This window comes from Ruditapes philippinarum, unplaced genomic scaffold (genome assembly GCF_026571515.1).
Source record: "Ruditapes philippinarum isolate M1 unplaced genomic scaffold, ASM2657151v2 ctg4294_1_1_1_1, whole genome shotgun sequence".
Taxonomy (NCBI): Eukaryota; Metazoa; Mollusca; class Bivalvia; order Venerida; family Veneridae; genus Ruditapes; species Ruditapes philippinarum.
Window position 1 is genome coordinate 1 of NW_026867126.1, and position 137,742 is coordinate 137,742.

Genomic DNA, 137,742 nt, shown 5'->3' on the forward strand with positions numbered 1-137,742 from the left:
GAAAAAACAGTTTGAAAGTGCAATACCTTGTTATTGAAAATCTGTATAAAAGACATTATTCATTATTTTACAGAACTTAAAAATAAACAGATAGCTGTTGTATTCTTTGCGGGTACAATTCAGCTTTTGCTTTTTTTTGCAACAACAGGAAGGGTTCCACCGTAATTCTGATCTAAAAGTAGTAACGTTGGTTTTATTAAATCTGCAAATTAATGGCTATCAGCTTGAGTAATATGTGTTGTCAACGTTTGCTTGGTCCTTCTCCCTTCTTTTTATGTATAAGTAGAAAATTTATGAACGCAAATCATTGAAAGTGTCTAATTATATTCCTCACTATACATAAAATGTCAACCACAGTTATCATTTCATAATATATCTACACCAAAGTGAAAAACAAATAAAATAATCCCAAAGAGACACGCTTAAATTTGAAATAAATACTTATTTATCAACTGAAATGTATATTAACTCATCATTTCAAATATACAGTTATCAAATATACAGTATAACTGTATATTATCAGTGTTTTCAAAGTATTAACATAAGTTCTGAATAGTATTTAACCAGGTCGCATGTTCACATGCTGTTTCCGTACTTTAACATGCCTGTCGGTATTTCGCTTGACGCAAATAGCTTTCTACATTGATATTAAGTCAGATAAAACGTGCATGTGCACAAAATATAATTTGTTGTCAACGAAGGTCAATGTAATTATAAAAGACATATATGTTGAAGAGTGCAATTATGTGAAAAATATTGCGTGTTAGTCAATAAAGTGAACAATAAGATATGTTGTCATTGTTGAAACAACAAGCGCTCATATGTTACAATTGTGTTAACATGTGCGTCCATTAGAAGTCGTTCACTGCGCTAAAATGTAAAGAAACACACACGGGTTCTTTTTTACCTGTAGATGGCAGTATTTTAAACAGGCTAACATTTGTGCTAAAAACGTCCGAAACCGAATTTGATATTTTTGAAAATCGTGTTATATACAAGTTGAACGCAAATAAACTTATGTCCATACGGCAGTGAACTGATACATATTTTTTTTCGAAATTAATTGCTATGTCTTGAGCACAATGGGCTTAAGTATTCTGCTGACTTCATCTGAAGTGTGCTACGTGACCGATTATGTGTTGAAACCTTGGGAGCAATTATTCGTTATGCATACAGACTATCACTTTTCGGTCCTGTACTGCCGTGAAATAATCCCTGATTATACCATTAGAAAGAACAACTATTGCTATGATAAATTATAAAAGAATGTGTGATCCGTAGTCGTATAAGTTAGAGCATGATAGACCAATGACCCTACAAAATACCCAGTTGGTCAGTAATCAATCAAATTGGAAGGATGAATGATAAACAGGCATCAAGAGCATGACGGTTGTAATAAGCCGAACAATATTTGAATATGTTATTGGGTGATTGTCTTACAAAACATACACATTTAAAATGTAACATAATTGTGAAGACATGTATATCTATCGTATGTGAATATATGACAAAGGAGGGTGAGGAAGGTGTTAGCGAGCAAATATATAATTAAGATAAAAAAGATAACTAGTTGGAAAATGCTATTATAAAGCATCAACAATGATAGATGAACTAAGAATTAAGAATTAAACGAATTCAAAACAATTTTATAATATGGACAGTTTGTATTGATAACATAATAAAACATATTTGCTACAGTAGAAATCTAAAATTGAATTCAACATGGTATAACCATGCGAAGACTCTAATTGTTGTGTTTTTTCTTCTTCAACAAAAAATTATTTCCGGATGTAATAGCTTACATATAAGACATACTTGCAATCGTTACAAGGGCCAGTTATTTTGATTAATATGCTATCAAATAGAAATGACATTTGTCTCACATTCTGAAAATAAAACACTTTTTTCAAATTAATAGAACACTAAAAATGAGAAAGACATATTTTAATGGAACCGTCATACAAGTGTTGTTTCCTTTTATAATACCCAAGTATTGTATGTATTTCATGTATTTGATATAAAAACAGTAAAGCAAAACGAAAACAATTGTAGGCTTAAAGGCCCGATATGCCTCAAAATTATTTCTCAAAATATTTAGATTTTTTGGTAAAACCGTTTACCGTATACGTGAACTATCTTTATAACTAAAGCTCTGTTGCCAACAAGTACAATTATTAGTAAATTAGTATTTTGTATGAAAGTCAAATATTACTTTGTTAATATTTTGCTACCTTTATGACACATACAATGTAGCTGCATGTGCATAGCTTTATTATTATGTTGTTAAACACCTAACATGCTCTAAATTCATTATTTAAACACTACGAAACACATGTTTGATATTTCTACAGAATAAAAAAGTATTGAATTTGTTGGCATCATGTGCCTTTAATTGACTTTTTAAAAATGCTCAATTTAAAATAAAATTCACCATTGGCAGCAGAGACTAGACATTAAGACATATATCATTCATAAACTGATGCTTAGCTTCCTTTTAGTACAGGCTGTCGATGTTTAAGGTTTCTTAAAACATTTAATTAACAGTCCGATCATGTTTAAAATAACTGTATAACAAAACCTAATTTAAATTTGTCTATAAAAACATATCTGATTGGATAAAAAAACTAAATATATCATGTTACTAGTTCTGTTTATGGCCTACATTTTCTTATAAAACTATTGTATAGGCATTTGAGTGACAGTAAAGTAACTGTCATTAATTCAACTAGTAATAACTTGAATTAATTTAAATCATGTTGACTCCTGCTGTAAACCACATTATGTTCGCATTAATCAATGTAAATGCAATATTACAACAGGAGAAAAAGACATGTTCATCACGTGAGGTTCATTAGCACGCCATTTTTATTGAGATAATCACAAGTAACAACGCTTTAATGTCGGTAAATTGCATATCAATTCCGCTGCAAAATTATCACACTGTGTCATTTGTCAGCTAAAATCTATATTTTTATATCACATGGCGTTTGTGAAGTCTAGGATTTAACTAAAAATTGTGAATGTTGAAGCCAAAATATCTGAGATGCTCTTTAGATATTGTGTGCAATTTTATTCTGCATGTCTTCACTGTTAGAATTTTATGCTTAAAATGGAAAGCAAATTCCAGAAAGAGTTATGCGTGTTTGGATAGTATTGTTAGGGATGGGGATTTATCTGCACTCGAAATGTATGGCTGTACACATTGAAATGATTAAGGTCTCCATTAAAGTTATTTTTAACGACGATGACTACGACTATAACGACGACAATAAAAGCAATGTCTGTGTTATCATAATATCCCTGTTTTTTCAAACTAGACGAGCTAACTTTCGTTTAATTTGTATATTTTGCATGGTATGACTCTGTCATTTATGCATTATTTCATTTAAAAGCTATGACCTAGGACTTATATCCAGTTTATTCACTTTTTATCATGCAAAACCTACATCTTTTAAAGTAGGCTCTATTTATTATACAAATCATATATTTTAAAATTAAAGTTATATACGTTTTCACATATGCCAAACTTAACTAATATTGCCAAGAAATAACTCGATGATGGATTAATACGTCGAATGCACGCAATTCATATGAATATGTCAATATAAATCAATCATATAGAAAAATAGTTCAGAGTAAGATCTGCAAACACTATCATTATAACGACAATAAGCATATACAACTATAATACACATTTTCATTTTATTACATCGTAAAGTATTATTGAATAATTACTATTGTTAGACAGTATATTTCCTTTTATTGACAAATAACAAAGGAAGCGTACTACGATAGCAGTAGACATGCTTATTTCGGAGAATCATGGCTCTAATGTATTCGTCACTGTATGTTGAATGGTATTTAAATTTTTACCTATTGTACAGCTTTTCAGTGTGTATTGTGTGAGTGTTTTTTTTTTGTTTTTTTTTAGTTTCTCGAATTTACTTTTCAGTTACAATGCCATTTCTTCTTGTGGATCTTTCTTAGATATCATGGTTTATAAAGAATAATAGTGCATATCATTAAAGTAACACAACCAGACACAGTTAACTAAGACATGTTTCACTTTAATAAGCTTTAAAAGTTAATATATTATTAAAGCGAAACATGTTTTTCTACTTTTGTGAATGGCTACTTGTCAATCACTTTTTAAATGAAATAGTCAATTAATCAATCTGAATTTATATAAATACTTATATCTCGTATATAACTTAAAAGTGGTTTATATTTTCTTCTGAATAAGCTTTACTGCTTCATTAGGAAATTTCATTTTCTTGCTCTAACTTGTAAAACTGAACTAATGCAAACTCTATCAATGTCTCTCAATGCAAAATGATTGTCAAATTAACACTATATTAGGACATGCTACCAGTATGAGAAAGACGCACGCTAATATTAAATGGTCCATGTCAGCAACATGTTCAGATAATCACCATATATGTTTTATTTTCGAATAAATTGCACGTGAAATCCGCTGGTTTAATTAGCGTGCTGTGTCAACTGTCAACTTTACAAAATATTAAGAAAAAATATCCATTATCGCTAATATTGTAATTTGCGTAATGATGATAACGGAAACAAGAACAGTTTGAAAGTTTCATACCTTGTAATGGAAAATCTGTATAAAAGACATTATTCATTATGTTACAGAACTTTAAAAAAAAAAACAACAAAAAACAACAACAACAGATAGCTGTTGTTTTCTTTGCGGGTGCAATTCAGTTTTTATTTATTTATTTATTTATTTTGTTGTTTGCAACAACAGGAAGTGTTCCACCGTAATGCTGATCTAGAAGTAGTAATGTTGGTTTATTTAGTCTGCAAATAAATAGTTATAAGCTGGAATAAAACGTTTGCTTGGTCAAGGAAAGGCTCACTTCTGTTTGATGTAAAAGTGGAAAATTTATGAACGCAGAACATTGAAAGATACTAGTTACATTCCTCACTTGAAATAATCCCAAGATACACGTTTAATTTTTGAAACAAATACTTATTAAGGTCTGAAGTCAAAAACGACATTGTGTCATTTGAGGAAGATTGAGAACGACGCGAGTGGAACTCTGTTTGCAAACATTAGTATAGGTATCAATGCAAAATATATTTTATTGCAAATTTAAATAGAAACATTTTTCAGTTTCAGCTCTTAATTATATTACGTATAACATTTTATGAGTATGATTCAATTTGGTTAGGAAGGACGACATTGTCGCAAAATACGCCACTACGAAACCTTTTGTCAGATTTGTGGGTATCATAGATATGATAAATAGGAGATATGATCTGGGCAATATTAGGACAATATCTGGATATTTATTATCTCTAGTGACTTTGACCTTGTAAATATTAACCTTAATTGCATGTGTAACACTTGATGTCATGAAAGTTATCATTTGTGTTACAATCCATCAATAAATGATGACTAAATGGCCCCCGTACACAAATTTTGACCTCGCTTTGTAACCTTGACTTTAATAGCAAGGACCTAGATTTTGTGCGCAATATTTAGCTTCACAATGGTAGTAATATTAATGATCATTTGCGTTTCAATCTCTCAATAAATGGTAACTTAATGGTTCGAATACACATTTTCATATTTTTATCTGAACTTTGACCCCTATGTGGGACCTTGACCTTAACCGCGGGGACCTTAGTTTTGCACGCAACACTCCGCCTCACAATTATGTACATTTGTGCAAAAGTATATTGAAATCCCTCTCGGCATGTAAAAGATTTGCTCTGGACTAGCGTTTTTTAATAACCTCTACGTGACACCTTGACATTTGACCTGCAGACATGGTACATGTGCGCGTCATCGCTTTTTATATACGTCTCATCGTGACAATGGTTAGTTATGTTGATTAATATGTTAATTGTCTTTCTTTATTTTTAGTTGTTGTTTTTTCTTCTTCATAAAAGTAATTCCTTTCCAGATGAAATAGGTTAAATATGTTTGCATATTAATCAAGTACAGTCGGCATTGTACTTGCGTCCACCTTTATTAAGCGACTTTTTTATTAAGCGGCCACATAAAATCCCTCCCGATGATTTTTACTATATAAGTAAATTCCATTAAACGACGATTTTATATCGCGGCCAGCGGCCACTAAATGTCTGCCCAAATGTACAAAAATCAGTGTTAAAGTATCTATTAAACGGCCGTGACAAACAATCGTCCCTACGGACATTCTCACCTGTGTAATTAGCGAGTAGGTTTGAACAAACAAATATTTTTCATTGTCATTTATCTTAAAGTATCTTTTAAACGGCCGTCAATTGGACCGTCACAAATAATTGTTGTTTAAAAACGAATTGAATAACAATTGCAATCGTTTCAAAATCGGAAAGAAAGAAACAGTTTTCCGATAGTAATATTTATTGTGACATATTTTGTCAGAGCAATAACGTATCACAACACCGCATTGGCACAGTTTTGTCATGTGCTCAGAGTGACCTCCCTTCAAAGAAAATCGTCGGAACGAGCGAAAAAATGACAGACAACTAATAATACCGGATAAATTGAATGAGGAAATCGTGCATGGAATTGAGTTTGAGTAAATAGCAAATGCCATCGTTTGTTGTCGAAATAAAATCGTGAAACGTAGTGGACTAAACATTACAGAACCGAGCCTTTCATTGCTAATGGTGTAGGTGCTCATCTGATATTTTATAAAATACATGTAGTACTCCATTAAATATAACCCTTCGACAAAAAAATTAGTAGAATAAAATAAAAATAATGATAATCTAAGATCTCTAAAACTTTAATATTTTGAAATCGGGGTAGTGTGAAAACTAATTGCTGAAAAAATCAAGAAGTTTAAAACTCATTGCGATGATTTGAAAGTGTGTTCAGCAGGAGATGTGTATGAACATATTAATAATATATGACAATATGCTTTGTTTCAAGGTCAAAATGACCTGTTTATAGTATTATGAGCGTAGATCACATTTGTTCATAAATTTCTACTAAAAAAAAACAAACACATATTGATGACTTTTTTAAACGAAAGTCACAAATGTAATTATGAAACTGTAATACATATATAATATTGTACAATTTTTGTTTTTATAAAAAGATGTTATTATATCTATGACTTGTAATATAATAAAGTCTCGAATTTTCCAGAATTCTATTGAGAGACCACTTTATTAAGAGACCACTTTTTGGCAGTCCCTTGAGTGGTCTCTTAATACAATGTCGACTGTATATATTTCACAATGATAGTAATGGTAATAACCATTTGTGTTTCAATCCCTCAATAAATGATGTCTAAATGGTTCGAATACACATTTTCATATTTTTATCTGAACTTTGACCCCTACAAGTGACCTTGACCTTGACCGCAGGTACCTTTATTTTGCATGGGACACTCTGCATCACAATGATGAACATTTGTGCAAAAGTATATGGAAATCCCTCTATGCATGTTAAGGTTTTGCTCTGTGTACAAGCGTTTTTCAATAATTTTGCCGTGTTGGGCTTTCTTTAGGGATTCTGTATTTATCTTCTCTATGTGTCACATTGACCTTTGACCTGGTTCATGTGCGCGAAATCGCTTTTTATAGTGGTAAACATTTCTATAAAGTTCCATTAAAATTCCTCAATGCGTGTATGAGATATGCTCCGGACAAAATGGAAGCCACTCGCCCGCACAACAGGAGGGGGGGGGGGGGCTTAAATTCGACCTTTTTTTCAAACGGGCGTATAAAAAAGTGTGTAAACAGTCATATAGTTTAAAGGCAGAGTATATATATATTGAAGTATTGACAAATAGTATGGAACACCCGTCGAGCCATCTTTAAACATCTAAAGAAAAACCGAATATATTATTATTACTGATACACTGTGAAAGGTAAATACATTTATGTATGTTTTAGCATGGATTTTACCAAGTAAATGCGAACAGGAATAATGCATCTTATTCTTTATCTTGCTCAGAAGAATAATAATGAATACGTTTCTGTTTTTTTTTCGAGTTTGCTCACTAAAGGCCGCCGTGGTTGAAGTTTGACTTCCTGTAAAATTTACAGGGAATAACTGAATAGTAGAAGAGTCTTCATTGGACTTTTTTAAAAATGAAAAATCTAATCTGGGAATCCCATTAGCCGATGCTTTCTAAAAATGTATTTAGTTTCGTCTAACGTATTGTATTTTATGAGAACATTCAAACAATATTTGCAAATTGTCGATGACATCGTACACACTATTGTGTAAAAGTGTTGATGAAAACTTAATAAACGATACGCATATCAGTTCTAAGTAAAATTTCAGGTCTTAAAATATATAAGAGAATGTTTATAATAAATAAAAAAAGAACTGGTTTCCTGCTGTCATTTTTTGTATTTATTTTAAATTGACCAACTTTCAGAAATGTCAACGTACACATACAGTCCAGAAAATGTCAACGTACACACTCACAATTTAGTTTGATAGTGGTCTGAACATGAGGCTGCAACTTTGGAGTAGGTAGTTTTTTTCTAACAAAAGCTAGTTAGCTTTTTACATTTTTAGAAAGCATCGGAACTGCCGCGGTCGTTATGTAGCATAATTTAAATCGGCTGGACAGAAAAATAATCACTAAAAAACTTACCTCAGCCGAGCTATTTTGACCGTGTACGTTGACTTTTGTGGTCACATGACCAAAGTTACTTACCCATGGTGGAACCTCTTGCATTCAGATTTCATTACATTTTCTAGTTAACAGTTAATTAATGTTAAAACTTACTGAGTATTTTACACATGATCTATGTTTTAAATTGTGTTCAAAATAACAAAAATAATATCAGGTACCTTCTTTAGTTTATGATGGTCAATAAGTGTCAAAAATATTATATGTTTATTGATGTGATATAATGTTTATACTTTTATATATGTTTGCATATTAATCAAGTATTTATAACAGTAATTGCTTTACCGACTGTGTATATGTTGGTGTAAGAAACTTAGTTCACTTACCGAAACACGACATGTTTGTTTAGAAACACAGACATCTTAAAAATTTCCATTTTTCAAGATTAATAACCCTACAAAAATGTTATTTTATTATAATGAAAGCTATGCTAATATTTACATATGACTTCGCACTAAGAACTTACATATGTACGTTAACCAGTTTTACTTAGGCCGAGTATCATTTTAAAGATAATTCTTGTTTCTGCTAACTTAAACAGTAAGAAATCACAGTGACTAGAATAACTGTTTTCAAAGTACTGAAAAGTTATTGATTGGTATAATCAGGTCGCATGTTCACATGCTGTTTCCGTACTTTAACATGCATGTGGTTATTTCATTTGACGCAATTAGCTTTCTTAATTGAAATTAAGTCAGATAAAACGTACAGGTGCACGAAATGTAATTTGTTGTCAACGAAGGTCAATTTAATTAATTATAAAAAAATATTTCATGTTGAAATGTGAAATAATGTGAACATTATTGCGTGAAATTTAATCAAGTACAAACATAGGATACTTGTTTTTTGTTGTTGAAACAACACGCGTTCATGTGTTACCAATTTGTTAACATGTGCGTTCATTAGAAGTCGTTAACTGTAGTTAAATAAGAAAAAAGTGCATGCACGGTTTTTTAACCTGTAGCTGGCAGTAATTTAAACTTAGAAAAATTCATGTTTAAAAAAGTCGTAACGGATTTGAATATTTTTCAATCGTGTTATATACAATTAGGAAGCATTTAAAGATGTGTTCACAATCGGACTTGACATGAGATATTATCCTGCAGTACTACTGAAAGTTGCAAATGATCACCAAACAAAGAATGTGTGATCCGTAGGCGTATAAGCAAACACACAATATTCCAATAACCCTACAATAGACACAATCCGGCATGAATCAATCAAATTGAAAGTAATGAAGGAACATCATGAACATGGTGTATGTCACGGGGGTGTATCACGCCGTTCGTTACCCAAACAAACAAAATGGCGGATGCAGCCAAAATGTAGGTTTTTCCCTTTTTTCTCTGAAATTCGAGATGTTCTAATATAAAGGTACATGTAATAACCTTCTCCACTATTTTCCTGGCACACAAGATTTGATTTCAAGATGTTTTGTCCCGTACTTTATCTGAAATGCGCGTCACCAGATTCGAAGCTAGACATGTTTATCTATCGCATATGAATTTATGACAGAGGAGGGTAAGGCAGGGGTTAGTGACCAACTATATATATTCAGGTAAAAGCGAGCTTACTGGGAAACGTTAAAAGTATAAAGCATCTGGAATTGTAGTTGAACTAAAAATTTAAAATCAAAATAATAACGAAAATAAATAATAGGATAACGTTTCTATAAAACACTTTTAATAATAAATGACTGAATGTAATGATAAGTTAAATAGATATTTGCTACAGTAGAGTCTAAAATTAAAGTCCCTAATGTATAGTTCTCTTTCAATTTTAAACCTAGTTCTTATTTTTCCTTCTTCAGCAAAATAATTTATACCCAGATGTTATAGGTTACATATAAGATCTACTTTTTATCATTATAAGGGTCAGTTATTTTGATTAATATGCTATCAAACTGAAATGACACATCTCTCAAAATATGAACGAAACACTTATTTTAAGTATGATAGGACAGTAAAAATGAGAAAGACCTACTTTAATGGAACCATAATACACTCTTTCTTTCCTCTTATTATAAAAACGTCATGTATGCATTTCATGTACTTTTATATAGACAGCAAAGCTAAACAAAAATATTTTAGGCTAAGTTCAAAATATTTCAATTTTTGGTATCTCGTTACATTTTACAAAGTTATACTCATTTGCCATATACATTGACTATCTTTTGTAACTCTGTTGGCAACTAGTGCAATTATAGTAAATTAGTATTTTGTATGGAAGTCAAAATGCCACTTTGTTTATATTCTGCTACATTTATGACACATTATTGCATGTTCCTCGCTTAATTCGTAAGCTGTTTATCATATAACATGCTCTAAATTCATTACTTAAACCCTATGAAATACATGTTTGATATTTATAGGATAAAAAAGTATTGATTTTGGTAGCATAATGTACCCTTATTGGCTTTTTTAATAATACTCAATCTAAAACAAAGTTCACCAGTGGCAGCAGAGACAAGACATTTATATATGAAATATATCATTCATAAACTGATGCTTAGCTTTATTCTAGCTGAGAGTATAGTTGTTATCGGTTTCTTAAAACATTCAACAAAAAAGTGAAATCATGTCATAAATAACTTAATAATTCAAATATGTTTATGACAAACGCACATTATTGAGAAAAATAAATATGACATATTATGACCTATATTTTCTCACAAAAATTATTGTATTCACGTAGGTACTTGAGGAACCGTTATTCACTCAACTAAACAAAACTTTAATTAATTTTAACCATGTTGTTTTCTACTGTAAACCACATTTGCACATTATGTTTGCGTTAATCAATGTAAATGCAATATTACCGCAAGAGAAAGAGACATGTTCATCACGTGAGGTTCATTAGCACGCCATTTTTATTGAGATAATCACAAGTAACAACGCTTTAATGTCGGTAAATTGCATATCAATTCCGCTTGGAAATGATCATACTGTGAAATTTGTCAGCTACAATTATTAGTTTTATATAAAATGGCGTTGGAGTATTAACTTTGTCATTTATATAGTGAATTTAGAAAATACGTGACTGTTAAAAGAAACAAACAAACAAAAAAAACAGAGAAAAACAAAAAACAAAAAAAACTGAAATAAATGCTCTTCTGAATATATTGCACGGTTGCACAATTTTATTCTGCATGTCTCTACTGTTAACATTTTATGTTGATAGCAAATATTAGGACGATACATGCGTGTTTGTTTTTTAGGGATAAGAATTCATCAGCATGCGGAATATATGGTTCTACACATACCAATAAATGAGAACATCAAAGCTAAACAAAGAAGTTCCCACAAGAGCAGTGAAACCATTGTTATAGTATAAATGTAAAAAATTGATTGCACTTTCGGTTATAACATTAAAACGTTTTGACAGAGTTAATTATTAATATATTTAAACGAAAACTAATTTCAAACGTTTATATCATTTCCTATAGCTGTATACTTGTTATATAGTTTACTTCACCATAACATTTCATTACTGAATTCCTTGTTAAAAAGGCTTTAAAACTTGCACCTCTCTACTCTTGACTACTGTTTATGTAAATCTTGTTTTCTGTAAGCAGCATTTACTTTTGAATTCTCAGTTTGAAACATACTGGAAAACATAAAATTATTGACCGGACGCAAATGGATCGAATATGATTAAGAACTTTAAAGCAAATATGACATTACTTTATTCAAATAAAATAATACAAATTCGTCGGACGTTAACATTATAATATTCATATTTTTATCAGACTAACATTTTCAGAGATGACGTCGGCAATGAAACTAAACATGATATTGTGCTAACACCACATCAGATATTTGATATCTACGTAATTAATTCAAACCTATTCATAACGAAATGCAGACAATTCGAGATGTGCCGGAAAGTCAGACCTATGTCTTCAATAATGATAGTCAAATAGTAATCAGAATAGTACTATGCAAATGACTTGTTATAAGCTTAAACTCGCTATATTTAAATTACCCTGATACTTTCCTAATGATACTATTGAACAGACAGAATTTATGCTTTTATTGCAATATAATATAAATTAGTCAGATCAGGCACAATTAATAGCTCTGGAACAATTTTATGAATGACTGCATCAGCAAAAATCAAAGACACTTTTTGGATAATTGCACTGATTACACGATCTAATTGTATCCATAAATTTGCTGATTTATAGAATAACGGATTTATTCTAAATTGCTTGAAAAGTGGAATTCAGTTGAGGATAATACGTTCTTCAGACCATAAATTTAATTCAACTATAAGGACTTCAAAACACAAGTCTCTGTGTATCTTTTTTGCAATTATTCCTTTTCGCAAATGACAATTGTAATCCTTGCCATGGAAGCGCCATTAGTGATCAAAATTTAAGGTTGATTTGCGAGAGTTTGATTAAAAAGTATTCTATTGCTAGAATACCATTTAGTTTTAGTGTACATTATGTAAAATATATCATGTGTGAATTATTTATATTTGTACTTTGTATGTGCACAATATTTTATTATTTTTCAATATCATATCCTTCACTCAGGTTATCCCATTTATTAATTTACAATGAGCGTCTGTCTAGGAATACATGATTTAAGTGAAGAAAGCACCATTATTTGATGGCCTTCGATATATGCGACAAGAGTGCTGTGTCATTTTGGTCATAGAAAGATGTGATATTCTTCATATATAACTGAATAAAACTGTTAGACTGCAGTGATTTCCACCAGGAGTACCATCCATCATTGATTTTTGATACATAATTATTCATTTTCAACGACATTAATTTCATTTGTTCTCATATTGACGGAACGGTAGAGTAATTGCACCTACACACATGACATCTCTTTTCCCAGTAGAAACGACCTCCATACTTCTTACCATTGTCTGAATTAATGACACTATATACTATTGAATATTTTGACCAATTTTACGAAACTATCAAAGGTAGTAGAACAGATGTTATCAAATAAATGTAATATATTTTTCCGAAATGTATTTTGTGTACAAAGTGCAGTTGTCAAAATAAAAAACAAATATTCATAAAAACACTAATGACAGTGTAACTGTATTTTATATAATCTAATATAGAACATATTGGGTTTTCATATACATGTTTAATATAATTATAATTATAAACGCCATTCAATGTATTATTGTGTTACAATATGACTTTTGTATATTCACTTGGTTAAATGCTAATTACCTTAGTACAATTTCAATTAACAAAGACATTTTCCCCTTTTCTTATGAGAAACATTTAATTTCTTAAACATTTTGATATCAATTTATTAATACATAAACATAATCTATCAAAGAAGTAAGGACTGCCAATTGTGATACAATGTTACATGAATAAATGATATATATTTACGACAGACGTATATCAATATCATAAAATTCTGACATTGACAAGAAAATGACCCGGGATCGATGAGTAACATCGAGTGCAAGAGATACGTATGGTTAAGTGTATTACAAGATATATCAATCAAATATGATCACTTTTTGGGGTCAGACTCCCCCGTAAAATTCCCCCAAACCAAAAAAGGGACCCCGAATAATAAAAAAAATGACATAAAAAATTTAAAGCTATAATTTTCACGTCTTTTGATGTTCAAATTTTATTGTTACGGGTTTCATTTAGTAAAAACAGTGGAAATTTGCGTAAAACTAAAAAATTGGGTTTGGGAAAATATATCCCTGTTATATAAACTTTTAATCTACCGTACGCCCCTTAAAATAACAAAAAAAATTTTACGGGCCCCACATTTCCCTATCTTGATATTTTTGTCGGACCTGAAAATTTTTGATTAAAATTATCTTATTTTTTTTATGTTTTTTTTTCCCCATTTTACAAATTTGTAGATTCAAGGATTTAAATTTTAATTACAAATTTTTTATACACATACAAAACTTTTATTTTACAAAAAATTTTTAAAATAGAAAGAAAGGGGGAATCCCGGGAAAACCCAAAAAACCCGGGAAATGAAACATATGCATGTTCGGTTCATTACGCATATTCTAAACACGCAACTATGTATCCAATGTTGATTTTGTTAATTATTTCATGTATCCAAGGTGAATGAGCGATATTTCAAAATACTTCGTACAGTTTGCACGGGAAGCTTATACATGTACATATCAAAAATCCATTTTCATTTTCTTATCCATGTTTGATATAGAGTACATGTATTTCATTTACATGTCTTCTGTATCGGTCATCATCCGTTTTTCACAAGATAATATTAATGCAATGATTATTATTATTTATTATTATTATTTAGATGTTTTAAACTAGCGGGTATTTCAACCCTGGGACGGTTTTCTGATTTTTTCGTTACAAAACCGCCACAAATAACAGATATAAGGTTATCAGAAGTATTGACATTTTATCTTGTATTTCATTGTTTCGTTTTTTATTATCGGGATAACCTTTTGAGCTACATGCACGTATATTATAGTTTACGTTTTGATAAGGAGGTGCGGGAATTGGACATTTAATTAATGAATAGCATATAGACTCGTGTCGTTACTACCATAAAATGCAATTGAAAAAAATGTTATGAATCTTGCTGATACTTTGCTTTGAACTACTTCAGATAAGACTATTAGACTGTAGTGATTGCCATCAAGAGATGCATTCGTCATTCACTTATGAAACATATATTCATTTCTTATTCAGCATCATTAATGCCATTTTCTTCTGACATAGGGAGAACGATGGCGTAATTACCTCTTGGCACATGAACTATCATATCCCAGAAGAGGTAGAAGAAGTGTTTCTTTCCGTCATGAGACTTAATTAACATTTTTAAATAAGGCGACAATGACCCTAATAACGTATACTGCATGCATACCTACTAAGTAGAAGTAACTCGGAAATAAAATTTTGAAATGTTTAATCGATGCAACCATGATGTTTACAAATAAAAGCTTGCGATATGTATTATATATTCTCGAATATTAATCATAACTGTCTTTCGAAGTGTGCGTAAGTGCCCTCGAAAAGGCAGATAAAGAATATTCCGGCTTAGTAGGTATATTCGGAGAAAGCATCAACCATCCTTATTAAAGTTATAACCTTGATATTATATGTGTATGTGCTATCCATAATTCTAATCCTTCAAAGTAAAGCATTTACAGGCGACAGAGAACATGAAATAATTGATTGTATCTAATCCTTCAAAGTAAAGCATTTAAAGGCGGCAGAGAACATGAAATAATTGATTGTATCTAATCCTTCAAAGTAAAGCATTTAAAGGCGGCAGAGAACAAGAAATAATTGATTATACTGTACATTGAATTAAAATGGTAAATTATTTTTATTTGTGTTATCTCAAGTTTTATAAAATGTACTTAACTATTGTAATATGATATAATACATCTATAATACATGTTTTTTGTTTGTTTTGGGTTTTACGTCACATCGACACAGTGTAGGTCATATCGCGACGTTCCAGCTTTACTGGTGGAGGAAGACCCCAGATGCCCTTCCGTGCATTATTTCAGGCACGAACGGGCACCTGAGTAGAACTATAATACATGTATTAATACATCTGCGTAAATTACTACACACGGTGTTACATGTTACAAAGTGTGTGTCTAAGTAATAGAAAGAGCACCGAAACACAAGGTTATCTGATTTGTACGAAGGGGCGTAGCCCCCGAGTATTAATCAGATTACCGAGTGTTTTGGTGTTCTTTCTCTTTTGTATCATAGTCAAACTTAAAAACACGTTCCCTGTTGTCACAATATGAAACCCCGGCAAAAATGAACCAATGAACGAACATCTGAATATGATATTTCTGTCGCTTTCCCTTTCTCTGTCATCACAATATGTAAACCCCAGCAAAAATTAGCCAATCAATGGGCATGCTCTGGAGTGCGGGTAACTAATACCCGCACTCCAGTTAACGCACTGTGCATGTATACGATTTAATCCTGACACATTTTCAACAGAAAGGTCTCCAAACTATGATACAATTATCATTTTTTGTGTCTACATGTATAAATTAAGACATTTCGAACATGCCTAACTTTTTCAGACATTTATCTTAAACACAGAAATTGCTTTGGCCTAACAAATGAAATAATGACATACTTCAGCAAAATTAAATATGTTCCTATCATAAAAACCATAATACCATATTTCTCAAAAATGTACCTTTATCATGTTCAAATCAAACGTAATGAACTATATTTACAGAAAATACTTAGTACAATTTCTTGATATTATTATGTTAGTGTTTCTCCTAATTTGCTTGAAAACGTTTAACTTTCAGGAATGCGCCGCCATGGTCAGAATAAAGTAACACACGATGTGAAATCGTCAAATGTAGAGAAAACATTTTAGAACTACATGTATTTCAAAAACGAATATTATAATAATAATAATAATAATAATAATAATAATAATAGTAATAATAATAATAATATTAATAATAATAAATAATAATAATATTAATAATAATAATAATAATCACTTCAAAAAATAGCTTAATCATGCATTGATAAGAACGTTAAAAGACCACTCTACGATACATTTTTATCTTAATCTTAATGTTTTATTGTAAACGAAGAATGGTTTTAAACTGTAAGAAAGACGACAACGATTTTTCATCCCGCCGCATCAGCCAAGAAAATCTTTCTCGTTTTAAAGAAATTAAATATACAACTTACACGCACAGAACACCACGTCCAATATTTAGAGAAATGTGTTATTAATAAATCAACAACCAAGATTTTACGGGTTAATTTAACCCCACAGGTCCCAGTAATTTAATTCAGTCCTACAAAATTAAATGGGAAAGAAGCCCACATAAACTTTGACTACAACTCACCAAAATATTATTAGAATATTGGAACACAAGGAAACCACAACTGGTAGAAGAAATTAGGGAGGTAGAGAAACATCTAAAAGACACCACTTCAAACTGACGAAGTCGACCTAATTGCTGACATCATATCAAAAAATTGTACTATCGGTCAGAAGAGATCTCAGTAACAAAAATCAACTCCAAGATCCCGAAAAATCCTCCAAAGGAAACACCCCCAGTGATCATCCCAACCAAAAGAAACTGAAAAAATATGCCCAACAGAAGATTCAGAACAAAACAATTACATGAACAAAATCTTCTCCTCCGAACTATCATAAATTTTGTCATAAATTTATCAAACTACAATCTCTCCACACCCGAAAAAATGATTCTTTGTAGAGGATTGTCATTCTGCCCCACCCCAAGAAAAACAGACAAAATAGAATTACAACGAGACTTACTACTTTTTCGACAGAAGAATGAGACTTAAACACTATTTTACAGATACCACATATAACAATCCTGACCCGTTCACACAAAAGCTCAGGATGGAAACCACCTGCAGGCAAATCAATGAACCTCGATGCATTTCTGTCAATCGTCCATCATGACATTCTTACAATTAAACAGTCACCGAATACACATTATAATATTACACCCGATGAGTACCTAGCAATAACAAAACTTCAACAAAATAAGGATTATCATTATAAAACAAGCCGACAAAGGAGGAGCGATAGTCATTTTAAATAAATCTGATTACATTGCCGAAGGTTTAAAAACAACTCAACGACAAAAAACACATACCAGGACCCACACCCTACGATCTTACGAACAAATCAACCAGAGAGATCAACAATTTTTAACATATCTGAAGAAACACTCCCTTATGTCACAGCAACACATCAGCTACCTTTACTGCGAAAAATTGCAGGACACCCATCTTCTATTATTACCTAAAATTCATAAGCCTAATAAACCCCGGACGCCCATCGTCTCAGCTTGTGGAAGTCCTACAGAAAAAATTATCCGAATTTTGTAGATCACTTTTTACAACCCTTTAGCACGTAAAGTCCCCTCATATATTTAAAGATACCCGTCATTTCCTAGAAAAAAATACACGAATTAAACAACGTACCTAAAGACGCATTCTTAGTCACAATAGATGTGACAGCACTTTACACTAATATTCCACACAAAGAAAGGCATTTTAGCAGCCAAATATGCACTTTACAACAAAGATCTGAAAAGAACCCAAACCTGGATCCTTCTAAGAATACTTTACTTCATACTCAAGAAAACATGTTTCAGATTCAATGATACATTTTTATGAAAAAATTGCCGGAAACCACGATGGGTACCAAATGCGACCTAGCTATGCGATAATTTTTATGGATAAGATAGAACAAAAGTTCCTAAGCTAAATACCCGATATCTCCACTGGTATGGTGGAGATATATATTGACGATATATTTATGGTTTGGCCACACTCAGAGAGAGATTTTGAATTTCCTTCACTACGGCCTTAAATAGTTTCCACACAAACGATCAAGTATATTGGTAGACATAAACCAATCTCAGCAAAATTCTTGGATGTTACTGTCAACAAAGACTTTAAAAAAAAATTATCAAACCCACACTATACACAAAACCAACGGATGCACCACATATGTATTTACACTATAGCTCATTCATCCACGTCACCAAAAAAGCAAGCATCCCCATATAGCCAAGCCGTCAGAATAAGGAGAATATGCAGCACTGACGAAACAATTTGAAATATGCAACAAAACAACTTACGGAAAACTATTGCACGCGGGGTATCCCAGAAAATTAATATACGAAGCCATCAAAAAAGCCAAAAATTACAATCTTGATACCAATGTCGAACTAAAGCACAAAAGGGAAATTTATGACCGCTTATAATTACTCATAACCCGCCTATTTTCTAAGAACAAATAATCTCATCTCTAAATACACCCACCTCCTGGGAAACGACCCCACTTTAACGATGTTTAATAATACAAAATATTGTACAGTATTTTCGAAAAAACCAGCATGCCTAAAGAAACACACTCACAAAATCAGACCTCAATCCCCAGATGAAACCACAAGGATCACACCCAGTGTAAAAGAAATTGTATCGCATGCAAACATATCAGCAGTAAATCATATTTTTTTAAAAAATTCATTCACAGGAAAATACTTTCATACAAAGGCACATATGACTGTAATTCATCCAGTTTAATCTATTTAATAACATGCAACAAATGTGGAATACAATATGTAGGACAAACCGCAAATACTATAAGACAACGTCTATATGGCCATTTCGCAGACATAAAAAATGCCAACCAATTATAAACCCCGTTTCCCGGCCATTACACAACACCGAACACAACGTTAATGACGTCGACGTAACTATGTTATTATCAACACCTAAGAACGTCAACATCCGCTCAGAACTGAAGAAACACTTATATCAATATTTAAAACACGATCACCATCCGGACTACTTAATACAGTAATAATGGAAATCCAAAGTAATTTACAGAAACAACAGTTAACAGCAAACAACGAACACTTCATTGAAATATCCAAAAAACTACGACAATGTAAAACCTGCAACAAATTTCTGAAAGGATCAAAAAAGTAACTTCAACCGACACTTTAAAATTCACCAAGACACGAAATTACGATTTATTATGCTACATCTGCAACAACTCTTTTAGCCGACGTGAACACCTCCAGAAAAACACAGTAATACGATACACAAGCAACCCCCCCCACTAAAAAAAAAAAAAAAAAACGATACCTCACCAAATTAGAGAAAAAACACGACAACATTGAAATAAAACCTATCAAACCTTGGAAAAAACCTTTTGAAAGCAACCACCATACCAAATTCCGTATAATACCCGGAGTAAAATCATGGCTACAGAATACACCAAAATCAAAACAACGGACGAAATTTTAAAAAAAATGATAATAGATCCGGAATTATCCCCACTTCAACTGTCACCCTTTAGAAGTAACAATCCGTCGCCGTGCAGCAGCCCACACAAGCACATCAACCAATTGCCAGGATTGAAAAAGAAACACTGAATGACGTTAACATAAACATTTATTCCATTTTACGGTATTTTTTCTTAGAAAAGGGGCATTACAGCTAAATATAGATTATGGGGTGAAACCCAAAATGACATAATTTAAACTATTTTTAGAACAAATCACGTGACGTAAAGTATACCCGATTTTTGTACGTTAGACAATGGTTTTTCTATTATTCTGATATTTTATAACCCTGATGAAGACTCGTGAGAGTCGAAACGTCGGTTAGCATCATTAAATAAACTTTAAAACTTATCCTGTGTTGATTGTTTGTTCCACTTTTATTGTTTTATTGTATTGTAAGAAAATTTGTTTATGACAATGTATGTAGAAAAGAAAATCTAGATGGCATAATTAACAGCAACACTATTTTTCTATCTTATCCTATTTTCTGGCTAGAATTAGAGTTTTGATATTTACTACTATAATGATCATGATAACCCTCGCAATACACATATAATACTTCATTTAATTGCTTTATTTTATTAAAGAATATAAGTGTCCATGCTTCATTGTCTTGCTACGATTAACGATTATTGATCAATAATACATGCAAATTTACTTACTTGCTCAGGATAACTAATCTTTTGGAGTCACATGATTTGACATATATCTAACAACCTGAAAATACAAAACAAAGAACCACCATAAGAACATTAATTGTTATTTAACAACAAACAATGATATAACAACTTTCATCTTCAAACATAAACCTCAATCACTGTTATAGCTAAATGTTCTTACTCTTACATCCGTATAACAAACAGATAAAAGTAAACAGTGTCATTCTTTTTGACGTAACACTCGTGTTAGACGTAAAAAAATAATAAAAAAATATAACACATCAGATATATTTAACTTATTTATTATTACGTAATCGAATCATTATTAATCGGATATTGAACCTTCCGGTACTCATCTATTTTAGTCATTTCACCTTTATATTCTCAATTGAATACGTAAAACCCACTTCTTTAATAATTTGAGAGCAATTATGGCTGTAGGATGCATTAGACTTAGATTCGTATTTGAATGCGGACTATCAATAACTTATTTCTATGCAAAATTGTTTGATCTTCTGTTTAATATATAACCGATCAATGTTTTATTTATGTTATATATTTTTAGACTAAGAACCTTATATTTTATGTCAATTTATGAATGGTGAAGTACGTTCTTTTGCTTGTTTGTTTGTTATTGTTGTTTGTAATTTTCGTTTTTGTTGTTATTTCTTTTTTGTTTTATAAGAATGTGTTGCTCTTCTCTTAGACTTGATGATGATTTATTATGATACCAGCTAAAAGGTACCACAAAAACCCTATAAAATATATAAAAGCAATAAATCATAAATAAGATATACCCAAAAAATTCTTTAAACACTTTTTCAAATCTCTTTATTTGCAGATGTGTTTTTTTTGATCCGGAAAAACGAACCTTTTTCAGATTTTTAGAAAAATGTTGTTTTTAAAAAATAAAATTAAAAACAATCGTAAAAATTGATAGTATTTAAATAGCCAGATTTTGCTGGAATTTTTTACATAACCAAAACCACGTTAAAAAAAAAAAGAAAAAAGAAAGTAAAAATAAATTTTGGGTTTAAATTTATAATTTTAAAAGTTTAAACAAACTTTTTAAACCAAAAATTAAATGTTAAAAAAAAATTGTTGACATATTCAGATGTTTATTGTGACCGTTTGTTTTTTCGTTATATCTATATAAACATAGTGGCACAACACCTAAATTTTTTTTTTAAAAGTCGCGTCAATTAATAGTTACTATTTTTTTACTTCAAAAAAACGGATTTTTTGTGAGTATGTTTTGATTGTAGAATATTTTAATTTCGTGTAAATTTATTACTGAATTTATTGAACTCGTAGTATTGTTTGTTTTTTTCTATTCCTCCGAGTTAGCAAAAAAGAAACCTTAAAGTTTGACGGTAGCATTTATAAGATAACTTAATGATTTACCTCGTGTGTGACCGGCTAAGTATTTTTTTATAACTTTTTTCTTTACTTTTTAAAAAGTATATTATTCCACTTTTTACATGCATTTATAATTTTTTTAAAGGGTCTTTTATTAAGCAGAATTTAGAATGATCATCCCTTTTTTAAATTTTTTGAAAAGACAAGTTAAAACATAAGAAATAATTTCAGTAAAAAGGGGGATTAAATAAGCTTTTTTCTAATGAATTCATCATCCAAAAATGATTTTAAGATTACTTTTTTGGTTTCCCTTTTTCAATTTGTTCGAAGGGTTACATTCTGAAGTATTTTTTCTTGGAATTTATTGCAAAAAAGGGACGCCGTTTACTTAAAACTTTTTTATGTCACCAAAAACATGTTTTCCCAGTTAAAACACAATTTTACTAGCAAATTTGCAATTTATTTTGAAGATTAATGATAACTTGTCAAGGCTAATTTTTAATGCCCCTTTTTATGTTTTTTTTCTCATGCAACATTTTTTCCGATCATTAAAAGGAAGCAACTTTATCTCAATTTCGGGTTTAAAAAAAAAAACAAGGAAGAAAAAAAAAAAATTTAAACAAACAATTTAAGTTTTTTTTGAAAAAAGTCAATAACTATAAACCTTCACTTTGGGTTTTTTTTTATGTTTAAAAAAAGTTTTTCCCTTTCTTTTTTTTTTTCCTTTTGGATTTTTTTTTAGAAAAAAAATTTTTTTAAAAAAATTTGGGATTTTACACAGCTATCTTACCCCTTGTTGGGAAAAAAATTTCATGTTGATGGGCCCCGAAACTCTTTTTGACACTTCCTATTTAAAAATAAGGGGCAAAACATATTTAAATGAAAAAAACCCAAAATCATTTGCCGGGAACAAAAACCCTTTCTCTAAAACTGGAAATCTTTTAAAATATTTGGGTATTTCAGCCCAAATATTTTGTACCCTTTTCAGTTGTAAAGTTTTCTTTTTCTGTTTTAAAAAAAGATATTTTAATTTTTATTTGTTTGTCCATTTAAAGCAATTTTAAAAAGGGTTTTAAATTTGGTTTTTTTTTACACTATATTATCTTAAAAAAAATTAAGTTTTTGGGGAAAAACTCTTTATGATTATAAAATCACTGAATGGGTAAAACTTTTGCAAAAAACTTTTGTTGTTTTTTTATTTTAAAAATGATAATAAAAATTTAAAATAAATTTAAAAAAATTAATAAAAACTTTTTAAGAAGCCAAAAAAGTTAGGGCCAAACCAAGTTTGTCCCCCCGAGCCTTCCCCGTGTGTGGGAGATATAAGGGTTTTTTAAATAGTTAAAGTTTTATCTATCCCCTTAAAACCATCTACTTATTTAAATTTTTTTTTAAACATTTTTGTTATAAAAAATTTTTTCTATAAATTATTAATTTAAATTTAAAGGGGTTTCAGTAATGATGGACCCGATATAGAATTTTGAATAAAAATTTAAAAACAGGAATCAGAGTAAGTTATAATTTTATATGCATTATAAAATGGAAGATTTGAAAAAATGTTTTAGATTTTTTTTATTTTAAAAAATTTAATTTTAAAAAATGCCTGATTCTTTTAAAACCCATCTATTTAATCTCTGAAAAATGGGCCCCCTTTTTATTTATCTCTTTTGATTATAACTTAATTGTTAAAACAGAAATGTTAGGCCGACTGTGTTTGAAGTATCCTTGTTCTCGCTGCCGCTACATGATAACCATTTTATAACCCTCAAAGCGTTTATCATAACAACCGAACATGAAAATGATTACATTTTTTTCATTTTTAAAAAATATCAACACTTACACTAAGTACCTAGAGCTACTGTTGTAACAGGCATGCTTTCAAAGATAACAGTGTATGGTCTGACATACTTATAACCATTATCGAACTAAACTTGTTACATAATCCATATCAAGGTACTTTACGCACAAATTGTCTAATTCAGATATTCAAATGCATGAGAAATGAAAGCGTTCAGCTGAAATGTTATAACTAGCAACGGTTTATGATGATTGTCAAATTGTTCTTGACGATGAGGTATTAATTGTAATATATCTGGTAGAAAGTGCAGGGTTCATTAATATCACCAATTCAAATTGCAATAAAAGCTTTGCGTAATTTATTGATTTAAATAATGTATTGATTTAAATCCAGATTAATTTTGTTTCATGCTTAGATATTTTAAGAGTTATAATATTTACTTGATGTTGTTATTGGCCATTGTCAATCGAAGAAATCAATAAAATGTTGGTCGAAATGAGACACAATTATTTGTGTAATAATTGTAGATTTGTTGCACTTAACTATTTGGCTACCTTTAAGATGGGTAAACCCGTAGCAAGTGCATATATCTGTATAAAGAAGGAACATATAAACAAAACATGGATTGCTGAAATTGCTTCCGTTACTGCCTTTTGAAATTGCTTCAAAATTGATATATCTTTAATTTCCCTAAGAAAGCTTAACAGTTAAATTTCACTTAAAAATTTCAACCTCATATATATGTCAGGTATAATTCTAGCAAGACATGATTCAAGTGATAAATCTGGAATCAAAAGCGAACTTCAATATATACACGACAGAAATGCCTGTCATTTGGTGATCAAAGGATGTGATATTTCTCATATATAACTTGATAAAACCGTAAGTCAACAGTGATTGCCATCAGGAGATTCATCCGTCATTGATTTTTGATACATAATTATTCCTTTTCAACGACATTAATTTCGTTTGTTCTCATATTGAGGGGACGGTGGAGTAATTGCACCTAGACACATCACACATCTTTTCCCAGAAGAAACGGCAATCATATTACTTTCCATCATAAGAATTAATAATTATATACTATATAAAATACGATTGAATATTTTGACCAAATTAATGAAACTATCCAAAATTATTGAACATATGTAATAGAATAAATGGGACAACTGAGCTAATTGTTTGTCATGGACAATATGCTTGTATTTATTATATACTATATAATATATGACTGAATGTTTTGACCAAATTAATAAAGCTATCCACAATTATAGAGCAGATGTAATTGAATAAATGGGATAAATACATATAATTGCACAATGAAATGCAACTGTTTCCATAATTGTAGTCTGAATCATGTCGGTGTGTTTAAATGTTTAAACTTATTCAATTGACTAGTAGATTCAGGCGCTACATGACGTCATGTGTATTCAAAAGCATGCCATTAAACAAGTTGGTGCATAGTCTATCATAAATTACATGAACGTGCTTTTATGATGCATTGTATTGCTCTCGTTGCATAAAAATCTTGTTCACTCACTCTAAGTGGAAATGTAATTTTATATATTCAACTCTAGCGATACAACGCACCAGACTAGCGAATTCATGCAATATAGTATTCCCTATATTTATCAGTGCAACTGTCAAACTTTATTATATCAATTTGTTGTTAAAAATATCATACAAGCTTCTTCCATTATCTAGTGAGAAATAAGGACTGCTACATGTTGTACATTTATTACATGTCTGAGCAGTATCATATCTGAGACAGACCTATATCAATATCATAAAATTCTGACAGCCACAAGAAAGTGGTGTATGATTGATTAGTACATGGAGTGCATGCGATACATATGTATAAGTGTATGACAGAATACATCAATCAAATATGATCACTTTTGGAACAAACTCCCTGGAAAGTTCCAAACAATGAAAGTAAATAAAAAAGACTGACACACAAAACTTCATACAGTATATCATGTTTATTGTTAAATGTACGGTGGAATGAGGACAAACCATAGGGAATGGTGTGAACAAATAACAGCACATCAGAATCTTATTTTTTAAGATGAATTATGTCTATTATATTAACATCTCGTCTATTTGCAAGCACTGGTCAAATATATAATGCAAGTCTTTTTCACGTCGACTAAATAAGATAATGTTAAGATTATTTTATTTGTAACATTGATATTTGGGTTTTACTCTTACATTGTAACTCCCTTTCTTCAAAGCTAAGAATATCTTCTTTTTTTTAGTATTGCGGCTGAATTGACTCAGTTACACTTTATTATAAGCCCTTGTGTCCATGTTGTTGTCAAAATATGACAAAAACTACATTTAACTCTCTGTATACTTAATCAAGTGCAATTTAAACTTCTACAAATAAAAAACATTGTTTTTTGTACAAGTTTCCGGGTGATAAATTGGATTCAAAACGATATCATTAAATACCTATAACTATTTCTAATCATATGTAGGAAACATTAATGGATATGGTATATACATATTTTTTCTACAAAACATGCTTGTGATTTGTAACACTTTTCATAAGCCATACATTATGTATAAATTGTTAAATTAATAGCAGATGGGTCGAAACATTTAAAGAGGAATAACTTTTATTTGTACTAAAGCCCAACGAAGGGCCATTTAAATAACATCAATATTTTAAATAATAAAAATAGCAGAAACATGGCAATACGTGACAAGAACTCAAGATGCAATGGGCATTGACGCAGAATAAATCTTAAGTACAAATGGGACAGTAGCTCATATTAATTGATTGATTGATTGATTGATTTATTTATTACTTGGTTGGTTGGTTGGTTGGTTGGACCGACTGATTATTTATTTATTCATGTATTTATTTATACCATTTTCACTTTCTAAATCTTAATATTGTTAAAAATTAAAAGCTTTTATTTACTATTATAATTGAGGTTGTTCGTATTATTTTTGTTTCATTAATCATTATTTTAATCAGTATATTAAGTGAAAAAAATTATAACTGCATAATGGTAAAGCACGCAACTGCTGCTTGAACAAACTATCCTTAGCTTATAACTGCATAATGGTAAAGCACGCAACTGCTGCTTGAACAAACTATCCTTAGCTTGCAAGTTGATATAACTTGGCCGAAAATTCAATATGTTGTCGAGAAAAAAACCAACAACACAAATTAGCAAGTGCTCAGAACAGCAAAGAAAGGGAAACAACTTCTCATGTTATGGAAATCTTTGTTCCGCATTATTTACTCCCCTTTCGCACACTATGCAAATACAAAATTGTTTACAATAGATGTATGCGATTTCTGTAAACCAATTGTACACTCTGTAAACAACTATTACATCTTTATTAGTACTAAACATAGTATGCACGTGTGTCTCTGAAACATTGCACTTAATTAAAATGTTTGTAATTGTCATAGTAGCAATTATTAAAGATCCTATAGCACGAGGGTCTATGTTAAATTGTACTTAAATACAATGTTTGTAATTGTCATCGCAGAATATTTTTTAAAGTAAAGACCCAATATGCATAAGAATGCTTTTATGTTTATTTCTCAACAATTTTTATTTTTGGTGTCCTGTTATACTGTCTAAATGGCTTACTCATAGGCCAATTATCTGCCTTTGTTAATTAGTACAGTAAAATGATTTAGTGTATACACTTATTTCAAATTGTCTACATTTTTTATGATAATTTGTTTTCAAATTAAACGAATCATTTTCATGTGATAAGCATCTCACATGCTCTAAAATTATGGTTTCAACGATATAAAAATCATGTCTGTCTAAAGAAGGAAAGTTCATGTATTTCTATTACATGATGTGCATTTTAAGTTTTATGATTCCAAATGAGTCTACAATTTCAAGAAAATCAAATATGAGAAAAGTTTCCGAAAGTTTTTAGAAACGTCAAAATAATCAAGTAAAACCTTGCTTGATGAGCAATTAATGTCTGATTTTGCAGTATTTGCCAAAATATTGCTACTGCGTGTCTATCGCAGTAGGGGCCTCTTTCCATATTTCAACTCTAATTGGTATTTTACGTGGATTGTATGTTACATTCGCACTGTGTAAATTACTTTCATTGGTCACTTCACAATATTTTACTTTACAAATCACACTCAACATTTCCATGCAAATTAGAATGAATCTGGAGGCATGAAAAACATTATAAATATATTAAGAACAATTTGAAGTATTTTCAATACAGGCCGATGTTATACAAAGGCGGCGGCGGCTTTAACTAAAAATTATTAATATTCAAATTTACTTGTAATCGTTAAAAGGATATAGCTATTAAATTTATTAAACTTCATTGCAAGTATTTATCTAACGCAAGTGAACATGTTTTCATTCTCCAAATTCTTACTGTTTGAACATATAAATACAATAGTTTGATTTGAAAACAAGTTAAATTTAAACACATCAATATAAACTTGCATCATTACTGACGGCCTGCTTCAAGGAAATTGTTTCAATTACTGTGAGGAACAACACATCTCCTTTATTAAAAACGAATGTTATCCATGATTGAAGGCGTAAAATTGTCAGAGAAATTGCATGCTAAATGTTTCAAAAAGCAATGTAACACACGATGTCAAATTAGCGCATGTACAGAATGACTGACAGGTTAATGAAAATTCTCGACACTTAAACACTCAACAGATTGGTTGCGAAAAATGTTTTGAGATTTTTTTCTCATTTCATAGAGAAAGACGTTTTACATTTAGAATATCATATTGAATTAAATTTGTAATGCAATAAACATGCATTACGTATTTTTGTTGATAAAACGCTAATCACTATATGTCATGAATTTAGAGGATTCGCTGTTGTTTCTTTCATCAGAAGCGTTCAGTTATTGAATGTTCAAATCAGATTTCAAAATTCATGAATCGGTAGATCAATCATTCTATTTGTATTAAACAATGAAGTTTTTTAATCTCATTCTTCCCACCTACGCCCTGTACTAATTATTTTATTTTGGTTGCCGTTAAATATTAAACATTGTTTAAATTATCTTTCACAACTTTCACAGCAATAACGTCATTATATTGAATTATCGGAGGGTATCAGTAGTTATAATTAAGTAAGCAAATTACTTGCGTTGAAGCAAAAAAAGATCAAAGGGTAAACTAATAATTTTCTTGTCTAATAACCCACTCAAGATCAGATTATTATTTTCGAAACGCATGCACGCATTTAATCATAGTTTCATTAGTTTGCACGTGGTCGACTTTGACATGCAAAAAACGCATAATGAAGGTTATTCCTCCAAGTAATAAATAAAGCATAGAAGTCGTTGAAGCTATCTACTGCTAAAATACAGTTACGGTTATTTATATGCCTGTGATAAGCGCAAAAGCAATTATAAAATGCAAGTGCGCATTAATTTAAAGCTAAAACATTTTTAATCAATTTATGGAAAAGCATCTAAAATAATATATTCTACAGTATAAATGTCAAAAAGGACTTTAAATGAATTCCATGGAGGTCCAAAGCCTAGCAACATAAAATTTGAATTTCGTACATATGTCATTGCAGGTTTTAAAACATAAATATATGCAACATGATTATAAAGAAATACTCAGTAATTCTTTAAATAGTTTAAAATTCATATCTTTGTACAATTCTGAGGCCGATGAGATTGATAAGCGTTGTAAAACTTTTTCATTTTGGTTCATTATTCACGGTACAAATATTTATTTTGAAAAAAAAAGAGTTAGGTATTGATCTGGAATTTTACATAAAACTAATTGGTATAAACCTACATTAAATGGAGCAATCATCTCGAAAACAATTGTCCAGTCCCGTCATATCCAAAAACCTCAGAAGAGTCTATTAAGTGATCGATTGTACATATTATTACATGTAGCTCATTAGTTCGAAATATAGACATAACCTCAACACATTTGTAACATCTTCATCTTTGTGTAATAGAAATAAAATATCAAATGATTAAATTATAATGGAAAAAGTAGTTTTTTTTCCAGCTACACATGCATCAAGAATCTACAGTTTAAATGTTTGACCACAAGTGATGATTATTTAGAGGTATTCTTTCATTGTGATTATATGTATCTTATAAACTGCATTTCGCATTAATTATATTGAAATTGATAATTTCTTTATATTTGTTTTTGTTATACAGTTAACGTCATGCAGAACATTTGTTGTAAATTGTTTGGCAATTGTTTTCATATTCATTAAAAAACTAAAACATTATATATATGAATAAATACAGGATGAATGCGTGAAGAAAATATTAGATCACCAACAATGAATAAAATAAATGTTATGCTTTTCGGAGTATCACTGTGTACTTAAGCCAGTGTATCAACAAAAATACATACTAATAGGAAGAATAACATGAATGAACTTGTAAGTTGTTTATACATAATACAGGACAAAAAGCACGTAATTCACTATTGTTTTTTTTAAGGTAGAAATACAAACACTGTAATTCTGTACTTGCAAATCGTGTGCTTCCAAGAGAGAATTTTAAATTTATGAGGTCATGGTAACTTTATATTCTATCAACAAACATTTAGTTGAACTGACATGCATTTTAAGTATTTTATAATAATGGTATTTGCTACTGGCCTACTAATGTACAAAGTAAACAGTTTTGCCTGGTAATCGTTAATGACAGTGCATCATTCTGCTCGAATTACATATTAACATGACATTCACTATAGATTGTATTTCATAAATCAATATTATGTTAACGGCAATTTTGTATAATTCAGTAAAATATCATTGTAATTCTAATATGTTGATGCTTTTAGTTAATTACAAACTAGAAAGAATAAGTAAAGAATGTTAAATTTGTTTACTACTAGTGTAGAATTCTGAATAAAACAAAATTCACAGATATATCTAGTTTCAAACACAAGTACAAAAGAAAAGAAAATAAAAGCAACAAAAACTTAAGAAACAACGAATTTACCGCTGATTATGGATTTAACAATCCTGTTAAACCTTTTTTTTTGATTTTATAATTAACCTCTGCTCACATAAGATAATATGTATATAAATAGCTATCTATTACTCACACTGATATTATGCTTACGGGATATTCATCTCATATATAATTTAATTGGAAACTTTTGATTTGCAAAAGACAGGATGATATTTTGTTTATAACAGATGTCAAAAAATTGCCAGATTGAAGGAAGCCTTGAAAATAGTTTTACAAACTCTCTCATTTATCTTTGTTTCACTTTCTTTCATAAAAATAAACGCAACAAAATATGAAATGGTAACAAAATATGCATTATATTATATCAAATATACATAATTATCATTTCTACTTTGTGCATGACTTCCTGATACATTGCACATTTACGTCCAGTCGGACATATTCGTGAAGTTTCTTAACATCAGTATTACAGAAAATCTGTTCATAATCACCCATTTGCATGTAAACCGAAATTATTTCTAATGTATGTGAAACAAGTTTATCTTCTTTGACAGCAAGCGTGCTTCATACCCCTATCAACACAATAATCTGTGTTAAAGAAACACAACGAAAAACATACATTTGCAGTATTTTTATAGCAAAGCCACTTCCGCTCTCGTTCGCTTAATATGGCATGATATTTTGTCGAATTACACACATCTGTCAATTCCGTTGTCGTTTTCTTAAAATGGCATGACAGTATGTCGAACAACACATATCTGTAATTGTTTAGCTGAAGCTTGTATTACAGTGTCGCAATACAATGCATGAATCTGCAACATGTCTTAAATCATACTCTAACTTTGTTTTCTTAATCCAGTAGGCATATTTAGTAACATACATGTACATATAAAATCCATTCAGAGCAGAAGATTGAAATGCTACTGAGCCACTATTAAGTAGCTTTATCTTTTGTCATAAACAATATGAAATTAATGATAAGACAAAGAGTGCATTCAAATAAAAACCAAGATAAGTAAATAAAGTATTCTTTATATGTTTATTTCTAAATTTCCCAAATTGAAATAAATTATTCGTTTTACAGTTTGTATTTCTGTAGCAATTCTGCAGTAAAACGACGAATGTATTCATCTTTGATTTATTTTAAATGATATGACTGGATATTATGTTAAACGTAATGTTCTAATTATTTATAAAAGAATAAAATGTCACTGTTTGCGCAAAAAAAGTTTATTTTTCTTGCCTGCCACACATGACTGTACTTTTCAGATGACACAAGCGTTCATGTAGCAAAAGATACAAACACACGTGTGATTGGCATATTCTTTTCCAAATTCAAGATATATATAATATAAATATTGTAAATATATTCGTATCATATTTTGCTCTTTTATCGAAAGCATGGTTCTAAAATTACACTACATGTATGAGTGTATGAGTGAAAGTAAAATACGGTTACCTTTTCATAGGTTGGTTTCCTTTCTATTCCAAAACTGCATGCTGAGTAAATTGCAAATAAATTTTGCGCAATGAAACATGTGTAACGTTTGCTTTTTTATTTGATTTTAAAAAACTGCATATTCAGCAAATCAAGGCAGTAAGGTTACCAGGGTGATAACTTCCCTGTCAAGTTAATGACCTAATTATATATTGACGGCAATTTTTAGAATATTCACATTATTATCACTTTTTGATTAGTTTGTACGTGCAAACATCCACTCTCTGAGTGACTCTGGCATGCAATAAATGCATTAACTATTGAGAGAATGCCGTTTCCCTTATCCACCTGAATGTTAAAGCAGACTATAAAACCTGTTGTTGTTTTTTCTTTAAATAAATATATAAATTCATAAATATATGTTTTTTACTGTTATTTAACATGGTATATACTCCAATATGTAAATCAAGTTTGAGTTCTTTAATATACAGTGTATATATATTACTTAACGCCGTCTGTTCATAAATTTATTTTTTTAGATTTGCAGTATAATAGGAGGAAGCAAATATATGCTGAAATTCAAAAGGCAATCAAGGGTTTGCATCAAAGTCACTTCCGGTGATTTACTTTTCTTTTTTCAATCTTGCCAGATCTTCTACACTACTGATTTTGATTATACGAATACAGTAACTAAGTATGAGACACATGTATTTCGTATCTTTTTTTCTCCACTTTCTATATTGTTATATAAAATAGAACGAAATGATACACATACAATAATGAACTCTAATTTATCAATACATTGGTTATGAGATGAACATGTATATACTCGTATCATAATTGCAATTAACCCGCACACGTAACAGAAACTCCATAATGATATAACGTAAGACATTTTATAGAATTTTAATTGTGTCATATGCATGTTTTATTATCCAGCAGTGATCACTCATAGTAGATAATATTTCAAATTTGAAATGTTTTATTACTTTCTAATTAGCACAATTTCTTTGCGTTGGCAATTGATCCATGTAAATCAAACCATTGGCGGTAGTAAAACTGCCAAATGTTTATTACAGTGCACAAATGGCGCAGCAAAACATGAGTTATGTCATCGATTAAACATCCCACCGCCGGGACAGATGTTCCTCGGTGTGTTTATATATAACGTTATACAATGCACAGTGCAATACATGGAAACGAAGTAATATAGTTGTCCATGTTCAGGCGATAAAAATAACATCATTGAACGGTGTTTCTAGACAGGGATTTTATTTAAAAGTTGTATTATGAATCCATCTTTCGGCCGTATTATTTTGGTTATCACCTTAACTTGGCCATTTGCCATATTTGTTAGTTTGTTTAGCTTCTATATGTGAACCATGAACGAAAGCAACACGCTGAATTCTGGGTCAAACTTCCTGAGCATTTTAGCAAACACGACATTTAAACGCCGTACTGTGTCATTACCAAGCAATGGTAATACCTATCTATAGAAACTATTATAAATACATATCTCTCGTTAAACTGGTATTAACATCACGGGGCAACTGCTCTTTTCAATCAAGCAAGCAATTGTCCTTTCTGGCCTGAGCATCAGCGAGCACAAACAATATTTTAGTGTTTTGACAAAAGTAGCAAAGAGCAATGCATTTCTCAAGCCCGATAAAAGTAATATGTTTTCTGTTTTAAGTTTGAAAGTTTTATTGTCTTTAAAAAGGAAATAACTTGCTTTAACGCAAGTTACTGAGTATCCAACTTTCGAAAAAAAACTAAAATTCTTACCCACAATTCATCCAACGGGTATGGTTACTTTTCCAACATTTAATATGGTACTGAAATATCTTATGAGAGCCATGTATTGTATCATATACGAAAAACTCTAAAACGGATATATGAATACAATATTTTATTGCCAGAATTCCTAATGGGATGACGTAAAGAACTAAATTTACATTTCAATTACTCTTTAAATCAAAAAACGTTTTTTTACGGCAAACAACGCATGTGATTTGTTCTTGTATTGTTACAATTTCAGATATATATTGACGTTTGTCAAGACAAATGATAGTAATAACATTTTTAAGTCAAAACAAATAAGGAGGCAATTTATCAAACAAACAAAAACGCCGGTTATCATATATTTGAAGATCTTTTGTTCTTAATTCGAAAATCTGTTTTGTATTATCAATTAATGCGAACATGTTTTTTTTTTTATTATTAAAATTCAAGCATAGTTTGAACAGCAATCTGATAAACAACAATATATTCACCCTATAACGTCTACTGCGTCTGCGTAATCAAAGTCTCAACTAAAAAATCAAGAGTTTCGAATCTAAAAATAAATACGTTCATATTTTGTCATAACTTTACGGATACATGGACGTTCTTGGTTCGTTCTTTTTTATTATTTTGAATATGTATCTAGCAAATTGGGGTTTAAAAAATACTCGTTTTATGTTCATCCAATTTGGACGTTTTACATATTGTTTTGCGAGGAACATTTTATTTTTGTTAATTGAATCAACTTTTGAATTTATTAAATATATAATACTATCGAATCGCATCAATAAATCAAGGTTATCGAATATTTGAATCTACATACAAATTGTACTTTTTAAGCCTTGTTTTGCGAGACAACGCCGTTTTGTTTTCTTTTTTTTATATATTTAAATAAATATCTAATAAATCATAAGACGGAATGATGCCTGTCATCTATCAGACATTCTGTTTCCTTTTAGGAAGACATCAAATATAGTAAATATGTGCTAATTGACCCAAATACAGTTCTGAGTCATACAATTTTTTATATAATTGATTGATAAAAAATGAAAAACATTGACAACCATGAATTTTTAAAACATTTGTTTAATATTTTTGGTTTCTAATTTGTCAGACCTCAACCCAGTTAAATTAGCGATAATATTAACACATTCGTAATATTGCGAACACATTGAATGGTAATCAAGTCGATGGTGCGCCATTTCTTATATTCGGTTCATAAACAAATTATAAATACCTAGTTTTTGGTGACGTTTTTAGGACTTTGTATTAATGCTTTTCAGGCATCAAGTTAACACAAAATATGCAATTTATCTCATTATTGTAAGACTATATTATATTTTAATTTAAAATTTTTGCAGAAAGAGATCATCTGCTTTGGCCCTACATGAATCTTAGGAGTTGTAAAACTGTCAAAAATTAATAACATTCATGTACAAATCATCAAATTGTGTATAAGCATAGTGCTCCTGTTTCTATGATAATTATGCCCCCCAAAAATAATATTTTTAAATCGGCTTATTATAAAAAACGTTTTTCATATAATCATTTTATTGGCTTATATTCTGATCTTGTCTATGCATTATTGCTTATAGTTTATCTGTTAATATCATAATCAATAATTTCCTATGCCACTTCATAGAACAAACGTCAGCTTGAAAAATATAGCGATTTTCTTTTTTATTGAAAGTTGTCTATAATTAAAAGCACATAAAAGGAACAGACATGAATGAATGTAGGAGCACTTAAATTGGCATTACATTTAACTAAGTGAATTGTGAAAAAGAACCATTTTAATGATGTTATTGAATTGATGTTAGGAATTTCACATTAAAAGACACATTATGCCTCAGAACGAAACAATTTTTACTTCTTTAAGATAGTCAAACATAAATTTAATAACTTTAAAATAATGGGTTTAGGGCATGTTAGATGATTGTTTCCTGACGAAAGTAGCGTTTAATGCGTAATTATTTGCCGTACATGTAGCAAAATGTATTGTATTTTCACTTCCATAAAAAATACTCGATAACTATAATAGAGCAATGGTGAAAAGTTACAGATGCAAAAACGAATGGTTAAGTTAATTAGCCAATGAGTAACTTTTCAACCTATAAAAGTACACCACAAAATGAAAGGCTTTTGGAAATAGAAATAGTTCAGCATTTCTAAGACATAATGGGCCTTTTGCTATATAAGACATTACCCACAGCATACAATTTTGAATCATTATACAATCTGGAAATGGAAGGTCTCTCGAGAGAAAACTATTACAATAGTTGTTGTTTGCAGACTCTGTTACTGAGTCTGTTAATGGGAAATTATATATGCTGCACATCTCTCACGCCCTATTGCACCGACTTTAGTCGTATTCAAAAGCGGTATTCAATCTTCATCATTACAAAAACTGAACTCATCGGTTAAAATACCCCTTTCGGTTCTATTAGATTCTTTTTCATAAGTGTACGATGACATATTATAAACATTGTAAGAAAATACATTGTTTTTCATTTTATAACAGCGGACTGCATTTTAACGTTTTTTCAGTGTTCTGAATATAATTTGAAAATGATATACGCAAACAATGACTATATGATTAATGAGACGAATCATAACATAATTTTCATTTGAAATATTTTTTTCCTTAATTTATTCTTTTTCATGAGGATTGGTCAATTCCAGTGAATTTTTAGTAAAGCTTTATTTATTTCTAATTGGTACGAGTTTAATTTTGATTGATGTAGTCGCCTCTTAACAATGAAATGTAAAATTCACAATTGACAATATTGTATTCAACACTGCTTCTTCGAAAGATATTGAATGCTATTCAGCAAAAAAATAACATATGCGAACTAATAGTAATATTCTTAGATTGGCAATTATATACCATTCAATGTTTAAAGGGTAGTTTGACAATGAATCATGAAATTAAATTTCATTTATTACGCTGCTGATGTTTTGATTGAGCATCACTTACTATACCATTTAATTGTTTACCTTATACAATATTTAATTTAAAGTGTAATTCAGTGTAGGCGTAGAAAATGAAGCGGATATATTTAAAAAGTTTTTAAGGAATCTTAACTAAAGTATTGTAAAGAGATGTATACTATGTGAAGATCTGTATTAAACGGTGTTTATATTATATAAAACTCGTATTATTGACTTGTGTTATTTTCACTTAAAACATATGTCACATTCTCACCAAGCGGGAAATTCGCGGGAACAGAAAAAGAATAACTTTGAAATTACCAGGCAAGATTGTACGAAACGTCAGTCGATAACTAACTTTACGATATATTAGTTGAATTAAGATATATTAAAAACGAGCAAGTGAAGTTTAGTAGAACAAAACGCCTGATCGACTTGATCCAAACTCTAAGTCCATTCAATGGTACGCTACTGTCTCAAATGTTCGCTTTGTAAATTTGTGACACTGAAAACCTGTCAAATGTTCTGACCTACTTGTACAAGAGATTTCTTGAAATCTACAAGACTTCTACTTCGGCCAATCTGATTTAACTTCAATCTTGTCGGATTTGACAATAGTATGTTGTTGCTCTTTTTGATAAGCCAAAAAGTAATTTTTAAAAATAAATTCACTGATAAAAAATGTACGTTTTGCTAATTAAAATCAGACAATTAATAAACTGAAAGTTTAACATGGTTATCTATTCATCAAAATAAAAGTATTGTCGTGTTCTGAATTTTCAGATGATCATTGTAAACGTTTCGTTACTTTCTAATCGATTATTGCATGCTAAACAACAAGTATTAAATGATGTACGCTATTATCTGAAAAGAAATGTCAGCTATTAAATTAAACTGTTTCGGCTATTAACTTGATCCGATTAGAATCATCTTTTTTATGTCAGGCGTTAACATTCACGACTCATTAACAGCAAATCGTGTAAAATATACAGCAACTATAATAAATGAATGATGAAAAAATAGTAAATATTAAATGTTCTTAACTTTTGTTAGTACGTGAACTATCCGACGTTTATTATGTTCTTAAAGTAAGTAATCTAAAAATTAAATCCATAATTTGGATACATTGTGTCTGTGAGTTTCATACATACATATTTACGTAGAATTACACTACACTTCTTGATACAAAAGTGCTAGTTTGTGTTCAAATTAATTGCAGTGTGTTCAAATTAATTGCAGTATACCAAAATAATTTATTTAGTTATGAACATAAATTTCGTTGAATTTATATCAAATAACATAATCTACTTATGAAATTGATTTTCAAACTTGTTGGACAAAAGATAACACAATAGATATACACAACCATCATAATTTTATTTTCAGAACCATTTAACATATCTCGAGTTTCTCAATGTCATGTATATCACATAGCGCATATAACTATTAATTACATCACTTTCTTAACAGTCAATAGATGCTTTAGGTATTTTAAACGTACACTAACGGACGCATTCTAGTCTACTGACAAATTCGACGCATTGGAGATCATCTCAATTTGTTTAGTGCAGCCCAAATTGTAGTCAGAGTATAACAGTACTAGATTTTCAGTTTCCTTAAAGGCTGCAATGCTAATTGAAATGTTTTGTGTTTAATCATCTTCAATCATTTTCTAGAGCATTTTGTTGACTAGAATTTTACTCCTGATTATAGTACATCGATAATGGAACATAGAAATGTTCAAATGGTATGAAAAAAGTGCTTTTATTGTGTTAAGCTACCCTTTTGATAACAGTATCATTGACGCCACACAGAAATAAACATTTTACTTCAATTTTAGTTGATTATTTTTTTAGAATAACTAGACATTTAATGCAATATATTACGTTTGTCAAATAATAGTTTTACTTAATCTTAGATTATTATACATTATTTTGTCAGTGTAAAATATTGAGAAAATAACGTTTATGTAGATCTTACCTTTGATCACAAACTATTCCGAAGCATCTACATTTTTGTAACTATTACAACATCCTGGAATGAGAAATATTGTTATTTTTGATAAATGCTTAATCTTACATTAAGCCTTTGCAATACGAAATCCAAGTGTTATTTTATACCAATTGTTGTCCCATTACATTATCTAATAATCTAAAAAATATACTATATGACAAAGTATGATGCAATAAGATTACAATCTTAGAGTTTACATAAACACACAATTTTGTTCATTTGAATAAATCACTTAAATCAATTCTAGTGTTCGATAAAACAAATCACAAAGTGTCCAAAGCAAGCGTTTCATTTGTTTATATAGAGTACGTTGTGCTGCGTAAGGAATGCCTATAAAGCTAACACCGTTTAAAGATAATACTGCACTGGTAGTCATAAACAGATTGTTCTTCACACAAATTACGCAAAATAAACATTGAAATAAGATATAAAGCTTGACGTTGATTGTAACATTTTCAGAAGCACAAGTATGTAATTGTTCTACTAACATTGGTATAAAATCGTTTAAAATCAATTTGAAACTTTGAAAATAGTCCACTCTTTCTAAAGAAAAGAATCATTTTCTATTTCCATTCTACCGTTTAAAGATTTTTTCTTCTTTACTGAGTAATCCGTTTACTGATATATTTAAACATTAAATTGTAGTTAAGTACCAATAGGGATCCAATAATTGCAATGTAAGTATCGAGGTTGATAGAAAGAAAAACACTAACGAAATAGCAACGGAATTGAATAAGATTGTGGTGATTTAAATCACAGCCAGCATTTGGAGAATTTACACGATGGTAACGACTTTGTAAATGGTAAATCTTATTTCTAAAAACCATTTAGATTAACAAAATTGATTAAACAATTCGTTTCCTAATTGAAGTTGTTTAATCTGTATACAAACGGTAAAGAGCTCCGATGGCCAACGTTTATAAAATACTAGTTGCCTTTATAAGTTGTTTTTTCTCTCGTTGATTACCGAGAAAACAATATGTTTATATTTACATGCTGTCTTATCACTTGCATGGACACAATATCTAACTAAACAAATATGTTATGTTACTTATTTATTAAAAAAGATGAAAGCTGACCAAACAGGTAATAATTAAGGATTTAATATCCTAAGAGTTCGTCTTTCAGGATTGTACTTAAATACCGCGGAAATCAGAATAATAGAATCATGGGTATATGTACAAGCATTTACGTATAACTGCGAAACACGCCTTTAATTCATACTCATCTCGGAGTTAAAACTAAAATTTAATTTTAGCTGTATTCCACCGCATATATAAATGACACTTCGCAGCAAATTAAACGACCCAGCTGACCACGGTGGCTTTGTTACATGTAACATAAGGCTTTATATCTATGCATATATATTATCTTTTATGTCTGCATCATATAGACCTGCTGATAAAAAGGAAAGGTAGATCGTAGGATAACGTTTGTCTGATGAAATAAAAAATCTTTTTCTTTTATTTTTAAAGCAAGCACTTATCTAAATTGTCTATTATAAGACCACAGGAAAATATTGTGATATGAATCTAAAGTTTGATATTATATCATACATTACAAATTGATTGGGAATAAAGCGCTTAGTTACGTTTGTATGTATATGCCTTTATTCAATGAATTTAAACATTTTTCTAATATCGTTTTAGGCAATCATAGGCAAGATAGTAAATTTTAATAACACATTTCCATGTAGCCAATCATATAACACAGAAACTATAAAGTGTTAAAACAATTTTCAAGGGTGTTCTATAGCTCCAAAACGGTTGTGGAAAATTCTTCAATTGGCCTGTGAGTGTTGTCAAATCAAAATTGTCTACACACAAAAAATAATTATAGAAATTGAGCTCGCTCGTACTTACTAAATAACATGATGCATCATGTCCTTGATTATCAAATAAACATTCAGAATTTGTATCATTTTATTACCATGAATGTAAATGATATTGTGCTAACATTCTTTGAACAGTTATATACGTGACGTTGTCATGGTTGTTAGGAATTGTCAGACATGATTAAAAGTTCAAGCATGCAGTTGCACAGCAAAGTAATGATTTAATCAAGGTATCTCAGATCACGTTCAAGGAAAACATGGTACAATTCAAATTGAAGGTCCCAGATTACATGGACACGTGAACAATGTTCTGTGTTAGTGGCTTCAGTTATGTGGTAAATGACTGGTAGTTTGTAAGTTTACATGTAATCTTACATTGACGTAAACAGAATATATATAATACATATTTATGTTTTGTCCAAGAAAACAAAGAAAGCGTGATAAGGACATTGATTGTTTTCTTCAATTTATTCGAATAAGAACATGTAATGACATCATAGAAAATTAATGTTAAAATTGCAAATTCATCTTGCATTATTGATATATTTAAACACGTTTTTTATAACATCAAATATGTTCAATGGTATCATTCCTTTGCTCATAAAGACATTATCTAAGAAATCATTACAATTTTCAGTTTAAATCACTGTTTAAACTCTTTAGAAAATTAAAATTACACAATTAATAAAGCAAATAATGCATTCATCAATATATTAAATGTAATGTGTCTTAATCTAATGTTCATTGCACACAATTGTCTCAATCTTAAAACATTAGTAACATATGTCTAAGCAAAAAATGAACTATTCGTTTTTTTGAAGTTTTGCTAACGAATTATATATAAATTTAATTAAACGTGTAAATAAATTTCGAAACCATGCTTTGAAAAAAGAAACATAAATAGAATAGAAAATAAAGTTATTCTGATTGGTGGCTGTTATGTTATTTTGTATCTCTTTTGTAGCATTTAAATCTCAATTACAGAATATTCGATTTACAGATATTTTTCTTTTAATCTACAATGCAACTTCATCTGCACAATTATCATCTGACATATATAGCTAGTTCATTTCATATTATTTAAGAATAATAAGTGATTATAACCCCGATAATTTAGGAATACAGCTCTATTCCAAATGGTGTTAGATTTGAACTACACGTGAAAATTGACGAGTTCATTATAAAATGTTTCCACACAGATATAAATTTATTGTAGAATTAACATTTCTTGTTTTCAAGGTGTTTTCATTACATGTGGAAACAATGCTAAAAATTACAGGGGAAATAGATTTTGAGTAAGTCATTTCATTTTGTAATAAAAAAGTATTGTTTCTCTAATCGCTGTTTATACTAGCAGTTGTCAATAAGCTTGGTTTGTACTAATATATGTCATTGAATAAAACGTTTTTATAATTAAGGAAGGTGCAAGAAACAAAATGTATGGACTCTTTATTATATTATGCTATTTAACTAAATTTAATTTACATTAATATTGTTTAATTTGCAAAGCACCAACTACAAAATACTAACATAAAGTTATATTCAGTATTTGCGTTTTGCTGAGTAATCATATTCTTAAAATAAACAATAAAAGTTGCATTATTGTTAGGTATAAAATAAGGAATTTACTAATGATGTGTAACTAGCCTTGGCATGAACCGTAAAGGCTGTAAAACTGTCAGTGTATTAATGATACACAGAACTTTACACAATACCTGAATGTGTTTATTGTCTACTTCAAAATGCATAAATATAAGTAGATGTTAACATTATATACAGAGTAATTTACATAATTATAAGCAAAAGAAGACTGTCTGTGTGAAGGCAATGACTACTGTTTAATGACTTAACGGTGCAAATGATGTTTTGTCTCACTTAAAACACAACTTATTTCCTCTATTTATTGATTAAAAGGCTGACTTTATTTAACACAGACACTGTTAAAAAACGCACGTGCAAAACAAATATTCAACCTGTAAAACTATAATTTTATCGAAGAGGCACACATCTGAAAATAGGTTAAGCACTCTGAAATAAAATGTCGAATTGTTTTAAAAGGATAAAATCCTGTGATTAAAGAAAAATCATGAAGAAAAAAACGATGATCTGTAAATCATAGATATTGTGTCTCTTATTTTAATTGAGATCTTATATAAACAAGGTTGCCCATATTTCTTATAAACTTAAAACGCAGACATGATTTAAACAAGTTCACAAAGAAAATATCTTCTAATCAATCAAATGATATCAAATACAATTCCAATATTGATTACGATCAACATCTGGTAATTTTGATAGCGTAGATATGAGTACTCATATGTGTTTTAATCATTAAATATCAGATATAGTTGTAGTACAACGTAACATAAATAACGTAGTTGATTATGCAAAATATAAAAACAATTAACACTCAGATTGGATGTGAAAATATGCTATTAAATGTCTGTAAAATACCTCACAGTAAAAATCAAATTGTTATACGACGACAAGTAACATATGGTTAGTTTTAGACTGAAGACATAACATTTAGATAGTAAATTGATAATTGGAAAAAAAATGCATGCTGAACAGAAGAAAGCATAGCATAAAAACTGCGTGATGTACTTGATGAACGATTATTCAAATCGGAGGTATTTTAATGTGTTATTACTCTCTTGAAATAGTTTTACTCGTTGTTAGCATTTGACCCTTACATAAAAGTAATAAATCTACCAAGTCACAGTTTTGTGCAACTACAAAATATTACCTTGAATATAAAATACGTATCATTTAAAAACTTTTGCTATGGATATTCGAATAATTTACTCTATAAAATCTTTAAGAAATTTAAGTGATTATGGATAGCGAAGCATTGTATTTAAATGTGCGAAAAGTGAATATAAAAAGAAAATAATTTAGAATAATTTACGCAGCTTTTCTTTGATTACTTTTGATGGCTGTTTGAACTTAACTGTGAGAACACAAGATGTAAAATACAACTGGCAATCAGATAATCAGTGTTGTAATGAAATTTAAAATCTTAGCGTAAACAATTACTTACAATTTTCAAACATCAATCTACCAAAAACGCTTACCGCTCAAAGGCAAATTCTATTGATAATTTGATAAACACTTTAAATCAATGCTATAATGTCCGGAAATTACATTACAAGTGTTTATAGCTTTGCAAGATTAATGGTAAATTGAAACAACACAAAGGAAATTAAATCTTCAATTGCATTATTTTTCGCTTATCGGCACGATTGTTGTCTTCCTCATAAAAATAAATTGTTCCCATTCAGTTCGTCCCATAACATTTATAGAAAGGAAAAGAAACCCATCTATCTTACAAAAGTTAGAAAAAAACTGTAATTCATTTCAAATGTGTATAAATATATAATCGAATTAAAACTATGCCAGGAATTAAATTGACATAATAACATAATTTATCATATTTCATTTTAGTCGTAATAATAGTGGTATCCTGAGTAGTCAGCACGTTGTATTAAAAAAAAAACCCGAAAGGATCGGAAATGGAAAAGGATTTCAAACATGAAATGATTTTCGATATTGTCGAATACGGCTGATTTCCAGTAAAAAAAGCAAATATTTTCAATCAATGGATTGCCTGTCCACCTCAACAAAAAGAACGTCTTTTGCATCCGAGAGGAAAATATGTAGGAAAAATTATGTGGGGTGACCACTCGTTTGAAGTGCAGCATTTTCTTTGCAAATTAGAAGTAAGCGGAAAGACAGTGAAAGACGGCAATGTCAGTAAGCATAGTAAATCCAATACGGCAGCAGACGCAGCAAATTCGGTAAGGACGGAATGTCAATTATTGCAGTCCATCAAGTGTAATAGTGCAAATGTTCAAAAGACAAGCAGCACATTCAAATATCTGAAGACATATTAATCCATTGGAAGAATTAATCATGAGTCTGAACATGAGGGCTAACGAAAAATTGCAATATTACCTACGCCCCTAGCTCCGGCTAGAGCGGTAGTCTACAGCGATATTCATTGATCTCGAAGGTCAAGAAAAATTCAACAATACTGAGATGAATGAAGAACTGTGAAACTGTTTACAGCTACCGCACGGGTCTTTACACCTGCTATTGTGATGTTTATCAAATCCGAAGAAGGAGTGATACCCTGAAGCATTTCTGTCCATGGTGCACGTTTAAGAGGTAAAGGGTCATATCTTTAGTATTATTCTTTATCGAAAGGTCAACTTACTGCTCCGAATATCATTAAAGAAAGAAGCTTAACCTTCAAACAATAATGATTTTTTTTATGTTCAGCGATAACAACAGACTATGACATGTATTTCACTGTAGGTATCCACCGTGACGGTTGACAGTAAAATACTATATAATCTTAAAACATGTAATATTCTTCTGAACAATAATATGTTGAGGCATGAAAAATCTTTCTGCGTACGTGAATGAGTTATATGTTGAATGGAGAAATTTTAATAGCATATGCTTTTCGTTAAGATATCATCTTATTTCTTTGACAGCTGACAAGACAAGGTAAAAATAATAAACAGGTTTTGTAAGTAAAACCTGTCATTTCTAAAGTTTGAGGTGAGTATGGAAGTGATCACCAGTCATTCGGTAAAAGATTTTATCTGTTCTATTACATAAACTTTGAATTATTGGTAATACGCATATTATAAAAAAAGAATTTATAGAAAGCTAAAATCATAGTCAAAGACAGTATAATTTATGATGTTTTATTATTATTATTTTCTTTTCGTTTAAGCATGAATCCATGAATACAATTTGATGACAAATATTTAATATTTATTATGTTTCATTTTGCCATTGTCAAGTCGAGCTAAATGAACTATTTATTTAAAACGCTTGACTGTCATAATGATTATTAACAAACACTTCATATTCGGTATTTTTGTTTCTTCTATTTGGCCTTTTTCAACTTGGGTGGTTCCAGTATTCCTACTTGAATACTGTATTATCACCCTTAGGATATGTTGCCTGCTTTTTAAATTTGTCTTTTGACGTCTTATTTGTGATATGCAGGCTTCATAACCTCAGATCCCCTTTCAAAATTCCATTTTATTTAGTTCCGCCCATTGTTTTCTCGTTTAGGACAAAAGCATTCTTTTATTTGGGGACTATACGCCGCTTTTCATGGAATGGCACTACTGTGTCACATTGAAGGTTCCATGATAACCGCCGTATAAACACATCTGCGGATGTTTCTAAATTCAACATTTCACCGTTTTCGTGTTAAATGTTGAATTCTGCTTTAACCGGTGCTAGGGGGCGTGGACGGTAACTTGCATTTTCCAGTTCCGTCCATGAACAGGCTCAATCAAACCGAGCCTGCAACATTTTCAATATTGTCGTGTTGGGCTTTCTTTAGGGATTCTGTTTTACTATATTATATTGTTTTATGATAAATTATAAATAAATAAATATACCCCCACACAATTAATATAAACTTTACGTTATAGGTAAATTCCGTGGGATATTTATAGAAATATACATTAGTCATGTGATTTATTTATCATTCATACGAAATAAATAATAAGATTAAAAGTAATTATGGCAAAATATAAACTTATTTTGACAAAATACCAAAATTCACCTTTTCACTCATTATATGATTCCCTTGGATGGGCATAATGTCAAATTATTTTAACTAGAATGGCTGAAATGTAGAACTTTTATACGTGTATAATTCATTTTGTAATCAAGTACATATTACAGAAACAAAGGTCTTAATTGTTTTAGTATAGTAAGCGAGTTGATTAAGATGCTATTTCAGTCTTTGCTATTCGTAAATACTTTAAATATTCAAAGGAGACATTATTGCGTAACCAGTAGTTTACACCACGCCTGCAATTGTATTAAGACTTCAATATATCAGTTCATTATCGTGTTCAATATCTTCATTTCTAATACAATTATATAATGTTTGTCAATACATCAAATTCGAAAAAGAGAACAACTCATATTTATTTTGAATGCAGTCACCCTTTATGTATCATTCGTCCGGTTGGTACTTCGATTAAATAAATATTTTTTTTTTATTTTTTCCTTAAATGTCTATTCTTTTTTTTTCCTTTGGTTTTCATCGGTTTACTGACGCATTACTGGTTGGTCATACTGCGCCAAACACTATAATAAGTAGGGTTACAATGAGTTAATACAAGTGAGTTAGTATAATCTTAGAGCATAATTTCACTTCCTTTAAGTAATAGATCAGGGTTTCTGATGGAACTGAGGTAAAAGGTTCTCTAGATGAAGTGACTCCATATAAACTATCATAAACATATGCAAGATCGTGGCATTCAAGAGGGGTGGTGTTTGATAGTAACACATTTATTTCAAGCTATCCTCTACTGTTAAAATGTAAGAATGTGTGATTTTACTATGTTTAATTTAACATCTTAGAATCATTAAGAAATGATAGAGATAGTAACTTAACAATGCAATAGTTGATATCATGCAGCTTTTTCCAAATTTGATTTTATTCAGATGAATCAAGGGTTTAAAATTATTATATATTTGGTAACGATATATCTATCGGTTGAAAAGCGGAGGATTCTTTAGCCAAAACATCTACATTTTTCATATCCTTGTATTTCTAAATTGCTTGGAATCCAATAAAATTGGACGCACTAAGGTTTTAAAACATCGTGTAATGACAAAAGGTAGTTTCTTAATCATATAATTATATGAATTTCGATTAATAAAACGGCTCTTAATTAATGCTGTAAATTACCTTAAAGAATGCGTCCCCTTCTAATTACAGAAACATGTTAATTTGAAATAAGTGTAATAAGTAGAAAAGGTTACGATATTTGAGAAATACGCTCATTAAGTTACCATGGGTCTACATTTACATTTCTTGGAAGTTTGTTTAAGTATATAATATGTAATTTGATGTTTTCAGTTTTGCATTTCTATATAACGAAACGTTTAAGCTCTTCAGATAATTAAAACTCGTTCCTATCGTTAAACAGCTTAAACTTTGTAACAGAACATTTTTGCTCATTTGCAATTTAAAGACTTAATAATCGACAAATATTAAATCATCATAAAATGTTATCAAAGTGCATATTTTATCTTATCTGTGCTTCATTAATAAAGCAATAAATTATATATAATATTTGCTACTTTGAAACATCTAAGGGTAAAGATCGTGCTAAATAAGTAAATATTAAATCATAATTTTGGCATATTTTACAAACAAAATGTTTTACAGAACAGTCTAGTTAATCAGACCAAAAGGCGACAAAAGCAATATACAGAACAGAATAGAAATTTTATTACAGATCATCGTCATAACATACAATAATACACACAAATCATATAAATTATAAATAAACTTTACAACAAATATTTGTCTACATTCAACAGTTGAGAGTGATCTGAGTAATCATAGCGAGTTATCTGTTTAAAGGTATAAAGATTAAGGCAGTACAACGAGTGTGAGAGCACGGCTTAATCTGTTTTCGCATATTTCTTTGTCGAGAATAATAACAACGAACTTTACAATCAATATAAAAAATAACCTTTATATATTGAGCATGCTGAAAAACAGTAAAAATAAGTTTTGTTTGGTTGTTTTTAGTAATAATAGACTAAAATTGGTCAAATATAAAAGTCAAACATTTTGGGAGATTTTGAAGCATTTTGAATACCATTCATTGTAATTAAGGATAAAAGTCACATATTGTAGTAGTGACGTATATTGTACTTGTTTTAAATGTTCACTTAACTCAATATATCAAATCTCACATAGTGCAATAACATTCTTTCCAAATGAAGCCGATTTTGTATTACAATTCAGATATTCCTAACTCAAAGGATCTACTTGCAAAATGGCATTTCTAGAATATTGCTGATGAATGTTTTGACCAAACAATTTGAGCTTTATTCCATTATTTATAACATAAAAACATAAAACATAATATTGTCATGTCATAATAGTAATAATATTAACACAATAATAGCGTTGTTTTGTCGCGAAATGCTATAATGCAACATAAACTGCAATTTGCAATATTTCATTTCTAGTTTTTTACTTATATAGGAAGTCAGCGTGAACAGACACAGGCTACTGAAAGCAATTTTACTTTTAGTTTGACAATTTATTTCCCGAAAACATACTGTTTTGATTATCAAAGGCACTTAACATTCTACAGAATTAACGTAAATTGTGTCATTTTACTCTACAGCATAAACAATATAGACAAACTAAGGTAACATTGATGCTTTCGCTGACCTACGCATCTATAAATCAAATGTTTAGTCACATACAATATAACATTGAAGGTTAAGATAAAAATGTTGCTTATAAATACTTAGTAAATTGTATTTTAGAAGAGAACGGGGAGTATAAACAAGATTATTGCAAGATAAAACACAATTTTATTCAAATAAAATAATATTTTAGTTGATTTTTGTCGGTTATATTGTAGCGTGTACCGAGCTGTCGATTATTTAATCTATAGCTACAAAATAGAATCACAATGTTCTCAAATAATCTTGACATTCTTAAATGCAAATACATGTAATTTTTCAAGGGATGCTTATCCTAATGATTGGAAAATAACTAAACAAAAACCATTCATTGCAAAATAACAATCTTAATCTACTTCTTAAATCATTCAAAACTGTATATTCCAAAATAAACAATTTATTTTCTCAAAAACAATTCTCAAAAAAATACTAGTCGAAAGCTAAACCTATCCTTCATTCCCCTACTTTTACATTTCAACAATCATTTATCCTACACTCCTTTCTAAAGATACAATAATTCACACATTGATAACAAATTGTTCCTCAATAATCATTTGCTTTATAAATATATAGTTAGTACCAGATATTCGAGATTTCTGTGTACTAGTAACTATATATATAAGCTTTTACTTCGACCGTAATATTCCTAATCAACCGTTTGCCCGAGAGGTCTTACTGAAACAATAGAACATTTCAGTAACAGAAATCTGAGATTCTGTGTACATGAAAATGCTACTATCATTACGATCCGACTCTTACAAGGACATAACCAAACATATTTTACATATCTATTTCCCTAAAATACTTAAACTAAACAATAGCTCAGAGATTTGACAGATATTGCTTTCTGTACACTAGTATGTATTTACTACGTCGTTCCCTTCTACATGTTCTTTACACATACATATTCAAACCAACTTGAAATACCCATTTCTCAAACTTTCTTCTATCGAACATTTGTCCATGAGGTTTCACAGAAGCAGCAAGATATTTTTAGCACCGGATATCTAAGATGCATCGGTACTAGTAAATATAATACTGCTCTGATCTGCCCCACGGACGAAACCAAACTGACTCTTTTGCGCTGCGCTTGCTCTATTTATACTAGTGATTGAACCATCTCCGTAGTGAATAAAAACAGTGATTTTGATTGGCTAATAACAATAAAACGTTTCTTGATACTGATTCTAACAAAATTTTATAAGCGTCTGTTACTTAAAGTTATTTCTCTTATGAACTACTGTGAACAACAGATAAACAATTTCAAATATAAATACTTTGAAGGATACCATAAAGTTATACTGATTTAACGTAAAGATTATTAAAATACCTACTCTTTATACCATGATATATTTACAAATACATGATTATATTTATTTTTCCAATACAAATGGCGAACTTATAGAAAGGGGAGGAAATAAAGTTACCCATAAAGTACGTTTCCGTCACAATATGAGATTCACATAAAGTTTAGTGCATTTTACAATCAAACGTTATTTGAAAGGTTTCCTTTTACACTTCATAAAAAAGAACGGCAATCATAAATATTAAAATTAATTAGGTATGATATATGTATGATGACTTTTAATTTATATTAATTGCATATTACATTTTTTTTTTCATTTTCATTTGAAAGACACACTTCTTTGAAATATTTTTATAAGAAATTGTATAAAATGTTAATCTAAATGCCTAATTGTCTTAAATGTGCTTGATTAACAAAGCAATAAACCACATTTATTTTCCTATGTATTTTTTCTTAGGATATCGTATACATTTCTGTCCATGGATAATCTTAATATAGCCCTAATTTTGTGAATATCTTTTTCATCCTACTACTCGTAGATACTGTGCAAAATAAATTACATAGTATACACAATTATTTCTTAAAAAGATTTAGATGACACTATTCTCATTTTAATCACTGTCTTGTTTATCAGAATCAATAGATGGACACTTAAAGTAAAGTTGTTTTGTTGTTGTTTTTTTATCAAAGAAGCAACCCGTATATTAACATGTATAAAAATCTGTAAAAAGAAGTGTGATCCCTCGGTTTGATTGAGTCTGTATATTAGGGATAATGAAAAAAAATGCAACATCTCTCACGCTCCTTAGCACCGTCTTGAGCTGTAATAAATCTTCAACAGTTTAATGTGCTGGAATCCATGATCCCGAAGGACCATAAAAATATAAAAACACTGAAGTGAAGCCTTTTAGATAAAAACGTTACCTAATATCATACTGCACCAAAGGACTACACTGCTCTTTTTATAAATTGAGCATCACAAAAACAATCCTAAAGATCTTGATATAATTGTTCCTAAGTAACATTATTGATTATACATTTTTAGTGAAAAAACAAAGTCGAAAATATCTTTGGCAAAATGTTTTGTTTTTTTACTTTTACCTGTACACTCGCCATTTACACTTCGATGGGCATAATTTCATTTTAAGACGACTTGTAAAACTGCAGAAAATAATAAGGAAGAAAAAACTGCACTGCGAATAAAGCAAAATAAGGTTTTCACTTGCTATGGAAGTCTTCATCATTTAATTAATTGTGTGCATTTGGTGACATGTTACATGCTTCATTTCATACCAGATTTCTCTGATGATAACGTTAGACAACAAATGCATTGTCTTCGAGAGAACAATATAATTGTAAACAGCAACGATTTTGCGATGCAAAATAACGCAAGACAATATCAAAACGAAGAAAGAAAATATACCAAAACAATATATTGTGTAGCATAACATTATTATGCAATGTCTCAAAGATAACTTTAGACTGACTTATGGCATTTCAACCACTGTTATATGTTTATCTCTGTTCTGTCCTCCTATTAGATGCAATTTCTGTCATTGTTAAGATGTAAAAAATAAAAACAGTTTTGGTATGAATTGCACTAATGTCCATTGATTAGACCACCTACTTATCTTCTATCGTTTCCGAGCAACAATCAACATCACAATTCAAAAGGGCATTATCAAGACATGACGAACGTCTATAACTGTTAATATTAAATGTCCTTTGATATCAAAATCTTCAACCAAGCGATTGTGTGTCGGGCATCAGGAAGTAAAACATTTATAAACAAGTTAATTATATTTGATGGTTCAAAGTATGCAATTAATATTTTATACCATTGAAACACTGTAAACAATGTCAATGACAACAAAAGCGTGTGATACTTCGATAATAAATATACAATTTAAAGGGGATAAATGGCATATTGCATTTATTAAACAAAACACTGTTGTTGTATCATTGCATCATATAAAATACAAGAATCAGACAAAACACATAAATGTTTGAATTCCTTCGACGGCCAGAAGACATTTTTGGTGTGTTTTATGAGCTATGGTGCAGTTTCTAATAATAATAATAATAATAATAATAATAATAATAACAATTTTGATGTAACTTATCTCTTGATTCCAACATAAAGTTAAAAGTAAAAGTTTTTTATTAGATTTTTTCGAAAAATGTACATTTTCTTCTTTCACGATACCTCTTAAATACCGGTTCGCCCTCCAAATGTAAATTAGTAAAGCGGACGTTGTTACATTTCTCGATCTTCTATTTTGGGAAACAAACGTCACTGCCACGCTATATTTAGCTCTCGGACGCTGTTTTGAAATAGGCTTAATAGTAATATGATACTACTGTCCAAGATAAAAAGAATTATGGTCCTTATATTATGTTCACTTTCAAGCACATGTCATAACAAACGACCCCGCAAACCTTTTACAAATAAACGACTGTTTATAGATACAAAAACTATGTCACTTTATACATACTCTATATCTGATATCATAGTTTTTATACAAGCGTTTAAAAACGTAATATGTTTGATGTTTTGTTAACATATTGTACTTGAGAATAAAAATCTGCCACCAGATTGATAATATTTTATATTTTGATTTACAAATAAGGATATTACGTATGTGGTATGATATGGAAAATATTAGCTTTGTGATTAAAATAGTGTACGATTTCAAAGGAAATATGACAATAAAACAAATAAGAACGGAAATGAAACGTGTTATTTACATAGTGCAGTTTGATCATTATCTTCTCAAAGTATGACGTTATTGACACTTTCAATATCGTATCGCTGCCAAATAGGGCATGTAGGAAAAAGCCAAAGGGACATGAAATGTGACATATCTAGCTATCATTCGGGCATTTCGTTTGACTGCAAAATCTAAATAAATATTTGATAATGAAGAAATTGTATTTCTTTTAAAGACAAACAGTTTTGAAATATTAACAGAGAACTATTAAAGTTACATTAAATAAATTTCATAAAAAAAGAAATAGCGACATTTCATTAATAAATTAGGTTTCATATCGACTCCAGATCTTATTTTGGTGTCCAGACAACCAAAATGAGTTTAATGGGCATACAAATGTGCAACCTCATTTTGGCGATTCGGTAGTACAATTTCTGTTTGCATTAGAAACTCCGCCTTCGGATCATCCGTACATCAATATTAAATCAACAAACATGACTATAAGTAGCAGTCCTAATTTAACAGTATATTTCCGCATTGTAACGGATATTTTCATACAAATTTAATCAGTTTTATGAGATTATTATTTTTTCTGAACCACAGGCCTCGATTAATCGTGCACCGTGAAGATAAAACGGTAAAAAGTGTGTTTGCACAAGAAAATCTTATATTTGCTGTGTTCCGGATAGCAACTATAACATTGTGACGTAGCGAATACACGAACTGATTATAGTCTTCATTTGCATGTTAAAATGGGCTAAATGAAATACAATATAAATACTTAATATTAGAATTATTAATTACTATATTCCATTCGCCACTATATTTTATGAAAATACTACATTATTGCAATTTAAAATGAATGTAAGATATTATAAAGTTGTGCGGCATAGTACCATTGTTTAAAATGTCAATATAACAACATATATCTAATCTACAAAGTTGAATAACATTCTTTTTAAATAATGTTAATTTATAATTGTTGTAACATTTAAAATATAACGTTCTACTTGCATTATGTCATTCCTAGTATATCATGTATATAATGTTTTGACGATACATTTTAGAGCTTTATTCCATTATCTTTTGTGTAAAGGGGACGGGTTTATTTACGTATCAAGCTGCATTTTATTGCTATACGCTTATATTATCATGTCTAAACAGTAATAAATAGTAAATAATATAAACAAAATAGTAACGTTTGGACGCGACATTCTATAATGCAATATATACTGCAATTTGCAAATTTTTATTACTAGCTTCCATTTTATAAAGGAAATCAGCATGACTATACAAATGTCAATTAAAGCAAATTTACGTTTTAGTTTGACAGTTTATCTTCCGAAAACACACTGGGTTGATTATCAATGACACTTAAGTATTATAGTGAATTAACATAAATGGAGTCATCTTACTATACTATTTTCCCGTGAATAAGCAGTATAAGCACAGTAACTTAGGTAACACTATGTTTGTGTTGACCTACTAGTCTATAAATCATAATATTCATGGCATACAGCATTAAAGTGAAGGTCAAAATAAATATATTTAAACATTAAATAAATTATCAGAATTGTACTTTTAGAATAAATGAAATAGATTAGCACCCTGAGCTTTGTCTGTATTCTAGTCTCACGGTGACGACTTTCTTTGTCTGCAGGAAAACTTATCTCAATGTCAAAAATATCTCCATTTTTCTTTACTTCTTTGGCCAAAATCCTTCTAAGTTACTATGAATTCGAACATTCCATAAATAGGGCTTTCGAACATCCTTTTTAATGCATCACAATTGTATATTAATAATATAGACCTAGATGTTTTGAAATTTCATTCATTACACATATTTTCAGGTTATAATTTAAAAAAAAACACTTTCCTTTGTCATCGTGTGGCGTCTATACTACCAAAATTACAAAACATTACACATCCTGTAACCATCTAATTAAGTGTTACGAACTCAAGACACATCAGCCATCACATTTAAATTGGCTTGTACAACCCAGTCTTAATTGGTGTTATAATTTCTAAATGATGCCTGTCATATAAATTTAGGAAAGTAAGTATTTATGTAGAGACGGTGACAGGGATTGAAAACAATGTTTGTGTCTGCAACATTTTCAAATTATTGATGAAAGTAAAATTAATGTACATGTAGGTCGTTTATATGAACTTTATATTGATTTCATTTCTCATTCATATCTAAAATATTTTCCTTGCTTATTCCTAAAATATGTCACAACGAGAACTAGCAAACGTAAATATGGGAAAGAAAGTAATTATGATTTTCGTATGACGGTTTTTTAATATATCAGGCATTCTGATGTTCTGATATGAAATAATCTTTGGTATTGTGTAGACAACTTGTTTCACGCTCAAGACAATTTAGTAATTCTTGACAATTATTTTGCAATTCATCATAATAACCGTGTTTATTATTAAATAACGTAATTGAACGTGCAATTCGTTGCATTTGTATTTAGTTTTTATGATCCTGAATCTAGAAATATCTTGGAAAAAATCTTTAAAAATCCTGTTAATTAGTTATATTGTTGTAATAAATAGACTGTCGGGCTTATACAGATTAATTATTATTTGTTGCATAAACGTTGGGCCAAACTCTATTTATCAATAGAATGTAATCGTTAAGTACCTGTCTTGCTCTTGAATAACATGAAAGTATATTGACACATCAGCATTATCTTTGAGTTTTTAAGTGCATGATTAATGGGACCAAAATGTTCAATATATAGCAATTATAATCTTTATTGTATAGGAAAACGCATCAAGTTGATTAGATACCAAATTGCTTGTTACGACTTAATCATCACAATCCATAATTTTAATGTTTTAAAATTTTTCCATCATTACAAATACTCCACAGACAATCTCTCAATTTTTTAAATGACTTATCAATAAAGATAAGTTGAGTATGATTAATGGCAAAATGAGACACTGCTCACCTGTTTTTGCATGTTTCATATTTTGATTTGCACAGGACTATAATTTAACGTTTGCACCAAAGTATATGACATAAAGAAAAGCAAAAAAACAGCATATCATCGTAATCAGATACATTTGAAAATTATACATTTATCATAAAAAATGATAAAAATGTTTCAGTTTGATAAATTAATGAGGGAATTAAATACTAAAATAATTGTTGGCATGATTACTATCGTTAACCAATGTAACATTTTGCAAAGAAATATTTTTCTAGAATTCACTTGCTATAGAAAAGCTTCATCAATCAATGAATTTTGTACATTTGCTGACAGGTAACATGCTTCATTTCCTACCAGTTTTCTCTGAATTTGATAAATATGTTTGACAACAAGCATACTCTATCAAATGCAAGCAGCAAACATTTTTCGATGCAAAGTAAAACATATCAATATTATAACCAAGACATTACTTAGAACCAAACCAGGCATTGTGTAGCATGACATTATTATGTATTGCCTCAGAGATAATTTCAGACTGAATTGCAACAATTTCGTCCACTGTTATATGCATTATAGGTATATCATTTTCAAGTCATTAATTTCTCCTTTTTCATTACGTGCAGTTTCTGTCATTGTGAATATGTTAACAATTGAAAACACTTTACTATTTTGATTTTGATTGTACACTTTTTATGTTGTATTGTTCATGTACACATCTTCCAACGGTTAGAAACAACGTACATAATCACTACTTAATGGTGGTTTTTAATGTATGAAGAAAGTTTATAAAGAATTGTTAAAAATGGGTACTATGAAGCTATTTTTAAATAAAACACCGAGTATTTGGTGTTATTCGAAGTTTCAAACGATTACCTATCTACTAATCAAATATATCTGATTGTTCAAACCAATACCATTTTTTAAGTACACATTTGAAACAATGAAAAAATAACAAAAATAATTAAGCTTAAAGCAATGCCAATGTCAACAATAAAAATGGGTTAGGATTTATCATAGAATTATTTCATAAAACATAAATACAAAAAATTGAAATCAATATTAAATATTATTTTTTATACATAACAACTGTTGCATTTGGCATACACGCACTATCATAAATACATGTAAATACTCATGAAACACTCCTTTAACCGTTACATCTTTTAGACAGCTGGAATATTTTTGTGTAATATACATTGTTGTAGCAGTAATTAAAATGCAATAGGCAAATTACAAAATTCGTAATGTCAATGTAATTGTTACTAATTTATAATTATTGTGAAAATTTAATATCTCTTTTATTGGACATTGCAGGAGGAATTGTCGTGTATATCGTAACACATGTGCATTATTAGTCACAGCTATTTATATATGGGCAACTGGAGAGGGATAATTTTCAAATTAATGTTCAAATTTATCAGAATTATACATGTTAATATAATTTTGTAAATAAGACCATAATAAGGAAATTTAGCAGAGGATTTAATTGTTATTAAAACAAAGAGTAAGGCCTTTTAAAATGCTATTTTAGTCGCTGCAATCCGTGTAAAGTTTCATAAAAGCAGTTTTGAAACTTTAAATTAGCCGGTTTATCATGCAAAGTATATATTATTGTCTCGGTATACTCATAATGTTAGAAATGTATTGAGACTTCAATCAAGCAATTCAGTATCGCGGTAAATGATCATGCTATATAATTTAAATATATCAATTTTTGTTTTTGTTTTAATTAATAAAAAGATGTAATGATCTCAAAAACATACAATCCATACATATACATAGATATACAAATATGCACACAAATACTATCAAAATTAAACTATAAAATAGTTTTGAATGTTTTGAACACAAGCGCTTCATTAGTACATTTGGCTTTTAAATATAATTCAGAGGTCAAACTAGCCACAACGTTTCTTGTAGGGATCTTTATATAACATGTACTCGTTCTTTTTTTATCTAAACATGCCAACCCGGCACAGGCTTAACATTTCAATGATACCTAATGGTAATAATTTAACCTTTACATATTTGTAAATACGAATGATAAAATTTTAATTCTTGAATGCAAAAAAATTTAAAAAGGGCTATTTCATTTCGTTTAAATAAGAAAAGCTTGAAGAGTATTGGATAATTTAATTATTTGTAAATTTCAATTTATTAATATTTACCTTTCAACAACAAACTTCTTCGGAATATTAATCGGCAATTATAGTTACATCATTATAATTTAGAAAATCATTTTTAGTGCATATTTCATTCTATGTGTGCTTATTTATTATTTAAATATATTCAATAATAAGTTAAAGGTTAGATTAAGACAATTCAAGTTCTGTTTGAAATATTTGAAAATCTTATGTTCACAATGTGTTAATATACTATCACATCTCCGATGGGTCTACACGCAATATGTCATTCCTAGAATAAAGCTAATGTAATGTTTTGATAATACAATTTAGAGCTATGTTGCGTTATCTCTTGTGTACAATTAAAGTGATTAATTTACATATTTAACTTGAAAGCATTTGTTGCACTAAAGCGTAGATCAGCATGTCATAATTGTAATTATCACTTCAATGTTTACGCTGTTTATACCGCAACACAAACTGCAATTAGCAATAATTTATTCCAATATTTTAATTTATATAGGAAGTTAGCATGCACCAACGAGACTAATGCCAGTAATTCAACTTTAAGTTTGACAGTTTATTATAAGACAACATACTGATTTGATTATCAGAGGCACTTAAAATTCTAAAGAATTTACATAGCTAGAGTCATAACTATAACAACACAATTGATCCGAGCATTAACACTGTAAACAACATAAGGTAATATTTAAATGCTTCTACTGGCCTAAGAATCCATAAATCATGATTATCGCCAAACACAACATTACGGTAAAGGTCATTATCAAATAAAAATCTTTTTGCGTACAAACTCCATTGATATCGTATTAATTTAGAGTTGTTAGTTTATTATATTTAGAGGAGCAAAGGAGTATGAATATATAAATCCTTGTTTAATTATGAAAGCAAAACATTTACAATTTTAAGCAAATCTACGACGAATGTTGATACATCGACTTTATTTAACAAAAACAAACTTTTGACATAAAGTTTTATATGCCATAATTATTACGTAATAATTATGACATATCAGAACATAGAAGTAATAATTTTTGTCAAAGACTGAAATGGACGAAACATCAAATTAAAACTACAGTGATTAGTGCTTTTAAATACAATATTTCACTGTATTCGTGAAACATTTTATATAAATCACTCCTTATGGAACGATTACATCATTCAATTAATTGTGTGCATTTGCTGACAGGTAACATGCTTCATTTCACACAAATTTCAATTGACAATCAGTGTATTTTCAAAGAAAAAAAATATTATTGTAAACACCAAATAAAATAATGTTCCAACGCAAAATTAAACATGGCAATATAAAAAAGAAAATAGCACCAAACAATATATGGCGTATCTTTCAATTATTATGCAATGCCTAGAAGATATTTTAAGTCTGATTTCCGGCATTTCCTGTTACTGTTATGTTCATCATCTATCATATTTAACCCAATCATTTATCATTTTTCGTCATATGCGCGCGCAGTTATTGTCATTGTTCAGATGTTAACAATGGAAAACACTTAACTATAATGCTTTGAATTTTATATTTTCCATGTTTATATATTTTGCAAGTTTGGAACCAGTTTTGTAATGTTCGTAATCAAGGTATTAAGGACAATTATCAAGAATTGTTAAACTGTAAGACTCGTCATGCCCAAATAATAGTTTATTTTTATTTCTCAAAATATTTTTGTGGCATATTTAGTAACTTAAATGTTACTAATTAGACATTTACCTTAGCCATCTTTTCTTTCTATTATTTTTTGTCAACAAGTTCAATAAAAGAATTTGGTATTTAGTGTGGAATACAAAATACTACTTTGATTATGTTTTGATTTTGTTCTTCCAGAAAAAGAATTTCACATTCAGTGCCGTATATTTCATGTGATAGGCATCGAACATGCCTTAAAAGCATTGTTGAATTTTTATAAAAGTCATGTTTGCCCTTTCTAAGGAAGAAAAAATACATTTGTTTCTGAGGCATAATGATTCATAATAACGTCAAAATCTTTTGGAAGGAAGTCCGGGTGTATATTGAATCCGAACGTTTAACGTTTACGTGCGTAGTAAACTGTATTTAATGATTCAATTTCAAATGTTTGCTACATGGTCGCTACATATATTATTGACTCCTTCTTTAACATCTTTTTCATAACTACCATTATCGTATTCTGATTCTACAGATATTTTTAAGAAATGTACTTTTACTTATGAGTAGTTATTTCTCATCCCAAAAAGAAAATTATCTAATATGCAATCTTATACTCAAGGGAAATTGCTTTTCCTTCACTTAAATTTGTAAATAAGAAAAATAAGAAATAAATTATATTAGGTAGACAAATGTTACTGTATTAATCCGTAAAAAAGTGGCCATTACGTAAGTTTTATTCAAACTTCAGTTACAATGACTTAGGTACGTTTATGAAACGCTCCTCAGTATTACATGCGTTTATATTCAGATTTATAAACAGTACTTTCAGTCACTATAGATTTTCGCATATTTATTTTCACTTATTGAGATGTCAAAAATATAATACAGGTTATCTTAAACAATATAAATTTGATGTTCACATTTTGAACACACTTTTATCGTAAAATGATCACAGTGCCCTACCGTTTCCCAAAATTGTGATCAATGCATGGATATAGGTACCAAGGTGTGTACTACTGCATTACACGAACACAAGAGTATTTGTATTTAGTCTCTATGGCTGTTTTGATTGCATAAAATATTTCATAAATACATATGTGACTTACTTTTCATTAACAGGGCAACGAATTGTGTCTTTATCTTGTTAGACATAACATTATACTGATTTCAGTTTGTGTGTGTATTTTTCCTTTCTTTCCCCCCTTTTCCCCCGCTTATACGGTGATTGGTTGATTAGATGCCTATTTTGCAAATGCCTATTTCCATCTGAGTAAAACTTTTCTTCTATTTTAGTATAATCTAGGATACGAAAAAATGTGTAAGTATGTATGACATGCATATTAAAGAATCCAAGCAATTAATTTGCAAGTTGAAATCAATAAATTATTAACATAAACCTTAAAAAAATTGCATGGTCACATTACTTACATAATTAGAAAGTTTGATTCGCTCTCCCACTGCGGAACTTTTTTGTAACCCAATAAACATTGGAAACTTTTACTTCTATTTTTTCCAATGAATGGCAATGACTTGCATAATTACTTTAATGCGCAATTCATTTGCCATTTAGTTCATAAACGTGACTGTATGAAATTATGTTAATTTTGAGTTAATGTTTTGTTTTAATTTCCTTCTATATCTACTATTCGTGTTTTAATATTGTCATCAATTTAATACTTGCAAAACGTGTTTCTTTATCTATGCGTTGGAAACATAATCACATCTATCACCAAAGTCACTGGGCAGGATTCAACGCCATGAATAGCATTGATTATATAAATAAACTAATGTAAAACTGCAAATATGCTATTTTGATACATTTATAATTGGAATATAGAGTAACACACAGTAATGTTAATTAAAGTAGCCAGCCGTGAAAGTATTAATCGGTCTGAATAAATCCATCGAAGTAAATAACGAGTAAATTCAATTACGTAATGACCAACCAACCTTGGGGAATGGTCACTTTCTCTCAATTGTCTGTGATTTTCATAAGAATGTATATATTTATATGCATTATTCATAGACCGATAGATGTTAATGATACGACTCAAGCCTTAGGGAAATGTCATCAGTTGTCAAATGTATATGGTACGGTATACAACTATATTAAGTCATGGTATGACATTGTCAAAAAGAAATCTGGCAGGAAACCAAATATTGATAATGTATAATCTTGTTTCATAAACTTCAACTGGGTTGAAAATTAGTACGTACGTGTGTTTAACAAATGAGTCGGTTTGTTTCTCTGTATAACTTTTATGTTGTGAATGTTTGAACTTTAAGTGAATTTATCAGTACCTTATCATTTCGAAAGTATTTATTCAATATGCCAATATAAGAAAAATCTTTATTCAAGAAGAAAAATAATATACATATCATTGCAAATTTGTTACTTTTGCCATAACATATTGATAGTTTTATTATTCATAACAGATACAAAAAATAATCACATTTCACTGTATGCAACGATTTGAGTTCACTGAATGAATAACGTAACTGTAACTGTAACAATTTTACTGCAAAGATAGTAGTATCATCATACTGTTAAACGCAGGAAATGATAATAAATACAATACGTTATATATCTTTATAACTTGCAAAAACAAGATTAAGCACCGACTAACAGTTAAAAAAACGATACATAGCATACCTTACGAGCTAATAAATAAAAGTAGGAAAAGCTGGTGAACTTTTAAATGGGCAATAACATATCTTAATGGATTGGAAATGAGAGTCACACCCTTGTACTGAAATTAACAAGAAATACTTGACGATTTGATTGTCTGTCTGTCTGTCTGTCTGTCTGTCTGTCAAGATATCATTTTATCATTTTTCATTTAAATTAATAAACATGTCCATTATTTTGTCTTTCTATGTTTAGAATATAAACCACTTAGTAATGCTAAGAATTTGATTAAATAAAGGGAGACATTTTATCATACATGAACAAGCTAAGTGTTACTCTATAGAATCACTACCTTGCTAAAGGATATTTCTGAACAAATTAAACATAAAATAACTTGCAAATATTTGTGCAATTAATTAAAACGTTACCTTGAAGATCGTTCTCCATGTTATTATGGTTGTGGTTATGATATAATTAAAATTACAATTTGAACACACGTGTGAAGTAGTCAGTAATTTGTTGATAAAAATTCTTCTTAAAATTTCCCTTATGGTCTAACCTTTACTTACAATTAACATACTTCGATTTCTTTTATTTATAAATCGATAACCAATCATAACTTGTTGTAATTCTCCGCCATATATTTGTTACTCGATTTTGCATTTTTTACAGTTATGCTCATGTTCATGTATGCGCAAATAAATAAATGGAAAACGAGAAATCTCTGATGTATATAATTGATTGTTTTAAATTGGAACATAGCTGCTACCACACCAAAATTAAAAAGGCAAAAAACAAGACCGCCCTTCGACAAATGCGATTTGATTTGTTGTCCAGTTACAAAAAAAAAATAATTCGACTTGACAGGGTTTTACTTTTCTTACATGTTATAGGTTTACCGTGATTAAAACAGTAATATTTTTTTCGTCAGGAAAAGGAAGCAACAACCAACCGCATGAAAAAAATTAATTAAAATAGATTACATACATATTAAAAGGAAAGGTAAGTTAAGATAAGTTGCAAGGGATTAAATCAAAACATACGTTACATACTCTAAATGGTCTATAGTTGCAAGGCAAATAGACGAAAGGATATCAGCGACATTACATTTTCGTGTAAATATAGTACAAAATACTGATTTCTATTTTGTACCTTCATTGTAGATATACGTCGAAAATCACATCGGCACTTAAACTAACCCTCTCTATGAGTGTAAACAGTTCTATCCACTGATTATCACTTGAATTCTATATAATTTCATATACCTCAAATATTTTCAAGCATAATCGGAGCTAAATGAATCACTTATCTGAACAGAATTATTAAACTATGTAAAAAATGCACACAAAATATTTACGTAATTACAAAAAATGGTCATAAATCAAATTTATAATTGTATTAAAATTGTAATGTTGTAATGTTTTGCCACGAGATATTCTAAGAATATTAATATTTCTTTTGTAACAAAAGATTCGGATTAGATTCTTGATTCAATCTTCATGAGCAGAGATATTCAATAGGCAGTTTATAAGCTCATGGGAAATCGTTTCTTCTAAAGTAACATTTGTGATTTAGAATAGGCTGGCATCAGTCAGGGCAATTGGACTTTATTAATCCCTCGTAAATTCTACTTAGGTTGTGTTATTATTCAAAATATTCCTAAATAAAGACAGCATAAAGCTTACTCCTACTTTTGTACTTTTGCTGTCATTGTTTTCAGTGTGTTTTGCTCTTCCTTAGACCTAGATTCATATGAATAAGTAAACACGTTTTGTGTACTTCTGTACTTTCTGATAAGTTAATGAACATTGATATGATATTTTCCTTAACGGTATAAGCATGCAGTCAATTTAGTTATTAAGTTTGTGCTACATACGATATTTTTACTTATCAGATTTTCTCTGAACTAATAATTTAATTACTAAAATTTGAAAGAAGATGATGTAATAACAGCGCGTACAATTACCATTCATTACAAGGTGCTAGACACAAAATTATGATTGCTGTCATTTTGCATAACATTATCATGATACTCACAATCATGACATATCAAAATGATATATGAACATGTCATACTATATATTGAATATATTAGTTTGCGATGTTTATATTATGCACTTTATCGCTAAGACGTATACACGTCATAATTTGTTTTTCGATGCATTGTTATGATTGTATTATCGGCATTGTAACAGATAGAAATGTAACAATACTCACTGAAAACGAAGCTGTATGTAACAAGTTTATTATCAACGATCATGGCAATAATCTGATATAAGAATCAACTTTAATACAATTATTAAATGACCAATATAAACTCACATTTGTCACTCATTGGTCATTATTTCTCTGTTTAATTCAATTTAATCGTTCGTTTGCATTATTCATTTACCGAGAGATGTGGATGCGATGGCACATACCTTTGGGGAAATAATTACGCTTGCCATACACGTTCGCTTTGTATATCACTCGAATAAGTATTGTCTTATTTCTAATTTCAATTTCAATTTGACAAAGAGTCTTCAATTGGTTGTTGTTTTAAAATATATTGCTAATGTATTTGATAGTAGCTATATTGTACTGATTAATATTTTGTATCAATTATGTTCTATGTACAAGTCAAACAATTAAGTTCTGTTCTGTTTATATAAATGTTTTTGAAATTCATAAGGTTTTGGAAGTATTCATTCAATTGTATAAACGGACTCTAAAACTTCCATGCAATTTATTTGAGTAGGATGGTAAAAACCACCAGATTCACAAGGTATTTCCATAGTTACCGATACCTATAAATAAATAAATTTTATTTAATATTAAGAGAGCCTTTTTATTTATTTTTTATTTGAGATGTACCAACATTTAGCTTTTTATGTGGCATATTGTCTTGTCTCTAGTAAATGTATTTTACAAGGAAACAAACAACTTTTCTGTTGTACAAAATCATTTAATCTACGAATGCAAATAAAAACGACCTACGATTGCATATGCATTGTCAATGCAAATAAGTAATATAATTTGCTGACAAAATATCCATCATCATAATACTGTCTCAATGTATACAACTTTATTTTCAAGAAAAAACGAAACAAAAAATCGCAAAAGTTACAACTAAACTATATATCACAGAAAAAACTTATTTAACTATTTTAAACATTAACCACCTTGATTGTTTTCTGTATGATGCATTCAGTTAAGTTATTGTTCTTACTGTAAAACAGGCATTTTGTTCTTAAAGTCATTATTATAATACTGTAAAGACGGAATAGTCTGAAACAAATATACTTTATTCTTCAATTAACACTTTATTCTCTCTCCATAATTCAATTAGCCAAATTGTATAACAATTTTGTCTTTCATAATGCATGGTTATTATATCCCGCAAGAAACTTCAATATATTATACTGTATAATAACTTACCTTCCCGAAAGATTTCTATGAATCAAGTTTTATGTTTCAATGCGTCTTCAGAAGCTAATTCCTATTCAATCCTGAAACAAATAAGATAACAAAACGTTGTTAAAGATAAAAGTCTTATATTTTCATGAAATAATCAGCCATTGTATACTTTTATATATTTTCCCGGGATGTTATCGTATTTTTCACAAATCAAAATACAACAAAAAATCATCTAAAAGTTGAAAATCTATTTCTTTATTATATGGCTAGCAACATCCTTTGTGCTACTAGGACAAATGAAAAAAAGCAATTGTTGTTGATTAAATACATTTGGCCCCTTATGTGAAACATAGGGTTTAAAATTATATAGTATTGGGTTTTTTTTTCATTGGGAAATGTAAGCTAAAGTTTCCCTTTTTTAAACATTATCAAAATCGATTAAAAAAATAATTTTTCCCTTTTTCATTTTTAAGTGTTTTTAAATTTTTTTTGGGAAAACAAGCAAAGAGAAATAAAGTGAAAAAACCCAAACTTTATTTCCATTTCTGCAGCTTTTTATTAAGTCAAAAATAATCTATAAACCCAAATTTTATCTTTTAAATTTATGATAAACATTTCCCTTATTTTAAAAAATTAAAAGTTATTCTCTATAAAACTTAAAGAAAAATTAAATTTCAAAAAAATGTAGCATTAAATTATAACCTTTGCAAATAACCGATCATCAGATAAGCTAAATTATCTTTCGTAACTACAATAAATCATTTGACGTCTTTGGTGAAGATATCACTCAAATCCAACGCGAGCTTCTAACACTGCTAATGGTCTTCTATTTGGTAGAAAACGTATTGCAATGTTTTTCGAATTAATCAAAACCAATAATCAAATATTGCACTGTGTCCATCAAGATATGATATTGGCAGGTGATAGATTCTATTCAGTCAAGTAATGATCAGGAGAGTAATACATTTTGAATCTCACACTGAAAAAAACGTATGTGACTTAATATGTTAGTCTGTCACATAGAGACACACCATGCTCGCTCGCACGCACACACACACGTACTTTCTAGCACCTTTGCAAACCTTTGAAATTATATCTTATTCAATTTAACTTTACAACGAAAAAATAAATGAGCATAATTCCACTTTAGGTAGTATATTTATGATAGGTTTTGACTATTGTTTTACTCGAGTTATTCATAAAGAACTATAGTTTTAACCTGTATCGGTATATACCACCAGAACTTACACTTATTATTCAAAATTCAGTTTCGCCAATAACTGTAAGTTATCTATATCTGATTGCTGCAAGATATATGTAAGGAAAGTATAACAATAAAACAATGTATTTTAACCGGAAGTCATGGATTATTGTGGAAACGAATATACATTACTATTTTCGGTTTTAACTGCGAGTGAGCAAAGGTATTCACATTAATATTAGTCAGAGTTATTATTTTACTTTATATTAATGAAACTGTGAATATTTGCATCTGCCAAACACAAATATAAATAAATGTGTGTCTATTGAATAAGTCTAAGAGCAAAACAATTAGAATAAGTCTAAGAGCAAAACAATTATTTAGATCTTAATTCAATACTTAGAGTGACACAAAACATATACAAGTCATGTATAATAATAATTGAAAAAGTACAATTCTTACACGTATTATATATTTTTTTTATCGTAAAATTTATTACAATCACCCTGACAGAATTATCGTCGGAAACCAGTTTAAATCAAGCAATTGAGCAAATTAAAATTTTGTTTATTTTATAACATTTTTTTCTCGATTTCAGCACTGAGAAACTTAACTTTATATCTTTAAGCTTACTGAAATATTGTTATTCCAGTTAATGCCTTTAACTTTTGTCAGTAGCATATGTAAATTGTATGTATTGAGTTGGAAATTATGCGGATGTTTTTAATTCAAAATTTTAAATGTCAAATGGTTAGCCGGTGTAAGAGAGGGTCCAGCTATCTTACACTTTTTAGTAAAGTCCATGACAGACTCGATCAAACGGTCTTGCACAATTTACATTTTTTTATTCTGGACGTTCTATTGGTATTCCTTTTTTTTATCTACTTCAAACTAAATAATGTATCAAATAAATAATCAACAAACAAATACTTGGTCCATAATGTATAAATAGTGGTTCGTCATGAATGACATTTAAAATTAAAGGAAAAATAATGACAACACGAATCTCACTAATGAAAAATGTTAGAAAAAATGTGTTAAACTGAGAAAGAGTTGTGTTACCTACCGTTAAAGTTTTAGTCCGGCTTTGAAAATTCAGTAATTGATTTTTTAAAACTTAATTTATTTAACGCTTTAATTAAACAAAAAAAAATCCTATCATATATATCAAAGTTTATTCCCTAATTTCATTATCCCAACCCAACCCCACTTAGTTATCAACCCTTTAAAATCCGCTATTAAAAAACCCTTTTTGGGAATGAATTTAATTTCTTTTTTAGAAATTATCATTTTTATGTTGTTTTTTTAAAAGGTAGCTCTACCCTCTCTTTAATTAAAAAAATTTAAAATGGGAAAACCCAAAGTCTGCGTTTGATTTTAAGGGTTTTAAAAGGGAACCCTTTAAATTTAGACAAGCTTTCCGTGGTATTTTTTGGGGGACCCAGGAGCGTACATTATGTTTAATATCAGATATTTAAGTCTTTTTTAAATTACATTTTTTTAGTGTTTAAATTTTCCTTTGTTAAACCCCGTGTTTGATTCGTTTCTGCACGGTATAGTTGGATAATTGACTGTTTTTACAGTTGCCCGATAAAGGTGTCCTATTAAAAAACGCTGTAATATATTTTCTTGATATTTATAGCATCTTCTTATAAGAATTTATTACAATGATCGTAAACGTTTCAATCAATTTCTTCAGTAGACGTTTGCTTCATTAAACAGCATGTAAGACAACACTACGGAGTGGCATATTAAACATTTTCTATTACAGTGCCCATGTATACGAGGGGTGATCAAGAATTACGTAGACTGGTTCAATATCTTTGAAACGGACCCATATAATTTTTTTTTATATCACTGTCGTGACCTATCTCTTTGCCATTTACAAGGAGATGTAAATCAGACATGCATTACTCACAGCAGAATAATCAGCATTATTGTAACTATAGTAACGCGTTACCGGCCCAGGTGCTATTTTTATATATAATTGCTTTATTCAATGCATTATAATTTCGACACTGTTTATCAAAATAACAGAAAAAATGCAGGAATATGTTTTCGGACGTTTGTATGACGTCGCATAAAAATTTGACGTCATTTGACGTTATATAAGGAAAATAAACCACGTTTAGTAGTCCTTTACGCGGCTACGTTAAAAAAATGACATCACAAGAACGCATTGAATTGCGTGCCAACATAAAGTTCTGCATGGAATTAGGTTAAACGCCTACATACACATATAAAATCTGGAAACAAAGTGATCCCTCGGATCTGCAAAAAGCTGCAGATGACAGAGGAGAGGATGTTGTTTCTCGAGCACTTGTTTTAAAGTGGTTCTGGCGATTCTCTGAAGGGTGGAAGTCACTTGAAGATAATGAAGGGCGTGGTAAAAGGTCGAACGTCAAGCCGTCAGATGTGACGTCAATTGAAGATATTATCAAGGAGGACGCAAGAGTGACCATTCGAGAGATATCAGAAGTAACTGGGATGAGCTATGGAACCACGTACACAATTATCACCAAGAAATTGAACATGCGAAATGTATTTTATGTGCATTAACTTACGTTGTTTTATTTTAATCACTCTACAACCTATTCAGTTTCGAATATAAAAATTCAAATTTTCCGCGCTTATTTATGATTTCGCACGTATCGTTATAAACAATAAAATGCAAGGATACATATTTGTTTCAAACATGCTGCGTGATTCAAATTTATAAACAATGTATCAAAACCTTAAATAATTTTACAAAATACCTTAATATTTGCATATCCGTTTGATTTCTCAGTGTTCCCAGATTTGAAATGCCAGCTGAAGGCCAGTGCTTTGAGAATTTCAAGGAGTTATAGTCAGCAACAAACACCCTAATACGTCAGTATCCAGCAGAGTATTACAGGAATATATTCTTCTCTAAGTAGCCTAAGAGGCATGAACGTTGCATTGCATGTTCTGGCTCGTACTTTGAAAAAGAGTGAATGTCATGCGCTTTTCCTTAAACACTTACGATGCTGCAACGTCGCTGACGTCAAGAGTTTTTTGACGACGTGGGCCGGTACCGCGATAGTGACACATTTTCATGGTTTGTTTGTTTCATGGGGCTGCGTTCATTGAACGCCGCCTTTCCTTGTCGATCTTGTTTATCATATTTTGTTATTTCGAATTATGTAAACATATTGTAAAACAAAATTGCATATTGTTTGTTGATAAAACGTACTTTCATGTGATATGAGTTTTATGTACGTTTGTCAAACAATAAATGAGATATTGAGCCAGTCTACGTAATTCTTGAACACCCCTCGTATTACTAATGATAAAGATTTTTACAGGTTATATGGTCCTTGATAAATGGTTATATTGCAAACAACCATTCATATACGGCCGTATAATATGTCTGAAATATTTACATCAATTTGTAATACAGCAAACTTTCAATTTTTTAGAGAAAAAAAACGATTTCTTCATATTGATAGCAGCCGTGTATATACAACTATATGAACTTCAAGATTACCCAGTGAAAAATGGCGTTATCAACGCGAAATATTATAATTAATACCGTTTTGTTCAGAAATGTGAGAAATTCTAACGATGTACATTTGTACTGTTAAATTGATAGAAACACCGATTTTTAATGTCATTAGTTGTGAAATGGTAATATACTAATTAAATACATGCTTCGTTAGGCAATATCCATTGACCAGGCGTGTATATTTACATTAGTACAGTAATAATTTATTTTTACGTCGTACACAGCATTAATTATCAAGTATACCCTTGCATATATAGCGTTCTTTTGTGGTTTTATTTGAAACAAATTGTTTAAAATCCGTTTTTCGTAGTATTTATTGATGTTTTATTGTATATTTGATTTACTAACTAGATGATGTGGCGAGAAACTTTTTGGTGTTTATTTTTTCTTTCACATTCCAAGTTTTACATGTTGCTTTTTATTATTAGATAGAAGTAGTTTTCTCTCAGACGTATCACAACATAAATGCATGTACTCAAAGCGATTCAAACAAAATCACGTTGTAAAGGTATTTTGCATGATAAGATAGCGATTTGAAAATGACTTTAGGAACAATAAAGCATACTACAGTATCTGGAATTAATCATACGCGTATTATATATTCAAATAGTAAAAACTATTGACTAGCAATAGGATATATTATATCTTTCTAACTAGAAATGCGTAATGCTTTTGTACATCTTTTGTGTAACCTCATAAAAAATAAACAATATATTGCATAAAAGAGAGCAACATAAAGCTTATGAAAAACGCAGCCTTATCATAGGCGGAATAATAATAGTCTTGAGAACAATTTTTTGTAGCATTTTATCAAACATGTTTGGTAATTGGTATATCGTCACCTCCATATAACAACAAAGTTGATATCAATCTTGCCTTTAAATATTTTGATAAGTTTAACTATGATAAAGAGTTCATGTTTGTAAAGTGTATAAACATGAAATGTCAAGAAATGTTGTACGAGGGATGTCCGGAAAGTTAATGTACTTCTTAATTTTTTATTGTATAACAATACATACGTTGTACAAATTTTGCCAGCAAAAATATACATATCTAGCGAACACATTTATCAAAAATTACTGAACTGTGACTTACGTTTGTATTTTTACAATATTTACATACAACATATATGCATCATCATGGAGCACTTTGACAACGTCAACGGCGTCAAATTAACTTCATGTTTACCCGCTTTTCAATTTCTTCCGATTTCAATAGCCATGGTACCTGTCTGGCGTATACTTCATACATGTTATTTTGCTTTTACTATATGAATTTCATATCTAAAATCATTATTTAAAAACAAAAATGTCACTGGTCCCCATACAGTGTGTGCGATGTCTGTCTTTTTCAAAGGTTGTTGTAACGCAATATACGATATTTCGCCCATGCTACCTTTGGTCGTCTGAAGCGTTTCTTATACAATATACTGTCATCGCCGCTTCTTAATATTGTTTGATATTTAAACAAAAGTTGCCTTTAAAATTTTATGGTTGGTTTTGTTTTTAAGGTAAAGATTAAAATCTCAGTTGGTGCCATATAAGCGTTGCTATGAAGTAAATTATCATTACGTTGCTCCGTCCGTGAATTCGACGTCATTTTTGCAACACAAAAATTATGCACCTTCATTGCCTATTATCGTCGTTTACAAGCTTTTTATTTGCGTATGACATCATTATTTCTACTCAATATCATGTAAAAGTATCTCATGATGTCACAAAATTAGAACGAGAGTTTGCGTTAAAATTTCAACTTTTATCAACTTATTAATCGATTAGCTGTCGTCATGAAATCAAAGTGCTCCGTGATTCGTTGATCATGTTGCCATGGTGATCGGTGCTTTGCGAATATTTCATTTATCATGTTTTTTAATTTAAAAATATGTAGCAGATAAATACTTTAGCAACATATTCAATCTTCATATTGATATGACTGTTTATAATAATTTTAAAGCCTTGTCTACGAACTTTCTGGACAACCCTCGTAAATGGTCCATCGGAAGCATATTTCACACCAACATTACATGAAAATAGTAGACTCGGTATGATTGAGTCTCTACATTAGAGATAATGGAAAAGTGCAAAGTCACTCACGATCCCTAGAACCGGCTTGAGCGATACTAAAGTTTCAACACTTAAGATGCATTCTTCAAAAATTTAAATTAAGAAATGGATTTTGTGTTGGTTGTGTATCATAGCATAATATATTTTGTTTTAAGTAACAACTAAAATTTAGGAATTTGTACTTTTCAGAATTTAATGATACCAACTTAAGTTGTCATTTATAATTCATTAAAATTAATAAAATTATGATTAAATGTAATGTTGATACATTTAAAATTGCGTGCATCGTGCAAATATTTCAGATAAATAATGTATACTAGTTAATTGAGCATAATATTTTGAAATCCGTCACCATACTTTAAAATTGATAAATATTACCCTTTCGTTTAAAACGTAATATATTCCAAAAAACTTCTAAAGATCCGTATTGATTTATTACGAATAGATAACTCAAATTACGCATAACCAACAGGTAAAAGTGAAGCAAACTGTCTGAACTGAGAGGAACAGACTTTACGCTATCTCGTTGGCAAACACGCTAAAATTCACCTGTTATACTGAATGAAACTGACGATTGGCACAGAAAACATTACTATACCAACTCTTAATCAGCATGTACCATATTTTACAATTGATCTTACATTAATATAAAAAAAACTGTTTAATGAATTGCATGAAAAATAAAATGAAAATATTGGCAAGTGCTTACACTTTGCCAGACTGAGTACTATAAAAACTATAACCACTAAACAATATGCTTTTAAACACAAAGCAAAGTATTTCTATTTCAATCTTCCGTGTCATTTTGTTTCCTAATATGAATATTCATTTAACAGCTGCAACTTTCACACCATTTAATCAAATTATTTTAGGAGATAAGACAATTCTATTTTATCGGTATGAATTATCAGTCGAGCAATAAATGACATGCATTGAATTGCAATTAGAAAAGAGGATTTCGCATTCAATTTTCATCCCATAATATCGTGTTACTAATGAACAACTGTAACAAAGACCGATATTATAATCATTGGTACAAAAAGTAAATATATAGAAATGGGAAATCTTTTATAATTAAAAACAATCTTAACCATAAATCTCGCTTTGTCTATTCCCACGATAAAACATAAAAAATGTTAAGCACTTAAATAATTGTTTAATTAAAAGCAATCTTCATGTCAGCCTTGTTCTATTATCAGACACACCACACTCCATTTAACATCATTCTTAACAAACTTGGCTATTTAAAAGAAAATATGTCTGGAGCAAATGATTTGTTATCATATATTTGGAATTGCAAATAAAAAAAGTATTCACAACATAACGGAGTCGTAAGTTATTTTAACTTTATTAGGTAAAGTCCACTAGGACCTTTTAAACCAATTGACAACCTGAAATTATTAGTTTAGCCTTTAAAGTATAGTAGAATACAAATTCCAAAGAAACAACAAGTCAATTTTACGAGCCTGCATCTATTTAAGATGAACTAATGTAAACAAAAGCAATCAAATTATGGTCGCTTGTCACTGATCCAAAATGAAAACAAAAACATAAAATAATTACCACAATTAACAGTTATAAATCAACAATAATTCCTCTACAAATGTAATGGTGATTAAAATGTGGGCAACAATGCAAGTATGGGATGTGGTTCCAAAAACAAGCAATTATCATAGTATTGCAAGCAATCAATAAGTCCCCTACCGGTAAGAACCCCAGCAACATTCTGATGGGCCATTGGCCATTCAATTTTACCAGTGAATGAATGACATGAATGAACTTAAATCTTTTGAGTTCTGAGTTTGTCTATATCACAGTAATGTGTTACGTTTCCTTGCCTAGTAAGGAAATTATGTTTAGACAACCTTGTCATATTATTACGATGTGGGATTTTAAAGTAAATCCTACAGGAATGAAGAAGTTGGAGTGAAAAATACCAATTTTTCGAAAAAATCTAATTTCAAGGGGGAGATAATTCTCAAAATAGTCTTGCTAGAGTATTTAACCTTCTCAAAAATGTTGAGTGATAATAAGAAACATATATATGAAGTTGAAAGTAGATACATTAGGAAATAAAGAAGTTATTTAAAAAAGACTTAAAAAAATCTAAGTTCAAGGGAGGTAATGCTAATAATTCTGTGCTAGAGTTGTAAACCTTGTCACATATGATGTGGTTGATGACTAGAAACTTATATTTAAAGTTTGAAGTAAACACCTTAAGAAATAAAGTACTTATAGTGAAAAAGCTGAAAAATTTAAATCAGAAATCTTGAAATTCAGGCTATTTGTTGCCATAGCAACCAGAATTTTCAACATCGGAAGAAAACAAAAAAGATGTGCGTTATCTCCAGACTGCCATCTACCCATATTTCAAGTTTCATAAAAATATTTTCAGTACTTTTTGAGTTATCACTGGATCAAGTTTATGTGTTAAATTTGCCATATTTTCAGACTAATTGTTGCCATAGCAACCAGAATTTTCAACACAGAAAAGAAAAAAAAAGACGTGCATAATTTCCATACTGCCATTTATCCATATATCAAGTTTCATAAAAACATTTTCAGTACTTTTTGCCTTATCGCGGGATCCAGTTTTGTGGACGGACGGACTGACGGACTGGCAGACAGACGGACAGACGGACGGGGGGTAAACCTAAAGTTCCCTCCGGTAAAACCGGTAGGGGATTAATAATGGTTAAATTGGATGGTGAATTTTCTAATATTTGGAAAATAACTCTTATACTATCTTGAAAAAGAATGTAATGAAAGTCTGATTCATACTGAAACTGCCAGGGACTTTAATCAATAAAGTTTTCATTTTAATAAAACATGTACACATTTTAGTGTACATCTTGAGCACAGTAATTTGATATTGTTATAATTTAATTGTGATGAAATTAAATTGGTATTTTGCTTTGGATATGCATAAAATCATGTTGAAGATCACTACTTTACTGCAATGAAAGCATCTACCAACAACGGCATTTCACACCTGCCTTCATGTCATTTAACTAAAAAGATAGAGATAACAGTGTATAACGTTTGGTACACAATTATAGTTATGAATTTTACAAACAATAAGATAAAGAGACAAATTTTTTTATTGGTGGCTTGAATTTATTATTCGTCTGAAATGAATTGTCTTATTAATTTTTGCTCTGTCAGTGAAACTAAATGTAATAATAGCATAAAATAGGCTATTTTCCCCTCTTTTGCCCATGTTATAACGGGACCAAAATCATGTGTTAACATAGTCACGCGCTCTTGTTATAGCCCGGTTTCACCTATGCGCAATACATACAGGGCCCAGTAAACAAACAAACATAAAATGACGATTTGGCCTGTTTGCCGAAGAGTCATGCGCTCTTGTTATATTGAAATTTATTGATTCGAGGGCCTCAGTCGCATATTCAAGTAACTATGCCGGAAAAAAACGGCTTATAGACATCGGTGCTAATCTTGGTTGTCGCCCTTTCTAAGAAACGGACAGTTGTCAATGTAAACAAATACAGTAGAATCTACCTGTCATTCAGTTTAACACTCCGATTAACTTACAAAACTAGATAACACAAAATTAATATGAGAAAATGTTTTTTATTTATGTTAATGTTGATAAATGCTCTTTATATTTCTTTGAGAGAATAATGCTTAGTGCCTGATTTTTTTTATAAACTTGTTTGCTTGAAAAAAAAACCGATTCTGATGTCACTGATCTTTTTTCTACGTCAATCTGAAATCATTCTAAGAATTTCTGAGGGTCATGAAAATGAAAACAAAAACATAAAATAGTTAGCACAATTAACAGTTATTAATCAACAATAATTCCTATACGAAAGTAATGGTGATTAAAATGTGGGCAACAATGCAAGTATGGGATGTGGTTCCAAAAACAAGCAATTATCATAGTATTGCAAGCAATCAATAAGTCCCCTACCGGTAAGAACCCCAGCAACATTCTGATGGGCCATTGGCCATTCAATTTTAATGCTTAGTGAATAATGCTTAGTGCCTGATTTTTTTTATAAACTTGTTTGCTTGAAAAAAAACCGATTCTGATGTCACTGATCTTTTTTCTACGTCAATCTGAAATCATTCTAAGAATTACTGAGGGTCATGTTTGTCTTGGGTAGAGGGTAGAGTAATGTAACGTTTTTTTTTTCTTGAGATAATAAATCTCCAAAGGCCAAGCTTTGTTAAATTAATAAAAATTCAAAATTTCGTCCGGTTCCGAGAATTTTCCAAGTTGTTGGCCCGGAAAAATGAAACGCATACGTAAAACATAGAATTGGATAAATACCGTCCAAGCACAAGAATTTTAATGTAATTGTGTTTTGTATAAACTATACATCACGAATCTGTTTGAAAATTGTATGCTATAATAGCGTCAACGCACGTTTATTTCGTGTTATAAAGTCTGCAGAGTCCCTCGGAACTGTTGGAGCCCTCGCCCCACCAACCGTTCCTCGGGACTCTGCAGACGTTATAACACGGAAAAACGTGCGTTAACCCTATATTATTCTTCCATAACATTATGCTAATTAACTGTCTATAAGGAAGTAATTTTAGTTCGGTCGTCTGTAATATCTACGAGTATGTTTCTCGAGGGTACTGACGAGCACTGGTCGTGTTTTCTGTATTCATTAGCGGTCCATTAAAAACTATTTATTTATGGTTTTTTTTTAAATCTGTAATGAAGTAACAATATTTTTTGTAGAATTTTTTGAGATAAGACGCATTTTTACTTAAAACTTTCTTTTTAGAACAAATATTTTCAAAGTAGCTTTGGACCTAACATGATAAAAGTATTTGATCAATTCAGTACAAGCTTCCATTTTCAGTTTTATTTTTTTCACGCACAGTTTAATATCTGAGTTATTTAACATTGATTCAAAATTTAATAGAAACTGCTCATCATTAATAGTCATAATCAACAAAATTGATTTATTATTAAAATGATTCAAATCTCGGTTGCAAATAGTGTAGGAAAAATGGGCGAAAATTATCAAGATTGCTATCTGTTAGTTCTTTCTTTCTTTCATTCTTTAATTCTTTATTTCTTTCTTTTTTCTTTCTTTCTTTCTGAAAACTAGAACGTTTACCGCCCTTAGATGTTTTAGGCTTTCCTAATGATTTATATGGATTTAAATGTATCGCATGTGTATCAAATGTTTACAATTGTTACTGCATTGTTATAATATAACCTAAAACATAAATATAAAATATTCATATTTTGTCAAAGAAATCAAAGAAAGTTTGAAAAGAAAATTGATTATTTTCTTCAATTTATTCAAATACAAACATCTAATGATATCAATGAAAATTAATGTTAAAATTGCAAATTCATCTTGCATTATTGATATATTTTAACACGTTCTTTATGACATCAAATATGTCCATTGGCATCTTTCATTTGTTTATAAAGACATTAACTAAGAAATAATTACAATTTTCATTTTAAATCACTGTCCGTTTAAACTAATTAGAAAATTAAAATTAAATAATTAATTAAAAAAGTAGTACATTAATCAATATATTAAATGTAATGTGTCTTAATCTAATGTTCATTCCACACAATTGTCTCAATTTTAAAACATTAGATAACATATGTAGCAATAATGAATGATTCGTCTTTGAAATTTTGCTAAGGAATTTAATATTAATTTAATCAAACGTGTTAATAAATTTCGAAACAATTGCAAACATTACAAACTTACTTTTGAAAAATACAAGAATTAAAATAATATATTTTTTTAAAGTTGTTCTGATTGGTCTCTGCTATGTTTTCTGTATCCTCCGATGAATTTGTCAACTGTTCAAAAAGACTAAAATCAGCATTCAAATTTCAATCACATCATGCTTAATATTCAAAATACAGATATATATTTTTCTTTCAATTTTAAACACAACTTTATTTGCTCTATTAGCATCTTACATATAATCTATTTCTTGACTTTGTTTTGTTTAAGAAAAATTATATAAAACCCCCGGCAATTTTTTAGTTCCCCCAGTGTGTTAGATTTAAATTCACGGGAAAAATAAAAATGACAGTTCATAAAAAGTTTTTCCCTAAAAATTAAGCTATTATAAAATGAAATTTTTTGTCCGGGGTATTACTTTAAATTAAGGGTTAAAAAAGAACAGGGAAAATAGATTTTAGTGATCTTTTGTTTTTTGTGAAAAAAATTTATGGTTTCTAATCGTTTATTTTACTAAATTTTTCAATTGGGTTTGGGTTTTTATACAAATATTTTTATTTGAAATTTTTTCGTTGGATTAACTTTTAAAATAATTATTGATTTTTAAAAAAACAAATTTAGGGACATTAATTAAAAATTTCAAAATTTTTAAAATTTTTAATTTTTTAAAATTAAAAGCTCAGCTATATAGCAAGAACGTAATATTCAATATTTGCGTTTTGCTGAGTAATCATATTCTTAAAATAAAAGTTGCATTTTCATAAGGCATAAAATAAGGAATTTACTAATGATGTATAACTTGCCTTGGCATGAACCCTTAAGACTGTAAAACTGACAGATTATTAATGATAAACCGAAATTTACGCATTACCTGAATGTGTTAATTGTCTACAAAATGCATAAAGATAATTAGATGTTTACATTATATACATTGTTATTGTTTATAATTATACGCAAAAGTCGACTGTCTGTGTGAAGTCAATGAATATCGTTAAATAACTTAACGATGCAAATCATGTTTTGTCTCACTTAAAAGTCACACAACTTTTTTCCTCTATTTGTTGATTAAAATGCTGACTGGAACGGACCACAATCACGATTAAACACTCATGTGCAAAACAAATATTCAACATGTAAGAATATAATTTTATAGACGTGGTACAAGTTTGAAAATAGGACTAAAAATTATAAAAAAACATGACAAAATGCGATGGTTTGGAAATTATGTAGATTTTTTTTCTTATTTAATTGGGGTGTTATTTAAGGTGACCATGGGGGAAGGGCACCCTAAAAAAACTGTAAAAATTATACATAGGGCAGTTTATGTCTTTAAGATCACCCGTATGCAAATTAAAAGAAATTTATTTTTTGGTTTTTGAGTAATGGGTATGTTTCTAAAAAAAGCTTTGCCATTAGAAAGGGGTTTTTTTGAATGAGGGGAAAATTAAAAAATGTGTATTACATCATTAAAAAAATTTTTTTTATCGCCCTTGTTAAAAAACATATAATAAAAATTTTAGAAAACAAAAATTTCAAAGAAAAGTTTGTTTTTTAAAAAAAATGTTCTTAATGTGTATAAAAATGTTACCCTACCCCAGCCACTTTAAACACTAATTTTACCATGTGCCTGTCTAAAATGCCTTAATCAAAATATTCCTAAAATTTACCATAACGAAGGGCTGTTTTCAAAGTTTGCCAACATTTTCTGAGAGGTAAATTGGTTGATCATGCAAATTATAAAATAATTTTGCCGTGTAGTTTTTATTTTATTAAACTTTGAAAATATCTGGTATCATATACTATAAATTTTAGCATTATTTGGCAAGAAAATACCTACAATAACTATATAATTTAAATCAAACCCCTTTTTCTTCCATAAGAGATCAGAGAGATACATAAATAATGTTAAAAAGAAAAAGAAAGAAAGAAAAAAAATTGCCCTTTTTGGGGTTTGAACCCATTCCCCTCAAGTTCAATGTAGTTTGCCAGCGATTCTAGCCTATTCGAATAACTTTCAAAGTGGAGGTAATGCATTACCGATGGTCTACCTTAAACAAAATTGCCTATATTTCTTATAAACTAAAAACGCAGATCATGATATAAACAAGTTCACATAAATGATATCTTCAATCAAATGATATCAAATACAATTCCAATGTTGATTACGATCATCATCTGATATTTTGTAATAGCGTAGATATGAGTACTCATATGTGATTTTAATCAGTTGTTTCTGTGATAAAATATCAGATATAGTTTTAGTAAAACGTAACAGAAAGAACGTAGTTGATTAGCAAGATATCAAAAACAATTAATACTCAGGTTGGATGTGAAATAAGCTATTAGATGTCTGTAAAATTTCTCACAGCGAAAATCAAATTGGTATACGACGACAAGTAACATATGGTTAGTTTTTAGACTAAAGAAAATAAATGAGTATTAGATTGATTTTTTAAACAATTTTAATTAAAAAAAAATGAAATGTAAATTTAAACCCGCTTTGTTTACTTAATGACGTAAAGATTAATGAAATCGGGGGTATTTTAATATGCCATTGCTCTCTTAAAATATTTTTGCTTGTTAGCATTTGACCCTTACATGAAAGTAATAACGCTGCCAAGTCTTAGTTTTGTGCAATTATTTATACAACCTACAAAATATTATCCTGACTATAAAACACATATCATTTAAAAGCAATTGCTATGGATATTAGAATAATTTACGCTATAAACTTTTGCAGCAGTTTTTAATAAAAGTTTAAGTGTTTATGGATAGCGAATCATTGTATTCAAATGTGCGATATGTGAATATGCAAAGAAAATATCTTAGAATATTTGTCTGTGCTTTTCTTTCTTTACATAATACAATAATGCATGGCTGTCTGAACTTAACTGTGAGAACACAAGATGTAAATTGCAATTGGCAATCAGATAATCAGTGTTGTAATGAAATTTAAAATCTAAGCGTAAACAATTACTTACAATGTTTTACCATCAATCTACCAAAAAAGCTAACCACCCAAAGGCAAATTCTATTGATAATTTGATAAATGAATGTTATAATGTCCGGAAATTACATTACACGTGTTTATAGCTTTGCAAAGTTAATGGTTAATTGAAACAACACATAGGAAATTAAATCTTCAATCGCATTATTTTTCGCTTATCGGCACGATTGTTGTCTTCTTCATAAAAAAATGTTCCCAAACAGTTCGTCTTATAACATCTCTAGAAAGGAAAAAAATCCATATATCTTACAAAGTTGTAAAAAACTGTCTTTACAGATATGAAAATTAATTTATTTCAAATGTGTATAAATATATAATCGAATTAAAATATGCCAGGAATTTAATTGATATAATAACATAATATACCATATTTCATTTCAGTCGTAATAATAGTGATATCCTGAGTAGGCAGCACGTTGTATTTAAAAACAAACGAAAGGTTCGGAAATGGAAAAGGATTTCAAACATTTTGAAATGTTTTGCGGTATTGTCGAATACGGCTGATTTCCAGCAAATATTTTCAATCACTTGATTGCCTGTCCACCTCAAAAAATAAACAAAAGAACGTTTTTTGCATCCTAGAGGAAAATTTTATGTAAGAAAACATTTCTGCTTCCGGTGATAGCAGGACTTGTTGAGGTGAAACCACTCTTTTTGAAGTGTTAGCATTTTCTTTGCAAATTAGAAGTAAGCGGAAAGGCAAGGGGAAAGACCGACAATGTCAGTAAGCAAGTAAATCCAAAACGGCGGCAGGAACGCAGCAAAATTCCGGTTAAGGACGGAATGTCAATTTTATTGCCAGTCCCGTCAGGTGTAAATAGTGCAAAATGTTCCAAAGACAAGCATCACATTTCAAACATTCTGAAGACAGAATTTAATCCATTGGAAGAATTAATCACAACAAAATTACAATGAAAGTTGCAGACTCGTTTAATTGAGTCTGAACATGAGGGGTAACGGAAAATTGCAATATACACCTACGCCCCTAGCACCGGCTAGTGCGTTAGTCAAGAGCGATACTCAATTTTCAACACTTTAAAGTGGTAAAGTCAATGATCGCGAAGGTCAAGAAAAATCAAACAATACTGAGATGAATGAAGAACTGTGAAACTATTTACATCTACCGCACGGGTCTCTACACCTGTTTATTGTGATGTTTATCAAATCGAAGAAGGAGTGATACCCTGAAGCATTTTCTGTCCCTGGTGCATGTTTAAGAAAGTAAAGGTCTTTAGTATTATTCTTTATCAAAAGGTCAACTTACTGCTCCGAATATTCATTAAAGAAAGAAGCTTAACCTTCAAACAATAATGATTTTTTTTTATGTTCAGCGATAACAACAGACTATGACATGTATTTCAATGTAGGTATCCACCGTGACGGTTGGACAGTGCAATACTATATAATCTTAAAACATGTAATATTCTTCTGAACAATAATAATTATGTTGAAGCATGAAAAATCTTTCTGCGTACGTGAATGAGTTATATGTTTGAATGGAGAAATTTTAATAGCATATGCTTTTCGTTAAGATATCATCTTATTTCTTTGACAGCTGACAGACAAGGTAAAAAATAATAAACAGGTTTTGTAAGTAAACCCTGTCATTTCTAAAGTTTGAGTAGAGTATGGAAGTGATCACCAGTCATTTCGGTAAAAGATTTTATCTGTTCTATTACATTAACTTTGAATTATTGGTTAAAACGCATATTATAAAAAAGAGTTTATAGAAAGATAAAATTATAGTCAAAGACAGTATAATTTATGATGTTTTTTATTATTTTATATTTTCTTTTTCGTTTAAGCCATTTGAATCCCCATGAATACAATTTTTGATTGACAAATAATACTAATATCTTATTATTATTTCATTTTGCCATTGTCAAGTTGAGCTAAATGAACTATTTATTTAAAACGCTTGACTGCCATAATGATTAGTAACAAACACTTCATATTCGAAAAACTTGTTTAATGATAAATTATAAATAAATGAATATACCCCCACACATTTAAAATAAACTTTACGTTATAGGTAAATTCCGTGGGATATTTATAGAAATATACATTAGTCATGTGATTTATTCAAACGAAATAAAATAATAAGATTAAAAGTAATTATGACAAAATATCAAAAATTCACCTTTTCACTTATTATATGATTCCCTTGGATGGGAACGATGTCAAATTATTTTAACTAAAATGGCTGAAATGTAGAAATTTTATACATGTATAATTCATTTTGTAATCAAGTACATATTACAGAAACAAAGGTCCTAATTGTTTTAGTATAGTAAGCGAGATGATTAAGATGCTATTTCAGTCTTTGCTATTCGTAAATACTTTAAACATTCAAAGGAGACATTATTGCGTAACCAGTAGTTCACAAAACGCCTGCGATTGTATTAACACCTCAATATATCAGTTCATTATCGTGTTCAATATCTTCATTTCTCATACAATTATATAATGCTTGTCAATACAGCAAATTCGAACAAGGGTGCCATAGTCACAAAATACGCCCGTTTACGAAAGCTTTAGATGGAGATGGGGGCATTATGGATAAGTGTTATCTAGCAAGCAAGTTTTTATTCTTGGCACTGGACTGTGTTGTTAAATGAACCTTAAAACAAATCAGTAGGGAAGATATGCACAGGATGTGTGGACCTTGACCTTGGTCGCAGGGACCTGAATTTTATGCACGGCACTCAGCCTCACAATGATGAACATTTGTGCCAAATTATATTGAAATCCCTCTATGCATGTAGAAGTTTTGCTCCAGACAAGCGTTTTTTCTATGAGCTCTATCTATGACCTTCACCTTTGACCTAGAGACTTGGTTCATGTGCAGGGCACTACGTCTCATGGTGGTAAACAGTTCTATAAAGTAACATTAAAATTCCTCCATGCATGTAGAAAATATGCTCCGGACAACATCTGGATATTTAATCATCTCCAGTGACCTTGACCTTGCAAATATTAACCTAAATTAAATGTGTCACACCTGTAGTCATGATAGTTACCATTTGTGCTACAATCCATCAATAAATGATGATTAAATCGTCCCTAAACACATCTTCATATTTTTATCTAAACTTTGACCTCTATCTGTGACCTTGACCCTTTGGTACAGGGGTCTGGAAAATTTTTGGGGCGGGCACCCCCCCCTTCCCCATGGTTGGGAAAATTTTTTCCAAGTTATATTGAAAAACCCCCTATGCATGTGGAAAATTTTGCTCCGGGCAAGGGGTTTTTCAATGAGCTTTTAGGTGACCTTACCTTTGGGCCTAGAACCTAGTTCATTTTGCGTGACATGGGTTCTCATAATCGTGGAAAATTTCTATGAAATTTTTATTAAAAACCCTCCAAAGCGTTTAGGAGATATGCTCCCGGACAAAATCTGGATATTTTATTTATTCTTTAGTGACCTTTGACCTTGTATATATTGGGCCTAAAATATGTATTTACAGCCAAAGTCCCTTGATAATTTACCATTTTTGTTCAAACCCGCAATAAAATTATGGGCTAAAAAGGTCCCCTATACACATCTTCATAATTTTTATCTGAGCTTTTACCTCTATGTTGTGACCTTGACCTTGGCTGCAAGGACCTGAACTTTGCGCGCGACACTCCGCCTCACAATGGTGAACATTTGTGCCAAGTAATATTGAAATCCTTCTATACATGTGGAAGTTTTGCTCCGGACAAGCATTTTTCAATGAGCTCTAAGTGTGACCTTGACCTTTGACCTAGAGACCTGGTTCATGTGCGCGACACTGCTCCTCATAGTGGGTGAACATTTCTATGATTTTTCATTAAAATCCCTCCATACATGTAGGAGATATGCTCCGGACAAAATTGGACGCCGCCCGCCCGACCGCCGCCCGCCCGCCCGCCCGCCAGGGGCGTTTCCATAATACGTCCCGTTTTTCAAACGGGCGATATAAAAAGAGAACAACTCATATTTATTTTAAATGCAATAAATAAATATCTTTTACTTTTTTTCCTTAAATGTCTATTCATTTTTTTCTTTTGCTTTTTTATCGTTTGTACTGACGCATTACTGGTTGGTCATGCTGCGCCAAACACTATAATAAAGTAGGGTTACAATGAGTTAATACAAGTTAGTTAGTATAATCTTAAAGCATAATTTCTTTCCCTTACGTAATAGATCAGGGTTTTGGATGGAACTGAGGTAAAGGTTCTCTAGATAAAGTGACTCCATATAATCTATCACAAACATATGCACAGATCGTGGCATTCAAGAGGGCTGGTGTTTGATAGTAACACATTTATTTCAAGCTATCCTCTACTGTTAAAATGTAAGAATGTGTGATTTTATTATGTTTAATTCAACATCTTAGAATCATTAAGAAATAATAGAGATAGTAACTTAACAATGCAATAGTTGATAATCATTGCAGTTTTTTTTTCTAAATTTGATTTTACTCAGATGAATCAAGGGTTTTAAAATTATTATATGTTTGGTAACGATATATCTATGGGGTTGAAAAGCGGAGGATTATTTAGCCAAACATCTACATTTTTTCATATCCTTGTATTTCTAAATTGCTTGGAATCAAATTAAATTTGACACACTAAGGTTTTAAAAACATCGTTTAATGACAAAGGAGTTTTTAATCATATAATTATATGACTTTCGATAAATAAAACGTCTCTTAATTAATGCTGTGAATTACCCGTAAGAATGCGTCCTCTTCTAATTACAGAATCGTGTTAACTTGAAATAAGTAGAAAAGGTTACGATATTTGACAAATAAGCTTATTAAGTTTGGGTCTACATTTACATTTCTTGGAAGTTTGTTTAATATGTAATTTGATGTTTTCAGTTTTGCATTTCTATATAACAAACGTTTAAGCTCTTCAGAATAATTAAAACTCGTTCCCCTGTCGTTTTTAACAGCTTTAAATATTAATCAGAAATTTTTGGCTCATTTGCAATTTAAAAACTTTAATAATCGCAAAAATATAAATCATAAAAAAATGTAATAAAAGTGCATATTTTATCTTATCTGTGCTTCATTAATAAAGCAATATATTATATTATATATTTGCTTTACTTTGAAACATCTTAGGGTTTAAACATCGTTTGCTAAATAAGTAAATTTAAATAATAATTTTTTGGCATATTTTTACAAAACAAAATTAGAAAAACCGAACAGTCTAGACAATTTCAGAACCCAAAGGTAACAAAAGCAATATAGCGAGTTATTGTTTAAAGGTATAAAGATAAAGGCAGAACAACGAGTGTGAGAAGGCACGGCTTTAAATCTGTTTTCGCATATTTCTTTGACGAGAATAATAACAACGAACTTGACCATTAATATAAAAAGATAATCTTTTATTATTAGAAAGGAATGCTTGAAAAACAGTAAAAATAAAGTTTTGTTGGTTTTTTTTAGTAATAATAAAACACTTAACTTGGTCAAATATAAAAGTATAACATTTTAGGAGATTTTGAATGTTTTAAATGTTCACTTAACTCAGTATATCCATTCTCACATTATGCAAACATTCTTTCCAAATGAAGCCGATTCATTATCCACAACTCAGATATAATTAACTCAAAAGATGTACTTGCAAAAAGGCATTTCTAGAGAATTGCTGATGAAATGTTTTGACCAAACAATTTGAGCTTTATTCCATTATTTTATAATATCATAAACATAAAACATAATATTGTCATGCCATAATAGTAAAAATATAAACACAAAATAGCGTTGTTTTGTCGCAAAATGCTTTAATGCAACATAAACTGCAATTTGCAATATTGTACTTATGAAGTCAGCGTGAACAGATACAGGCTACTTAAAGCAATTTTACTTTTAGTTTGACAATTTATTTTCCGAAAACATACTGGTTTGATTATGAAAGGCACTTAACATTCTAGAGAATTTACTTAAATTGTGTCATTTTACTTCTAATACAGCAAAAACTTATATAGACAAACTAAGGTAACATTGATGTTTTCGCTGACCTACGCATTCTATGAATCAAATTATTTAGTTCCATACCATATAACATTGAAGATAAAAATTTAAAAATGTTGCTTTATAAAATACTTTGTAAAATTGTATTTTAGAAGAAAACGGAGTATAAACAAGATTATTGAAAATAAAACACAATTTTATTCAAATAAAATAATATTTTAGTTGATTTTGGTCAGTTATATGAGATTCACATAAAGTTTAGTGCATTTTACAATCAAACGTTATTTGAAAGGTTTCCTTTTACACTTCATAAAAAAGAACGGCAATCATAAATATTAAAATTAATTAGGTATGATATATGTATGATGACTTTTAATTTATATTAATTGCATATTACATTTTTGTTTTTTATTTTCTTTTTGAAAGACACACTTCTTTGAAATATTTTTTTAAGAAATTGTATAAAATGTTAATCTAAATGCCTAATTGTCTTAAATGTGCTTGACTAACAAAGCAATAAACCACATTTATTTTCCTATGTATTTTTTTCTTAGGATATCGTATACATTTCTGTCCATGGATAATCTTAATAAGCCCAAATTTTTGTGAATGTCTTTTTTTCATCCTACTACTCGTAGATACTGTGCAAAATAAGTAACATAGTATACACAATTATTTCTTAAAAAGATTTAGATGACACTATTCTCATTTTAATCACTGTCTTGTTTCAGAATCAATAGATGGACACTTAAAGTTAAGTCGTATTGTTTTTTTTACCAAAGAAGCAACCCGTATATTAACATGCATACAAATCTGTAAAAAGAAGTGTGATCCCTCGGTTTGATTGAGTCTATATATTGGGGATAATGAAAAAAAATGCAACATCCCTCACGCCCCTAAGCAGCGTCTTGAGCTGTTATAAATCTTAAACTTTTTTATGTGCTGTAATCCATGATCCCGAAGGACCATAAAAATATAAAAACACTGAAGTGAAGCCTTTTAGATTAAAACTTTACCTAATACCATACTATACCAAAATACTTTTCCGCTTTTTGTCACAAAGACAATCCTAAATATCTTGATATTATTGTTCCTAAGTCACATAATTGATTATACATTTTAAGTGAAAAAAAGTCGGAAAAATCTTTGGCAAAATGTGAAGGTTATTTTAATTTTACCTGTACACTCGCCATTTACACTTCGATGGGCATAATGTCATTTAAAGACGACTTGCAAAACTGCAGAAAATAATAAGGAAGAAAACTGCACTGCGAATAAAGTAAAATAATTCACTTTTTCACTTGCTATGGAAGTCTTCATCATTTAATTAATTGTTGTGCATTTGGTGACATGTTACATGCTTCATTTCATACCAGATTTCTCTGATGATAACGTTAGACAACAAATGCATTGTCTTCGAGAGAATAATATAATTGTAAACAGCAACGATTTTGCGATGCAAAATAACGCAAGACAATATCAAAACGAAGAAAGAAAATATACCAAAACAATATATTGTGTAGCATAACATTATTATGCAATGTCTCAAAGATAACTTTAGACTGACTTATGGCATTTCAACCAATGTTATATGTTTATCTCTGTTCTGTCCTCCTATTAGATGCAATTAGATGTCATCGTTAAAATGTAAAAAATATGAAAAATAAAAACAGTTTTGGTATGAATCGTACTAATGTTCGTTGAATAGATCACCTACTTATCTTCTATCCTTTCCGGGCAACAATCAACATCACAATTCAAATGAGCATTATGAAGACATGAAGAACGTCCAGAATTGCTAATAATAAATGCCCTATGATATCAAAATCTTCAACCAAGTTGTTGTGTTTCTAGCATCAGGAAGTAAAACATTTATAAACTAGATAATCATATTTGATGGTTACAAGTATACAATTAACATTTTATACCATTGAAACACTGTAGACAATGTATGACAACAGACGCGTACGAAGGATTTATCGTAGAATACCTCGATAATACATAAACACATTAAAAGGGGATTAATGGCATATTGCTTTAATAAACAAAACACTGTTATTGTATCATTGCATCATATTAAATACCAGAATCAGACAAGACAACAAAAACGTAGTTTAAAACAAGACAAGATTGTTCTCCAACAAAAAAAAAAGCTGATGACCAGGATTAATCATTATTCACCTGTTATGTTTTGTTGCATAAGAAATATTTATATAAATACAAAAACTATGTCACTTAATACGTACTCTATATCTGATATTATATTTTTATACAAGCGTTTAAATAATATGTTTGATATTTTGTTAACATTTTGTAATCTGCCACCAGACTGACTTATATATATATATTGATAATATTTTATATTTTGATTTAAGGATATTACGTATGTGGTATGATATGGAAAATAATTAGCTTTGTGATTAAAATAGTGTACGATTTCAAAGGAAATATGACAATAAAACAAATAAGAACGGAAATGAAACGTGTAATTATTTACATAAATAATAAAGATGTTATCAATAGTTATAGTATATTTTGCTTGCTTATATCTAGCTTGATTAAAGAGAAATACAGTATATATGTAATTTGCCGCTATGTATTATCTAACGATGGCTTTATTGCAATAAAAGATGGATGTAAGATATTGTAAAGTAGTGCGGCATAGTATTATATGTTTTAAAGGTTTATATAACTCCATATACCATATCTAACAAAGAACAATGGCATTCTATTCAAATAGTGTTAAACTATTATTGTAATAACATTTGAAATATAAGTAATACTTGCAATATGTCATTACTAGCATGTTTTGACGATACACATTAGAGCTTTATTCCATTATTGTTTGTGTAAAAGAGACGGGTTAAATTACATATCAAAATGAATGTTATTGCATAAATGCTACAAATACCCGGATGCTACTTATAAGATTACTTTTACTATTGAAATCATCGCCTTTCAACATCAACAAAAATGACTGTGGAGAAGGTAAATGATGTTGTGTTTGGTTTTAATATGTTTAATTTTATTTAAAACAATTTTGCAAATACTAATGATATAGTATTAATTCTTGAATGTAAAGATATATTTTCAAAAAGCTCTTTTATCTCGTTTATCTATAAAAACTTGACAAATATTTGATATTTGATCGTTTGTTAATTAATAGTTATTTTTATTTACATTTCAACGACAAACTCCTTCGCAATATTAATCGGCAATAGTAATAGTATCATAACTAATATAGAAAGTCAATGTAAATGCACATTTCATCCTAGTATGTGTGCTTGTTTAAGGAAGATATGAATTATAAGTCATAAAAAGTATTTGCCTTCGTATTCTCTATGGATTGTCCTAGTTTTGTGAATGTACTAAACAATTATCTTAATGAAGTTAATATGTAAATAATGAAATACAGTTTCATCAAACATTTAAACAATTTAAACAACTTGTGAAACTGCGAAAGAAACCCATGCAATGCGAATATGTCAAAAGTATCCACTACATTAATATGGCAGGTCAAGAACATATAAACACTGTCAATTCCCTATGCTATTCCACGCATACTTAATTGACTATGATGAAAATTGTGACTGATTCATTACAGGCAGTTTCAGACATTACCTCCTTTATTACGTGACTTAGTAGATTGCTGAATAGCAGTGTTATCAAAGTGCTTCCTTATAGAAACATACTCAATAATAATTAATCGGTTAGATTAAGAAAAACAAAGTCCTGTTTATTATATTTGAAAATCTGTGTATACTTTGTTAATTTACTTTCATTCTCCGATGGGTCTACACGAAATATATCATTCATTGATTAAAGCTAATGTAATGTTTTGACTATGTAATTAAGAGCTATGTTGTGTTATCTCTTGTGTACAATTAAAGTGATTAATTTACATATTTAACTTCAAATCATTTGTTGCACTAAAGCGTAGATCAGCATGTCATAATTGTAATTATCACTTCATTGTTTACGCTGTTTATACCGCAACACAAACAGCAATAATTTATTCCAATATTTTAGTTTCTATAGGAAAATACCATGCACCGCCGAGACTAATGCAAGTAATTTTACTTTAAGTTTGACAATTTATTGTCTGAAAACATACTGATTTGATTATCAGAGGCACTTAAAGTTCTAGAAAATTTACATAATTAGAGTCATATAACTGCTTAATTGATCCGAGCATAAACACTATAAACAACATAATGTAATATAAATGCTTCTACTGATCTCAGAATCCATAAATCATGACTATCGCCAAACACAACATTACGGTATAAAATAAAAAAATCTTTGTGCGTACAAACTCCATTGATATGGTATTAATTTAGAATTGTTTGTTTTTATTTAGAGGAGCAAAGGCGTATGAAGATGTAAATCCTTGTTTAATTATGAAAGCAAAACATTTGCAATTTTAAACAATTCTACGACGAATGTTGATACATCGACTTTATTTAACAAATCAAACGTTTGATATAAAGTTTTATAGGCCATAATTATTAGTAACAATTATGACATATCAGAACATAGAAGTAATAATTTTTGTCAAAGACTGAAATGGATGAAACATCCACTTAAAACTACTTTCTTGTGCTTAGTGCTTTTAAATAAAATATTTCACCGTATTTGTGAAACATTTAATATAATTCATTCGCTATGGAACGATTACATCATTCAACTAATTGTGTGCATTTGCTGACAGGTAACATGCTTCATTTCACACAAATTTTCAATTGACAATCAGTGTATTGTCAAAAAGAAAACACTATATTTGCAAGCATCATAAAATGATTTTCAACCTAAAATAAAACATGGCAATATAAAAAATAGCACCAAAGAATATATGGTGTATCTTTCAATTATTATGCAATGCCTAAAAGATATTTAAGTCTGATTCCCCGCATTTCCTCTTACTGTTATCATTTTTCGTCATATGCCCGCGCAGTTATTGACATTGTTCATATGTTAACAATTAAAAAATCTTAACTATTAAACTTTGAATGACATATTATCCATGTCTCCTGCCAGTTTGGAACTAGTTTTGAAATGTTCGTAATCAAGGTATTAAGGACAATTATAAATAATTATTAAACTGTAAGGCACTCCATGCCCAAATAATAGTTTATTGTTATTTCTCAAAAGCTTTTTTTTTTATTTTTGTTGCATATTTAGTACCTAAAATGTTACTCATTAGACAGTTACCTTACCAATCTTTTCTTTCTAGTAATTTATGTCAATAAGTTCAATTTAAAATATTTAGTATTTTGTGTGGAATACAACATATTACTTTGTTTATATTTTGCTGTTGTTCTTTCAGAAAAAGAATTTCACATTCAGCGCCATTTCCTTCATGTGATAGACATCGAACATGCCTTAACAACAGTGTTGAAATTTTATAAAAGTCATGTTTGCCCTTTCTAAGGAGGGAAAATACATTTGTTTCTGACGCATAATGTGCCTTTAACATTTGATTCACTATAAAGTCAAAATTTTTTGCAAGGAAGTCCGGGTGTATATTGAATCCGAACGTTTATCGTTTACGTGCGTACTTAACTGTATTTAATGGTTCAATTTCAAATGCTAATACCATATGTTTGCTACATGGTCGCTACATATATTATTGAATCTTTCTTTTACATCTTTTTCATAACTACCATTTTTGTATTCTGATTCTACAGATATTTTCAAGAAATGTACTTTTACTTATGAGTAGTTATTTCTCATCCCAAAACGAAAAAAATATCAATATGCAATCTTATACTCAAGGGAAATCATTTTTCCTTTACTAAAATTTGTAATTAAGAAATAAATTATATTAGGTAGACAAATGTAGCTGTATTAATCCGTAAAAACGTGGCCATTACGTAAGTTTTATTCAAACTTCAGTTTCAATAACTTAGGTAAGTTTGTGTAACGCTCCTCAGTATTGCATGCGTTTATATTCAGATTTTTAAACAGTACTTGCAGTCACTAAATATATTTGCATATTTATTTTCACTTATTTTGATGTCAAAAACATAATACAGGTTATCTGAAACTCTATTAATTTGATGTTCACATTTTGAGCACACTTTTATCGTGAAATGTTCAAAGTACCCTACCGTTCCCAAAACGGTATATAGGTACATGTGTGAAGTATCATACATTATCAGGACAACGAATTGTGTCCGTATCTTGTTAGACATAACATTTTATTGATTTCGGTTTGTCTGTGTATTTTTTTCTTTCTTTGTACCCTCCTTATTCGGTGTTTGGTCGTTTAGATGCCTATTTTGCAAATGCCAATTTCCATCTGCATGAAACTTTTCTTCTATTTTAGTATAATCTAGGATACGAAAAAATGTGTAAGTATGTATGACATGTATGACATGCATAAATTATTTACATAAACCTTAAAAAAATTGCATGGTCACATTACTTACATGATGCGCTCCCCCACTGCGGAACTTTTGTCAACCCATTGCACATTGGAAACTTTTACTTCTATTTTTTTCCAATGAATGACGATGACTTGATTAATTACTTTAATGCGCAATTCATTTGCGATTACGTTCACAAACACGACTCTATGAAAACATGTTGATTTTGAGTTAATGTTTTGTTTTTATTTCCTTCTCTATCTACTATTCGTGTTTTAAATTTTTAAAACAATTTTTACTTGCCAAAAAAGTGTTTTTTTATCAAAAGCGTTGGGGAAAATAATCACATCTTTCACCAAAATCATTGGGAGGATTTTAACGCCATGAATGCTTATTATAAAATAAAATATGTAAATGAAAAAATGCATTTTGATACATTTTTAAAATTTGGAAAATAGAGTAACACACGGAATGTTAAAATTAAAAAATAGCCACCGTGAAAATAAATTGCTGAATAAAATCAAGAAATAACGAGAAATTCTTAGTAATGACCAACCAACCTGGGAATGGGCACTTTCTCCAAATTTCGTGTTTTTATAAAAGTATAAATTTTTTGCATTATCATAACCGATGGTTAAAGATACGCCCCCTTAGGGAAAAGATCAGTTTTCAAATGTATATGGTACGGTTTACAACTATATTAAATCATGGTATGACATTGTCAAAAAGAAATCTGGCAGGAATCCAAATGTTGATAATGTATAATCTTGTTTCATAAACTTCAATATGGCGGGAAATTAGTGCGTACATGTGCATAATCTTGTCTTTAACACACTATATAACTTGTATATTTTCCATTTTGTCACTATAAGGTAGACCATGGGTAATGGGCACTATAAGGAATTGTGTAATTGACACCATAGGATAGTTATATGTCTTCAAGGTCACGTCACCTGTATGCAAAATTTAAATAAAATTTACCGTGTGGTTTATGAGTTATGGATATATTTCTGAACTAAGACGTTGCCATTAGAACGGCTTATTATCAGAAATGAGGAAACTCTAAATAATCTATAAAATCAATGTAATGAAAAATGTTTTCCTATTGCTCATTGTTAAGAAACAAAAAATAACATTCAGGTAACAAATTACACAAGCAAAATGTTTGTTTCTAAACAAAATGTTCTTAATATGTATAAAAATGTTACCTTATCCCACCCACTTTAAACACTAATTTGACCATTTCCCTATATAAAAAGCCATATTCAAAATATCCCTAAAACAAACCACAATGCGGGGCTGTTTTCAAAGTTGGCCTAAATTTTCTTAAAAGTATATTGGTTGATCATGCGAAGTAGAAAATACTTTCACCGTGCAGTTTTTATTACACTTTGAAAATATCTGGTATCCTATTTCAATGTATTTACTATAAATTTTGTCATTATTCAGCAAATAAATACCTACAATAATAATATAATTTAAATCAAACACTTTTTTCTTCCATAAGGGATCAAAGTGATACATAAATAATGTTAAAAAGAAAAAAAAGAAAGAAAAAAAAAGTTGGCCCTTCTGCGGTTTGAACTCACGCCCCTCTATTTCAATGTAGTTGCCTATTTGGATACTCTCCAAAGTGGAGGTAATGCATTACCAATGGTCTACTTTAAGTGAATTTATCAGTACATTATTATTTCGACAGTATTTATACAATATGACGATACAATCAAGACGAAAGTAATAAAAAAAGCATTGCAAATTTTTAAAGTTTGCCATAACATATTAATAGTTTAATTATTCATAACAGATGATATTAAAAATAACAAACATATTTTACTGTACGCAACGTCTTGAGTTTTGGTTTTCTTATATTTTCTTACAAAATGAATAACGTAACTGCAACTGCAACAATTTTACTGCAAAAATAGTTGTATCATCATGCTGTTAAACGCAGGAAATAATAATAAATACAATACGTTATATCTTTATTACTTGCAAAAACAAGATTTAGCACCGACTTACAGATGAAAAAGACGGTACATAACATATCTTACGAGCTTATAAATAAGAGTAGGAAAAGCTGGTGAACGTTTAATGGTAAATAACACATCATAGCGGATTCAAAATGAAAGTCACACCCTAGTATTGAAATTAACAAGAAATACTAGACGATTGATTGTTCTGCCTGTCAATATATCTTTTTTCATTTAAACACATAAAAAGTCTATTGTTTTGTCACTTTGTTTTTAATATGAAAGACCCAGTAATATTAAAAATTGTATTCAATAAAGGGAGACATTTTATCAAACATGAACAAAGAAAAGCCTATTCTGTAGAACCACTTCCTAGCTGAAGGATATTTCTGAACAAATAAAACATTGCCAACAATTGTGCAAATTAATATTGTATTAATAAAAATGTTACCTTAAAGATCGTTGTCCATGTCATTAAGGTTGTGGTTATGATATAATTAAAAATACAATTTCAACACACGTGTGAAGTAGTCAGTAATTATAGTAGTCGTAGTTGTTCATATCAATTCGTCTAAAAGTCTCCCTTATGGTCCGACTTTATCTTACAGTTAACATACTTCGATGTTCCCTCTTTTCTATTACTTATGAATCGATTACCAATTTAAACTAGTTGTAATTCTCTAGATTTTGCAATCTTTACAGTTATGCTCATGTTCATATATACGCAAATAAATAAATGGAAAACAAGAAATCTCCGATGTATATAATTGATTTTTTAGACTTGGAACATAGCTGCTACAACACAAGAATTAAAACAGCAATATCATCAAGCTTGCCTTTCGACAGATGCGATTTGATTTGTTTTACAAGCCTAGTTACAGACGACAATAAAATAATTTGACTTGAAATGTTTTTTACTTTTCTTACATGTTATAGGTTTACCTTATTGAAATAGTTATATTTATTTGTTTTTTGTTTCCTATAGGAACAGGAAACAACACTTGACCGAAAGAAATATAAAAACAAAATAAAAGTAAATTACATACATAAAAGGTTAATTAAGATGAGTTACAATAGATTAGTCAAGACATACATGTTCTATAGTTGCAAGTCAAATAGAAAAAAGGATATCAGCGACATTTTTTTCGCATTCACATGTAAATATATACGTCCAAAATTTAATCGGCTCTTTAACTAACCAGCTATGTGTGTAAACTGTTCTATCCGTTAATTATCACTTGATTTCTTTATAATTTAATATAATACAATCTCAAATATTTTCAAGCACAATCGGAGCGAAATAAATCACAAATCTAGACAGAATGTTTAAACTGTAAAAATGCACACAAAATCTTTACGTTATTGCAAAAACAAAATATATGGTCATAAATCAAATTCATAATTTTATAAAATTTGTAATGTTTTGCCACGAGATATTCTAAGAATATTAAGTTTTCTTTTCTAACAAAAGATTGGGATTAGATTCTTGATTCAATCTTCATGAGCAGAGATATTCAATCGGCAATTTATAAGCTCATGGGAAATCATTTCTTCTAAAGTAACATTCGTGATTTAGAATAAGCTTACATCAGTCAGGGCAATAGGACTATATTCATCCCTCGTAAATTCTACTTAGGTTGTTTTAATATTCAAAATATTCCTAAACAAAGACAACCTTAAGCTTACTCCTACTTTTGTACTTTTGCTGTCATTGTTTTCATTGTGTTTTGTGCTTCCTTAGACCTAGATTCATATAAATGAGTAACTTCAATACCTTTTGATAAGTATTTGAACATTGTTATGAAATTTTTCTTTACAAAATCAGCATGCAGTCAATTTAGTTATTTTATTTGTGCTACATGCGATATTTTAACTTATCAGATTTTCTTTGAACTAATTATTTAATTATTTTAATTTAAAAGAATATGATGTGATAACAACGTGCGCAATTACCATTCATTACAAGGTGCAAGACACAAAACACTGATTGCTGTCATTTTGCATATCATTATCATAGAATGTTTTGATTGATACACAATCATGGCATAACTCTATGATTTATGAACAAGTCATAATATAAAATTAATATATTAAGATGAAATGTTTGTAAATATTAACAACTTTATCGCATATTATAAGACGTATACACGTCATAATTTGTTTCTCGATGCATTTCTATAATTGTATTACGATAATTGTAACATACAGAAATTTAACAATACTCAATGGAAACAAAGCTGTATGTAACAAGTTTATTATCAACGATCATGTCACTAATCTGATATTAGAATCAACGTTAATAAGATTATTTAATGACTAATATAAACTCACATTTGTCACTCTATGGTCATTATTTCTCTGTTTAATTCAATTTGATGCATTTGTTTGCATTATTCATTTACCGAGAGATGTGGAAGCGATGGCACATACCTTTGGGAACTAATTACGTTTATTATTCACGTTCCTTGGTATATCACTCCAATTAGTAATGTTTGAAGTCTAAATTCAATTTGACACAGAACCTTCAATTGGTTGTTGTATTTGAAATACATTGTTAATGTATTTGATAGTAGATATATTGTACTGATTAGTACTTTGTATCACTTACTATGCACAAGTCAAGACATTAACTTATGTTCTGTTTATATAACTGTTTGTGAAGGTCATAAGGTTTTTGAAGCATTCATTCTTTTGTGATAACGGACTCCATGAGATATATTTGAGTAGGATGGTTAAAACCACCAGACACACAAGGTCTTTCCATAGTTACATTATTGTTACAAATACCTACAAATAAAATGTTTTTTTAACAATATTAAGAATGCCTTTATATTTATGTTTTATTTCAGATATACCAACATTTACCTTTTTAAGTCGCGTTTTATCTTGTTTGTAGTAAATGCATTTTACAAGGAAAAAACTCTTTTCTGTTGCGGAACATTATTTAATCTAGTATGCAAATCATAACGACCTACGATTGCATGTGCATAGTGAATGCAAATAAATAATATAATTTGCTGACAAAATATCCATGATCATAATACTGTCTCAATGTATACAACATTATTCTCAAGAAAAAAAAACAACGCAAAAAAACTTACAACTATACTATATATCACAAAAAATAACTTATTTAACCATTTTTAACATTAACCACCTTGATTGTTTTCTATGTTGTGCATTTAGTTAAGTCATTATTCTATCTGTTAAACATGCATTTTGTTCTTTAAGTCATTATTATAATAGAATAGTCTGAAACAAAGATACTTTATTCTTCAATTATCACTTTATCATCTCTCCATAACTCAATTAGCCAAAATGTATAACAATTTTGTCTTTTATAATGCATAGTTATTATATCCCGCAAGAAACTACAATATATTATACTGTATCATAACTTACCTTCCCGAAAGATTTCTATGAATCACGCTTTATGTTTCAATGCGTCTTCAGCAGCTAATTCCTATTCAATCCTGAAACAAATAAGATAACAAAACGTTGTTAAAGATAAAAGTCTTATATTTTTATGAAATAATCAGCCATTGTATACTTTTACAAAAAATTTTCCCGGGTTGTTATCTTATTTTCTCACGAATTAAAATACAAAAAAATAATCATCTAAAAGTTAAAAAGCAGTTTGCCGGATCATTTTGCTTGCAGCATCTTTTGTGCTACCAGGACAATTGTAAAAAAAAATGTTATTGATTAAATGAAATGTTAATCATTGACCCTCTTATGCATAATAAGTATGTTTCACTCATTGTTAATCTTAGCTTAAGGGAATGAGTCAGTCAAATAAAAAACAAAACAAAAAATAATGAAAAATAAAACCGCAATCTCAAAAATTTCCTTGTTACATTTTATTACATCAAAGTTCATTTCATGAATATATTCAGTTATAAGGTTTGTTTGTTTCATTGTTAGTATTTTAACTTATTATAGATCAAGCAAGAGATATACGAATACGAATACGTTGTCATTTTTGCAACTCGAGTAAGTCACATAATCTGTAAACTTAACTGATGATAATCATTGCATTATGTAAAAATTAACGTCATTCTTTAAATATTTAAAGAACATTAGCTCTGTGAAATAAAGCATTAGGCACCAACATTATAACCCTCGATAATAACCGATCATCAGATAAGCTTAATTATTTCCCTTATCTTTCGTAACTACAATAAATCATTTGACGTCTTCGGTGATGATATCACTAGAATCCCACGCGAGCTTTTAACACAGTATTGAGTAAATGGTATCCCATGTGTTAGAAAACGTAATGCAATGTATTCCGAATTAATCAAAATCAATAATCAAATATTGCACTGTGTCCATCAATATATTATACTTGCATCTGAGTCAGGTTTTGATACATTTTGAATTTACGATTTGCTCTCACGCGGATTAAAACATATGCGACTAAATATGTTAGTTTATTACCCCTCACTTTTTTCGTAATGCTAATTTCCCATAGGCCTCTGGGAGTCATTTTTACTGTTAATGCAAGTGTACCACGTGACTAAGAATTTTGTACTGTTACCTATGTAACAGTATTTTTTAACAGTATAAGATCTGGTCACGTGGTCTATTTTCTAAATAAAATGAAATAAAATGGCCGCCATTTTTCTCTTGATTCATTCTTATTTTCGACGTTAAACCCCGATAGGACATCAATTTCTTCTCTGGAGTAACTATGACACCCATAAAATTTAGTTGTTCGCACCCTGGTGTGCTTTTCGTGTATAAACTATCTTTTTGTTGAATAGTCAAAAAATGAACATCCGTTTTCAACGGAAGTAATTGCAATGCAAATAATTATGTGTCAAACTGGAACATGCAGACGATTTAAGCATACAACAAAGGATTATTTAACAATTTTAATCAGTGAAACGTTACAGATATGGTGGACAGACATAGGATATCATCGTTATTTTGTCAAAAACCATGCTAAGAATAATCTGGAAACAGAAGGATAAGATTTCACAGATCATAACCGTGTAAATGGGTTAGTGTTTTGTTTTCTGAATAAAACCTAGCTTATTTATGTTTATGATTTGTAGATATCATCACTTGCTTAAAGAATGAAAGAAAAAGAAAACTTCTCAAGTATGCCTAAAGTACACTTAAAACTTAAAAGGTAAGGACAGTTTAGTTATTGTTACTCTAGGTTTATTTTTGTTACAGTTAGATTTAGTTGACAATTTCAGATTATCACAGTATTTTTGTTCGGGGTAATAAAATAAATAACACATGGGTTTGTGAGTAACAGTAAAAATATCATCCCTGGTAAAATAATGTTACCCGAGGCTACGCCTCGGGTAACAGTGTTTTCCTCGGGATGATATGTTACCCTCAAACCCATTTGTTATTTATATACTGTCACACACAAAGACACTCGCTCGCACGCACACACACGTACACTCTTATTCTTATACCGTTGTGAACCTTTGTAATTTATATCTAATTCAAATCAACTTTACAACGAAAATATGCATAAGCATTATTTCACTTTACAGTATCCTTAAAATAGGTTTTGACTATAGTTTGAACCTGTATCGGTATATACATGTACCACCAGAACATCCATTTATTATACAAAATTCAGTTTAGCCATACTATAAGTATAAGTTATTTCTATCTCAATGCAAGATATGTGTAAGGAAAGGTGTAGTTTACAGATAGACATGGATTTGCGTTCATTGAACGCCGCCTTTCCTTGTTGATCTTGTTTATCATATTTTATTGTAGAAACTAATGCACAATACTATTTTCGGTTTTAACTGTGAGTGAGCACAATTATTCACATTGTTATTATAGGCACAGTTATTTTTTTTTACCATATAGTAATGAAAATGTGAATGTTGCATCTGCCAAACACAAATATATATAAATGTGTGCTTAATAAATTAGTCTAAGAGTAAAACAATTGTTTAGATCTTAATTCAGTACAAGTAGGATAAAGAGTGACACGAAACATATACATGTATAATTATAATTGAAAAAAGTACAATTCTTACACGTGTAATGTATCATTTTATCATAAAATTCATTACAATCACCCTGAAAGAATTATCGTGGGAAATCAGTTTAAATCGAGCAATTTAGCAAATTAAAATTTTGTTTATTTTATAACATTTTTTTCTCTCTTTCAGCACTTATTAACTAAACTTGTTATCTTTAAGCTTACTGAAAAATTGTTGATCTAGTTTACGCCTTTAACTTTTGTCCGTAACAATATAGTAATGGTAGATGTTGAGTTGGAAATAATGCGGATGTTTCAAATTCAAAATGTTACATGTTAAATGGTGCCTTCCACTTTCCTGTAAAGTCCATGACAGACTCAATCAAACGGTCTTGCACAATTTTTATTTATTTTTTTGTTCTGGACGTTCTAGTAATATTCCCTTTTCCTCTACTTCAAACTAAATTATGTATCAAATAAATAACCAACAAACACATTTGTAACGCAATTCAGCAATCATACTTGTCCATAACGTATAAACATTGGTTCGGGTATCAATCATTCCATTCATAAATTACATGTAAAAGTAAAGGACAAAATAATAATAACACGAATTTCACAATTAAATGATGATTAAAAAATGTGTAAAACCGATAAAGAGTTCTGTTACCTACCGTAAAAGTTTTAGTCCGGCTTTAAGAATTCAGTATTTGATTTTTTAAAACATAATTTATTTAACGTGTCAATAAAACAAAAACTTCCTATCATATATATCAAAGTTTATTCCCTAATTCCATTATCCTAATCTTACCACACTTAGTTATTAACTTCCATCGCTGTATATAATAAAATCTTGAATGAACAAATTCTTTTTCAGATAACAATCACTTTTATGTTGTCATTTTAAGATAGCTCTAGTTCTCTTTTAATTTAAAATAATTTTAAATAGAAAACAGAGTCTGCGTTTGACTTTAATGGTTAAAATAATCCTTAATAGACAAGTATCCGTGGTATTTATATGGACACCAGGAGCGTACATTATGCTAATATCGAGATATTTAAGTCATTTTCAATTACATATTTAGTGATAAATTCTTGTGAACCGTGCTTTGATTCGATCTGCATGGATATAGTTGGATATTTGGATAACTGACTGATGAAGTGACCTATGTTTTTCAACGCTGTGATATATTTTCTTGGTATTGATAGCATCTTCTTTATTACATTTTATTAAAATGGTCGTCAACGTATCTATGGATTTTTTTCAGTAGACATTTGCTATAATAAACAGCATGCAAATCAACACAACGGAGTGGCATATAAACATTTTCTGTGTACAGACCAATGAAAGACCCATGGATATTATTAGTTATAAATAATTGTGACAGGCTATATGGTCCTTTTATAAGCGCTTAAATTGCTATCGATTATATACGGCCAATCACTATGCCTGAAATATTTATAACTAATTTTTAATGCAACGAAACTTCTTTTTTTAAAGAAAAAAGTGAGATTTCTTCATATTGACAGCAGCCGTGTATATAAAACTATATGAATCAGTCTCAATTAACGCAGAGAGGCACTGTTAAATTTATAGAAACATCAATTTCTTCTACATGTATCATTAGTTGTGAAATGTAGACATATTTGTAAGAATGATAGAGTTAATATACTAATTAAATACACCCTTTGTTATGCAATATCTATTGTCTCTATATTTACATTAGTACAGTTATTATTTATTTTTAATTTATACAATGCATTACAGAACGAATAGTATATATAGCGTTTTTTGTCGTCTTATTTTAAATAAATTGTTTTAAAAATCCGTTATTCGTAGTATGTATTAGGATTTTTTGAACATTTGATTCACTAACTCGATGATGTGGCTAGAAACTTTTTGTCATTTATTTTTGTTTCACATTCCCATTTTTACATGCTGCTTATTATTAGATAGTAGAAAATGTATGTAGAATATCTAACATTAATTGTAATCTTTTTATATACTTCATGTATATGCAAAATAGGGCTTCAACTTTGCAAATGGTTATTGTTTTTCTTCACATAATTGCATTTCGTTTCTCTCAGACGTATCACAACATAAATGCATGCACTCAAAGCGATTTAGACAAAATCACAATGTGAAGGTATTTTGAATGATAAGATAGCGATTTGTAAATGATTTTAGGAACAATAAAGCGTATTTCAGTACCTGGAATTAATCATACGCATATTATAGATTCAAATAAGTAAAACTTTTGACGAGCAATATATATCTTTCTAACTAGAAATGTGTAGTGCTTTTTGAACATCTTTTGTGTAACCTAATAAAAAAGTAAACAAGGTATTGCATAAAATAGAGCATTATAAAGATTATGAAAAACGCAGCCGTATCATAGGCGGTTAAATTTGAATCTTTGGAACAATTTTGTCTGTATAGTATTATCCTTATATTACGTCACATCCGATAAGGGAAGTAACTTATCCTCGACTCTTATCACTTAAATGAAAAGGTCTATAGTATTTTATCAAACATGATTGGTAAATGGTAAATCGTCACCTGAATATAACAACAAAGTTGATATCAATCTTGCCTTTAAATATTTTAAGTTAAACTATTATAAAGAGTTCATGTTTGTATAGAAATTATACAAGACATGTTGTATATTACCCTTTATTATTTTAATAAGGTTTGCAAAGACTTTCAATATTACAGTCAATGTTGTCTTACTATTTCTTTATAATATAAAGTGTATATCCGAAAACTTGTTAGATAATTTGGGCAAATAAAATGTATGTATTTATCACTGGAGTCTGTGATTTAGAAAGATAAACTCATCATGTGAAGGCCATGGTGCGAAGCAGAGATCATGTGTTTGAGCTCTCTCCGGTTCGGAAAAGAAAATGTTGTATTAATATGTTACATAATAAAAATATTTGATTGTTTTTCTACATGTTTTATACAAGTTAAAAACAATATTTGTTACAATAACTAGGTGGTTGGAGGTATTTCTTGTTTGTTTTTCTTTTGTTTTTTTTTCTGAACTTCACTACACTACTACATTTATTCCGAACTAGATATATTTCAAGTCTGTCATATTGCAACATTCTAGCTGGTGAATAACTAATTTAATAATTCTAATAAATCTCTCGAGAATATAAATGTTACAAACAGTAGCTCAATTAATCAATGTCACATTGTATGCAAACATTCTTGCATCTTCATTAATACACTCCAAATGAGTTCAACAAACATGAAATGAAAATGTAACCCCAATGGAAATTGATCTGTTAGCAATTTATATGTACAAATTATATAGATGTATTGAAGTAGTGTTACACAGCCGAGTCCTGGGAAAGTGTCTGAAATATATGGGCCAGACTGATATATTAGTAAAACAATCAACTTTCAGATAAGGCCGGGGTCATTTTCATCATGTCACATATAGTTAAGGATACTCGAATGCTAAAATAAAAGAAATTATTTAAAAGTATTAGTTTCACAAATTGAGGATGAGCCGGAGCAATATCAAAATGTATTCGACCAACAATAAGAATAGTGTCCCGTTCCAACGAAATACTGAAAAATACAAATAAAATGAAGTCTTATATTGAATATATCAATTTGCCGAAAAGCGTTGTTGCTTTGGTGTTTATTTGGTAAACTCGTTTTTTTCTATTTCATCAGTTTACCATATAACGTGTGAATGGATTCAATAAGTTTTACATTTCTAGTGCATGCAATCTTCCGGAATATATAATACCTACTTTTAATGGCATTTTCATACAGGTTTGTTCTTGTATAGTTTCGTAACCATATTTTCTGCCTTGAAAGTTTTTTTTAACATGTTAAGTTATTATTTTGTCACTCAAATGGATAGGACGCCATAATTGTTCAATCCGGTTCTTGTAAACAAAATGAAAATTTCTAGAGCATATTAAATGAATTGATGTTATCGCAAAACAACCAAATATTATTTACATTATCCGAATACTTTTGTTAAATAAAACTAAAATCCTGAAAAGTAAACGAATATAAAATTGACATACAATTTATTTTACTACCAAAAAAGGGTAGAACTTAACAGATGTTAGATAGACACGTTCACATTCAGGAGTACCAAAATGAATGAAGTGTGTATATAATCATAAAAGGGACAGGATATATATATTTCAATCATAAATCTAAATAAAGTGTGATCCATCGGAAGCATATATCACAACAAAATGACATGAAAACTCGGTTTGATTGAGTCTCTACATTAGATATAATGAAAAAAGTGCAACGTCACTCACGACCCCTTATACCGATTTGAGCGATACTTAATATTCAACACTTAAGAAGAATTCATACATTTAAATTAAGAAATGAATTTTGTGTGTGTTGTGTATCATGGCATAATATACTTAGTTTTAAGTAGCAACTAAAATTTAGGAATTTAATGATACCAACTTTAGTCGTCATTTATAATTCGTTAAAATCAATAAAACTATGATTAAATGTAATGTTGATAATTTAAAATTGCGTAGTTTGTGCAAATATTTCAGATAAATAATGTATACTAGTTAATTGAGCATAATATTTTGAAATCTGTCACCATACTTTAAAATTGATAGCAATTACCCATTCGTTCAAAACGTAATATATTCCAAAACACTTTAAAAGATCCGTATTGTTTTATTTCGAATAAATAACTCAAATCACGCATAACCAACCGGTTACAGGGTAGAAATCTGTCTAAAATTAGATGAACAGACTCTACGCTCTCTTTTTGGCAAACACGCTATAATTCACCTGTTATATTGAATGAAACTGACAATTGACACAGACAAATTACTATATCAACTCTGAATCAGCATGTACCATATTATACAATTGACCTTATTTTAATATAAAAAAAAATATTTAAAATAAAAATGCATGAAAAAATGAAAATATTGGCAAGTGCTTACACTTTGCCAGACTGAGTACTATAACAAAATATAATGACTAAACAATATGTTTTTAAACACATCATTTGCAAAGTATTCTAATTTCAATCGTCCGGGTCATACTGTTTCCTTATCTGCATATTCATTTGACAGCTGCAATATTTAATCAAATTATTTTAGGAGATAAGATCCTTTTATTTTATCAGTATAAATTATTAGTCAATCGATAAATGATATGCATTGAATTGCAATTAGAAAAGAGAATTTTCAATTAAATTTACATTTCATAATATCGTGTTACTAATGAACAACTGTAACAAAGAGCGATATTATAATCATTTGTACAAATACATTATATATAGTAATACGAAATCCTTTTTAATTAAAAACAATCTTAACCGTAAATCTCGCCTTGTGTATTCCCAAGATAAAACATAAAAAATGTTAAGCACTTAAATAATTGTTTAATTAAAAGCAATCTTCATGTCAGCCTAGTACAATTATCAGACACACCACACTCCATTTAACATCTTTTTCAACAAGCTTGACTGTTTAAAAAAGAATACGTCTGGAGTATAATATATTAGGTATGGCAAATAAAACAAATATTTTTATACAAAACATAACGGTGTCGTAAATTATTTTAACTTTTAAGAGTTAAGGTCCACTAGGACCTTACAAACCAATTGACAAGCTGAAATAATTATTTTAACCTTTAAAGTAGTAGAATAAAATTTAAAAAAACAAATTTTAAGTGAAAAAAAAAATAAAACAAATAAAGAAAGACACGGGGGCATAGTATACTTTTTCGAAAGTCTCTTTGTAGATAGTATAGGTCAAAAATGAAAACAAAAAACATTGAATATTCGTAAAATCTGTTTTCTAACTCATGTTGAATATCACTTCTTCCTCGCGATGAAAGTATCTATCTATCAATAGCGGCATTTCGCGCCTCTCTTCATGTCATTTAATTGTCGGTAGAGAGAAAACAGAGTTTTACGTTTACACAATTATGGTTATGAGTTTATTTATAAACAATGGTATAAAGAGACAAGATTTTTTATTGAAATAAATTGCCTTCTTATTTTTTTGCTCAGTGAAAAACTAAATGTAAATATTTCCCTACCATTTTGCTAATTAACTGTCTATAAGGAAGTTATTTTTAGTCCAGTCGTCTATTCTGTGTATTTCCAATATCTATATTTCTCAAGGGTACATACGAGCCATGGTCAGTGTTTGACGTCTGCCTTTTAAAAATATTTAATTAGACGGTCCAAGATAAGAACATATCATATTGATGGATGGCAGGTTTGTAAATAATATCTGAAATGAAGATCATCAATACTGTTATTTGTAGAATTCTGATTACTGATAAGACAGTCTTGTTACTATTTTATCTTTCTTTATAAAACTAGTATTTGCAATGTAGCTTCCATATCAATACCTATAAATAATATAAAAATGTTAGGTAAATTCAGTATAAGCTTTCATTTTCAATTTTATTGTTTTCATGCACAATTTCATACTTTGGATGATAAACGTAGTTTCATAGATTTAATAAACACTGCTCATCATTAAAAAGTCATAATCAACAAAAATATTTATTATTAAACAGATTTATATCTCAGTGGAAAAAATGGCGAAAATTATCAACACTGCTGTCAGTCTTCTTTTTCGTCCGTTCGTATTTCTTTTTGTTTTAACTTAATCAAAATATTGTCGTCTTTTTCTTTCACTATATATTATCCTTCTATAAAATGTTATATACAATACTCGCTATAATCTTATCAAAGGGATATTTTATTATTGACTTAATATATTTTGTCACATTTCCTATTTTGTACAGTTCATCCAAATTTCTTTTTTTCTCTCTATATTTCAATGCACATTTGTAATTGTTGTTTGACGCATATATTTGTAACACTAAAAATGTGTTTATAGATTAATGAACCAAAGCATTGCTGTAAATTAAGCAATTACTGGAACAAATTGGTAATTGGCGGCGTAGAGATTGTACACATAACAACTTAGTACTAATACTATTCGTATAAAGTATTCAAAATCTGAATAAAAAGAGGCACAAAGATAAATGTTTGCTTAATCCAAAAAGAAAATAACTAACTAAACACGAAGACTAGTAGTGTCATTAAATTGTGACATTAGTCATTATGTTGCTTTGTATCCTTCAAAATAAAATATCGCAATTGCAATTTTCTAGGGTGTGGAGGCGAACAAAGGAGAAGATTAATTGCCCTAAAAGGTAACCTTAATTGAATTAAACAGTGAAAAATGGAAAGTTAAATAGTTAAATTTCTCTGCCTATAACCCCAGGTTTAAAATTATCACTAGTTTCCTAGATGTGTTGTTGGCAGGCAAAACATTGAAACACTTGTTAAAGGCCCATAATGCCCTGGAAATACTTTATTTTTTGTTTCCCTTAATCATTTTCTTTTTGGTGTTCTGTTAAAGTTAAAAAACAAAAACATACTAATTGCCTAATTTACTGTACCATCGATTGTGTCTATTGCTTTTTGGCGATTGATACAGATATAGTAATTGAGTATTTTATATGGAAGTAAAAAAAACTACTTTGTTTACATTTTTCTACTTTTAAAACAAAAAAACTTTTACACATTCAGCCCTACTTTCTTCATGTTTTAAGCATATAATATACATAAAACACAATTAACCGTTATAAAACTCATGTTTACCCTATGTAAAGGAGGTAAAATTTATTCGTTTCTGAGGAATTATGTACATTTAACAGTAGAGTAGTTATAAAATTGCATTATGAGAATTGCTCCACCTCGAAGCAGAAATCTATTTACCAGAAGAATTATATATGAAAATTAACAGCTTCAAAGAAATTCAAATGCGATTATGATGTTTCTGTTGTATTTAATCTATTTGATGCAGCAACTGTTATTCCACAATATGGCATAGTCTGAATGTAATGCATATTACATTCGCAGAAGTAAGGCTTATCAAATGAAAGTTCAGGTCATTACCGGAGAGTTACGTTTAGATCGCATCCACTTTAACATCCAATCACATACTGTATATTGACTATGTACATAAAATTGAACACTATGTGTTACCACTTTCCCAAACCAAACTCTGTATATTTACTACATTATGCATTTAAACGTATAAATTATATCGTCATTGCAATTCAATCACACACTGACTAAAAAACTTTGATTACACACTATTCATTTATTCAGAATAATAACAACATGCAATTGAAGCTCCTGCATTACAATTTTCGTTCCAAGAATTATTAATCAACATCTGAATTGAACACACGTTGTAATAACATACAATACACTAATAATTGACTATATGATTTGTGACCATAACATTACAGTCTCTTCACAAACAGTTTCTTTGCCAAGTAATAATTATTTTCTTGCCAGTTTATAACGACCTATTATCTCCCTACTTCATTGAATGTACAACATAGTAGGGACCATTGGCGTGGGTAATTCTTCTACAAAACCATAATTAAATAGAGGATTATTGTTTGTTTTGAGTAAATATGCTCTCGTTCATACTGAGAAATTGCAAAATTGGATTACTTCCAAGAGCGTGTGTCCAAGAGTCACAAAAACATTGTTATTTATATTTGACTGTTATTTAAGCGCGGGTAAAGACATAAAGGCGCAAAGAAGATGACTCTAGATGTTCAATGGCTATGCAAAAACTGCGCGAACACAACTTATTCATGGTTGTAGGTATTATTGCTAGTAATTGCTAACAATTGAAACAATTTTTTTTTTGAATAGAGAAATATGCGATTTATAACGAAACGTGATAATAAACTGATATGTAAGTTTACAAATTAACGGAATCATAAAAATTAAAACGTTCGCCGGAAATAATTCGGCATCGCTATATCATTTACTAGTCGTACTATGTATAATATTGATTTTACCTCACGGATAAAACTCGGTTGCTTGCACATTCCAGTACCGTCTATAAACAGACTCAATCAAATCTAACCTGCAAACGTTTCAATTCTGCCGTTTGGGGTGTACTTTAAGGATTCCACTTATCGCTATTTCGCTGGTTAGCATTACATTAATATATTAATTATATATGCATATAAACATATAAACTAAATACATTTTAAGATGTAGTTTGGTTGAAACATAAAATACCTTTTTAAAGATGTTATTCAAGGGCATTTTTTATTTAATAATGGTATTTTTTATAAGACTCACACGTGTATCTTTTTTTTTCAAGAAAAATCTGCCTTATTGTCTGTATCAAAATATAGCAGTTTCAAATTCTTAAAATGACAGAGTGTAGTGATTTTCTTTCTTTGATTACAACCATAAAAACGAAGCGTACATAAATATATAAGAGTGGGCAAATGAAGTTATCAAAATACAGTTTTAATATGAATTATTACAACTGAATTGTAGATATTTCATTTCAAATTATCTATATCAAATCGTTATTCTATGTTATTTTCACAAACGTGCATTGCATATATGTGTTAGATTAGTAAATATTTCTGGCATTACAGATAACATTTTGTTATGACTGACTGGTTTCAATCGTGCTACGATTGATATTGAAAGGATTGCAATTTATTGTATTCAAATATAATCTTCTGTTATTTTGGTCCTAAGATATCTGACAATACTAATTGATTTGCATAAATAGTTTTCCTGACAGCCGTTTATTCATTCGTTACGGCTGGAATTTCAATTTTGAAGCTGTACAATATGTGAGAAAACACAAACAATCAAATGCAGCGTTCGTGGTATCTAAATTCCATGCAATCCGGTTCTACAGTCAAGCAGGGAATCGAACAGAAAATAACCAAAGAACGATTGTGAGGTAATGAATTACTTGTTTATTATTTCATTCATTGACAAGCAAAAAGATAACATTAAAAAGTGCTTTAAAAGAGAAAGAGAGACAATCCAGGTGAGGGAAGTCAAAATAGAAATCAAAGAGGAGTACTTTGACGGTATAATATCATTGTAAAACACAGTAAAAACGTGGAAGAACTTCACTTCACAGAAAGGTTGATGGAAATGAAACAGCAAATTTTCTCTGGTTCTGATCATAAAATTAACCATTAGTAACAATCTCGTTTTCATCTTAAAATGTAAGCGAACAGTGAATCTGGTTAACATAAACGTACAAACATGCCAGATTTAATTGTAACTTTTTCACTTGGAAATTTCTGCTCATTTAATTTTGAATTAAACATAAATGTTATCATACCTTATCATTTGTCAGAATAGAACATTTGTCCTTAATGCAATGTGTGTCGAAATATCGATTATCACAGATATTGATTTGAAAGTTGGACATTGTATTTTCATCTCTATTCTCTGTTTTCTAATCATAACATATATTGCGTTGCCCGTTATGACATCCGTAAAATCATGAATTATCAATCACAAATTACAAAACATAGAAAAGTAGAGAAAAACTAATACAAAACATTTTCCAATATTGATCAAAATAAATGATATAGAATAAATGATTATTAGAAATCAATCTGAATAAATATTTGTTCTATTCTGTTCCGTCAGTGATTTACTTTGAAAGTTTTCTTGCAATTCCTTTCCTAAGGGAGTTTTACTCTGAGACTCATAATACCGTGGGAAGGAATTAACAGTCACTATTTTGTATTGGAATATACGATAAATCATTAAACAAAATGTATTTAATGTGATTAAGGTAGAAAGGTTTTTAACAATGCCTTCAGTGCCTTTGGCTGCTTCTCTGTAAAATTTCGACGCTAGTGTTTCTTTAGAGCCGTTAAAGTGTTTTAAGAAACGGAAAGTTCTATACATACATAAGTCATCTTATTGGCTAGAAACAGCTTGATACAAGGGCTGACAACTTTCATACTGATCTCAATAAAACAAAACATCGTTTTGTATTTTGCTTTTCCTTTAAACGTTTTTACACAAATAGACAATGAGTAAAAAAGACTCGCCATTTTTCTGCATTTTAAAAATAAATCGCATTTCTGAAAAAAAAATAGCATACACGTATGCATTGGTTTGGTACTTCTTGTTCTTTCAGCAGTCTTTGAATCTACAACTTCTTTTAAAACGTATTACTAAAAAAGACTGTCAAATTAGATAAATATTCTATTACAAAGTTTCTTTGACTTCTGTTGAGTTGTTCTTAATTTATCAAACTGTCATGCGCCTCAACTATATTTTCTTCAACTTTAGATTATTCATACGTAAAATATAGCAAAACAAATCTACTCGAAAAACTAAAATCTATTTACCAGATAATCAACTAATAAAACGCCTAATTTCAAAGACTTTCTGGGGAAATTGCTAAAAAAATGTTTAATAGACATTACAACTTTTGTATGATGCTATTCAGTTTTAAAGCATAATACAACAGTTAACATAACATTTCCTTTCATATGTACATGCACTTTTTGATATTAAGTCAGTTAAATTTATGGTACAAGCCAATATTCATTTCTATAATTAATTCTTTCATTTAAAAATGCATTGTTAACATAAATATGAAAATAAAGATCAATAAAGAAGATATTTGTATTAAATGAATAGATTCCCAACAAAACCCAGCAGGAAAATTAATGAAAAAAATGACCCAAGAATGAACACCGAATTATCCAGTGAGGAAAACAAAATAAAAACATTGAATTTACATGAATGTACGAGGAGACGTTTTACAGCCGTCAAACGGAACAATCTCGGTGCTGAGCATAAACAAATGGAACCAGAAACGGAGTTTTAAATGAATGGATCCCCAACTAAACCAAATAGGATATGAAGAACGACACAAACAATGAATGTCTAACAATACCTTTGCGTATTTTGTTTTCTTGTATATTTTTCTTGAAACAAATCATTTACAATCCGTTAATTGTAATGTGTTTTTTTAATTGATTCAATCACAAAATTATAAGTTTCGAATTATTTTTGTCACATATCGTATTTTTCATTTCCCATTTTCAAATTGATTATGAGATGTTTAAGAATATTTTTGAACTCATATCTCATACCCTAATCTTTATTGTATGTACTGTTTGCGAATGATCATTTCATTACTTTATTTCTATGTAAATACATGCGAGTCTACAATGTTCATGTAATCATGTTGTTGTTAATGCTCCCGACGGATGACCCTTTTTCTAGATGTTAATATTTGCCTCGGTACGAGTCCCGTTCATTCTGCACATTACTCTCACCCTGTGACATTTGGCGCCCTACGTGGAAGTGTATATAGCTCAGGGTCTAATTCACATTGCTTTGTAACCATAAGAAATATGAGGACTAATATGGGGATGCAGTATGTGTTCATTACTTTTGGGATATTACAGCAAACAATAAACTATACATTAAAGCTAGGGTCATTTTGGTCCATGACACACAGTAAAGAATACGTCAATGCTTCTATAGAAGGAAAACGTAAAGTTTTCAGTTTCAAAAATATATTTTAAATTCTAAAATATCTGCTTTGCATTTATTCTAAAACAATATGACTACAGTATATGTATTGGCCGTTAAAAAAATAAAATGCAGTAAAATTTGCGTTATCGATATTCAAATATCCACCTTGTAAACAAATATATTTTGCTTTTGTTCTTTAAAAACAGACTCATTGAAACATTATATTTGCATTCAAAAACTTAAGGTCATGTTTTGCAAACATACGGATCTGTAATAATAAAGGTATGTGTTTAACCCGTTTACAGCGCATAGCTTATTCAATTGATGTGGACATTAAAAATATTTACCTGTCCAATGCTAATAATACTCATAATATTCTGTTGTTAACTGCCAACATCCAACTTTTGAACTGATAATAATATATTACCTTTAACAAATAGGACTATATCCCAAAGTCTTTAATAATATCCTTTTCATTTCTTTTCGATAAACTGCTCAAATCATACTGAACCAACTGCTTACAGTGCAAGAAATTATCTGAGCCGAGAATTATATTATTACTGTACACCGTCTCTCGTGCAATAGGGCTACAATTCACCTGTTATAGCGAACATAACTGACTCTTGGAGGTGAATAAATGTACAGAAAATTAATTAACTTTGCTCTCAATAATCATATACCATATTTTATAATTGACTTTGCATTAATATAAAATGTCCTGACTTATGATTAAGTAAATGTAAAGTTTAAAGGCAATTCTAATTATGTTATTATTAAAACACTTTTTGTTCTTGGTGCCTTTTTTTCTCCTACATGCATATTCGTTTGACAGTATTAAATGATTAAGCTAAATGATTCAATTAAATTAGAAGACAATTGTATCAGTATATTAACATATAATTTACGCTATAAATATTATGCATTTAATTACAGTAAGAGACGAGGTTTCATCATTTAATTTTCCTTCCAGTATCGTGTTCCTAATAAACAAAAGTAATAAAGAGCGGCATTGTTATCATGTGTTGAAATAAATAGTGTTTCGTAGCAGAAAATGTTTGTTAATTACAAATGATCTTAACCGTAGATCCTATAATGTATAGTCCCATGATATAGCATAAAGATGTTAAGGAGGGTGATTAATAATATAAGAAAGCTTGTAGATTTCAACACAATCCATTTTGCATTATATTGTAATATATTGCGTATATATGTTTTATTGAAATAAAAATTTGCTTAAACGAAAGTAACATAAAAAATGTTAAATCACTTATTATGATAAGTAATTGTTTAATTAAAAGCAGTTTTTTTAGTCAGTATATAACTATTTTTTTCTGACACACCAAGCTCCATTTAACATCATTTTTATCTAGCATTACTGTTTAAAAACAGAAAACGTCTGGGAGCAATTAATCGTAATTGCGAATACAAACACTTATTTATAATCGAAACATTGAGCTCTATCAAAAAGAGTATAAGATAAAAAGAGTCATAAATTGTTTTTAAATCTTAAGAGCAGAGGTCCGTTGGGATCTCATAAATCAATTGCTTAAAAGTTGTAGATTATTTCATTAGAATTATTGTAAGTGACATACACAATGGCCGACAATGTTTCCGGGTTATCTGCCCTTGATATGCTCATTTTGATAGGTCAGTCAATTGAAATGCAGAAAATTTGCAAACGTTATTTCTACCTTTGATAAATGATTTTTGTTTGTTTTGTTTTTTATGCCTTTTTTATTTGTGTGGGGGGGGTGGGGGGTACAATGTTTGCCTTTGTAAAATAGACATCAAATGTACATAAATATTATATTATAATAATGCAAGTTAAGAAACTAACACTGGCTATGCTTTGTTATTATATTTTATTACAGCAAAACAGCAAAAGAAAATTATTGGATTTAAGTTTGCCTAAAAAGAATAACAATGTAATAAATGTTATTCTAATAACCATTAAAGAGTTAGTAATCTTAAGTTTTCTATAACAAAATGTACAACTTTAAGTATTATTTTGAGTATATTATGTTCATAAACAATATATTTTTAGTAAGTTTGTATAAACAGAATTTCATATTCGTGACTACTGCTGATGTTGTGTTTAATATAAATTTTTCCCGCATTGAAGGCACCTGTCAACAGCGGCATTCGACACCTGCCGTCATGGCTTTTAATTAAATGTCGAAAGATAACAGAATATTACATTTGCAACACAATAAAGGTTATGCAATTTCATTAACATTAGATAAGGAGACGTGTATTTCATGATGACTATAATTCACTCTTGCTCTGAAATAATTTGTCCTAGTTTCTTGTTCAGTTACAAATTAATTTCCTCCCATCATTTCACCATTTTCCGAATCGATTTTTTTCATCGTTTTGTCTTCTTTTCTTGTGTATTTGCTATGTTTGTATTTCTCTAGGATACAAATTACAAATACTGTTAAAAAGTATCGCGAATTTTATCAACATTCAAAATATTTTCTTTCACATTTGTGAAGAAAATGAAAAATATTACACATTGGCCTAATGTATGGTAAGACTTTAGTTAAATTGTCGACGGGGACATCACACAAATAAGATATATGCTATTGTCCAGACGAAAGAATCGATTTGTCCATCTGCATTACAACACATCGTGTAATCTGCGATGATTTGGATGCTACTCATTTCGTTAATTTGTTTCATCACATAAAATTATCATCTACAATATAGTACATGTAGTATATACAAAACTCGCAATAAAAAGAGAGATTTCCTCATTTAGCATATACACATGTTTTTATTTTATTTTTTGTTTTGTTGTTGTTCTTTTTTTTAATATCCAATCTGGTATTAACACAACGATTTTAGTCATATATCATCCAACAAATTTTTTTATAAATATTTTACTGTTCATCCAAATTTCTAAATTATTGTTCATTATGTTTCTTCTCTTTCAATATTATTCAATGTAATTGTTGTCATTTCTAGCACATTATCATAGCACTTTTAGCAACTGTTTATTAATCAACCGATGCATTGCTGTGAATCAAGCAAATACCGGAACGAATTGGTAACTTGAGGCTTTATTATTTTACAAAGAATACTTTATATCTAATACTATTCGTATGCAAGTGTACGGAAAAGGCTTAATTGAAAGAAAAAATGAAATAATAACTACCTAACATGTTAATTATCAGATTTGTGTTCTAATATTGTGATATCTTTGCGGCAATGATAATTCATTTAGATTACCTCCAGAAGTTTTTTTTCTTGTCAACATTTTTTCACATTAAATTAATGTCTTCGTGGATTTTGCACATTTTACAATTATTTTTAAGCATACTGCTTATAAACTTATCTTTTGTACAGTATTTGTGAAGCGTCTATTATGAACATTTATACAAAAAAGTACTTTTCCGACTTTCAGATCATCGTTTTTACTATAAACCATGTCCATATTAAAAACAGGAATTACATAATTCCAAACTATATAAAACAATTAATACACATATTACCCTGCCAAAAGTAGAGTTTTTGCCCCAACAAAAATAACAATACAAATAAGATAAAGAATTTTATACATATAAATAATTAAAATCAAATAAACAGCTATGTTATTCAGTCAAAAAACTCAAACAAACTAGCATTTGAATAGAATATGTTCAGCTGGCTCAACAACAAAAGCGAACAATTATTTAATAAACTATTATAATAATGTTTGTTTGGGTTTCACGTCACATCGAAACAGTATAGGTCATAACGCGACTATAATAATGTTGTTATGCCGGCTTAAATTGTTTGTAAATCTAAGAACAAAAAAGTTGAAATTTTTCTTAATTATTACACAAGCTCAACAAGTAAAGTTTCAATCATTTGTCAATGAACAAAATGTAAAACCAGCTCTATCGGCTCAATATATTCTAATGTTCAAATAGTATTTCTTAATAAAAAAAACTACTAGATATCGATATGCTGTTTCAACAACAAATTGAAACTTCATCTAATGAAGTAAAGTATTACAAGGAATAAACATTTTTCTCTTTGATTAAATAAATTGTTAGCTGGGTCAATAAAAAAGCAAATTAAATAATATTAAATGCAATTAATTATTATGCCGGCTCAACAATTTCTCTGTGTAAATTGCAAAGTATCACACACAATTGTAAAGATGACGAATTATCACACAATGAAGCTAACTTTCATAGACATTTCTTTAATATTATTCCACACGCATTTCAAAAGGCATGAGTTATATTTTTGTTGGTTGTTTACTCTTCCGATATTCATAGACTGAGAATGAATAAGAAATATTATAAGTATATAAGTAATGTCTCATGAGTCAGAAATAGCTGGCCCTTTCAGTAGGGGTGACACTATAATAAACAAGACCTTTTTATACACAGGAAAACGTTTCCAATGTAATGTATTCACTAGTATTTATAAAAAGAAACAAAATATATTGTTTCTTTGATAAATACATTAGACACAAATGAATATTAAATACCTTTGTATCTTCAAAATCTCTTTCAGAAATAATCCCATTTCTTCCTCTTTTTTTAAAATAATTCAACTATTTTTTATTAAATAAGTTACCTACACGATTAGGATCAAAGATATATCAGACACTGAGATAGCCTGGTGACTAACGCAAAATGTAACATTTTTGAATATCTCAGTATCGTCTGTGATGTATTTGCTTGTGTCTTATTATACCTTGAGTTGTATATAAGGTATTACATTACATCACTGAATTTCCACATGCGTATCTTATGAAAGGATGTAACTGTCGCCGATAACGGATATTTCCTTATTTGAATATGACTGTATTGTGATGTGACCCATTAGTTTGCATTGCTTTCTTCAGCCTATATTCTAGAAAATAATTCGACTAATGCATTTTTGCTATATGTTAAAGCAAGAAAGGTGTACGTAATGAATTATGTTACATAGGGAAATGTTTGCTAGCAGTAAAGCATACATGTATGAGTTAAATCCCTACCTATACCTGTACGATTAAAAGCGTCGCTAGATTATTTAGATGTGTTGGCAGGCAAAACACAGCAACAATTGTTACAGTATATTACTTATAAATTGCATTATGAGAGCTGAATACTAGTAAATAACATTGTACAGGGGAAAATCCTAACAAAATTAAAGTTAAAATTATTACGTGAGAATAACGTTTATAAGATCGCATTCACTAATCACACACTGAATATTGACTAGGTAGTCATTTGAAAGCTATATGTACCAAATTCACAAAATCAAACACTGTATATTTACTACATTATCCATTTTAACAATGTATATATATTTTATTGTCTATATAAATGGCAAGAATTCAATCAGACACGTATATAAACTTTAAACACTCAATCAAACACTGTATATAAACTATAAACACCCAATAAATCATACTACTAATAAGGTATACGCATCTTTTTATCAGACTGAACATACACCATACACGTCCAATCACACACTTTTTGCATACTTACATCACACATTATATACGAGGGCTGTTCAAGGCCTTTCGGGACCTATTAAGTAAGTACAAGGACTAATAAATTTGGATCGATACGCAAGATCGGCAGGGACATTTTAATTATTCCAACTTCATGAATTCACAAATGCCGTATGTTGAGAACGTGAATTCACTAATTCACGAAGATGAAATCTGGAATTCATGAAGTTGAATAGTCCTACCGTTCCTTTGTAGATGGACCTGCGAATTCATCTGTGGCATTTTATATTTAAATGACGTAATTATCTTTTTCAGATAGTCCATATGAAAAATCATTTCATTAATCCATATAGAATATAATTTCATTAATTCAGAATAGTTACAAAATGCATTTTATGCTCCTTAAATGCTTCTTTTTTGTTTGTTCCAGGAATTACTCATCAAGGTCTAAATTGAATACACAGTGCAATAACATACAATACACGACTAATTGACAATATGATTTATAACCAGTATTCGTACAAAGTCTCTTGACAAATGGTTTCTTTTTCATGTTATAATTATTTTCTTGCCAGATAATAACGACCTGTACTTTCTCTACTACACTGAATTTACAACATAATAGGGACCATTGACGTTTGTAACATTAGGAATAAATTGGGGATATTTATTTTCTTTGGATGAAATGCTCTTTATCCAGCTAAGAAGTGGCCAAATTAAAATATTTTCAAATGCGAAAATGAGTTTGTTTTTCTACATTTTTATCACCTTTTTATCACTTTTAAAGATATTCTTACTTTGATGTTTGATATGAAGCATAATCCCGAAACGAACAAATTTTCTTTTTACTTTATGCCCAGTTACTATAATAACTGCAATCTTCGGCTGTTTTCAGTGGAGCGTTGGCAAAAAGACAAACATCAGCAGATGACATTGGCCGTTCAACGGCCACGAAAACGCCGCTCAAACAAAAGTAATTTAAAGGGATACTCAGACAAAAATATAAAAATGATCTTATGTACTCAAGCCACGCTAAAATGATATTTTGTGAAGTCCCAACATGCATTTCTGTATAAATTCTATATGTTTTGGATATGAAGCTAAATATCCATATATGTTGAACAAAATTTAGACGCCGACAGAATCACCGAGCAGTTTAAAAACAAGTCATGTGACTTGAACAAACCCTGGAAGTAGCAATAACAGATATTGTGGATACTGAATGAGAAAAACAAGTCTAAGTAATTTATTGTACATGTTCTTTAACATTTTCAGAGTTCGCTGTGACAACCATTGTAAAATCTGAACGCTCTAACCTGACCCACGTGGGTCAAGTTAGGAAACAATCATTTTAATCTTTATAAAGAGAAAAGGTTTGTTCCTGTGACTGCCTAGTGAGGATATTTACAGAATAATGAATGAAAAATTCAAAACGAAGAAATAAAATTTTTGGCTGTGTCGCTCTTTTAGTTTGAAGTCATTATTGCGGCGAAATTTTTAACATATAGTGAAGATGCCATGCTATTTAAATCGGGAAATTTATTCCATTAAGAACAAAAACGAAACAATTTTCCTTTAAATTAATTTACAAATTTACGGAGTGTAAACAAGATAACGTACACCAAAAATAGTTTGGTCGAGCCTTAAGTTTTATCACACGATTAAGCTCAATTATAATAACTTACAGCTAAGCACAAAATAAAAATGTTTATAATATAGTTTGCCAGTTATCAATAAATTTCCCCGCTAAATAGATGTATTAAATTTAGCCGTGTCATAAAACAAATTTATAAAAAGGATGTTTAATGAAGAAAACTATAACTTTATTACTGTCATAATATTGCTTTTGTCTTAAGAATCTTTAATTAAATAAATTTGCTTTGTTATTATATGTATTAGGATTCGCTCGTGTGTCTTTTCTTACACATATTATTAAATTTTCACAAGTTAAGCTAAATATTTGAAAACGCACAATATAGTTATTATACTGAAATTGTGATATGTCTATAACGGCGGTAAGGTCATCACAAAAACTGGAGATAGAGTTTGTGCAACGTGTGATCAAACTATTGATAATATCGCTATTGATAATTTTATTGATAACGATATACATTGATTCTCTTTTATTTAGATATTTACAATTTTCTATAACGTCTTTAGATATTGAAATTCAAATAATCTATACATGGTTCTTCTAAGTTATTTTCATAAGCGTTCAATGCATATATATGTACGATTAGTACGTTTGTCCTTTTTATTCAATTACATGTTCTTATAACTGAGTCGTTTCTATCGTGCTACGGTTTATATTGGGAGGATTTCATTTAATTGTATTCAGATAGCATCACCCGTTATTTTGATCGGAAGAAATCTGACAATACAAATTGATTTGCATTCTAGCTTGCTTTTAACATATCGCCGTGTCTTCGTGTCTTCATTCTTTACGATTTAAGTTTCAGTTTAACTCAGTTTAACTATATAAGAACGGCCCGTAAACAGAAATGAAATGAAAAGGGAAATCTCAGATGGCAAATGCGTTATAGGATATATACATATATTACCAAACTTTTCTGAACCGTATTCACAAACCATTTCTTTCTAAAAAGGAATGCATATGAGCACTGTCTTAGAACAGTTAATAGCTAACTCCTAATGCAACGTTTAGTGTAGGTTATGGTTAATCAGACAGTGATAATTAAAAAATATCGAGGTTATAAAATGTGTAACCATTGTCATGGTTTAAAAAAGTGAAATAATTATTGAACATAGATAATTTATAAACATAGTCAGTGAAATTGTAATACAAGTAAACAACTGAATGATGGGTTGACGGGCTGCAAGTTTCATATTGCTACTTTATCGTTATCCAGTATTATCCAGTATTCCATTCCAGAACATTTGAATTTGGAATAACCATTAGTTTAATCATACCTAAACCTTGTCGAAATGAGTTGTTACATTCTTATCCATGGAATTCACAGTGAATCCTAATGTAAGCAAGGGATTGGCTTGAAATGTGCACGTTTTCTTTTTTATCATTATTCTACTCATTATCATGCAAGCTATATAATGTCGCATTCATCCGTCATGATTATTATTCTTAATTACGTAAATAGATAATTACAAAAAGAAAAGTTTAGGAAAGTGCATGATAATTTTTTAGTATTGATTCAAATAAATCATCATTTCAACACAATGTAAATTATTTTGATTTTGTCCGTACTTACTGTGAAAGAGGAATGTGTTTTTTTAATGCACTTCTTTTCCTCCTCTGGGAGATTTGCTCTCATAATACCGTGGGAAGAAACTAACAAACTGTCACCATTAGAAACTAAGATGTATTTATATCTAATTTAAAAGCAGAATATAGATTACGTGAAATATTTCATTCGATTACAACAGACGATTTCCATAGCGTCCTCAATACCTTTGCCTAGCCCACAAACAACAAAATGACATTGTGCAAAATTACAATTAAAAGGGCCACTCTATTATTTAAGGATTATAAATTATATCTTATGGAATATCTTACACAAAAGATTATTTTGTTTTCATAATATTATAATAGATCCCCGAAACAGTTGCGGGACTGAAAGAATGGCCTTTCATAACATTTCAGTTTTGTTGTTTTTTTTATGAGTTACCCTAGAGATCTTATTCAATTTGTTCTAATTTAAAACTGATTTAAGCATATATTGTGTAGATGGTTGTTCTGAATATCTTATTTGTTTATAAACTTGTGTCACGATGATACTGATATATAAGAGTTCAATGAGTCCATTGACTCATGTAATAGCTTTGAAGATGTTTATATAAGCAACAACAGTGATATTGACTGGATTAGTTACAGACAAATGAGAAGATGATGACCTAGATATGGTAATTGTGAAACCTTAACATGCCATTGCGTACATCTGTCAAATTTGTGACAGTTGAGTGATTGAGCCAGTGGTATATCTTTATTTGTCAAAGACAATTTCACGGATTATTGATTTTCTCAGCTAGTTTTAAATCTGGTAAGATAACATTTAAAAGTTTTTCTTTCCAAGAATTTTACAAATATGTACCCTGGAGTAGCTACACACTTAACAAAATATAAATATGTCACTTATTTTACAATTGGCTGGAATTACTTTCTGCCAAACATTTCCGATATGTTTCTTTAATTTATTAACAATACTTGTCAAAACAGAGATCCAACATACAAGAACACGAAAATAAAGTCGTGATTCAGAATAAATAACATAGTGATTAAGCGAAATGTTCTAAGGAATATAAAAATACATTCCGAAAAAAGAGAACAAAACACAACCAAACTAAAAATTACTCTTGATTTTGCCACATTTATTTACTAAAAAGATTATGATGTTTTAAGGACAAAACGGCAGTTTAAATTTTAAATCCATAGAGCAAGAAGAAAAAAAAATGTCTCGACCAACAAATTACGTAAAACTAATATAATCATAAAAGGCGTTCCAAGTATCATTTATATAAAAACTAACAACGGAGAAGTAAAAAGTTTTATATAATTAGCTTGACGTAAATATTAACAAGGTAACCCTGTAAATGATATGCAAAACTAAAAAAGACCTAACATAAAATGAGATCTAACATTGAATAAAAGTACTGAGTGAACGCCCATCAATTTCCAAAACATAAATTGAAAATTCAATTATAAAATATAACTAGATAATGAGACAATTCTACAAATATCAATCAAAATATCATATCAAACAGAAGTTTTTCAAAAAAGATTAACAAAAAATAAAATATTCAATTGCCAAGTTTCATTAAATATAAAATAACGTGAATATTTAAACGATAGAGTCAATTTACAAATTAATTATTTTTTAGATACGAACATTGAAATCCTGATGTTTTTGACTTATAATATGCCATGCGATAAATTCAAATTTAGGTAAAAGACAATGTCAAAATTAATGAAACCTCAGCGAAATGCAAAAAATAAGTTTAATATAACTTAATGAATATGTTGGTTACAAAAAAACCAGAAATATCACAATACCACAGTTGAACAATAATGTCTCAAATGCTAGAAGAAATACCGTTTTATCTAAGCCCAATATCTTTCCATTATAAAGAATATGTATGAAAATCTTCAAAAAAGACCCTTATAATGAACGGAAAAACTAAAAACGAAATGTCCTTGAGTCGAAGTATTTAAATCATATTGTAAAGTTATCAAAACAACAAAGCAAAACTTATGTAACAATATCTCCAATGAAAATGCAACCTGTTTCACGAATCAATTATATAAACCATAAAGGAACATATTCTTCCGTTCGATTTACACAAAAGATCCACTGTTATAAACCGATGATTGAAATACATAATATTTAGAATTTAAGTCAAAGACAATGATTTCTGATTTAATCAATTAAAGTAACCAAACAATGTGATAACAAATATAACTAAAATCTTAATAATTACGTAACTACATACTAAAACCAAACAAAACAAAATATAAATCATATGAATATCAACATTACAAATCTATTCTAATGGTTGAAAAATATAAATCACTAACAAAGCAAACTAATTCAAAAATTAAAATATACTCAACATGGAAGGAATGCAAAAGATAAACCAAACTATAATTAAGGGCAAAGATGTCATCAGAACATTGAACCTAATGTTATATATATTTTACACGCACATCAATCACCGGACTTTTCGTTAAGAAATTTAGGTCTCAATTAACGTCCGCTTGAATTAGTCTCCAGATTTATTCCGCAAAGATATGACGTATATAAATGTTTACATTACGTGACCAAACATGTCATGACATTAGTCTTGTCACTTAATCCTATGCTCAACCTAAATACACAAATGGAACATAAACAATAAAAAAGAGGTAAATATGGCACAAATAAAACATATTACAATTATAAAACCTTAAGATATGACAAGGTAATAAGAACAAAACTATCAAACCAAAATACAAATAATAGAAATATAAAAATAATTGTATATAAAAAATGATGAAGAACGTCTATATGCAACAGACAATTAATACTATATCAACAAATTTAAAAGTATAGGACTTTACGAATTTACCAATAGTCATTAGTGAAAAGGGAAAAAACAATAATAATTAAGTAATAGTTGTTCATATTATACATTAAGAAATATTATTATTAAGAGAATAACTTACGTCGCAAACACAAAAATAGTAGCAATAACATGATTAGAATAATATAAGACTATAAGAAGAAGAAACTCTCAACACAGTTATCGGTAACTAGGAAAAGGGGACACGATATGCTCTATAGAGAAAAAAAAAAGCGCAATTCAGCAAGTTAAAACATAATGAAAAAGAAAAAACTTTGATATAATATAGAGACGCGAAAGTGACTATGACAATATACACAAATATAAGCATAGTGGAACAACAAAAAATTCCACATCATTGCCTAAGGACTAAATAAGCAATCAAAATAAATAACCTCCAATGTACAAAGACTCAAAAATACCAAAAACAACAAGTCCACATGCAAATTTCTCATAGTATTTGTTCAGAATAAGACATTACCGAGAGAAATCACTTTGTTCCAAGTTATAATATCACCACGGTGCATGCAATAAAACGTGATGAATTTATTCGGTATGATTTACTATATTATGCGTGCATCCTTGAACATCCAAAAATTCGGCAATAATGATTGAAAGCGAAGCTTAACTAAATAAAATGTTGCTTTATATGAAAGTCCAAACAAATTCAACCCAATGAAAAAAATAGTACATATTATCTAAGTCCTGTTGAGGAAAAGGTATAATACAATAGACTGACCGTATCCGAGAACTATTCATCTTCAATATCCTATTAGTAAACTCAAAAAAAAACTGTCAAAACGACTTTAAAGGCAAAATTCTAAGAATTTAAATATAAGAATCGGATCCTAATACGAGTCACCGACGAAACGAACGTGACAAACAAAAGACATAATCACGAAAAAAAAGTCAAATAATCAAAATTGAACTTCCATTATAACATTCATAATAATCACTACATATGCATCTTATTTTTGTAAACGCTTAAAACAACCAACCAGAATTTGTTCAGAAGAAATAATGTTGACAAGAACACATAGAAACATAATGTAGAAAACAGACAAACTTGGTTTAAAGCAACTACATTATGCAACAACTGTAACTATCTCCTCCCTGATAAACAGAATCTATTATCCCAAAGGACTACTTGAGGTATGAAACTGAATCACAGCAACTTCAAAGAAATATACGATGAAATACAAAAATGTAATTAATAGTTTAAAACTTTAATACGATAAATGCAACTTTATAGAATTATTTGAAAAAAACAATGAACAAAAACATGGATCTAGTATCAGATGAAGACAATCGTAAACAAGGTAAAATCCCTATAGCAACGAATTGATTAACTACCACATTTCATTTCTTTAGTTACACAATAAATAATGCAATAAAGATGCAATCATAAACTACGTAACTTTCAAATACAAATTATTGAATAATCATGAATTAATGTCAACGTACAAATCACACATACTAATAATAAAATGACATTATATACGTATTTCACTTTATCTAATACACATAATTTTTATTATTTTTTTCTTAATTATAATTCTATAATGTGTACCTAATAATTAAGCAACGCAACAAGACATATTTCAAGCAAAATAACATTTGAAAAAAATTTGAAAAAATCTCAGATTGAAATAAAAGAATATATTATGTATCAGGAAATTCATGTCAACATAGTCTAACAACGAAAAACAATAGAAGCAGCATCCTGTTTCGATAAAGACAACAAAAATTGCACATGGACCATATCATAAATAGCTAATATATGTAAGACACCATCTTCAAAAGATATTACATGTTACACATGTAGTCGAAAATTTAGATTAAATTCACAAAAACAAAAATGAAAAATATGATAATCGTGAAAATAGAGGTTCCACAGATTACATAAATTGTTGTGTAAATAACTTGGCGATCTCTGACTTCAATTGAGTTATAATAACATGACTATAGCTTTAATAATTGTTTATTCAATACATATCTTATTCCACCCTGAATAACTAATCAGATATACTATTCACAATGAATGGTATTTCTAGAAAATCAATAATTCCTGTAATATATGCTATCCACACACAGAGCATCAACGAACGCAATAAATAATGCAATAATCCACAATAAATTTAGCTTAAATCGAACCGATAAAATTAACCAACAGACTATATTATAGAAAAAAATATAAACATTAGCTAAGGCCTGGTATATAATGCAAATAAAACATAATATCATTGCAATGCAACACAACATATTACATCCCAGATACCAAAGATCATAAGACTAATGAATAATAACACACTAGCAGGCTTAACTGCCTAATTGCACAAAACCAAAGAGCATTTCAATTTCAATAAAAATAAAATAATTAATCTATAATTCATTCTCGCTACATCCTACTACATAACCAATCATAAAAAGTAATGTCACATGCCGTACAAATGAATAATCACAGAAGTTAACCAAACATAGAACAAGGTACAATTTGTTCCTCAAAATAATATGTGAAATAAAAAAACTATACTGAAAGTAATAATGTTTAATCACCACCAAAATAATTACAATTTGAATTGATAACTAAATTAAACTCATATTAGATTTTCTTGGTACAATAAAATCTGATCTGAGATAAGTTATTTTCTGTAATGAATATAATACAAACTATAAAATCATTGTCAAAAATCAAAAATGAAATCACCTAAGACTAAGTAACGTAAAATGTAATAACCAAATACAATATATATTAAACTAATTGTTTTTTATTTTATCATCTCAATTATTCACTCACTACAACTCACTCATTCTAAACAATTCATTCATTCAGTCATCTCATATCATTCACTATCATTCAGTTCAACTTATAATTCATTCAATGATTTATCCTTATACTTAGCCTCAAGAATAACAGCATTTTGAAGTTCTTCCTATCAGTTGATATTACTTTTGTAGCACAAATTCCTGTATAATTAATATAAAATTATACATAGTAAAATAAAATAATAATAGAAGGATCATAAATCTCTCATTGACAATAACTAAAAATATCCTTGTAATGGACACCTCACTGTGACAACCCCTCGACATCATATACTATATCAAGGGCACCAAAAAGACAAATATGGGATAAGGACCACAGACACGATCCGAAAAGCTAGCTAGAGAACAGATCACATCATACCTTTACTAAATATTTTCGTATATAATACACGAAAAAAATGTCTTTCGAGGTGTGAAGACTATATAAGAAATAAGAATGACTATCGAAAAAAAAAAAAAAAAAAAAACAAAACCAAAAAAACAACTTATGCTGCAAGCTGACAAATGACAGCCACGATACAAGAAATACAGGTTCAGGCACACAGAATAACGCCAATAGCTTTCAATCAAAACATATTTCGTTCCAGAACAAATTAGGCACTAATATGGACAAAATAATAGAGAATAAGCGACTCTGTGAAATAGGCAAATGATAATACGGATAGAAAAAACTGGTTTCTATGTTTTCAAAAATAATTCGTAAGAACCTTATGGCGAGATCTATCAGATATAACATTATACAATATATATCCAAAATGTTGCTTTGACATATAATTAGACAACACATCCAACACAAGAATCAACAGAAAATGAAAGATTTGCCCCAATACAATTCACGACTGAAGAACCTTAAATCCGCATACTACCTCGCACAGACCGATCAAACAAAAACCAACCACACAGCAGAATGCACAGGACGAAAGCACAGACTGAGTAGTATCATAATTTATATTACATCAAAAGAATTAATATCAGTACTTCACAACAGACGAAATTGAAAATAATCAAACGAATCGTTTATCAATTATAAAATCCAAATCTAAGTAAGTATATTCGTATAAGAGTAAGGAAATAGACTCGTGATCTGTCTATAGATAAATAATAACTCCGATAAACTATACCAAAACAACAACAAACAACAAACAAAAATGTACAAGACAAGCACAGCTTCATAAAGAACAACAAAAAAAACCTCATACACCATGTGTCTTCGAATAATCACGTCATACTTATAAGCAATCATACCGCGATGAACTAAAAACGGCATATATGATGCAAAATAATGGGAAACAAATACAGCATACACCAGTATATATTATTACAGGCCACAAAAAATCAAACCTTAAGTTATCAGATAAATCGATTCGCAGTTAGTATCAGACACAACGCACTACAATAATCATTGAACGCCTTATTTATAAACCCTTCACAAAAAACCACAAAAAAGAAAGATATGCCACCGCAAAATACAACTAAACAAATTATACACACCTATGCAAGACCTAAAAGTATACAAATAGTTTTTTTCAAATGATATATCCTAAATAAAACACCACCTCAACATTTGCATAATGATTTATCACACGCCGAAATTGCATACTAAGTACCTCTAATCAAAACTAAGACAACACAAATAAATAGCAAGAAACCAACAGACACAACACAATAGTCCAATAGATACTTAGGGATAATAATAATTACATATATATTAAACTGTAAAAAATATAGGACATAAAATTTACGAATCACAATATGCGAGTCCATACTGTGAATGAAACGTATATCTTAAATGTAGCAATAACTTTATCTAATATTCATCCATTCAGATGTAAATGTAATAATATAAAGAAGAATTAAGGAAATTCTAGTATAGACACTAAAAAATGCAAAGACAATAAAAATATAATCAGATAAAGTTACTAACATTTAATGTTTATAAATTGAAATAATAGATCACAGTGCATCACTTAAATAAAAAGATATAAAAGAACTCTTACGAACTACAGATGTCTTATTCTTCCAAAATACAATTTTTGTGTTGCGTTAACTTATACTACTAGATACTAAATCTAAAAATAAAACCCAATTGGCCAAAAAAAAACGGAAACAATATCTTTTATCCATACTAAGATTAAAACAAACATATTAATAGCAAAAAGAAACCAGATATTATGAAAAAAAAAAAAAAAAAGAAATAATAATAATACGTCATAGGACGAAGTCAACCATAGTACTTTGTTATTATTTCATGCTACTAATAAAACAAGACAAAATATTTACACAATTATCGCCTTAACTAATTTCTACAAAATAACAAGTATCTAAATTTCTCTAAAACACATTAAGGCAAAAAAATAATAAACATATATTCAAATATAGTATTTAATAAAACCAAAACTAACCAATTTGAAAATAACGGAGGGCAATGCTAATCTTATTCACAATAACATGAAAAATTAATAGAAACAAGCAAAAATATACGCCAAATTATAAATCGTTCAAAATTTCTGTATCAGAGAATCAATATACTATCTATACTATAACAGAATAAATATTTCCTTGTTCATATGTAAAATACTACAATAATGGTGCTCTAAAATGCGGAAGTTATAACAGATAGGACAAGTTTTTTATATCAAATTCTACACTTTTTAGCATAAAAACATCATATAGAGACAACACTAGAACTAGATAATATTCAAGATTCATATTGTGTATTTCAAGAATTACAATAAACAAATGATAAAAATGAATTCTAAAACAGCGGTTTAAGTAAGAACGAATTTAAATTTCAAACAGCTGATTATTGAATTTTATTGAGAAGAAAAAGTTGTGTAGCCTATTACAAAACATGATGATATACACTAATAAATATCTTTTCATAGAAAAAAAGGTTTATAAAAAAATAAAAAACATCGATTAAAATACAACTAATCTCTATAAGTCTGATATCATTATAACATTGTAATATTCACAGTGATAAGAAATTAGTATAAAAATTTAAATAACATAAACAAATAAGAATACATCTAGTTATGTCAAATTAATCAATTGACAAAATCCAATGATTGAAAATTATAGTACGTGCAAAATATTAATTTCAAATCACTTGCATAATAACTCAGAATGGAATGGATATTATAATGTCACAGGGTACTATTTAACAAACTTCATTTGCATAGAAGATACTCTGTAATTTATAACAACATAAAAAATAACTCATAATTTCATATCCCACTAAATCGTCTTCATAATTTTCATCATATATAAACTAAACTATCATAATATTCAACTTCATACTAAAAATAAACTTCAATATATAGACCTGCAACACGATGAAACGAGGCCTCAATTCACTCATGTTTTGAATTCAAGCAAGGATAACGATAACCTTATACTCCAAAAATAGCCGCACAAGAAATGAAGAACTTATAGCGAAAGCTGTTAGTCTATTCAATTAAACTTCACGTACTTCATATTTTATTGATGTGACAACAATATATTAATACAGGTATATTTGAGGTTAATTAAAAGACCAGTAATGAGTCAAACATGAGATAACTAATGAATATGATGTAATGAATTTCGCTAATAGAGAAATTATCATAGCATTAAGAAAATGAGGAACTTTTAAGCAGAGAACGACTGTTGTTTTTTTTTCAATTGATCTCCGATATAATCTATTTATATGACAAAAAAAAAAACCTGTGTGCCTAAAACAAAATATATTTACAAGGTTTTTTTTCATACTAATGAACAAAGCCATATCCTCCCGAGTGAGAAACTCACGATATATCCCGGAGCATTTGGTGGCCAGTGTATGAGAAGAACCGTAGACTGATAATAGACTCAGAGTTCAAATATTTTCATTGACTCAATGTAAAACTCTGATGAAATTACAAGGAAGACGAATTTTCAAAATATAGCAAGGGGCGAGATATGTCACTGTTCAGAGACATGTATCAACTAACAATAATAGGGACGAGAGAAACGTCATGTGTCAAGCGGACACAGGATACATAGCTCAAGTCACAGGAAATAAGATACAGTCCAAGCATACCAAGCGTATCCGGGGTCCCGGAAATAATCGAAGATCGGAGTAGGCTGACACATTTTTATATGTGTCATTAAAGATATAATCGAGAAGTTCAAATAGAAACTGTATCATTGTGATCAAGAAATCAGTTGATTAATTTGAACCATAATTTCTTATAAGAGTAACACAATCCAAGATTTTTTTTCTCCTGACATTTGATTCTACTTACTGAAAAGTGTTATTTTCTTCTTTGCTTGCGGTAATCATTTAACAAATAAATTATGTTTTAGCATCCTTTACGATTCTTTTGTTGTTTGTTTTTACGTATGACACTGAATACCATCAACAAAATATGTTAACTGTGAAATTAATGTTGTTTAAAGTCCTTTGATCGATTCTCGAAACACTTATAACATTGTATTTCACTTAAGTATTGTTAAATTCTGGCAACAGATATATGGCTTTACAAACCCTTAGTAAATGTTAAATATTTCCATACAGATCGATGCTATCCTTCAATACCAATACTTTCATAAACATGTATCATTATCTAAACAGGCCTAATAATGTCAAGAAGTACTTTTGCTTGGCTCAAATGATTTCAAACTCTAATACATAAAAGAGAATTTTCTAACTGGAAAGCTTCAACAGACAAGTTAGCTTATCAAAAATGTTCTGACATTTAAAAAATAATGAAAATTACAGTAAATGATTAATGGGAGAGAAAAAACAACATTTTTTATGGTATTACAAAGACTAAACTGCCTATTGATGACGTTTTACAAATTGAGTTTCATTCTCAAGCGGCTTTATCTTTATAATTGATCTAATAAATTGTCAACTAACTTTATTTGTTTATATAACAATAACACACCAATCCATTTTTTTTAAAAAAAGAGTTTAAAATCTAAAAGCAATAGTTGCATACCAGGCCGATTATTTCCTTGATCCCTTTTAGGATGAAAGAGAATCATAGCTACATTATTACCCAAAAGGCTACCAATAAAACATGCATTAAACCTGAAAAGGTAGTCATCAGCGCAGGATATCTGTTTTACAGTAACATGGTGTTTGTTCTTACTTTTTCAACAAAAAGTTATGTTTAATGCTAGAATGAAAGCAGTATTTGATCAAAGTTTTACTTTTCATTTGAACAGACTAAATGTAATTATAGAACTTGCTTAATTGATAAATATAAAAATCTGGAAACAAAGTGATCCCTCAGAAGCATTATTCACAACAAAATTACAAGAGAATTGCAGACTCGGATTGATTGAGTCTTTACATGAATACAATCATCTCTCATAAGCGTGTTTAACAGATTGTTTATAATCCAATGTTCAAACAACAACTTGACATGTGTTCTATTGATAAGTTTTATATGATGTGAAATTATGTTTTTGATTCCTCGAAATCTGCATACAAATAATAAAGTGACAACCAGTTTTTAAAATTACAGAAAAGAACGTTTTGTAAAGCTTAAACATATCGTCGTCTTCAACCTACAAAGTAGCGTTGTGCTTATACAGGAACATAATATAATGGGACAAGCAACTACCGACTAAATAGTCGATGTTAAGTTAGTGTTAACTTGACAGCCGTTCAACCATAAGCGTAGTATTTATTAATGTCATTTATGAATTTCATATATAAAGCATATTCGCGGTAAACGAACACATTTTCCTCTTGCTTTATGCCAATTTACTACATGTATAATGACTGCAATATTCGACTGTTTACAGTGGAGCGCAGGAAAAAACACATCTCAAGCAGAGAATAGTCATTCAACGGCTACGATAACGCTGCGCAAACAAAAGAAATCTAAGTTTGAAGTCTTTATTGGGGTAATTTTTAACAATCATAAAAGAGTCAGTCTATTTAGTTCGAAAACTTTGTCATTTAGAACAAAACGAAACAATTATCTTGTATAATGTTTTTCAATTTTGAGGAGTGAAAGCAAAGTAACGTACGCCAAATATAATTCGGAAGAGGCTTGAAATGTATCACACGGATTATTTACAGGTTATGCCAAAACAAATAAGTTTATTATATAGTTTACCAATTATCAATAAATTCCCCTGCTAAATAGATGTGTTAAGACATAAATTTAGCCATGTCATAAACAAATTTTAAAAAATAATGTTTAATGAAGAACACTATATTTGCATTGCTGTCATAACATTGCTTTTGTCTAAATAATTTGATTTCTGTTATAATGTTTCAATGGTGTGTCTTCCTTACGTTCATTCCTTACACTTTTTATTATGATATCACATGCTAGGTTAAACGCACATTATAGTGATTATACCGAAATTGTGATATGTCTAAAACGACTGTAAGTGCAAAAAATAACTAGAGATAGAGTCAGTTTAACGTTTGATTACACTATCGATAATATCGCTGATTAAAAATTATGCTTAATATTTATTATGCATTACGTCTCTTTTATTTGGATATTTACAGTTTTCCATAACGTCTTTAAATATTGAAATTCAAATAGTATATACATAGTTCTTCTAAGTTATTTTCTTTATCGTTCAATGCATATATATGTTAGATTAGTACATTTGTCTTGTTTTATCCAATTACATTTTCTTATAACTGAGTCGTTTCTATCGTGCTACGGTTTATATTGAGAGGATTGCATTTAATTGTAATCAGATAAGATCTCCCATTATTTTGGTCCGAGGAAATCTGACCATACAAATTGATTTGTATTGTAGCTTTTACAGATTGCAGTGTCTTCATTCTTCACGATATAAATTTCGGTTTAATATTAAAGAACAATCTGTACACAAAAATGAAATGAAAAAGGGAAAACTAAAATGGCAAGTGCCTTTAAGACATATAATTTTATATATTTGTAGACTTTTCAGAACATTACTTTACAAAACAGAGAAAAGAATTGTAACCCTGGTCATGATTTAAAAAGGAGAACTTAGTATTGTACAATTCATAAACATAGTCAAAGGAAATTTGATACAAGTATACAACCGAATGATGGGATGACGAGGTGCAATTTTCACTGTTTATGGTAACACGCCAGATTAAATTGGTAACTTTATCTTTCTCCAGTATTCTATCCCAGAACATTTGAAATTGGAATTACCATTAGATTTATCATGCCGAATATTTGTCGAAATTAGTTGTTATATTCGTATTCATGAAATTCGCATTGACTCCAAATATAACAACGGGATTTATTGAAATGTGCACATTTTATTATTATCATTATTCTTCTCATTATCATGAAAGTTATATCATGTCGCAGTTATCCGTTATTTTGATGCTTCATTACTTAAAGAATTCATTCCAAAAAGGAAAGAAACTTTAAAAAAGTATATGATTTTTTTTCAGTATTGATTTAAATAAATCATCATTTCAAATTATTCTGGTTTGGTCCTTTCTAACGCATTATTACCTTAAGGTGCAAAAGGAATGAATTAGTTTTTAATGCACTTCCTTTCCTCTGGGAGATTTGCTCTCATAATACCATGGGAAGAAACTTACAAACTGTCACCATTAGAAGCTTAGAGGTATTTTTTTTTTATCTAAAACAGAATATAATTTACGTGAAATATTTCATTTGATTACGGCAGATGATGTCAATAGTGTCTTTAAAACCTTTGCCTGGCCAACAGCTTGATACAAACAACAGAATGGCGTTATGCAAAATGACTATTTAATGGGCCAATCTATTATTTGATAGTTTAAAACTCTAGGTTATTAAATAATAAAAACAAATAGCAACAACAACAATAAAAAAAACTAAAAAAATATATATCCTTTTCATAATATATTGATATATTCCTGAAACAGTTCTAACAAAGATTGTCTCTAATTAGTCAACTGAAGTAATGTTACGGGACTGAAAGGTCGTTAAAGATACTTCAATTCCTATTTTTGAAAACGAGTAAGCATTGAGATCTTGTTCAAATTGTTTTAGTTTAAAACTGATTTCAGAATATGTTGTTTTGGTGTCTGTTATATACTTGTGAATATATTATATGTTTATAAACATGTGTCACAATGATACTGGTGTACAAGAGATCAATGACGCCATTGACGTATGTAATATCTTTGCAGATGTACCGATATATATATATATATATATATATATATATATATATATATATATATATATATATATATATATATATATATATATATATATATATATATATATATATCAAACATGCATTAGGGACCCCGATCGTCTTTTTATAATATACTGCCTAGGTAGACCGATGGATTAGGGGGACATTTGTGGTCCACTTAATAATTCATAGCACTATCTTAATTGAACCAGGCAAAGTGTCGTTACATACACATAAGTGTTAACAAAAGTACTACTGTATCTATTATAGTTGTGCTTGTTATTGGTTTCTATCGAAACATAATTATAAAAAAAACGAAATTGAAAATAATACAGTGTATATACCCACATCCTTTTTCTTATGGCTTAGGGGGACAGGTTATTTTCTATTATTTATTACAAATTTTGTGTATATATAAGCGATTTGAACTTGGATTATCCTAATTTTAACATAAAAGAAACTTTATCGACCATTTCCGAAACTGAAAACACAATAATAAAAAAACTCGAAAAAATATGCCTAGAAAAATTCAGAATTTTCCATTAGGCTACCAAATCAATACTGATGACGTCATCTGGAAGGTGCGCTTTTGTCTTGTGTGCCCTTGGAACAAATGGTGGACAACAATGTATTCGCTGTCGTACGGAAAGAGAATGGTTAGTTGTTTTCGTAATTTTATTGTAATGTATTTGTACTCAACACTTAAATCAATTTTCAGTAGATCAATTTAGATATATACTATCTAGCTCTGAACCACTAACAATGCTGGATTTTTGAAGACGGTATTCATAGGTCGGATTCGGACATTTTTATTTTCGGATGAGTCTATCATATTGAGAGAATCTAAGATTTGAAGCATCATTTTAAACAAATTTAATAAACATGAATCGAGATAGAGAGAGAATATGCTTTTGTCAGAGAAATAACGTTTCTGTTTTCCAAATTTTTAAT

The 137,742-nt window shown here is 29.5% G+C and overlaps 1 long non-coding RNA gene across 1 annotated transcript; it reads right to left on the reverse strand.

Annotated features, from left to right (window-relative positions):
- Positions 1–21,122: 21,122 nt before the first annotated feature.
- On the reverse strand, positions 21,123–99,554 carry LOC132734922 (uncharacterized). Its single transcript, XR_009626384.1, has 4 exons — positions 99,417–99,554; positions 66,257–66,327; positions 39,343–39,396; positions 21,123–21,179 (listed from the first exon to the last, which is right to left on the reverse strand). It is a non-coding gene; the product is annotated as an uncharacterized LOC132734922 (long non-coding RNA).
- Between the last annotated feature and the right edge of the window lie 38,188 nt (positions 99,555–137,742).